This window comes from Populus alba, chromosome 10, assembly GCF_005239225.2.
Source record: "Populus alba chromosome 10, ASM523922v2, whole genome shotgun sequence".
NCBI lineage: Eukaryota > Viridiplantae > Streptophyta > Magnoliopsida > Malpighiales > Salicaceae > Populus > Populus alba.
Genome location: NC_133293.1, coordinates 18,421,971 through 18,527,686, shown reverse-complemented (window position 1 = coordinate 18,527,686; position 105,716 = coordinate 18,421,971). Strand labels below are relative to the sequence as shown.

Here is a 105,716-nt window from a genome sequence, read left to right as displayed (position 1 = left end):
AAATATAGTCGTGTGAAAGAAACTAAGCTCACCCCTTGATTCAGCCTAAATAAAGTGGGTCATTTGCTTAGATGAGGAGTTTTTTGACCTTGTTAAATTTGAATTTATCAATTTCTTTATATATTTTGCTCTAGAGTAAAGCAATCGAAGCACATGGTCAAAATTATATAAATAATACTTTTGGTGCGAATAGTAAGGTGTAATTTATACACTCATGCTTCGTAACAAAACAAGAACAGCAAGCAAGAATTTCATTAATCTAATCAAATTACTTTCCTAGCCATGTTCCTTTTTTCTTCTTTTTTTCTTCCTAACATGAGTTCCGACTCAGGCCTTGACTTCTGGACATGGGCCAAAACGCATCATCAGACACTGTAAGAGGTTGTATTCAGGGTCCGTTTGTCTACGCGGCTGCGGCTGCGTTTTATTGAAAACGCAGTCCGTAACCGTTTGGTAATAAAGAAAAGCGATTTACTGTGCATGGGGCCCACATGTTTTTTGCGTTTAAAACGCCGAAAAGGAAAAGCTACCGAAACATGCTTTTCATTCTCTTCGGGTTAATAAAAAACAAGGAACAGTGCAATTCGCTGCACTGTTCACAGGTGAATTGCACTGTTCACGTGAACAGTGCAAATGAGGTGTACTGTTCACGGGAACAGTGCGTAGTAAATTGCACTGTCCGCAGGGCTTTTTTTTTTTATTTTTAAATAATGTGTTAATACTTAATTGTATTGATTTTTTTTTAAAAAAAAAAACTTGTTTAGAGAATTAAATTAATTCGGGATGTGAATAATATTTTTTTCTCGAAAAACTAGTATAGAGTGAATTAAATTCACTCGCACAGTAATATCAATTTTGTAGTTTTTATCGAATGAATTTTGCACGTAATGGAATTATAAATAGTTTAATGAAATAATAAAAAATATTTTATATAAAGTATTATTTTTTTCATGATGTAATAGGAGTAATTAATTTTACAATATTTAAATTTAAAACCATCAATATTAATATATATATATATTTTAATTAATTTATAACCTCAATTTCAAAAGCATTCTTAACCAAACACATTAAACTACTTTTTTTTCAACCTCAATTTCAATCACAGTTTTAACCAAACACCTATTTTTTCAAATCAACCTCAACTAAAAGTACTTTTTATAAAACAACTTTTTTCAAACCACAACCATAATAGCTACCGCAATGCCAAACACACTCTCAGTATCCTGGGCTCAAGAACAATAAATTATCTAACCCGCGAGGTGATCATGTCTTGTCCATTGGATTTTCCAGGACGCTTTCCAATTCATTGCTTCGCCGGAAATTTTTCTTTCGTCCGGGTGTAATCGAGAAATTACAAGAAATGTAGTTTAGATTTTAAATCAATCGTAATCTGGATCTATTTGCGGTAGCCCGTCACCTGGTAAGATACTGCAGAACAGTAGCTGCAACTTGCAAGGTATGAGAGCATGGGGGCTGAACCATCCTGCCGCTGGTTCTTCGTTCAGGAATCATCACCTACTCTGGCATGTGCTGGAGATGACGACGGTCTACCTTTCTGAGCTGACTCGAACAGTGTAGTTCTTGTAGTCGGGCATGGCTTTAGAAGATGACAATCCAATCCTAACCACGCAATCATCTTTTCTTTTTATTTTTTCCTTTTCTTTTTTTAATTCAAAATCAAGCTGTGCCACAGGTGTTTGGGATAGCAGAGATTGAATTTTAAAATTATTTTTATTTGAAAATAAATTGAAATCATTTTATTTTATTTTTTAAAATTTATTTTTTATATCAGCATAATAAAACACTTGGAAAAATTAATTTTAAACAAGAAATTCAAAAATTAACGATAATATGGTGCAACCGCTGCATCAAACTTTCAATTAATCCTGGAGTATAACCTAGACTTTGGTTTTAAGGGAAATATACGAGAGCCCATGTGATATTCAGATTTATTTAATTTTTGCTCCACGTGGATCGTCCTAATTAAATAGAAAGATTCCATTATAATTGCAATACACTTGCGCATTGTGGGAAGCAATTATATATGCAAAATAATTAATAAGGTGCAGAACATCACCGACAATGAAATATCGGCTGTTCTCCCATTAGCTTCCTTAAGCAATTTAATTATCGATGGTCAACATCCTTTGCTTATGTGATAATCTAAGCTTAATAAGCGTTGTGATTTAAATAATGGTGATGGCTGGCATGCATGTAATCATCTCTTCCTGCTTGTATTTTAAGGAGATAATCAGGGAGCAACTACAGCTTGCCTTGGGGTATCGCATCTCCAAATTAAGTATTAAAATATTTTAATTTTAGTTTTTAAAATAATCTTTCAAAAAATAAAATATTTGTTCTTCAATCTTATATTTTTTTTTATGACATCCCCATTTAAAATTTTCTGATTCCATTTCTTGATGCAAGTATAATGATAGATGGTATTGATGTGAATAGCATAAAAAAATATCAAATATTTGTATATGGTTTAATTATGGCTATGTGATTTTTTTTATTAATATAAATATTCGGGTCAGCTTACACGTATCTTGATTAATCTCACGAGCTTTGAAGTTAATAACCATATAAGTTTATAGTGATCATCATACTAGCAATTATAAAATTTAAACTTGAAATTACTTCTTATTATCAAATCCTTGAAGCTTTTATCACTAAATTATTTATTAGATAATTTAGGCATGCGAACAATTTTGTTAATTTGTCGAGTCACTAATCATAGAATGTACTGTGCGTATGTACCATTACTGTGAATTTAAATGATTTATAGACATGGGAGTGCACACATGTATTTGTCACAGAGACGCAAATAATTCATGACAGGTCAAATCTGGCTTCTAATTAATTAAAGGCTATAAATTTCCAAGCCATGTAAAGAGAGGGCAAGACTCAAAAGCGAGAGAGGGACTGGGCTCGCATCTTGCTCCTCAAGTTTTGCTGATGAACTAGAAGCCATTAGGGTTTCTGATTCTTAACGAGTCGGGCGTCAGTCTCAGGAATGCAAATAGCTAGTGGTGGATGACCGAAGGATTTGGTGCTACTTCGGCCAGAGAAAGAAGCCAACATGGCATTTATGGTTTCAACTTTCAACTTGGTATAATAACACAAATAAAACAAAACTATATTTTCTAACTTGAGGTCATTTCACAAAAAGAAAACATAATCCTGACTTTAAGATCCAGGAAGAAGAAGAAGACGACGACGACGCCGTATGTGTATAACTTTAAGCCACCCAATTCCTGGAAATTAACAACATAACGAACTCTAGATTGCTGCGTTGTCAAAGGTGACACCGTGCAAAGGGTCAACGCGCGCAAATTAGAGGTCGTTGGAGTCGAGACTTTGTGTAAGAAATTAGGAACGGGCCTGTTGATAAATTAGCAATCCAGTGGTCTGGTCCAAACCCACGGATTCCATGGCGTGGTCATGTTACATCTGACCGGGGAGAGGGCAGCACGTGGGCAGTGGCAGGGCACCTGCCCACGCTCATTTTTTTTTTTTTTATAAGGTATGAATTTCGAATAGGTACTGTTTTCTTTTCCCTTGCGTAAATATTTTTATTAATGATGAGTATGGTGTTAGGTGCGATTGCATTTGTGCTTTGTTTTGTGGGTTTAGGACCGAATATTGATTTCTATAATTTAACGTGTTTTCTCACGTTTTTTTCTTTCCAAAAGGTGGGTCATTGGTAATAAAATAAGGTTTTGTCTAGTGAAAGTGGGTCGTTGGTAATAAAATAAGGAATTGTCTGGTGAAATAAAAAAGTTTCCCCTGTTTATTTAATTAGTGTTTGATAATGCGATGATATATATTTTTATAACTTTTTTTAAATTAAAAATATATTAAAATAATATGATTTTTTTATTTTTAATATTGCTATATTAAATCATAAAAAAATACATAAAAACATAATTTAATATATTTTTCAAGTCAAAAAATACTATGATAAACATGTTGAGTAGTAAAAACAACACACCCTTAGCTAGAATGATACTTATTTTATATGTGAAGTGTTATTCTTTGTGGATTTCAAACCTATGGATTTTAGAATATTAATATGAATTATTTAGATTTAATAAAATCCAAAATCTAAAATACTAGTTTAATCTCGCTTTACATGCATGCTAGCACAGATGTAAAGTTTTCCTGCTTCTCGTGCACGGTTGTACTTTAGCCTTTCTTTCACTCTTGTTTTCCTTAGCAGGTTATTTGAAATCAATTTTTTACCGTAATTAGATTTAATTATAGTATTTGCTATGAATTCAATTGAAATTTTTTTTGAATTCACGTGTTTAGAAGAGATAAAATTTGGATCATTTTATTTCATACATTATCTCTAGTATCTTCATCTTATTTCTTCATAAGTTTTTTTTTTTTAAAGGGGCTAGCTAGATAAGTATTTTATAAAAATTATTTTTAATATTAAATTTATTCTCGTTGGAATTATAAATCGGCTGGGTTGACATCTAATTTATTTTTATAATATAAGTAAAGATTAAATTCCATCTGAAATTTAATTCTTGGTACTCAAAAGAGTTTTAATAATAAAATGTTATTAAAACTTTTGAATTAAATTCAACTCAGGCTTTCAAACTTGTGAGTGTATTCCACGAGGTCAAGGTAAGTTTGCAATGAAAAAAAATATTTTGATTAAATAAGATTCTGTCAATGTATTTTTAATTCAAGAAAAAGAGAAGATCATAGAGGTCTTTGATTCGAAACAAGTTATAAATGACATATTCAACTCGTTTAAGTATATTATTTTTTAAAATATTTTTTTAACTGTGTTTTTATCTTTAACCATGTTAAAAAACAAAAACAAAAAAAACCCAAAGTCTCGAGGTCCAAACTCCAAATATGTAATCGAAACAGACCATATAAGAAAAATATACGAGGGGTCAATGCCCTCACCACTTGAAGATTGGAAACTGAAGTGGGGTCGGTGAATCTTAAATCTATTGTATTTATTGAGGAAGAAAAGAATAGGTGTGTTTTTCATATCCAACGTGATCCACGTAAACGGGTGCTTACAAAAATGAATCAGCGATGCACAATTTACTGTCACCTTAGACCTTTCATTTCATATGGAGGTTTGATTTTCTTGCCTGATAGAAAACCAAATACACTAATTTTATCATTGAAGTCGCGATCCAAATAGTCAAATTAAATAATGGATGATAAACTAAGGTAATTACATCTTTCTTTCATACTCCTTTTAAGTTGAAAAAAAAGAAGCTTCCACCGTGAATTAATAAATTAAAAAAGCATATATCCATGTGACGATGCTTCAAAATCTAAAGTGTTTGGTAATAGGTTTTTTAACAGTTAAATTACAGGTTAATCACATGTTCTAGGAAGATAGTATATTGTACATGGCTTATGAAACTCGTAGCTTGCTATAAAAAGTCTATAATATGTAAAATAGTTATTTTTAGTCGGGCCTGAGGCTCCTGTAATAATAAAATCAGTAGTTTTTAAACAAACAATCACTAAAAAAAAAAAAAAAGAGTATTTATTTCCAAGACTAAGATTAAGAAAGAGTATTTATTCATAATTTTAATGTAATAAATGATATAAAGTTAAGAAAGTTTTTTTTGTTGAGAAAAAAAATTATGAATCTAAATCTTAAGAATTTATAATATATTTATATTACACAAGTTTTATTATTTTATGTAGGGAAGGGATTAAAATATTATTTATCTCTTAAAATATTTATGAAAGATAAATATTTTTGACATATATATTAACAAGATAAAATATATTTTACACAGAGATTAATAAAATGAAAATATAATAAGCTATTAAATTTTTTTTTATCCATTCAAAACTATAGAAAAAATAAGATCTAAAATATACTTGAGTCAGTATCCCTAAAAGTTGAGCTTCTTTTCATAAACTGAGCTCATTACATTAGGTTTTTTTTTTTTTTTTTAAAAAAAAGTCGAGTCAATAGAGATTATGCTTTTCCCGAGACTAAGACACCGTTTGGAAACGTGATGCAAACTACGTTTCCAAAAAAATCAATTTTTTATTAAAATTTAATTTGGTTTATATGTTTTGAATCGTTTTGATGCGTTGATATCAAAAATAATTTTTAAAAAATAAAAAAAATATTATTAACATGCATTTTAATATAAAAAAATTATTTAAAAAAATAATTACTATTACACTGCCAAATATACTTAAGCCCATAAAGACAAGTTTTTATTAAACAATGAGTTCATGGGGACTAAACTGAGCTAATAAGTACTGAGCTCTTTTAAATTGAGTCCATGGAGTCAGACTTTTCTAAATGATGAGCTTATGGTGCCGGACTCTTTCTCCAAGCATAACTCCATAGACGTTTAGGCTCACACATATTATATAAGACAGTGTAGTTTTAGAATTTCAAAAATAAATTTAAACCCATTAAATTTTAGTTTATAAATGTTTATCATTTATTATTTGCCATCCATTATCATGGGTCCAGAATTGCAAATCAGCACTAAATACACGACGGTGACATTACCATAACCACGCCCATTTATCACACCCTCTTATCTCTTATTCTTCTCTTTGCGTGGTGTATCAAAAGAAACCCTACCCCACTTATTATTTATATTGCCAGCGTGTATACCAGAAATAGAAGTATAGTACATTTTTATCCGCAACATAAAAATGCCAAAATTTGAAACAACCCCGAAACTTCCACCAAATTAAAAACTCAGGTCCCAGTATTTTTTCTCGAGAGGAAAGTTCCCTGGTTAGAATGAAATTAATAATTAATTTCAAATCCGCCAATTCCCAATATCCTCTCTCTCTCTCTCCCTCTCTCCGTCTTTTCTTTTTTTGCGTGTATAAATAACCCATCAAACGAGCAACATTTTGTACAGCTAAGCCTTCGAGAGATCCTTGCGACCTACCGTTAAAAGTAGTGTGCGAGGGAGCCAGAACCTCTCCGAGTGGACTCAGCCCCCGCCATTCTGACTCGCTTGGAAACCTGTTCGTGCTCTCCTGAATCGGATTCTGGATCTTGTCAGACTAAAGGTAACCGCTGTACTGTTTTGTCTCTGCGTTTTGAGACTTTATGGTTTCGTCTGAGTCTGGTGTGGTTCTCCGTGGATCTCTGATGAAATGAAGCAATGTGGACAATGTTTTGACTAGAATTTGACTTTCTTTTATTTTACAATCTCTATCCTTATTTATTTTTTTGGCTTTATTGGATTTTTGAACGAGATTTTAAGGCCATTTTTATGAGTGATTAGGGTATTAGATTAGAGTCCTTTTAATAGATCTTTTGTATATATATTACTTGAGTTTATATTAAATTAAGATTTGTTGTTTCAGTGTAATTGCCTTCATTTTTTTAACTATTCAATGCGAATGATCAGTTTTATATGTCAAATTCACTTCGATCAGAGAATCATGTTGAAAGATTTTGTCTTTATGACATCATGACCCCTGCTGACATTTCTGTTTTTCCTTTTCCGGCCAAATGATTGAACGTTGTAGTTTACTTTTTACCCTATTGCTCGTGTATGTATTTGGTATGTTGCTTTTTAAAAGCATTTTTTATTTGAAAATGTATTAAAATATATATATTTTTAATATCAGTATATCAAAATTATTAAAAAACATTAAAAAAAGCATTAATTTGATGTTAATGCGCTTTTAATTAAAACGCAATTAAATGTAATTTTGACCGCAAAAACAAACCACTTTGAATGTTGAAAGAAGTTTTTTTTCCTTAGGGCTTTTCATTATTAGAGTGTTAAGATCTTGTTTTAGTTGAATTCAGTTGCAATTCAATTTTGCAGTCGGTAGAGATTGCCTTTGTCGGGTATGATTTTCTGGAGTTTTATGCCCTACGTTTGCAAATTGTCCTTAATTGTGGAGGAAACAAATCCATTATTGTGGCCTTTCAATTTCCGACAAGGGACAAAAATGTTTTTTTCTTCATTGGGTGTTTGAGTAAATGAAAGAATCCACCAGGCTTCTCATCCTTATGTATTCATGTTAAATGCATCCTTTTTTCTCCTTATGGTGGCAATGCATTAAATTACAGAATGTGGTGGCTCTTTCTTCTTATCACATAAAAGCAGGTGAAATGGAAAAACAATAATATACCTGGGCAGCTCTGTTTGTTGGAATGCATTTGACTTTAAGCTGTGCTCTATGTAATGTGATCTTTTTAATGTATTTGGCTAGGAAGATGTTGCTTCTAGTTCTTTTGAGCATGCTGTTCATGACTAAGCAATTGTTTTTGCAAATGTGGAAGTTACAAAAGGAAATTTTTTATTTAGTTGAGTGCCTTGAGGCATCTTTTCTCTGGGGAGATGGATAAAGAGATTAAAATTTCTTCATTTACTTGTTCATGCAGGGATGGTTATATTTGTATATTGGATTTTGGCTTAGTTTCCATGTCTTATATGGAGTAACTGATCACCAAATAAAACCAATTTTGTTCTCATTAAAATTTCCAACCTGTGGCATAGCTGGAAGTTGTTGTTTGCTAATACCAGCTAATTCATCTGGACAGATTTGCATTACTCTTTCAAGCGTTCTGATTTATCTTATGACTTGTGTTTAAAGTTTTGGTTGCGTCCCATGTGCTCTGCTTTAAATTTCAGGGTTTGTCCTCTCTGACCGTCACATGATGAACCGGTGTTTCTAACTCTTTCTGCTTGGATGAATTTGCATCAAGCGTAATTTAGTTCCTATTTGTCAGGTTTCACAGTTTTGCCATAGCACTAGTTAGAGAACAGGCTTAGATTGTATTCTGCTACTCTTGGTTATATTGCAGCTTAGTTTCTGACAGTGTAATTTGCAGGAAAAGCAGGGGGCATATCAGAATGAAGGCACTGATCCTTGTTGGAGGGTTTGGAACACGGTTGAGGCCGTTGACTCTCAGTGTCCCTAAACCACTTGTTGAATTTGCCAACAAACCTATGATCCTGCATCAGGTATAAGTTTTTGAGCATTGCCTTTGTTGACACATGCGTATATTGGACTTGTGATGGATGCTGTCTTTCTGGTTAACTGTTTCCTCATTGCAATAGCTTGATATAATCTGCTGACTCTCATGATCAAGGGACAGCTTGTTTTAAATCCTAGGTGCTAGAAAAATCAAACACTTGCCCATGTATAATGGGCAGTAATAATTCCACACCCTGTTACTGTCGAGCTCATTTTCTAAATTTAAAAATTTGAATTTCCAATTGGCATTGCCTGTGTTATATCCCCACTTATTGAACTTTGAATTGTTTGCAGATAGAGGCTCTCAAGGCTATTGGAGTGACTGAAGTTGTTTTGGCTATCAACTACCAACCTGAGGCAAGGACAAGCAGCTTCTCCTCTCGCCCCTTTTTTACCACTATCAACTTTTGTTAATAATTTACAGATTGTTCCAATTGAGGCTTGATAGCAGCTTATGCTGGTGCCTTTCCTGCAGTTGATGTTGAACTTCCTGAAGGATTTTGAGACAAAGCTTGAGATTAAGATCACGTGCTCACAAGAGACTGAGCCACTTGGCACTGCTGGTCCTTTGGCATTGGCAAGAGACAAGTTAATCGATGGTTCTGGTGAACCATTTTTTGTTCTCAATAGTGATGTTATCAGTGAATACCCACTCAAACAAATGATAGAATTCCACAAAGTCCATGGTGGGGAGGCTTCCATAATGGTGACCAAGGTAACCCTTCCACTGTACTAGTTATTAGTTTATCCTTCTTAGTTTCGCTTGGAGATATTCCAAACTAATAATCTTGACAGTGTTGAAAATCAATTTTGCCTTATACTGTAGGTGGATGAACCATCAAAGTATGGTGTTGTGGTTATGGAAGAATCCACGGGAAAAGTTGAGAGATTTGTGGAAAAACCAAAAATATTTGTTGGTAACAAAATCAATGCCGGAATTTATCTGTTGAACCCATCTGTTCTTGATAGAATTCAACTGAGGCCCACCTCAATTGAGAAAGAGGTCTTCCCGAAAATTGCAGCGGAGGACAAGCTCTACGCAATGGTGCTTCCAGGGTTTTGGATGGACATTGGACAACCAAGAGACTATATTACTGGCCTAAGACTCTATCTAGATTCCCTTCGAAAGAATTCCTCATCTAAGTTGGCCAATGGTCCCCATATTGTGGGAAATGTTTTGGTGGATGAGACTGCCAAGATTGGAGAGGGTTGTTTGATTGGACCTGATGTTGCAATAGGACCAGGATGCATTGTTGAGTCTGGAGTTAGACTCTCTCGTTGCTCTGTGATGCGTGGAGTTCGCATCAAGAAGCATGCTTGCATATCTAGCAGTATCATCGGATGGCACTCCACCGTTGGGCAATGGGCCCGTGTAGAGAACTTAACAATCCTCGGAGAAGATGTCCATGTTTGTGATGAAATTTACAGCAACGGAGGTGTGGTTTTACCCCACAAAGAGATCAAATCAAGCATTTTGAAGCCAGAGATAGTTATGTGAAGGTTTGTGTTTGAGATTTGTAGACTATGTTTAGACCCTTCCGGGGGTTATGAGTTATTGCGTTTGGAGATGTTATCGTTCTTTTCCTTTACCTTCTATGAGTTTCTATGAGTTTGAATTCGAGTAAGAATGCTGAAGAGTAGGCGTGTCATAAATGTGAAAATGGAGTGAGAACTGTAACTTTGTACTGTAGATAAAAATAAGGTCTCATTTAGCCACAACATTGTAAAATTGGATTCTCAGTTTCACAGAATCTAGTGTAATTTATCACAGTAAATTTCTTTGCTTTGTTAATCAAGTGTCGGTAGACAGCTTATGATTTTTTTTTTTTAATTATCTGTTTATGGGTGGTCCCGAAACTTGCATAATAAACGTTGTGGATTCCTACGCATTGTCTCATCAATCTCTTTACGCAAAAGATACTGCAGGTACACCCTGGGAAAGAAACAAATCGACAATGCTACTGATGCCTCTGCGAGGAAATTTTAAATCTATTTTTGTAGGAAATATCCTTCATAAGCTGCCTTATCCTGTTTTAGACGGTGAACCATCACATTTAAGGATGAGTGCTCTCAACAGTACCCAACCCAGATTTCTGTGTTTTTGAAGTGGTAACCTTCTTGTAATCAGAGACGACATAAAAGTTGAAGATATGACCAACAGCATAGGACGGCAAAGCAAGATGATTATGAAGATACTAAGGTCCCAAACTGATTACAATGTTGGTCTTAATGGAAAAAAGAAGTCTGAAAAAGGCACAGTGGGCTCAAAATAATGGCTGTCAAGGGTCCTTGCAGAAGCGAAAGGGAGTTGGGTGTCGCTGAGTGCTGTGTATTGGGAATATCCCATCGGTCATCAATTAAAGATAATTATGTGGATCCCAGCTATAATCATGCCACGTTTGGTGGAAAATGTGATTCGAGTATTGTAACTTTTATGTCAGGAGCAATCAAGAAAAAAAGGGCATTTTCTCTGTAAGCACTTGGCGAAACTGTTGAAATTAAACACCTCAAGTCTAATCCAATAGTCATAATTTGGAGGGAGTATGGGATTCCTTTAGATGATACTGCTGAGTGCACAGAGAGAGAGAGACAGGCCTGGCCTACGATGTGAAGCCGTACCTAACCATGTCTGCAAACATGAATTCTCGAAGGGAAAAATACAAATGGAAGGTGAAATATTGCAATCTCAACAATTGCTTTAGACGTGCTTGAAAAATAAAACATGTGCAGCGTCTGACATCATTCTGTCCCATGTCCGGATTCTAAAATCCAAACTAGATTAATGTCCAACTGTGCAGGTAGCTGGGAAATGATGTTTGACAGATGAAATCTTGGGGTCAAGAAATGGTAAATAGATTGCTTTTGCTTTGAGTTTTAACATTTTCTTCAAACAAGTCAACAATTTTCCTCGTAGATCCTCCATTTTCCCAATATTTAAAGCAGCTGGCAAGAAGAGGATCCCGTTGTTCAATATTGCTTTCAGTTGAATCAGTTCAGAGGTGACATAGGCAAACCGAAAATCTTAGTGAAATGTGACTGGTTGAATTGTTGCTTTCAGAGATATGAACGGAATCCCTACTGTGACGGGGCATATAAATTACATATAATATTTTAAAGCCAATTGTATAGACTATAGAGCAGACGCGCTCATCTAATAGCTACAAAACTACTCAGTTTGAAATATATGACAATGAGTGGGTGAGATTATATGCATTTTAAAGTATTTTTTAATATTAAAACATCAAAATAAATAAAAAATACTAGAATAATTAATTTTAAATAAAAAAATTAAATTTTAAGCAAGCAATGTTTTGGCTGCACTGCGAAACACAGCTCGAACACTCCTATAACGTGTAATCCTGCCAGTTCTTAATCACTGCGTTCATAAACAGACAGGTACTTGTCCCGGAGAATATTGGACATGTTACCTCATCAAGCACAACAACTCCCAAGTCTGCAAAAGCTTAAACGAAGAAAATGGAACGCAGGTTTTATATATTTCTTGGAAAGTTGTTGCATTAGTGTGATTAGCCTAATTAATTGGTAAGATGTCATGTTTTGCCGAACAAGGGAATGACCCGCCCAGAATTCTTTACTCCAAGGATTACCTATCTAATCATGCATCTATCTATTTTAGTAACTGGGACGAGAATCTTTTTTTCTCGTTGACTAGAAGCAACAATATCCAGCTGTTTTACTTTCATCCATACAAGGCAAGAGAATGAGGTGAAATGACATGATATTTCCCTTAAGAGTTTTGTCTTTCTCAAACTTTTAACTTCAAAAACCAAGATGTTTCAACATAAGATAGCAATGAACCTATGAGCTGGACAAAGAGGCATGCTGCTGAAATGGGATGCCTTTGACATTTCCAAGAAAAATGGAAATGCTCCCTTCACTGGTACCAATATTTACGGGGCAAGTAAAGATAAAGGACTCTGTGGGGTTGTTATTGCTTAATTCATACTGCGGCCAACAGCCAAAACATAACATGAGAAGATATGGCAAGGAGAAACCACGAGATAAATGCCAAAGCAATGGAGATTTGGAACCTGCTGCATGGGAAATTGTATGGTGCTCTGCAGTAATGCAAGTCTCTTGCAAACAGCACGGTGACTCCAGCTGCTGCACATGCAGCAGCAAGTGATAGAATAGATGTCACCTGCAAATTTTTAACAAAACGTTACATCATTGTTTACTCGATTCTGCAGGATGAAGTCACCAGACCTAGATCTCATAAGGAACAAGACAGGGAGAATGGTAACTTGAATAAAAAATCTAGCTCCGCGACAGCATATACTGTTAACTAAGTGAGCATACACTGTTATAGATGGGTATATAGAACTTGCATGTCTGTAAGACAGCACAGTGAGGAAGAGGGTGAAGTAAATGAGAGAAGCACGATGAAACATGGGAAGGATGAAGAGAGAAGGATATTGCTGCCATTCCGATATTAAGTGAAACAACTAGGGGATTTTGCAAATATTTTCAGAATCTTCCCACCATCATATCTTCAAAGAATTGACCAATGCTGTTCATATTTTTAATGGCTAAGCAATGAACAAAAAAAGCAAGTGCAAAGGGACCTAAGAAACCATACTACTGGTGTGTGAAAATCTGGCTAAGCTGAACCAAATGTCATATTTCATCTCTCTTAACATGCCACAAACACATCTGTAAAAATTACAATTTAACACAGGTAGGGGAGAAGATAGTTACCCAATCACCAACAACAAATAAGCTCACTAAGACAGGATTCTGCAAGTTTTTCTTAGATCTCAAAGCATGCAGATCAAGGCACGCAAGTCCAAAACTCCAAAGGAGTTGAAGCCCCATTGATGCAATCAAATAGCTGAATTCAAAACATAAAGTCAAAATTGTGGAAGTACGAGAATGTAAAAGGATGGATTGCTAAAACTACACAACAGAAGATCCATCAAATAGTGAGATGAAGCATAATATAAGCAGCTGAGACCACTTTCGATGAAATTTCAAACACATGCCTGCACCAACATGCACATATTCAAATGCAGTCACACGCACATCAAACTCTTTAAAAAGAATCTTGAAGTCATACTATTACAGTGCTCATGAATATGAAATGTTGGTGTTTCCTGGAAACATACAACAAGGTTGGGGAACTTGAAAAACATACAAACTGTGGCAAGGTTAGTTAAAGAGAGGAGAGTAAAATAACCAGCTAAACTGGCACACAAAACCAAAGAAGAGGATTGTCTCCCTTCGCCTCCTAACTCTAGAAGGCAGAGTACATAGGGCAGACAACAACATCACTCATTAATTTCCTGTCCATCAAACGACCACCACTTTAACTGCTCCACTGGTTGAAACAAAATCCAGTTGACTTGATTGAAATGCTGGCAATTCTAGGTGCAGTTATCATCGCTATTATAAGGGGAAGGCATTTCTTATGTTCTTGGAGTCTAAAGTAAGTGGAACAAACCAACACAAGATGCTGTTCTAGTAAGAGATTCAGTTTGGAAGTACAGTCATCAACTACGGCAAAATGCCAAAAAATGTTTCTACAAATTGTGCTTGGTTGGGTTTGCTAGATGAAGAGATCTTTATCCTCCCTTGCTCATCCATTGTACCTTCACCCTACTTTTTTGTGATGCCTTAGGACATTGTTACGAATATCACCCAATGACATGCAAAGTAATCAAATTGTCTGGCCTACAAAGGGGTTGCCACAAGTTATTAAGCTTGCCAGGCTGCATTACTTCATTTTGACTCCATTTGGATTGATCAGAAGCAATGCTAGAAGCAGACTTCTATAAGATTTAAGCAATACCTTTTAGGCTGGCACAATCACTCTACATCTGTGGCAATAACTGTAGCGGTTGAAATAAAATGTCTTTTAACAGGGGTGATACAGAATGAAAAATGAAAACATTTCAAGTACTGCACGGGGTTCCCTCCTGGTGTAGCAACAGATCTACAAGGGTAAGGCCATCTTTTTCCTGTAATTAAAAGGTGTCTATTGGAAGGGGCCTCTTTCAAAGGCTGTTTAAAAGCTCATACAAGCAAGTACATGAAGTTGAAAAGTACTTTGTGCTTCATCTTTCCATAATCTGAGGGTGACTGAAGACTACGGTAGGAATTGAGCACCTTATGGATCAGTCATTATTCATACTTTGGGAATTTCTAGAATGGTATAAACACAAAACAACCTCCTCTTCCATTGTTGTGGGAGCTTAATTTGGGTACATGATCCTCAATGCTAGGGTTCGATTCCAATATTATATGCCACAATCGTGATCAATGCTCACAGTTCAAACATTATGTGTCCAGTTGGTAGACTTGAACAATAGAAACAAATTACAGGCAGCCAATTCCTTCTTACTCATTTAAAAGAATTTCCACCCAAACATCACGGGTTCTCCCTCTTTCTACTCTAAGTTTCTCTGTTGATTGTAGCAAAGACACTACACCACTGTTTCCTAACTATGAGACTGTTGCAATTAGAAACCAGCCCCGAAGTTTTATTCCAATCACCAGAAAACCCAGATGATGTAAACTCACTATGTGAATGTCTCAGCAAAAGCTTAGTAAAAAATGAAGCTAAAAACACCAATAACTATAATTACTGTAAACAACCCACTTTAATATAATTGGTGGAGGAATGTTTCTCCCTCCTTTTGGTCCTTTGACCAAATTTCTCCTCCGGTTGAAGCAAAAGGCGCCACGGCCAACATTTTACCCCAATCACTAAAAGAAGGGAACCGTTCCAAAAATAGTATTCAAGAGATATTTAGGAAAACATAGAGCTGAACATTCTAAAAATACCATTAACTATAATAACACAAGAAATAACTGATTTTGACAAATGAAATGGGCCACTTCCAGTTGACCAATGAAAGCTAGACCATCATCAATCTCCCAACTAATGCATGTTCAGCAGACAACGATCCATAAAGAAAGACCAACAGCAAGAAAATAATAATAATAATAATAAAAAGAGAAGATAAACGCCCGATGGAAAATTACCAGAAAGCAGTAGAGTTAAAGAAGCCACGAGCAGAGACCATGACCACGATTGAAGCAGCTGCAAATACAAACTGTCCTACTCTCAATCCCAAGCCACTCACTTTCCCTGGACCCCCAAACATCTCCTTCATATCTCCCTTAAAGAAAGAAACTTTCTTGCCCTTTCCCTCGATGAGTAGAGACCCTTTTCTAAAATAAATAAAAAACAGAGAATTTTTCTGGCCCTGTTGATAGTTGTGAGTATTATGATTATTAGATGGTCGTTTTGATTGAATTGAAGAATATTCCTTGCGAATGCAGCAGCCAACAACAGCTGGTGAGCTACTGCTCTTTACCGTGAAGCTACAGAAAAGGAGTTAGTGGCAAGGGACCAGGATTTGCTTTTTCACGGATTTTGATTTTGGCTTGCGGTTAAGGATCTTTACTCGGAGTGGAATGTCTTGAAATACTTTTAATAAAAACATCCTAACAATGATAGCTACTTCTAGTGGCTTCCGGGGTTCCCTCAGTTCTTGTTAGTTTTGTTTTTTTCCCTTTTTTAGATGAAAGTAAAGTAAACAAACACTGGTCATTATAAAATTAAATAAATAATTTAGAGATGGCATCTGTTCTGGACCAAGCTTATGAAAATGGTGTATTCACATTGATCTTGGTATTAGGCCCGTACCCTGATGTGGTTTGTGGGTCCCTAGTGTCGTGAGGTGGTGGTTTGCCGGGCTTAATCCAAAATGATAACTGGATTGAATCTTTTTAAAGCAGTCATTTAGCTGCCGCTATCGGTGGCAGCTTCAGCCTCTTCTTCGTTTTGGATTATTTGTTCCTTTTGTTTTGTGTTTATAGATCTAAATTCTAAATTTAAATCTTTGTCACGAGCTACTGTTTATTCTCCTTGTTCATCTAGATTTTTCTTCTTTTGAATAATACTTGGCATTTCTATGTAAATGGATGAGGTTGGTGGTGTTTAATAGTTTTGTAACTTCAATCAACAAGGCTGGTAGTTGGCGGCCCATTCTCGTTCATCTGGACGACTCAAATTCCTCTGTATATGCGTGAGATGTAATCGTTCTAAATTTAAAAATAACATAGAGTTTTCTTTATCATTCAAATCATTGAAAATGTTATCTACTGTCTTAAAATCCATCTTACACCATTGGTATTCTCGAGCATCCCAGTAAGGTAGTTTTTAATATTTTAGTAACTTTGTTTTTCAATGTGGTTTTTACTTTAAAAATATAATATTTTTTTATTAATTTTTTAAAATTTATTTTTAATATCTTCGTATTAAAATGCTGTAAAATTACAAAAAAACCTTGAAAAATAAAGAAATATATTCTCCAATACATACATTGTCTTAAAAATACATTCCAACCCAAAAACAAGAGAAAAATAACAGTAGACTTCATGTTTGTTTTGTGCCAGGGACAAATACATAGAAAATCAAGACCACAGGGACCAAAACGTGCATCAGCAACCATTATTCCTTGAATGTGACTTACGGCAGGGGATCCACGACAACCACTTCTTTTTTCTTTTTCTTTCTTTCTTTCTTTTTTTTTTTTTTAAAAAGGAGGAGGATAAATAAATAAAAATAAACTTAAACGTAAACCCCCCAAAACCCTAAAATCCCCCCCTTTATTCTCTGAAGTCTAAACCCTCAACACTCCCTTCGCTACCTCCCCGCTACCAACACAACACGAAAATGTCTTTCACTGCAATTCTCCGCAAATCGGCTTCCGCTGCAACACCACTAGCGTCTCGACTCGTTCGAGTCGGGCAGAGAGATTACCACTCTGCACTCTTCTCTGCACTGAAACGCCAAGTCAATCTCCCTTGGAAAAGTCCCTCCTTCGTTCCATTTCTGCAACGTTATTGTTCCGCGGCTACTGAAACTCTGAGGCCCAGTTCAACCGAATCGCTTCTTCGAGTTATTGAATCGGAAATCAAGGACGCCCAGGAAAACGATGACAATGATCGTGTAAGGCTTTCTTTTTTCTATTTACTTTTCTCTTTACGGTTTTTTTCACGTTTGCTTTTCTTTCATTAAATATATGTATTTTTTGTTTCCATCTTATAACTAGAGAAAAATTTTAACTCTAAATTTAGAGGTGCGGTGCACAAAAAAGTTTATATACATTTAATTTTCCAATTGTGCAATCGTTATTTTGTTGAGAAAAGCAGATTTTGAATGTTACTGTTGATACTGGCTTGCAAAAACCGCAGTATCGAAAGAAAATGTGGATTCAGTGCAGAGTTGCAGAGATTATAGTGTGCTGTACTAGAGATTAATAGTTTTGACTTCCTTGTTCTCTATTGCCAACGACTTGTAGTGTGCTCCAAGGGGTCCTTCTAATCTGTTTGGTTACAAACAAATCTCATGGAAGAGAAGATAACTTAAGTTTGTGCTTTAATTTTTCATCAAATGAAAACTTGATTGTTTTACTAGAAATTGGAGCCTCCCACAGGCTTCGAGATACTGTATATCGAATTTGAGTGGTCTTGTATTGTCTTCAAGTAAATATCTATCTAGGTTTTCAAGTTCTTTTACTTGTTTTTTAGGCGAGATATACTATTTGGTCAGGTTGTTAGCCGAACAGAGAACATGGCCATTAGTATTTTCGTGCATAATTTCTCATTTAAGAGTTTAAAACTTTAAATCATAACAATTTGCTGTCTGTAGAGCTTGAAGCTCCTAACTTACCACTACATCGATCCTAGGCCCTGTATATTTCCTATTCAAGAAATCGAGAACATGAATCAGTTACGCCAGGGTAAACTGGAGTTTTGAATTCAGAATTCTTTTTGCCATGCGTAAAATGTAATTTTCTTAGTCAGTGATGGATACTCAGTCCAATTTTTTCAGGAAGCCTTTCTAAAACAAGTTTTACTATGGAGTAATTACAACTATTAAGGAATACTGTAGCAGGTTTATGTTATCCTTTCCCTTTGCTCTGTCTTTTTTGTAGGTCGAAGAGATTCCAAAGGACTTCCCTTTCAAGATTGATGACAATGCTGGGCAGCAAACTGTGATACTGACAAGAGAATATGAAGGTGAACTTGTGAAAGTTGAAGTTCACATGCCTGATTTTGTTACCGGGGAGGAAAATGATGTTGATGATGATAAGGAGCAGCCTGTGCAATCTAGTATACCATTAGTTGTTACAGTCTCCAAGAAGAGCGGAACTTGTCTACAGTTTAACTGTGTTGCTTATGCTGATGAGATAACAATCGACAGCATCTCAATTGGAGTTCCTGAAACTTCTGAAGATGAAATGGCATTTGATGGACCTAACTTTCAGTAAGCTTACTGCCACTTATTCATGGCCAATGGTTTGATGGTTTACATTATTCTGTTAAGTAACAATAGTGTCTCGTTTCTGCAGTGATTTGGATGAGAACCTGAAGAAAGGTTTTCACAAGTATCTAGAGATCAGAGGAATAAAGGCCAGCACCACCAATTTCTTACACGAGTACATGATCAGCAAGGACAGTCGAGAATACATGGGATGGTTGAGCAATCTTAAGCAGTTCATTGAAGCATAAATTTTAAACTAAATGCTCAACGAACAAAGACATTTGAGAATTGTTATGCTAGTGGAAATCTTTAAGAAGCTTATTGTAAAAACCTCATCATCCAACAATTTCAGTAGAGAGATCATGCCATGTATCTTTCTGGTGTACGACTCCGCCAAAAAGCTGGTTGAAATGCTATAATGAGTGCTTATTAGCATGTCGCTATTTGCAATTATGGTTTGGATTGATTTGATGTAGTTTATTCCACATTGTTATCAACAGGGCTGATCGGACACCAGCAATATGAAAATGATAAGTAGGAAGCCCTTGTTTGAAATGGATCAAATCAAAAGTTCCAAAGTTCCAAGAGAGAGCTGTAATAAAAAATAAGCAGCAAGCCCATAACAGCATAAAACTGCTTAAGAAAATGTCGGGCAGGAAACTCTTGTACAGGTGGAATGTCGTTTGATGCCAAAACTTTCTTTTATGCTTACAGCAGGACATGTTCTTAATTGCGAAATGATGCGCAACAGCCTCGGATTAAAAATCACTTAAGGGAACGGATCACTACAAAGATGACTCCAAACGAAAATTGAACAGGCATTATATACGTATTAAATTAAAGATGGAAACAAAGCTAGAAAAAAATGAGAAGGGCAGAATTACAGGTCTAGTCTGATCTGTTTTTGAGTAGCGAATACGCCTGCTATCTGCTCTTACTACTGAACCATCAAACAGTTTTCAGTAAGCTTCTGTTAGCAAATTAACCTTTATTTGAGCCATGACTAAACTAGAACATGCAAGGTTTGAATGTTTAACTAGCAGAGAGACAGAGTGGGAGAAAAGGGAAGAAAATGAATGATCAGAAAAAGAATGTTCTTGAAATGGGGATGGGTGAAGATGAAGAAGGCACACAACTACTTGGTAGGCTTACATCAAACCTGCTAGGCATTAGATTGAATAGCTACTCTACTCCTTTGAAAATGGCTGCTGACGAGCCGAAATGGCCATTGCAACTCAGATTAGCGGCTGTGAAAGCAGGAACTTACTAAGCATTTGTTTTTTTAGAGGTGACACAATCAACTTCACCTGGTAATATAAGGACCAATTACTGCTTGAATGTGACTTATTGCGTGTTTGGTATTGCTGTAAAAAATTTTGTTTGATAATTTTTTATTATTTTGATGTATGGATAAAAGATTAAATATGAAAAATATTATTTAAGAAAAAATTTAAAATGTATCCCTTTTAACATTCTCCAACGGTCACTTACGACAGATAATCCACTCCAAGTCTCCAGCCACTTGTTACAAAATGCAAAAATAAATAAATAAAAATAAAACTTAAACCTCTAAAACCCTAAAACCCGCATTTTTATTTTCTAAACCCTCAACGCTCACTCTGCTATCTCCCTTCTACCAACATAACAAGAAAATGTCTTTCACTGCAATTCTCCGCAAATCGGCTTCGTCTGTAGCTCCACTAGCGAGTCGAATCATTCGAGTCGGCCAGAGAGATTACCACCCTGCCCTCTTCTCCGCCCTGAAACACCAAGTCAATCTCCCTTGCAAAAACCCCTCTCTTGCCGTTCCATTTCTGCAACGCTTTTGCTCTACGGTTACTGAAACTCATAGGCCCAGTTCGAACGAGTCGATTCTTCGAGCTCTTGAATCGGAGATCAAGGTTGCCCAGGAAACCGTTGGCCAAGATGGTGTAAGGCATTCTTTTTTCCTTTTTCTATGGGTTTTGTTCACGTTTGTTTTTCTTTCATTAAATATATATATTTTTTGTTTCCATTTTATTATTAGAGAAGTAATTTTTAGAGCTGAGGCGCAAAAAAAAAATTTATATACATTCCTTTGCATTATCCAATTGTGTAATCATTATTTTGTTGAGAATAACAGCTTTTGAATGTTACTATTGATCCTGGCCTGCAAGAATCGTAGTATTGAACAATAAACTGGATTCAGTGCAGAGTTGCAGAGATTATAGTGCATTGTACTAGAGATTGATAGTTTTGATTTCCTTGTTCTTTATTGCCAACGACTTGTACAGGGCTCTAAGCTGTCCTTCCAATCTTTTTGGTTAGAAAGAAATGTCATGGAAGAGAAGAAACTTAAGTTTGAGCTTTAATTTTTCATGATTGTTTACTAGAAATTCGAGCCTTGTGCAGGATTATGAGAAATTGTTATGGAGATACTGTATATCGAATTTGAGTGGTCTTGTAATGTCTTCAAGTAAATATCTATCTAGGTTTTCAAGTTCTTTCACTTGGTTTTTAGGCGAGATATACTATTTGGTCAGGTTGTTATCCAAAAAGAGAACATGGCCAGTAATATTTTCGTGCATAATTTCTCATTTAAGAGTTTAAAACTTTAAATCATAACAATTTGCTGTCTGTAGAGGTTGAAGCTCCTAACTCACCACTACATCGATCCTAGGCCCTGTATTTTTCAAGAAATTGAGAATGCCAGGGTAAATTGGAGTGTTGAATTCAGAATTTCTTTTTTTCATGCATAAAGTTTATTTTTCTTCATCAGTGATGGATACTTGGTTCTATTTTGTCAGGAAGCCTTTCTAAAAAAAGTTTTACTATGTAGTAATTGCAGCTATTAATAATGTAGCAGGTTTGTGTTATATTCTTTTCCCTTTACTCTGTCTTTTTTGTAGGTCGAAGAGTTTCCAAAGGAATATCCTTTCAAGATTGATGACAATGCTGGGCAGCAAACTGTGATACTGACAAGAGAATATGAAGGTGAACTCGTGAGAGTTGAAGTTCACATGCCTGATGTTGTTACTGGGGAGGATAATGATGTTGATGATGACAGTGATGATAACCAGCGGCCTGTGCAATCTAGTATCCCATTAGTTGTTACAGTCTCCAAAAAGTGTGGAACTTGTCTGGAGTTCAACTGTGTTGCTTATGCTGATGAGATAAAAATCGACAGCATGTCAATTATAGGTCCTGAGACTTCTGAGGATCAAATGGCTTATGATGGACCTAACTTCCAGTAAGCTTGCTACCACTTGTTCACGGCCAATGGATTGATGGTTTACATTATTCTTTTGTGTAACAATAGTGTCTCGTTTCTGCAGTGATTTTGACGAGAAACTGAAGAAAGGTTTTCACAAGTATTTGGAGATCAGAGGAATAAAGGCCAGCACTACCAATTTCTTACACGAGTACATGATCAACAAGGACAGTCGAGAATACATGGGATGGTTGAGCAACCTCAAGCAGTTCATCGAGGCATGAATTTAAAAAGAACTAGTTATCCTAGGCAAGAAAGTTACTGTACACTGAGACTCATAATACTATTCATTCTTATAGCATAATACTGTAATGATGAAATTATCCACGAAATATAAAATCTTTGAAATAGGTATTGAAGACAAGGTTAATTATCTTTTATAAATTATAAGAGGTTAGGTTAATTATTATTATTTTTAACAGTAAAATTATTAATTTAATCTTAGAATAAAATAATATAATGCCTAGTAGGCATTTTTTGTTTTTTTAATTTTTTTTAGAATAGTTTAATTACTTACAATGTTCTTAAAGACAAAACCAAAGTAACTATGCCTCAAGGATTTTGTTGTCATTTTATAGTAGTATTTTTATTTTTTTATAAATTTTAATGTTATTCATGGCATTGTTAAAATTTACATTTATTAAATATTATTAAAAAATATGTGTCTATCTTGTGGACAACCCCTACAAGTTCAAGTGGCGTGTGTGAAGATTGTCCGATCACTAAACAATATTTTACACGATAGCATTTGAAAAGTTCTCGGCATCCCTAACATGATTGGGTGGTGTGAGCCAAGAATGCTCCTCGGGCTTAGTACAAACAATTTTTTTTATTTTTTAGCCTTCTCTCTCCACCTTGAATTTCATGTTCATTTCTTTAAAAAATTCTATTTTTTAAATTTAGATCTTATGATTTTTTAGTCTTTCTTATTGATTATTTTTTTCGCATCCTCCTTTGGTTCTTTTTTGCCATTTAGTTTTTTTATTAATATATTTTCTTTTTCATCATTCAAAACTAAATTAGTTAGAAATCAAGCTTTTTGATTGAATCAGTTTTCATGATTTATGGGGTTGCGAGTTTTAGAGATTATTTCAAGTTTGGAGGGCTTGCTTCTGTTTTTTTCTTTTATTTTTTTAAGCTGATATTTTCTTATCTTCTTAATAATTTTTTATTTTGCTTTGTTATTTTTTATAGTTTGCCTTCTATGAGGTCATCCCTCGGTTTTTAAAAGTTAATATATGTTCACTTTTGTGTTATTTTTTTTTTTTAATTTCATCGTTCAATTTTTTTTTTCATTCTATAAAATTATTTCAATATTGTATCTGAAGTTGCAGAATTTACAAGTTCACTCGATTTAATAGGGTTTATTTTTAAAAAAAATATATATTTTTACAGTTTTATCATTCAATATAGGATTTGTAAGCTAATCCAAATGGATTCAAGTTTTTTTTTTTTTTACTTTTTTTCATTATTATCAATTTATTTATTGTTGTTGTATTTTTTATCCATATTATTTAAATTATTAATTGAACAGAGGGCTTAGGTCTCAAATTTTCTTATCCTTGTTTATTTTTTACTTCGAAAAAAATAAAAAACATGGTCCACGATGTAGCGAGGGCAATAAATTAAAACTAAATGCTGATGGAACAAAGACAATTGATAGTTGTTATGCCAGTGGAAATCCTTAAGAAGCTTATTTAAAAAACCTTACCCTACCATTTCAGTAGAGAGATCATACAAGGTATGTTTTAGGCTCGCATTTATTATATCTTTTAGGTGCACGACTCCGTCAAAAAGTTAACTGAAATGCTACAATCAGTGCTTACTAGCATGCCGCTATTTGCAAGGATGGTCTGAATTGATTTGATGTAGTTTATTGCATAGTGTTATCAACAGGGCTGATCGGACACCAGCAATCTGACAATGATAAACAGATGGTTTTCCATTTAGGAAAATTGAGGGAGTAGAGATGGTAGAAATTATACCGAGAAACAAGAGACTTTTGCTGGAAAAGACCGCGATCTTTGCTGTCTTGGAGAAGCACAGAACGCCCTTCAACCTTGATTGACCTTTCCAGGAGAGCGAGGGTGAGGGGAAAGATGAGTTATAATATTCATCTTTTCGGCCCATGTCCCAAAAAAGCAAAGCATCCAAAAAGTGGAATTATTTCATAGATCCAAGCAACAAACTGATCCATGGATGCGATTGGTGAATGCTATAGAGCGGGTAAAAATGATACGGATTCCGAACTCGCTTAGCATCCATAAATAAACGGCTGCTAGATTATTAAAAATATCGACGGTACAAAAGGCATCAGCAATGTTGACACCCAGCTGGAATTGCTAATGGTCATCAGGCCAAGAAAAAAATTGAGATGGATCTGATAACTGCCTAACATACAGACTCGGCTGCATAAATATTAAAAGAAACTCAAAAGCAAAAGGCGTGCTGTCCACTATCACCATCATCTTCAAGTGAGAAAGCTACCTCGCTAATCGACTGATTGCAAGGTCATATCCTTATGAGTGTAAATCACCCCTTTATCACCACTCACCACTTGTCCACTACCTCTAAGAATCCTGCATAAGCACAGTAAGAATATGCCAACGCTTCAAACAGAAAATTTTGAAACTTGCCACCATTTTATTCATAACAATAAACCAGAACCTGATAAAATAGTTACGAGCAACCAGTTCCTTAGAGAGCCAGTCCTATCTATATCTATTTTTCTAGTAATTGCCTCTGGCTAGAGAAGGATCAGGGAGGATGCCAGGCAGATAATGGCTACCAAATACGGGCACCTATTCTAAACAAAATAGAACAACCTTATGATGCTCATCTAAATGGCAAATAATTTATCAAGGGACAAGTTTGGGCATATATATATGTATGTTTGTATGTATGTATGTATTATCAGCAAAAACCCTAGAGATGAGGAAGGGGCCTAAACTTTTTCAGGTCAAACGACAGACGATGATCATAAGCAGATCCTTACCATTTAGTTGTTAACAATCCTTCAACACCTACAGGTCCTCGAGCATGAATCCTGCTTGTGCTTATTCCGACCTATTCAGCCAATAAGAATCAACTATGAGAAGCATGAATATCTCAAATGATGCTCATAATAATTGAGAGATGACATTTACCTCTGCACCTAATCCAAATCGAGCCCCGTCACAGAATCTTGTGCTTGCATTGAGAAAAACAGCAGCACTGCAAATGTAAACAACAAGAAACATCACTTAGCTGGATGCTATCTCTAATGCATTTGCATACATGCGAGAAAATTGAATCATCTAGAAAAAACTAGGAAGAGAGTCGAGTAAAATGTTTTTGGAGCTCAGCAAGGCTAAGGAATAGGAGAATAAAATATAATCTGTAAATAATCCTTGCCTGTCAACTTGACATAGAAAGACTTCAGCAACATCCTGATCTTCTGCTATGATACAATCAGTATGCGCGCTGCCAACAAGAAGAAGGAAAATATATAGCAAATACACAAACTATACATGTCTGCGTGTTTATGCATGATAGGAAATGCCAAAATCATTATGGTTGGGAAAAAGATCATTGACATACCTTCCATGTTGATGTATATGATTGATGGCAGCATGCACATCATCAACAATTTCAACAGTGCAAGCCATGGAATTGTACTCGTGATGTAAAGAATGTGCCTCTGGAAGGTTCAGCTCCTTGCATGCCCTCTGTCCACCAAATAAAGTAACACCTGAAAAAGAAGCACCAATCCTCGGATCCTTCAATGAGTATGCTGTGCCAACTATTCATTCTCAAAGGGAAATGGGTCTCTGAGTATGTCTTCAGTTGCATTCAAGTTTTCAAGACCAGATGCATTCTTGAAGAACAATGTTTGAGTAAAATGGATGGAATCAAAGGAGTGAAAATAATAGAAACAGGGAATATAGCTTAAAACAAGCCGATGGAGTCCATTTTAGGGAAACATTTTAAAGTCTTGGTTATGCTATCATCTCAGAAAACTGAAACAAAAGTTAAGCTTCAAATCCACACAATAAAAACTGGTCTAATATTTTTGCTACATTGTAAATTTCTAAAAACTCTGAATATAAATTAAAACAGTTACCAACATTTGTTCAACTGTTTTATCTGACCAGGCAGAATTTCAACAAATTAGCCAACTTTGATCAATTTAACGACCATGAACTTTTGCTACAAGTCATCAATTAGCTATATTAAAACAGTATGCTATCATATAACTCATGAGAAAATTCTAACAGAACCATGATACAATTCTAACATCAACATCTATCATGGAATTCCTACCTTCAGTGCGAAGATCAACAATAAGCTCATTAAGCCCAGCGGTCCGCACCAAATCCTGGTGCACAAGAAGTGTTTCCTGGATATAGAAAAGAAAGGCACCAAAAAACTTTCTATGTTATGAACCAGAAAAATGGATGTGCAAATGAGGCTCAATATAATATCCATGGAGAACATCATAAATAAAGTTGCAATGGAAACTAATAAAGAATAAAAAATACAGATGAATGCACAAGTACCATCGCATTGCAAGCTGCTGGATAATCTATTTTGGCATCTAAGACAACACGCTTTGCCATTTCCATATTAGCAGACTTATCCACGTACACATGACAAATTCCATCTGAGTAGCAAAAGGAACAGCTTTGATAACAAAACAAGAAATATTATGAGAATAGAGTAAGCACTGTACTTAATGTGATCCAAGTATCTGTCTCACCAGCATGTCCAAGAACAGGAATTTTAGTGGATGACTTAATTTGAGAAACTAGTTTATTGCTGCCTCTTGGGATCACAAGATCGATAACATCATCAAGCTGGTGCGAAAAAAATGTTGAGTTATAACTTCTGTTTTTTTGAGAACATTCTTAAACTCTACAGTTTTTCTAGTCAGACATCTTTTAAGAAGATCTACCCACCTTAAGCAGATCAGGAATTTCATCTCTTGAAGTCACTAGCCCAATAAGTCTTCCACCAACAGTTTCTGGAATGGCTGTAGTGATTACCTATATGATTAACGAGGGACAAGAAAACTTCAGACATAATCCCATTGATAATCTGACATGTAAAATACCATTAAAATCCAGTATTCTCCATAAATATCTGTATTTAAAGAACCAAACCTTGTGTAAAATTGCATTTGACCTCTTGGCCTCCTTTCCTCCTTTTAAGAGGAGTCCATTCCCACTTCTGATTGCCAATGAAGCTATCTACTCAAGAAATGTAAAAAGGATTACAACAAGCAATAAAACAAGAATATACTGAAATGAATACCTGCACTAGCGCATCTGGTCGAGACTCAAAAACAATCAGGAGAACACCTAAAGGAGATGAGGTTTTCTCTAAGAGGAGTCCATCAGCTAGCTGAATACATGAAAGAAATAGAAACATCACAAACCATGAAATTCCAGATAATCTTTATATATCGAACAATAAATACATTGTTAATTAAAATACTTTAATTCATGATTGTGAGTTTCACATCTCATAAGTTCTTATTCAATGGTTGAGCTGGCCTCATTTAGTTGCATGCGTTGCGTATTAATATCTATAGCAAAAACAATAAACTATTCTATGCCACTGGCATACCAAATGAATGGAAATCATTAAAATTAAAATCAGGTAGCAGAAATGATAAAACATGTGTGAAAAACTCTTTCCTTACCTCAGTTCTCTTCAAAACATGACCAATTGGGTCTTCCATGTTTGCAAGCACCCGAATAGAGTTCGCAAGACTCTCAATCTGTCAAGGTTTATATACTTCATTCAGAAACAAGAAATAGAAAGGGGACAATTAAATAAAACAAAGGACATAAAACCAACCCACATCATTATGCTAAATGGAAAATAAAATGGAAAGAAACCAGAAGGTAGGAAGTGGTAGCAAGAAAAACATAAATAAATAAACAATCCATAATTGTCTTACCTTCCCAGGCTTTAGAGCCAACCGAGATATCAAAGACTTCTCCAATCCAGCCTGTTGTGCAGCAGCAACATCAGCTTCATTTTCAATCTTGATCAGCTTTTCATTGGCTTCTAGGGCATCAGCTACGCCCAACAAAATCTTTTTCCTATCTTGCGAAGACAAAGCCTGTGGAATAGGTTTCTAACAAGTTATTATGCTGCTAAAACAGAAGGCATGCCTGTGTGCTATTAAGAGCATAAGCGAAGAGTACTTCAATTTGTGAATAAAAAACATGTTTAATAGCATAAGCATTTTAAACAGTAGCAGCTGAATCTCAAATGTCATCTTACCTGTAGCCTTCTGGAACTTTCCCTTGCAGCAACTGCCATCTCACGGCCACTCACTTCTTTAACCGGGAGCCACAAATGTGCATCTTGATGAAAGAGAGTGCCAACACGCTCTCCTTGAAGGACTTTCATTATGTTTTCAGGAGCATATCCACTTCAAAAGAGAATAAGAGATCATTTCACAAGGGAAAAAGAAAACTAGTTCGAACCAGTACCATGTGTAGAAAGCTCAAATTTTGGATTCAGAATTCTAGCAACTCTCCAAGTAAACCATTCTTTCTCTTTCATTCTTAAAAGAAGGAAGCAAAGAAAAGAGGGTTAATTGTCTATTGCCCCACACGCCCTAGATGATGAAAACAAAAATAAGCAGCAAGTCCATAACAGCTTAAAACAGCTTAAGAAAATGTCAGGCAGGAAATTCTTGTACAATTGGAATTTTATTTTATGCTTACAGCAGGACATGTTATTAACTGTGAAATGATGCCACGTGCTTTTAATCAGTTATTATTGTCCAGGTGAACCATTTTTTATGTAATAATATAGTTATGAGCTATGAGAATGTAGCAATGAATTGAAAGTTTACCTGGTTATAACAACAGGGATGCCAGCATAAGCTGCATTAACAGCAGCTTTTACTTTGGCTGTCATGCCCCCTCGACCCACCCTAGACTTGTCTCCGAAAGTAATTTCACTCTGATGTATTTCCTTGATGTATGTATGGATCAGCTTCGACTGTGGGTCACTTGGAGGACCACTATAAAGACCCTCTACGTCACTCAACAGAACAAGGAGGTCAGCCTTTAGCTCCAGAGCCAGCAAAGCTGCTAAACTGTCATTATCCCAAAATATTCCAGAAGAATCCTGCAGTGATTGCCCACTATCAGAACTGTAAAATGAGTGGAGATAAACTCAATCTCACGTACCTCATACGGAGCTCTCCGAGTACTGACTGCATCATTCTCATTAAATATAGGAATAACCCTCAGAGCTAATAGTGATTTCACTGTCTCGTCTAGTTGCTTTCTAAAACCTTTATCCCTGAAATCACTATCAGTCACAAGAAGCTGTGCTGATGTGACATCCAGCTGAACCAAACAAAAAAGTACAAACATTTTATTTCAAAATAAGCCCAAAAGTGAAATGGGGAAAAACACATGCATGTTTAAAAAGGTTATGATTTATTCATATGTATCCCTGAAAAAGATATAGGCAAACCATAGATGCTCAGGAAATTGAGAAACAGATTAAGATTTAATCCAGGTGCAAAAATAATAAACACAGATATTATCTTAAGCACCTGACTAAACGCAAAAATAATAAACACAGATATTATCTTAAGCACCTGACTAAACAATGTATCATATAAAGCCATGAGATTGTTTTGTCCAACAGCCGCACAAGCCTTGCCATCAAAATCAACTTGCGGTTTTTGGAGATCAGCGAAGCTGCAGTACACATGAAAGTATGAAACATTAATATATATATATATATATATGCCACTTCAACGATTTAATCAATGATAATAATATTAGTAGTTATAGTAGCAAAACACTAAAAGAAGACGATCGAAGACTGAAAATAACTTTCAATGTAAAATCAGCTTTTGCATTACAGTTAAATACATGACATAACTTCTCATTTTCCAACCAAAATATTGGCAGCCATCACATCACAGAGTCCAAAAGAACATCATCCGCAATTATCAACTAACTAAATGCACAAATAGTTTCTCACGTGATCACTTGCAGCAATTCCAGCCATGACCAAAACCAATTATTCTCCGTGCTAAAAAAAAAAAACCCACAAAATACTTAACCTGCTGTTAACTAATCTTCGATATTTAAGTCTTTGGCGACCGAGTCCAACAGCACCAGATGTCACCACAATAACTTCGTATCCAAGAGAGTTCAGATCTTTGATCTGTATGCAAAACTCATCGTTTTAATCTTCCAAAAAATAAGCATAGAAATACTATGATTAAGCAAAAATCAAACAATCATTACCTGCTCACAAAGTGCCCCTAATCTCCCAAGGGCTAATCTTCCATCAGTTCGAGTAACGACAGCAGTCCCAACCTTCATTAACCAAATCTCAAAATCAGAAAATGATGTGAAACACGATCACTAATCATATAAAACAACCCTCATTTGGATTTTTCATTTAATTCTGTTCAGTTAAAAGTATCATTAAAAGAAAGATCAACTGAGATTCGAATTTTCAGTCTTTACAAATAAAAACAAAATGCTGCATGACATCTAATCAAATAAATAAAATCAAAGTGGGCAGCATATCTTATGCAAGAAACAAATCTACTTAATGACAATAAAAATTAGGCTTTATTAACACATTAGCAAAGTTGATACGGGAATTAAAGCTATAAGAAAAGGGAAGGGAAAAAACCTTGATAATGAGACGCTTAACGTCTTTGAAAAAACCACGAGAAGGATCCGTGCCGTTCATTTTGGAAGGGACCTGGAACACAGAGCGCGTCAACTCAGATGGAGATATTTATGAGGCGAAGAGAGAGGGAGTAGAGTGGAGAATGATAGGTGCTTCACTGGTGGCGATTTATCGAGAGTCGATAGGGAGATGGAGATGGAGATGGAGATGGGTGGTCGGAGGGATTCGAGCACATAGAATACAACAGAGTCGCCTAAAATGACAAAAAACGTTGGTGTCGTGTTGGGGTTGATTGTTTCGGCTCTTATATAGAGGAGGTCAGGAAAAGGCCGCCACGTTCAAGTATTACCGGGTTAGTGGGTAGTATTTGATGGTATCTTTGCCCTGTGCCTTGTGCCACGAGATTTTTCCCTTCGTTTAATACGAACGGCTTGGCTGCTTTTTTGCACACTGAAACAGAGATCTGCGACTTGTTCGCCCTTTTCTGGTGTAGGGTAAATCTATCCTCTCGTTTCTTCCCTGCTCGTGCAGCCCTCGTCTTTTTTTAAACCGTTTTTCTTTTTTCCTTTTTCTACTCTCAAAATCATTACATGTTCTTATGCAATTACAATTACACTGTAATAATAAAATTCTAGAAAATATACTGTCTTGCTGTCAATAACCATGTTCTTATGCACGGTTTATTGTGTACGGATTTGTTTATAAAACAGAGACGGTGCCATTTTTATTTTTTTTTTTTATTTTCATATTCGTAAGCTATGTTGACGTTGTTTTATATATTGGGATTTGCTTCTTTCTGCATCGTCTAACGGCCCTCACTTGTACAGGATACTGTGAGAATTTTTCTAAAAATTGAATTAACAATTAATTTTATGAAATAGAATTTAAATTCATGGATTTTTTTTTTTTTTATGTGGAAAACTTCATATGGATCCCTAAAGTTTATACTTACATGTTTATTTTATTTTATTTTTATTGTTTGACGGTTTTGCATTTCAGTCAATAACTCTATCTCTATTGCATTTAAATCCTTGAGAGCTAAAAGAAAAGGAGAAAGTTGCTGAAAAAGAAAAGATAACAAATTATATGTCAATAACTTTAATTTTAATGTTTATGAGTTTATCTTGAAGAGAAAAACTAAAGAAAAATGATTTTTATATTCAATGATACTCAAAAAAGGTTTTTTATTTAACATATTTTTAGTTTCTAGACTGGTTATAATGAATTTTATGGTTATAGATAGGATTTTAGAGGTATATATGATTTTTTTTATGTTCTGGATTAAAAATTTGAAGAACCATTAAAACTACTTATCATTGTCAAAATCTAATTGAAAAAATGCATCCTCAATATATTTCTTAAGAAAATCTTTAGACATGGGCTCAAAAGCCCAAATAAAAACCCATACGTGCTTAGGTTATATCTCAAAAGCCCTCCTTCATCTCTTTTTTATTTAAAAAAAAATATTAAAATAAAATTCCATTTAAATAAACAAGTAAATACTTGAAAAACTATTTTATCATAACATGCTTTTTAAATAATATCTAAATATTTTTTTTCACTGCTATATATGAAACTAGTATACATTATTAAAAAAAAAACTGCACATGATATTCAACTAGAATAAAAATATTTTTAAATTTTTATTTATTATCCATTTTTATATTGTTTATTTGATTTAATTATACTTTATTTCTTTGATGCATTCTAGTGAAAATAATTGAAATATTATTTCTTGTTTCTTGGTTTAACATTGTTATGCGAGTATGATAAATTTTTACTTGAAAAACAATCTTCATACAAAAATACTCCTTCCAAAATCAAAAGAAATAGATTAATAATAAAAAATAAGTAAATGAAAATTTAAAATATAATTGTTTTTAAAAAAACTTTTAAAATGTAAATAAATAAATAAATAGACCTTAACACTCCTTATCAAGCGGCGACATTCTTCTTCTTCATTTTTCCCAGAGAGAAACGGGCTTGGTCTCAGGCATAATTAGTGTGTGTATGTGTGGTTGCATCGTTTTAGTATCAGTTAAAGAAGAGAGAGGAGTTTTGTTTTTAAGTTTTAAAAGTATATAAAAATATTATTTTTTTATTTATTAAAATTTTTTTATGTGTTTAAATCGTTTAGATATATTAATATAAAATATATTATTTTTATGTATTTTTAAATAAAAATCAATAGCTACTGGAGTAACAATATAGCTCTAAATTATCCATAACACACTTGAATATAAAAGGATTGAAATATCAGAACTCGGAAAGAAATGCTAAAAACTGCGACCAAAATTTAGATACAGACACCAAAACTGTAATTAACTATAAGACCAAAACAGCAGGATAATGAACGTAAGTTAAGTTCAATGGCTGGTGAATTCTTTTTCGATACTAGCTCTTGCTTTGCCACGAGACTGGAACTGTGAAAAAAATTGATAGGAAGTTCAACATTCATGGAATGGGGTTCGTGATCGAGGGATGAACTTCCATCGTCGTTAAGCTTTCACAGCCTATCAGGGACTCCGGCGGAACCCAGTTATCCATCATGGGCACCGGTACAATTTCCACCAGTCAAGAGACTCAATCAAAACTCGACCAGCAGTTAAAATCGAGGGCATAATGAACTCAATTCATTACTGTAAAAGAAAAAAAAGGCGAGTTTCCATGCCCGTGCTCTTCAATACATATAATCAATGCAACTAAAATTACAGGCATACTAAAGGGAGGTTTCTTTTTGTATTAAAAAAAATCAATTTTTTTATTTAATTTTTATTTAATATTTTTAAATTATTTTAATATGTTGGTATCAAAACTAACTTTTAAAAAATAAAAAATATATATTATTTTAATATATTTTCAATCGAAAAACACTTTAAAAAACAACCACCACCACTCTCAAATACCCTCTAAATGAGTTTTCGTATATTGCAATAATTCAACGGTGTTTGAAAAAGTTTTGAATTTTTTTTATTTTCAAAATAATTTTTATGTATTTTGTTATTATTTTGATTTATTGATGTGAAAAATAAAATTTTTAAAAAAAAAAAATTAAACTAATTTTAATATATATTTAAATAAAAAATAAACGTACTCCAAACAAGTTTTTAAACATCACCGATGCAACTGAAAAGATAAAGAAAAAATACATGACTTGGTTAATACAGGCTAACTTAACTGTAGAATAGCATAGAATAGGGCCATCAAGCCCTATTATAGGCCCTATGAAATGGGTCATTTGACTAATCTGGGCTAGCTGTAGAATAGTATATAATAGGGCCTTCAAGAGACTAGCCTAAGCCACAGGGAATGGGTCGGATTTCATCAACGAATCTATGCAGGCACATGTAACGGCAAACGTCAATTCCCATAAAACCTTTTCGTAATTTTATTATTTTAAGTACATGTTTATTGATTGGAAAATATTTTTTTTAAAAAAAAATAAATTCCAGCAAAGTAAATTATTTTCTGATATTTAATAGTGTAATAGAAAATAAATAGAAAACAGTTTTCCAGTATTTGGTTATGTTATAGAAAATGAGCTGAAAAATAACTTATTAATATTTTATTTTTTTCAAGTTTATTAAAATAATAAGGAACAAATCTTATAAATTAAAAATTTAAACGAGAATGAAATTAAAAAGAAATATAATTTCATAAATTATCTCAAATAAAATAAATAATAATCAAAATAATAGAAATCAAATCTAAAAAATAAAAAAAAAATAAAAGATAAATAAAATAAAATAATAATAATTAAAATTTTATAAATTATTTCAAATAAAATAAGTAATAATCAAAAGAACGATGATCAAAATTTGATAGATAAAAAATTTCAATAAAAAAATAATAAGAAAAAAAATAAAAAAGAGGATCAAAGTTAATATAAAAATTAAATTTTAAGAAATGAAATTGAAAAATAAAATATTCAAAACAAAATATATATAGCAATCAAAAGTTTCAGGATTAAATTTGATATAATCATCAAATAATATGATATTTCTAAATTTTTTACAACTTTCAAAAAGTATTTTCCTGTCTAAATTTTACAGGAAAACACTTTTCTAAAAACCAAGCTAAATTTTTCTTTGACTGAAAAGTGTTTTCCATTAATTAACTTTTCTAATGACAAACAAACATAAAAAAAATTTAAAAAATAGTTTCTCATAAACCTCTTTAAAGAAAACAAACATTTAAACCACCATTTCGTCCCCATAATTTACCAAAGCCAAAACAAGGTTAAAAAACACTGTGGCAGTAAGTGAAAACAATGTTTACCAAACAATATTTTCACCATTTTTCTCTTCCTATTAAAAAATGCTAAACTTGCTACAGGAGGTAAGATGACATTGATACAGGAACCTATTTGTCATTATTCATTTATAATTAAATATAATAGCAAATTAGTTTTTTCAATTTAAAAGTGAGTAATTAAATGACTGTTACTTTCAAAGGCAAGTAAAAAATAACTTACATGGAATGATTTTTTTTCATCATTTCCAGTTACAATAAGATTATTTCACTGCGCTTTGAACCAAGATTTTTTAAACTATCATCTAGAAGCTTTTAGAACATTTTACCCTGGGGTTTTCGTAATAACCAGCATGGATAAGGGTTAGTTTAGCTTTTTTGTTATCTTCAGGGTATTGGGTATAATTAATAAAAAGGACTAGCGCTTGAAAATTACGCGCCAGCATGCAATGGAGGGTTGTCGTGTTCAAGCAACGCATGCAACCTCCCCAGCCAGATAAAAACAGTCGACTGTTGTGTCTCTAGAACTGCCAAGCGGAGACGCTTCCAGTGGAGTTTTAATATTAATTTTATCATATAATTAAAATTTTTTATTAATTTTGATTTTTTATATATTTTTTTTATATTATTTTTTTAATTAATTTAGATCATGAATTTATCATATTTCAAGCTTTATCATCATGTTATTTTATTTTAATTTTAATTTAATTTAATTTTCGTGCTGCAACAAAACTTGGACCCTTTTAAATTTTAATTTTTTATTTTATTTTTTGAAAAAAATATTAACAAGTCAGATCACACAAACGTGCCTAAGCTCCCACGTGTTTTTTTTTTTTTGGGTTTATTGATTTTGTTGTCATTTTTATTTTTTTCCATTCCATCTCATACTTTGATTTTAGTTTCTTGTTGATTTTTTTTGTTAGCTTTTTTCAATAAAATTTGAACATGTATTTTTTTAAAATTTTTTATTTTAATTTGATGTATTATCAATCCTTAATTATTTCATCATTTATTTGTATTTTATTTTTATTTTTTTTGTCTTGTATATAAAATTCTCTTTTTATTAGCACACTTTTTGAAAAAACCTAGACCTTTTTTTCTCAAGCCCGCATATCATCCCTCTTGTTTTATTATTATTATTATTATTATTATTATTTTGAAAACATCTAGCTTTGAGTTTGAAAAATATTTAAAATAAAAAAAATTGTTAAATTCAACGGATTTCAAGACTTTAAATCACAACATTGACAGATTAATCTCATGTTTTTCTTTTCTTTTCTTTCTATTGATTTTATTTTAATTCTGATTTCACCTATTGACTTTTTTATGTGTTTGTTCTAAAAAATAGCCACGACTAAACTATCACAATCTCATGCTATATTGTTTGTCCCTTCCTAAAAAACCTGTTTTTCTCTCGAATTTTTGTAATCACTTTTTCTATCCATTTACCATCATTACTGCTTCTTTTTTTTATTGTCTCATTAAAATAAAATTACCTTATTTGACCCGGTTAGATCTTTATAACTTGGATCACAAATTTATTTATTTTTTACAAATATATTTGCAGTATCTGAACATTATATATATTAAAAAAGACTTCGCATCATAGCACAGTTCCACAGCTAGTAATTACTATTCAGAAAAGAATAAATTTATTCTAATTTCTGAGCAAAGGATCTCAATGTTGAAAGTAAATTCTGTGAAAAATCTACACTTGAAAAAAACACATGCCGGCAGAGGTGAAAAGAAACATGTACATGATCTTAGATGCTGGGTCAAGACACAATAGAAAGCAGATGGCACTGGACATCACTGAATGATCAGATAAAATTACACATCAATTTCAATATAAATCTATTATTCTACAAGATTAAACGATGAGTGATTCGCGACAATGAACAAAATTAAAGATTAAGATCAAATATGTCACCATTATCAACATATCATGCACCGTATGACTCAATTTGATCTTCCTAACCTTAAGCTTGAAGCTCAGATTCCAAGAAGACCAGATAGTCTGCCTTGTTTATTTGAGAGGCTATGCTAGCCAAAACAACTGGTTAGATTAGCGTGAGATACTTAAACAGTACTCCAGATCTCTGTATATATACATGGCCAGTTTATATGAGAAAAAACCCGAGCTGAAACTAAAGTTTTTGAAAAATAAGGAAAACAATTGCAGCAAAACGAGGGGGCAAAGCTGCGGACTAAATCACATCCATGCCATCCCAACCACTACTCCATAGCAATATAACTATAATCACAATACCACCATTCAGACACACACACCCTGGCGTTCTTTACTACAGTGCACCCTGATAGAACCAAGTAGTTACCTTCCACGCAAACTCTCTCTAGTTATCATTTTGGACTTCCAGATTCATGCAGTAAGAGGCTTAGTGGAAGAACCAGACCTTAAAGAAGATTGCTAGAGCCAGTTGCAAGAAGAATGCAGCAACCACCATGATTGTAAGATCATTCGGCTCAACAAAGGTCTTTAGGTTCGTGGCAACAAACATACCCGAGTCAATGCCAGCAGCAAGTATAATGATCCAGCGAACAACCTCAATTGGGATAACCAGCAAAAACTGAAAATATTCCACAGGGCATGCATGTGTCTTTTAAGTCTCTGGATAAGATAAAGATACAAATAAAATTTATGAACCCACAGTAGAGACAGCGATGCTTACCGAGCTTGGAACAAAGATGAAAAGAGAATATCCCCACATGCACCAAAACTGAAGCAGATTAGGATTTGATTCCAGATATCGAAGTAAGAAATAAAATGCCAATGGCACCAAAATTGCATAGCCGTAGACCGAAAACACTGCCACATTCACATATCCAACTTCAAAGCTCCAAGAAGCTTTGTGATCAGTATGTTTCTGTATGAGGTAGGTGGCAAGGTTTCCAAGAGAAGCAAGCACAAATATCAATGTAGTTGAGACCCAGACAGGTCCGTATCTAGCATATTACAAAATTACCAATTAGAGGGTCAGGTAAATCATGCAGTTCTTGTGATTGCATCTTTCTATCTCAAAAAATAGCTGTAAAACAATGAGGGGAGAAAAAACAAAAGAGAGGGAGGGGGAGAGACAGAAAACCAAACTCACAGATCAGGGTTTGCATCAATCCTGCTGAAAAAATTACCACCAATAGGATAAAAAGAGCTCGTCAGTCTGTTGATAACAGTATCTGTATCCGCATTGAAATATTGCGTGTATGATGAGACACTAAATATACCCTTCCAATTGTTGGGTGGTTGTTGCTCAAATTCTTCTGTGTGTACAAAAAAAGGTAGCTCTTATATATGAACAAAAACTAGCAACATCCTTGGAAATGAATGTATCATCATAAACTTCAGCATAATTCCTTGATACTAATAAAAAAATGTGATGAAAGATATGCATTTCCAATTTTCTTCTAGGCACATGAAAACACCGATCAGATTTCTTAGAGAGCAGCATCATGACTGACCAAAGCATTTATTTTTACCATGTAACTGTATTTTACAACATTATTTAAGATGCTTTCCTGGCCTCAAAATTGAATGGAGAATGAAGAACTATATTGGATGAGTGTTCTAGAACTTTAGTACCAAGTATGAATGTAAGTATTCTCTATTCTGTAGTTAAAATAGAAATCTACTTCAAACTACCAACATCCAGCTTGAGATTTATCATTTAACTGTAGAATCTATGCCTCCATGTCTCAACAATCATCACCACTAGGAAATTTGAAACACCACCATTTTATAAATTCCATTTGAACAAACAAAATGAAAAAAATCCTTGGTGATCACTTAAAATACCTAATCTGTGTCATTAAACAAAGATAAGTTACAGGGTTGAAGTACGTACTAACATTTTACAGTCAGGACTAGATATGGAAGGCATTCTTGAATTATGGTCACAATTATTCTTAAGCACATTAGCTGTTGCAACTAAACAAAAATGATCCCCAAGGAATAAACCTCTGATAGTAGAAAGTTTGCTTTGAATGATGTATAACAACATGACAGATGCAGATGTCCCCAGCACCATTATGTCATTAAGCTATTAGTTTTCGTGCTTCCATGAGAACAACTGACACAGTCCGCATTTCTTACGTACAAAATATTCACTACATGAGGCCATGATGTTAAAACCTCTAATAAATGCATGCACCTTAAATTACTTCCTATAGTTTAGACTTAACAATCAGGTTCTCTTCTTGGAACTCAATTATAAAATTCCTCCATGAAAGATATAAAACTTTGAAAAAACATGTTCAGGGAACAATCCTCATTACCTAGACAGGTGTTAATATTAAATTTGTCAAAGTGGAGAAACCATATTCAAGACTTCAATGAAATGTCAGCAACAGTAGTAAGACAGGAGATTAACTAAATTATATTGAATAACATATCCACCAACATAGCGAATTATTTAAAAACCATACCAGGTAGACTTCCAAGAGTTTGATAACCGCGACCACCGCCTCCATTAATATTTGTAGGGAAGGTTTGCATATTTGCTTCAGGAACTTAACATTAAGTTCATAATTAATAGTAAGAAATTCAACTTCAACCATTAACAGAAAAACCCTAAAATTCCAAAAAAACAAAAAACTCGTATACCTTCATAATTCACTACATTTTTTGCTTTTTCTTCAGTGACCACAGCCTATAAAGATATGAAAAATCAAGAAAAAATAATACTATTAAGCCACAAGATTCGTCAGCAGCAAGAAATTAATACTTTCCAAAGTAATCTCAATACCCATTCCAATTAAAAAAAATAACTAAAAAAACGAAAGAATTGAAAAACCAATAGCATTGCTTTCTCTAGAGAGAAATCGAATTGATACTTACAGGTACTGAACCGAGTAAATGGCTAGAAGGGAGATTATCGTAAGACTCGTCCATTAACAAATTGAGATCAGACACCGATATGAAAGTACAAACTAATTAAGTTTTTAGATATTTTTGGGTTGGAGAGAAAAAAACCCTAAAATTCTGTTGCTTATCGTAGTCTGGAAGGAAGAAGGAAGAGGAGACTGACTGACTTGTACCTAATTACCAGTTTTCTCTCCCTCCCGGTTTTACAAGATTGGGAGGTGATTTACACGCTCCATAACAGCGTGTGAGAACTTTCTGTCGGTATTGGTACTCCCACGGTCCCACCAGATCAGAGCTTTACTTTTCACGGAAATCACGTGCGAAGGATTATCACGATATTTCACAATTATGGCCTGACGTTTGGGCTTCTTGTTCCATTTTGATAACAGAGGGCCTCGAAAAAAACCCAAACCTAATAGTATGTACATGGGCCGTCACCCATGGATCTAACTCATTTAATAATGTTTCAAAACTCGATAGAATATATAGAGAGAGCGTGTGGGTGATTTTCTTGAGAATGACAACGTGGTGTGACGTCAAAGAGAGACTAGAACAATTTACTAATATTTTAAATATTATTAATTTAAATTTTTTAAATTTTAAGATTAATAGAGATTTATATAGTTATAAATTTTAGAATCCGTGAAATTAATAGAAATATACACAAACTGGTCTAGACATCCACATTGATAAAATAATAAAAAAACTACACCTAAGATAAAAATATATTAGTGCGGGAATGGCTTCTAAATGTTTTGTAATGTGGTAATGATTATTTTTCAAAATGTTTTTTACTTAAAATATATCAAAATAATATTTTTTTTATTTTTAAAAAATATTTTTAACATCAACATATTAAAATGATTTTAAAATATTAATTTAAATTAAAAAAAATAAAAATTAAATTGTTAAAAAAATATTTTTAAAATATAAAAATAAATATATTATTAGTAGGATTCTCACGAATTCATGGAATCACTACCCTGCACTTGCATGTCAGAGAAAGAATTTATCTTTGAAGCGGCAGATCTACAAACTGCATGCTTTGATTTTTGTGTTTTTTATTTAGTGGAATATTTTTTAGTTAGTTTATGTGTTTATACATACTTATTCTATTCAAACGGTTTTAAAAAACATAACACTCACACTAACTTAGTGTGTTTCAAGAGATATCATGAACTGGAAGATCAATCGTATCGATGGAAAAAAAAAAGTGTGAGCGAATTCTATATAAATTTTGTGTATTCAATTATTTGGAAATAACTTTTCTATTAAATCAGTACCATTCAATGTTTATAATTAGCTAATTTGGATAATTTCAAAATATCCAGTATAATCAATCAATGCTTATGAATTTTGTATGAAATTCCTCTTAATTGCTTTCAACGTATAAGAAAATTATCTTGTATACATATAAGAACAACTTCCCCACCACATTCCACTGGGCAGCACCTCTGGTGGGCTAGCGTGCCACCTCGAGCCTGAGCGTTACGCATTCTTGGCATCTGTGAGTTCGGGTACATCACTTGGGCCCAATCCCTAAATGGTAAGGATATGTCTTAGTCTATTTTTAAAATTTAAATTTTTTTGTTGAGTTCTTTTTTCTTCTCTTCTGGTTATTAATCCTAGTGTAGGGGATATATTTCTTTATTAATACTCGTTAATATTTGTGTAATACATGTTTTTTCCCGTTAATGCTCATTAATATTCATGTAAAAGATTTTTTTTTTTCATAAATATTATCATAATAAATTATATTTCAAACCTTTTTTTTTACAAAAATAAAAAATAAAAACTTATAAGCTATAAATGTTCAGAATCTTTATTATTAATATTTTTAGCATGTATATTTTTCTATCTCTCTAAAATATTATTATATTTTTTCTCCTTATAAGATTATTTACTTTACAATTGAAGAGTTTATATGTCTATTAAACTGGACATTTTACAGGTAATAGTCACAAGCTACCTTGATTTATCAGATATTATATAAAAGTTATCAATCATCTTGGCTAAAAAGAATTGATGATATTGTTATTGTCGCATTAATGCATGTGCAAGAGATATATTTTCTCATTAATATTTATTAATACATGTGGAAGCGATATTCTCCCTCGTTGATAACCATCAATGCACGTGCAAAAGATATATTTCCTCGTTAATGTTCACTATTACACGTGTTAGAGATATTTATCATTCATAAATATAATCATGATAAAATCATTCTCCTCCCTCTCTACTCAAATAAAAGACAAGGTTCGAGGATTATAACTATCATCTGAACTACCCATTAAATAAGATAAACAAAGTTCTTTGTATTAAAAAAATACAAATTCAACACAAGAATAACCTTGTTCTTGAATTCAATGTTCCGTGGCATATTTATTATTTCTTTTCTCTTTATAAGATATTTATTTTATCATCAAATAGTCCTTAAATTTTCTAAAATATGATCCTTTACTTGTATTCAGAAATATCCAGTAAAATAATTTTCTTTAAAGTGGATAAGGGAGCTACTTGAGAGTTCACTCAATTAACCGCTAGAAAAAACCTCATTATATAAACATATTTTATTTTGAAAACACCATCAATAAGACAATAAGTAGTCAATATAATTACGACTATATCAGATTACATATCAGCACACTAGGTTTACACGTGTATGAAAAATGATGCATTTAGATTTTTTAAAAGCTCCGCGTTTAAACTTGCAGTTTGAATCGCCCTCGTCCCCTTTGTTAGATGACCCCCCCGGCGCAATTTATGTGAAGAGACTACAGGGCACAGGCCTATAACATTGGCCACTTCGAGTCGAAGATTTGCACAACCACATGCATTATATATATATCAGGTGACATGCCCGCGTGATTTTGCAGGCTTGTAATATATTTATGTATTATTATGAATTTGTGAAAAACATTTAATAATTTAAAGGAAAAAACTACAAAGTTATATTCTCAACCAGCTCAATATTAAAAAAATAAAATCAACAAAAATAATTATATAAAAAAAACACAAAAAAAAGAAGAAAAAGACAACTTAGGAAGAAAAAAAAAGCAAAAAAAAAAATAATAAAAAACAGGAAAAAAAAACATGTGAGGAAAGTTAAAGCTAAATTCTTAACCAGCTCAATATTAAAATCATTTAAGAAAACACTGTAACAATCTATAGTGTTTTTGTGAGGAAATATACAATTATAATTCTCAACCAGCTCAATATTAAAAAAAAGTCAACAAAGATAATTTTGACAAATATAAAATAAAAATGAAAAGAAAAAAACATGCAGGGAAACACTATAACAATTTATAGTGTTTCAAGAGAAAATCTATAATTGTAATTTTCAACCAGCTCAATATTAAAAACAATAAAAATGACAAAGATAGTTTTTTAAAAAATCATAACTAGAAAAAAATTATATGGAAAAATACTGTAGCAATCAACAATCTTTTAAAAAAAAAAGTTAAATTGTCAACTCGGCTCAGTATGAAAAAATAAATTTGATAAAAACATATTTAGAAAAAAAACACCGATAAAAAAAATAAGGAAACACTATAGCAAGGCAAAAATCACGTGGGAAAACACTGTAGCAATATACAGTGTTTTAAATAACTATAAAGCTAAATTCTCAATCAGCTTAATATAAAAAAAAATAAAATCGACAAAGATAATCATAAAAAAAAAAATATTTAATAAAAAACCATGTGGAGAAACACTGTATCAATTCACAATGTTTTTAAAAAAAAATTAAAAACTAAATTCTCAATCAGTTTAACAGTAAAAAAAAAAAAATTAATAAGAATAATTATGAAAAAACAAAAAAAAAATATAAAGAAGAAAGAACAATTTTGGGAAAAAAATAAAAAAATAAAAAAAAACACGTGGAGAAAGCTAAAGCTAAAGCGACAAAGACTATTTAAAAAAAGAAGAAGAATAAGTCAATTTTGGGTAAAAAAAACGAAAAAAAAAAAACATGTAAAACAGAAGGGAACAAAAGCGGAAAAAAAAAACATGCGCTACAATGTTTTTTTTTTAAAAAAAACTAAAATATTAAATTCTAGATTAGCTCAATGGTAAAAAAATAAAATCAATAAAAATAATTCTGAAAAAAAAAAGTAAAAAATAGAAAATCAAGGAGAAGAACTTAAGTGCACGACTAATGTAGTTGACTCCAAGGTGTTGTTTTCAATCTTATATCATGGCAGTGATTGGCTGAGCTTGAACTCTTCCACCGCTACTATTCTATCCTGCATGCAACATTATCTTCTATATCTATGTATCCTGCAAACAATGGGTTTTTTTTTTTTTTTTTTTTATTACACACACTATTTTTCTTTTCTTTTTAAATGAACCCAAATCATAATTTTAAAACACGGTCCAGCTAAGCAGATTGACACGGGACTGAAATCGGGTTGGGTTAAAAAAAAAAAAAAAAAAAAACCCGATATGACCAAAGGGTTGACCTGGTAACCTAGCAAGATCCGGTTGGAAACCTGGTTGCAACCCATTTGTTTTTTTTTTTTATTTTTATTTTTACTAAAATGATGTCGTTTTGATTTAAAAAAAAATGACCCGAAACCTGGATAATCTAGTTAAAATCCGGTAATCCCGATCAAAACTCATAGCTAAAATCTTAAACCAGGCGGACATGGTCTGAAAACTATCAGCCAAACTATTCGTTTCAGCTAATTTGAGCTAAAAGTCTAATTCCACCCAACGGCCAATATTTCAATGACATCAGAACGCAGCTTGAGATGAGCTCACTGAGATACAAACGCATAATTTCAACTCTTATACATGGACATAATAAATTATAAATCATCTGGAAGTTAAGGGCAAGTGTTTAATTTAGTAGCTTTTTAATCTTCCGACTCTTGTTTTAATTAACCAGTGTCTCGCCTTCTGTCTCTCCTTCCAGGAAATCAAAGGTCTATTGACTCATTCTTTGGAGCAGCTTACAGAAGAGTTTATGACAAAAAAATATATATACACACAGCACCAAGGCACAATCATTTACTAAAATCGTGTATCATTTACTAAAACGAAAATAACAAATTTGTCCCTGATTATTATTCAATTTCCTCGAAAGCCAAAAACAGCTTAAAGTTGTTTTATAAGTCCTCGACTATTAAAAAACAAAGAGTCTAGCTTAGTTCTTCTAACCTACTAGGTTTATTTTCTTGATTCTTGAGAGAAATCTTTTTACAATAAATAATTAAAAAATAAAGATGCAGACTGTAAATTTATAATACCAAACACATAAACAATAATTTCATTAAATATAATCTTTTTAGATGTGTTTTATTATTTTGTCTTAACATGAGCGTGCACCTGCACGGTCCACACACTCATGTTACCACAGCAACCTAACCTATATTATTGTATGCCCACAAAATACAAATATTTTAGTTTCAACCAATCTTTCATAACTTTTTTTAAAACTACTACACATCTAAGACAAAACCGAACCTTTCTGTATTTCTAATTAAAAACAAAATTTTTATAATAACAAATCTCATTCATGTAAGAAATCATAGCAATATAAGGATTAAATATTAACATCATCTAGGTTTTAATTGACTCGATTAATTTTCTCTTTGAAGACAATTTTATAAGGCAATTTTCGTGTCAAGAGTTCCTGTGGTACCGTAGGGCTAGTATTATATTAGTGGTTATTTTATAAAATAATTTTTATTTAAAAATATATTAAGATAATATATTTTTTTATTTTTAAATTTTATTTTTAATATCAACATATAAAAATAAAAACAAACATAAAAAATAATTTTAAATAAAAATAAACTTAAAATAATTTTTATAACAAATTAATACTCGGTTAGCAATGATGGACAAACAAGACAGACTTAGTCAAAGACCAATCCAACTTTGAGTTTGTTGTGCATGTTAAAATGTCAAATCATCTGAGTAATTAATTAGTGGTTTGTTAAAGTACTAACCAATGTTTTTAAAACATGGAAACGCAATTTCAGGAGAAGCATCTTGCACCAGCTGCACCGACATTGTTCACTTAATAAAAATAACAGTAAGTAGTGAATTAATTCACTCAACACGCAAAAGTAAACACGTAACAGTAAAAAACTTTATTTTTTAAAATTATAATTTATTTGAAAAATTATTATCTAATATTATTCAATGACACCACATAAATTAAGAAGAAAATGCATTATGACATAATATTTTTAAAATTTAATTGTGATCTCAATTTTATTACTAATGATATTTTATCTAATTTTATTATATACTCAAAAAACCATGAAAATTGTAGTTTTTTTTTTAATGAATTTCATACGTGATGGAATTGTAAATAGTTTAATTGGAATAATAAATTTTTTTATATAAAATATTATTTATTTCATGATATAATAACAATAATTAATCCACAATATTTAAATTAAAAACCATCAATATTAACATTTATCACAAAACACATTAAATTACTTATTATTTAATTTTAATTTCAATCATAATTTTAACCAAACATATATAAATAAAAAACCAACCTTAACTAAAAATATTTTTTATAAAATATTTTTTTTAAATTATAATTATAAAAACTACCACATTAGTAAAAACCACTTTCCGATGATACATTTCATGCTCATGTAATCTCTTTCTATAGATTTGGCACGGGGAGCGCGCTCACAAAAAGAGCGTCGTCTGCCACGCTGTTCTTCACTCTCCACACAGCGGACGAATGGAATAAACCAAGAGTATTTAAGGAGCCTGTTCATCAATGATTATGATGGTGTAACAACTTGATGGTTTTCTCATCCCAAAAGAAAAAAGGTGAAATCCCAATAACACACGTATTGAGTTTGTAATGACGGTTATGATTTGAGATCTTCTGTGCCTCTTTTTTTCAACTCAAATACACCTGGTTTGCTGTAATCATGCAAGTTTCCAAGAAATCAGTGGAATCGCATTTATATTTTCATTTACCAGGTTTACGTTTGCTTTCAATTCTTACCAATGGCCGATTTGGATGTTTGGTTTTCCCATGGCAGATGCCTCGTTCCTCCAGTAATCCTCCATAGTCCATTCTTCCTTGAAAGTTTCTCTCAAGGACTCATTTTTTTGGGCCTTTTAACTGGGTAGGTAGTCTTGAGCTAGTTTTTGATTTTTAAGAGCAAACTATTCGCTTGTTAGATTTATCTCTAAAATTATTCACATCTAATCTGAAGAGAATTTTATTTTCTTGCAGAACAATTCAAACGTTAATACGAGATAATAATTTAAAAAGCGGATCTATTTATTTTCAGACGAGCCAATACCTCAGTAACCTTCTTGGGGAATTGGTTAGATGCTTTTCTTTTTCTTTTTCCTTTTCTTTTTCTTTCTTTCTTTTCAATTCTCTGCTGATTAATTAACAGACACGCAAATCATAGGTATACAATCCACACATCAAACTTGGTATATATATTGCCTGAAGAGGATCAATCCTCAATTAAACACACACAATGTAAGAAGAACCCTTTTATTTTAAGGTCAGGGAGGGTATTGATAACAAGGGAAACCATAGGGAAATACATATTTAAAAAAAAAAAAAAAAACGTTCTGCATCGGGATAATATTTTTGCCATTATGCAAGTTGCCTTCTGACGTGCACACCGCCAGAGAAATTCCTGAAATTATTAAAGCACAGCTAGTTACAAAGTGAAGATGGAAAGATAATAATATATTTTGGTCAATTAATTCTTTTTCCAATATTCTTTTGTGATTTTAAATAGTGATTTTTTTTTGAAAACCCACAATAGCTTTTGCTTTTAAAGATTTCTGTTCTAATTGATGTTTTATTGATGAAAGATTGTTAAATTTGATTGTATTGATCAGCTGGTTGAGGTTAAAGCCTAAAGGAGACTTTTAGAAATATTTATTGAGAGGACGGCAACTCACCGGAACTTCAAGTTTGCGATGGCTTCGATGACGGAGAGATGATAATGTCAAAATTTTGTTTTGAAGGTGACTTCTAAAGTGCCACCTGCAATTGTATAAGTTGCGCCAAGAAGATCAGATGAAAGAAAGAGTGAAAATCTGTAACGCATGCATATGATCCTGATCATAATTAAAAACACACACACACACACCGCTTCTATGCTTGTGCGGGATTCGCTTCTTCTCCTTCTCTTCTGTAGTGGAGTAGATCTTTCTTTCTTTGACCTCATGCTTCTCCTCCCTAACGAGTAGCTTCTGTTTGTCGATGGTAGTCTTTTTTTTTCGGTTGACGACTTCTTGTTCAAGGGCAATACGATTTCCCTTTGATATGGGCCGGTGCTTGTGCGCCGTCTCGGTGGTTATGGTCACCTTTTGCTTTGAATCCTCTATGGTAATTGAGGTTTTCATCTTCTGGGTTATGCAGCCATGAGAGTGATTATCACGAGGAGTAAGTGACAGTTGCCTTTGGCGATGACTTGAAGAAGCCATTTGTGAATTGTCAGATAAAAATGGAAGCAAATATTGGAAATCAAATGGATGAGAGGTTTTAGTTGCGATGAGTGTTTGATATATAGACTATAGGTACACGGAAAGTAGACGGAAAGTAGACGGAAAGTAGACATTCATTTTCGTGGAAGTATCCTTGCATTTTGTTCACGACTTGACTTGATAGTTTCACGCCGAAACCTACCAGAAGAAGACGAGGCATTTCCGTGTCGCTTTCGGTCGAGAGTGTGTTAGGTAAACTTTTTATGATAGCTTTGACTGCTTTTTTTTTTATACGAAAAATTTAGAATTTGAAAATCGGTATATATCATATAAATACATATAAACTAAAATACATTATTATTGTTTATGTTTATTTCAAGATAAAAACACTTCATAAATATTTTTTAATTTAACATCAAAATCATGCATAAGGTAACTTAAAAAACTGCATATTCATCAAATGGATTAAAATTGGATCTAAATATTTATCAAAACATATTTTAAACTAACAAAAACATAAGAAAACTTTAAAAAATAATAAAAAAAGCATTTAAAAAAAGCATTTTAAACTTATTTTCTATATTTGTAAACATGAATATAAATGAAAAAAATAAAAAAAACCTCAAGCAACATCCTCCTTTTAAATCATAAAACATATCTAGAACAACTATTTTCTTTATTTTTCTTTGAAAAGTTTTGTTTTAGAAAATCTTTTATATTAGGCTCCTAAACCTTTTATACTTAGGTTTTTCATTAATATTTTCCTAGTTTTTTTTTTATCCCTATATTCTCTCCTTTTTAGCTCTTTTTTAAAACGAATATTTATAGAGTTTTGTTAAGGTTTTATGAAGTATTAAATCCATTTCCAACCTCTTGTTCTTAAGGTAAATATTGTAAACCCTTAATAAGAAACCATTTAGAAGACTTTGTGTATGAACACACAAAAAAAATATCGGTTCCTAAACAATCGTGTTTCAGTCATTGTTAACTAAGTTGCCTACTTTTGAGGCCTTGTTAAAGCAATTATGATGTCATCATCACTTGAGATTATGTGAAGTTGGTAAAGGAAATTCACGTATTTCATTTGGATCCAACCTTACTCAATTTGAAGGTTTATAGCTCTGTATTTATTTGTTTGAAGTTGCCAACTCGATCAGCCAAAACAGAAGTCACTCTATCGAGCGATGTGCCACTCACATTCTCTTCATTAAGTTTGAATGATGTGTCATTTATTGTTTTTTATTTGGGATTGGCAAATTTCAATTGAGTACATGTTCTTTCAATTTTTTTTAATTGCATCAATAATTGCCTCCAAAATTTTAATTTCAAGCAATGTCACCCCAAACAAACTCAATTATCAGCCTATAAGTTGATTTTTTTTTTTTCATTTTGATCATTGATTCTGAATTTATGTATTTTGACCCTCAATTGACTAACAAGCTGTCATTTTCTTCAGTTTGACCATTGATTTGGTCAATTTCAACCCCTTCATTCACATGTTTTGTTCGGTATGGTTCTTGGTTTTAGATTTATTCAATCAAGTCTCTAATTGCCCATCAAACTTCAATATTTATGAAATTAAATCCTTGATTTGATCAAATTAACTCTTGAAAATTGCAATTTGACTGTAGACTTTAATTTCTTCTAATTAAAGTATAAATTGACTTCAGAAATCATTTTTTCTTGCAATTAAACCCTTAAGAAAATCAATTAAACCTTGAAAAATTACAATCAAGTCCTTAAATATTCAATTTTGAATTTCCTTGCTCAAATTGAATTTTCTTTGCCAATATGGCATTCATCATTCAAAAATATACTCTCAAAAGTTTCAATGTTAGATATTTGGTCCACTTCATCAAATCTTTGGTAATTTTCTGGCGTTTTGATATATTTTTTTATTTTCTTTCAATATATTTTTTTGTAATTTTTTTTTTTTTTTTTTCTGATTTTTTTTTGCATGGAGCTACAAAAATTAATAACAACAAAACAAACAACCTTTAAAAAGCAAGCAAATTACAAAGTTGTCCTTTGAACAAGCTTGCACGATCACTTGACGCGGTGAATGATGATTGGAAGATCAATTAATTATTATTTTTTTATATCTTTTAAGGAAAAGAAAAGGAATTAACGTGTGTATTTGTTTTGTTTTTATATTTTTTAAGGAAAAGAAAAGGAGTTAACGTGTGTATTTGTTTTGTAATTACAGCTGGGATACAGTGCGTACCATGCTTGTTTTTACAAGGAATTAGGCCCCGTTTGCTTGGTTTTTTGCTCGAAAGTGATCTTACAAAAAATTTATTTTTAATTTTTTGTATATATCAATATTAAAATTAAATATTAAATAATAAAAATAAAAATATTATTCTAATACATTTTTAAATAAATAATATTTTAAAAAACAATCAAGATATCTACGCAATCCTATCACGTAACTTTCCAAAGTAATCAAGGAGCAGGTTTTTAATTCTTGCAACAAGTCAATTTTATGATCTATCTAAACGTAATATAATTATTTTTCAAAATATTTTCTAATTTTTTAAAAAATTATTTATAAGATCAATGCTTCAAAACAATTAAATATACCAAAAATAAATTTAATTTTTAACCAAAAACACAAAAAAATTAAATTTTTAAAAAACACAAACTAACCCACTTTTCTAAACACTCTAATCTTCTCGTTCTCAAACAAATGTTTTCTTTTGGCTCACAAAAGACAGGAGACGCAAACGACGAGTATAAAGATTACAGTCCCATGACCCAACCCCACCAGCGATTTGAAATATGGTTCCATGGATTTACCACTGGCAGCAGTGTCACCAAACGGCAACCAGCACAGTAGTTCATCCTCAAGGCATTATAAATGAGGAAATTTAAAATCCATTTCCTATTAGAAAATTCCACGTGACTCTCTGACGAATGATCTAACATACAGCCAAGCGACCGCAGAAGCAGATAGCAAAGCAGGATTTTGCAATACTACAAGCTACAGACTAGTTCATAATGTTAACTGACTCAATCTTAAGATGAGAACTATCCATTTACATTTTACAAAGAATACTCTCACTTTAACTGAAACGCAAGGTACGGAGCAGGATTTGCACTTATCCTGGCGTCCATTTTAACTCCGCAGACAGTTAGAGCTCACTGTAATTGCGCCAGACTGCACGGAATTCTTCACGGAATGTGTTGAGGCGTGCTTTCAGGTTAGGTGTTCTGAAGCTTGCATGGAGAACAGTGACTGCAGACAGAAATGTGAGTAATGAATTAGAACTAAAATTTTCTACAAGGGATTGCTCAAACCAAATATACAGGAACCGTGAAATTTACCAAAGATGCTAATGGCGTATGCCCACGAAACATACAAAAGACTGCCAGAAGAATACCACAGAAGAAAACTGGCTGCAAAGAGATGTTGAAAAGAAAGAAACATTTGGTCAGGTATCATTAATTACAACTCAAAATATCCCAGAATTGTTTAAGAAATAGAGCCTAGGGATTTTATCTACCAGCTGAGAATAAAAGGACAAACAATAAACGAGGCTGGCCACAAATGTACACTGATTTTTTGGCTGATGGACGGCCACGGATAACAGGCCTGCATAAATTAAGCATGTGTGGTAAGTACAACTGCGATCCATTTCAGAAATGAGCAATAGAAGGTAAATTAGTAGTTTTTACTAACTCACATATGCGGAGGTCTCATCTTTGCCGCCAAATGTGGAGAAAACTTCCTTACAGTTCTTGTTACCTTCTCACTGAAACTAGCTGCAAAACTGCAAAAGAGGACAGCCAAATGTTATTGTTTGCTGCATATATCATGTCATAAGAACAACTAAAGGTATGCAGAATAATTATAACACTGCACAATCAATGTCCAACCTGTCCCCCAAACTCCACAACTCAGAAGCATTGCATAGCTTACACAGAAAAAGAGAAAACAGCAGCCAACTTCAAACACATAATTCCTGATAACTGGTTAGGTGACCTGTTTTCTCCATTGTAATCATCATTAACAACCTACTTCAAATGTTGTTGTTTGCTACATATATCAATTCATAAGAACAACTAAAGGCATGTAGAATAATTATAACACTACACAATCAATGTCCAACCTCCACAACTCGGAAGCATAGTGTAGCTTACAAAAAGCAAAGACAACAGCCTACTTCAAACACGTGATTCCTAATAACTTCTTAGGTGACCTATTTTCTCCATTGTAATCATCCTTGACTGCTCCCCTCTCCCCCAAGCTGCTGAAGTGGCATAGGAAGGTTCCTTCAGATCCTTCCCTATGTCTCCAAGCAAGGTGAATATCCTTCACTTCTCACCCATATAACCACACCCCCCCCCCCCCAATCCCTCCTAACGAGCACACCCCTAGGAAATATAACAAGCACCCAACATCTATATCAATTTCATGCTGAGGATAAATCTTTTATGGATCATCCTTTGAAATCCATTTATCAAGGCTAACTCATCTAAAATACACAACCAACTACTTCCACAATTACAAACCAGTTTTTCTTGTAGAGAAGAGGAACAACCATGACACAGCATAAATTCATGCATAAATTGTTACTATCTTTATATTGAAATCCATGCTCCCACATTCAAATAGGAAGACAATTAATCCGCACCTCCATGACCTTCCATGCCAAATACAACAAATTCTAGACCGTCAACATTCAAAATAAACCGGGTTCGATTTAAGAAGAAGAAAGTAGAATGAAGTTTCATAGAATTCAGTAGCTTATAGTTTGTTGCCCACTTTGGTGGCTCTTTCGAAACCAGAAAGATGACAACAAAACAATTGAATCATTCTAGCATTTCCATAATTTTACGCACCTCAACAGGCCACCATAGAAACAACAAGAAATTAGGAACAAAGGATGCGTGAAGTTTAAGCAGCATACCTATCATTAAAGAAAGCAACGGCTAGAGCTGACAAAGCAGTCGCTAGAATCGCCAGAGGCCTTAAGATACAGGCAACACCTGAACCAAAATATAAAGAATAGTTTTAAACACAAAAACTCTTCAAGGTAAAATGGAATACTATTGGGGATCTGTTTCCTTACCAAGAATCAGTAGTATCAAAATGAAGTAATTTGTCCGATAGCTGCACATAAAAAGATTTAATAAGAAATTGAAAACCATTAAACAGATGTCAAATAATAAGAGCAATCAATCGCAATAAAATTCAAGATTTCCACACAGACTGATTGATTAAAAAGAAACCCTAGATTGTGCATCACTGTTGACTAAAATTAACAAAAGATTGGATCAAACTAAAAACGTGTGATCGGCTTTAAATTATACAAAAAATGAACAAACTAAATTCAAATTAAAAAGAGAGGAGAGGGGGAAGTACTAGTAGAGATTGCATTTGAGGCGGCTACTCCACTTGGAATAAGAGCGAGGAATCGTGAATTTGGAGAGGAATTCATTGAGAGGACGAGGAGGGGATGTCCAATCTATTTCCTTTAATGCCCCGATTAGATCTTCTGCTGTTACGTTTCCCCATTCCATCTCCCTCGGATTTTTTTGGTAATAACAGCAATAATAAGAAAAGCAGCAATATCTAGTGCTTCTTAAATTGTAAAAAAAAATAATACAAAATCAGGTTTTATATAATATGATTTGAAATGGAGAGAAGAAATTGTATTGTGAAGGAATTTTGCAAATGTTTTTGTAAAAAATCGACTCTATAAATTTTTTTCGTGTCGAGAAACCATGTGGTGGGGGTTTATTATTATGCTATGCGGAAAAGAAAATAGAAAATAATTGCTACTTTTTTTATATGGGAAAAAAAATGAAATTAACATGACTGAGCCCTGGTTCGAACTGAGGACCTCTTATGTGTATGAGTAGAGTGATAACCATCAGCACCGACCAGACCACAGGCAATATTCGCCCTTTTATTTAATTAGATAAAATACGTCAAATGATTTTTTTTACCACTTCATCATTTCCCACGTATCACGAGTAGAACCCATCTCGCTTTTATTAGAGTGTGTTTGGTATTACAGTAGCTGTTATAATTATAATTTGAAAAAAAGTTATTTTATAAAAAGTACTTTTAATTGAGGCTGGTTTGAAAAAATAGGTGTTTGGCTAAAACTGTGGTTAAAACTGAGGTTAAAGAAAAAATAGTTTAATGTGTTTGGTTAAGAATGCTTTTGAAATTGAGATTATAAAATAATTTTAAAAAATATATATTAATATTCATAGTTTTAAATTTAAATATTGTAAAATTAATTATTCATATTACATCATGAAAAAAATAATACTTTATATAAAATATTTTTTATTATTCCATTAAATTATTTATAATTTCATTACGTACAAAATTCATCTGATAAGAACTATAGTTTTCATAATTTTTTGAGCGTGTAATAAAATTAGATAAAATATTATCAGATATAAAATTAATATTATTGTGCGAGTAAATTTAATTCACTTTATACTAGTTTTTCGAGAAAAAAATATTGTTCATATCACGAATGAATTTAATTTTCTAAACTAGTTTTTCTAAAAAAAAAATTAATACATTAAAAAAAAAAGTGAACACTGCAACTTGTATTGTTAACGTGAACAGTGTAGTTGATTGCACTGTTCATTAATTTTTACAGGTTGTAGTGCATGAAAAACATGTTTTTTATGCTTTTTATTTTCAGCGTTTGAAACGTAAAAAACACAGAGGCTCCATATATAATAAAACAAGTTTTTTTACTATCAAACGGCTGCTGATTGTGTTTTAAATAAAACGCAGCCGCAGCTGCGTAGACTATGTTAGAGACCGTTTGTCTCTGTGTTTGCACCTGTGTTTGGTGCAAATTTGAAATTTTTTTTTTTGTTAAAATTGAGTTTGGTTTGTACTTTTTGGATCGTTTTGATGTGCTGATGTCAAAAATGATTTTTAAAAAATAAAAAAATATCATTAACATGTATTTCAGTACAAAAAACTATTTGAAAAGCAATCACTACCACACTATCAAACACCATCTTAATCTCACTGGTAGTGACGCTCCCTCTTAACAGTTGCTTGCCTGATTCCTAGTTTGGGCCCACAAGAACGGTCGCGTGGCGTTTGCACTATGGTTTTCCTGCTCAATAACTAGCTTCGGTTACCTCGTTCAGTTCCTGCTCTGCTCCATTGACCATGCTTCTTCATCTTCAACCTCAAAACTCCAGAAAAATAAGAAAATTTAAGGTTTAAATGCACGAAAGTTCTTGACTGGATGTTAGAATGTCTACTTTTATTTACTTTCTCTGCCTTTCTCTCTTGACTTCAGTTTCCAAATCCATGATTGACTACACCTCACTCTATCTCTCACCCACCATACTCTTCCCGGATTACCAAAACATGCTCATCTCTTTCAAAATTTACATTTATACCCCTCCAAACGCCCTTTCTCTCTCTTCTCCCACTGAATCTAATTTTTTCACTTGTCTCCAAACCAGTCCCTTTGTAACCCAAAACCCAGAAGAGGCTCACCTCTACTTTGTTCCTTTCTCCTCCAATCTCTCCACGCGATCTGTCGCGCGTTTTATTAGAGGCCTCAGAATGGAGTTCCCGTACTGGAACCGCACTCTAGGCGCAGATCATTTTTATGTATCCTGTGCATGTCTGGGTTACGAGTCTGACCGAAATCTCGTGGAATTGAAGAAAAACTCGGTTCAGATCTCCCGCTGCCCGGTGCCTGAAGGTAGGTTTGTGCCTCACAAAGATATTACATTTCCTCCACTCGCGAATATCACACGCGCATTACAATCGCAGGGGAACAGGACAGCGAAATATCTAGGTTTTGTAAGATACAATGGGGTTAAAGAATCGAATTTGGTCAACGAGTTGAGAAATGATTCCGATTTTCTGATTGAATCCGAGCCGTCAAGTGGAATGACTTTAGTGGGCAGATTAGGGAGTAGTGTTTTCTGTTTGTTCGAGTATGGAGCTGATGTTTCTGGGATTGGTGAAGCATTGCGTTTTGGGTGTGTGCCTGTAGTGGTTGTGGACCGTCCAATGCTGGACTTACCGTTGATGGATGTGATCAGGTGGCAGAAGATTGCTATTTTTGTGGGGTCCCGTGGTGGTGTTAAGGAAGTGAAGCGCGTGTTGGATCGTACGTGTAAGGATGATGAGTGCGTGGGAAGAAGGAGATTGGGTGTGGTGGCAAGCCAGCATTTTGCGTGGAATAACATGCCGCAGCCGTGCGATTCGTTTCATATGGTGATGTATCAGCTTTGGCTCAGGCGGCACGCTATTAGATACGCCCGGAGAGAATTTGTCTAGGCCTTGAAACGTTGGCCATGCAAAATAATTTCTTTGTTAATTAGAGTGATGGTCTGTTCCATTACTTGTAAACTGTAGGAGATTTCCCGTAATTTTTACGGAACTTTCTTATGGATTGGAAATTACATAATGATGATTGCATGTTGTATTTGAAATATAACCTCATCATGCTATTGATTATGTGTTGCTGGATAGGTCATTCACCATATGCCGTAAGTTGATCTATTGTTTCTTCAATATAAAAAATATCAGTTTAATATCAATATTTTTTTTAAAAAATCTAAAAAAATCTAATTTAATAAATTCAGCTAATTTAATAATATAATTAGAAAATAAAATATTAATAACAAATAAAAAAATCAATAACAATTAAATATAAAAGATAATGCTAGCCAATATCATAAAAATATATATTTATAATATTTAACATCTCGGCAATCTTATTTACTAACAAAATAAAAAATATGATAATTGTATAAAAATAATAGAGGAAAAAAATGAATCTCAACTTCCAACAAATAAAATAAAGAATGATGAAATTAAAAAAAAAACAATTTAAAAAAATAAAAAGGAAATTGACTTGAACCTGTCAAAGACAGAACGTAGATGAAATTGTGAATTCTTAAAAAACACATCGTCATTCAAAGAAACCATGGATGATAATTATTTATCATCTCACATGACCAAAAATATAACTAAATCTATAACCTAGTTAGGGAGTTGAAATGACCCCTTGAAAAGCATATCTAATAAAGTCCTTAAACTTATAACCAATGATATTAAAATAACTTTATTGAAATTAAAGTTTTTTTAAATACTAATTTCCAACAAACCCGATAATGAGAGATGATTTTTTTTTATGCATGTTAAAAAGAGAGACTTAAAAACAATTGAAGTCAACTTGACATAATCTTCATAGCTTGTGATGCTAATTATAAGGCTGAATTACATCATAAAAGACAAATCCATAAAGATAATAATGTCAAATTTTCAATCAATTAAAATATTTAGGGATGAAATAAAAAGAAAACAAATTAAAAAGAAATAAAAAGACATAAAATATAGAAATAAAAAAGAATAAGGATCAAATTTAATATAATAATAAAATAAAATAAAACTATAATGGAGGATATTGAAAACAATTTCAACTAGAAAAATAATAAGAAAAAATCAAAATAAAAGGAATCTAGACTAGATCTAACTAAAAAATAAAAAGTCAAATGATGAAATTGATAGATAAACAAGTTCAATAAAAAATTTAAAATAAAATATTGCAATTAGAAAAACAAATACTGATTTGATTCACTAAACAAATAACCATTTTTTTTTTTTTAATGAACAACATAATTTTTCGGAAGAAAAACATGAAAAAAAAGGTGCAAATAAAATAATACGGTCACAACTCAATGTCAATTTTCTGGTGGCACACAATCCACAATCGTAGCAGGGGCGGTGAGATGCATTTAGCGTTGCCACGGAAGGTGGCATCTAAAGCTTTTACGTCGCTTGCTTGCTTCCATGTGTCAACTAATTTTTTTTATTTAAATTTTATTTTATATTTATATTAAAGGATCCAATTACCTTTGACACCGCGTGACAATAACAAAAAAGGGAAGAAAATTACGAAAGCGTGCTTGCATCCAGAGCCATAAAAAGTTTAATATCGAGGGGCATCAAGACATTGTGCTGTACCAAAAAAAAAAATGAAAAACCCATAAAGCCCCCTGATTCCATTGTACTACATAACTCAAGGGGCATTGATCCATTCATCTATCACCGTACACACATCGTCTTAAATAGAAGAGTACACCGAGATGCTTATAATGGACCAATAGAAGGTGGTGTTTGGATACTAGTGGAAGATGCATGGGTTGTCAGAGCGTTGTGACTTCCCTCACATGCCAGCCAATCTTGACCTACCCGTAACTTTAATTTCCCATATTTGTTTTAGTTTCGAATTGAGTACTTTAACATCTAATTATTCTAAATTAATCAAATTTATTTTTTTATTTTATAAAATTAAGCATCAATCGAGCACTGTATTTTTCTTTTTGATATTGCAAGATCCCCACATTAAGACAATCAGAATAAACTGGTAAGTAAAATCTCAAATAAAACCAATTATAAAGTATCAATTGTTTTTTAAAAAAGTTGTGGGATCTGAATTGAAAAAGTTACATGAACTTCTACTTGACCATTAAAACCAACCCCTGATGTTGTGAAAAGGGGAATGAAGATTTATTTGATTTAAATTTCATCCTCAAAGCTCTAATTATTTTAAATTTATATATATTTTTTTTTGCCAGTGAGAGCATTTCCCTGACATCTAGGGATTCCCATGAGCGGCTATGAAATACAAATCACCAATATCAATCGCAAATCAAAGTTATATTAAAGGACCAAATAAGAGTAAAGAAAAAGTAAGGGATCAAAGTGAAAAAAACTCAAGTAATGAAAAAAAGAAAAATAGTGTTCCTCCTCGAAAGTCATCGTGTTTGTCCGGTCTTCTTTAGGTTTTTGTTAATTGATTGAAGGGTCGATGTGTCGAGTCGCCCACTTTACTTACATCAAGAGCAAGCAAACTGTTCACCTGTCATCATCAATGCTATTTGTTATAATTCCATTGTAGGTATAGAAGACAGACAAGGGAAGGAAACCTAAAAGATACCAACTTCAGAGCACAGTCAGAAAAAAAAACTGACAAGAGCAGACGGAGACAATATACAACATATGAATGCGTACAAAGATCCTGCACCCATCTCTACTGTTGCATTACCAAAAATACCCCCCTAGTCGTTGGGTACGAACCCGATCTGAAATTCCCTGTCGTTTTTAGCATTCAACCTCAACCTTCCGATCCCCACCCCCATCCATCTTCGCTAATCGCCCCACCGAAGACTAAAATATATAAAAAAGAAAGAAAAATAAAAAAATCACCCGCTCACTAACTTCACCCCCCCTCGCTTGCTTTCAACGCCTCCAAGCTCCTCTCTCCTCAGGCCCGTCCCTATATATTTATTTATTGTTTTTACTTATCTCTCTGTATACACTATTCGAACACTCTCTACTGAATCCAGTTTTTTCCAGAACCAAAGCGAGATGGCGGAAGGTAACCTCGAGGGTGCGTATTAATTTGCTTATGCAGTTATCATCATGGATTCCGTTCTCGCTAACTGATGCTCACAGGTTGCAACAATGGATCGTCAAAACCAACGGTGACTCCATACGAGGAAGCAATGGATGCTTTATCTTCGTTGATTACGAAACGCAGTCGTGCTGATAAGAGCAACAAAGGAGATCGTTTTGATTTGCTTTTCGATTATTTAAAGGTAATCATGCGTCATCAGTGAAAATTTATATTAATTTTCATATATATTTAAACATCAGCTGATGTATATTCTGATCGGATTGTGTGTTTTTATTATCATCATCTATTAAGATTCTGGAGTTAGAGGAGGCAATATCAGAGATGAAGATCATACACGTGGCAGGCACTAAAGGAAAGGTAGCAGTACTAAATTTCTGTCAATCAATGCTGGCTTCGATTTATCAAATATGATTTTAAATGTTCTTGTTTAGAGTTTATTTTTAAAGTCGATCACTGATTTATAAACTTAATTGTGCCTGGACTTAAGCTCTGTAAATCGCTTTATATTTTTGAAAGCACTTCATGTTGGCAATATAGAGTCAGGATTGTTTGTGTCTGTGTTTTGAGTCTAAATGATTTTGTTTTTCTGGGTGGCAAAGGGATCCACGTGCACCTTCACGGAATCTATCCTACGTAATTGTGGCTTTCACACTGGACTTTTCACATCTCCTCATCTCATTGATGTCCGAGAAAGGTTTCGTTTGGATGGGTAAGTTACGCAAATCCGTAGTGTCATATTTCCAATTATATGTGAAGTTAGCTAATCAAGATTTTTCGCCTACTTGGAATAAATTGACTTTATAAAAATTATTTTGCTTCTCTGTTTTAGTGTTTGACTCAAGGTTCATATTTATCAACAATCGTATGTATTCTGATTCTTTCATAGACTGACTGTTCTAATTTTATGCCATTTCCACTCTTTGAAGTTTGCTAAATTCACTTCATTGTCTCTGTTGTTAACGAAATCAATATCTTGCCCACCCGTAACCACACTCCTTTGAAGCAATCTGTATAATCTCTTTATTCTATGTGTAGTGCATCTTTTGCATTTGAAACCCACCCTTTCGGTTTTAAGTTTAGATATTCTTCTTTTCTATCGCAGTATGGACATTTGTGAAGAGAAATTCTTGGCATATTTCTGGTGGTGCTTTGACAGACTAAAGGTCGTTTTGGCTCCCTTGTTTTTTTTCCCTAAATTTATATCTCTCCTCATCGCGCATGTTTTTCAAGCATTGATTCAGCAGTTATAATGAGAGTGATAAGTTGGTTTTTCGCCTCATAAATAGAGAGGTAATTATCAGCTGACATTTGATTCAAAATGAAAACCGGAAGCTTTCTGTGGCTATTTCCTTACGACGGTGAATGTCAGAATTCTTGCTGTGCTTCCCTAGTGGCAGTTTGATGAAAGAACCTTTGAGTGGTTTCAAAGTGATGTGCCAAGTTCAAAGTCCAAAAATACATTTAATAAACATTTTTTTCTTTGTAATTTTTGGATAACAAGCTTGTTTGATTTGTTTAATTTTGACATTATCTGCTGTTGTGCAGGAAAAAGCTACAGAAGATATACCAGTGCCTACCTATTTTCGCTTTCTTGCTTTACTTGCCTTCAAGATATTTGCAGCGGAACAGGTTTGTGTGAACATTCTGTATCCATGATGATATCCTTTCTGTCTGAGTAAACACACCATTACTCAATCTAATCTTTCATGTTGGATTGGAATCTCATTTGTTGAGTACTCCTACGCAGGTAGATGTAGCTATTTTGGAAGTTGGGTTAGGCGGAAAGTTTGATGCAACAAATGTGGTATGCATAATTTATATTTGATGAATTTGACTTTGTGTTGCATGTCAAGCTCCTTATGCAAGGAGTATCTTCCCTTGATGCACTTCTAACAGAGAGCTAACTTGGCATCATGTTTCAGGTTCAGAAACCTATTGTGTGTGGTATATCTTCCCTTGGGTATGACCACATGGAGATTCTTGGTTAGTGTTATATTTCTATTGAGTTAGGTAATTGCTCACAGTGAAATGGTGTATAGCTGTTACTTGTTTGATTATTGATGCATTCGAGACTACTTGTGGACTGTAATTTTCAAAAAGAACATGTCCTGTTGCAAGAGTTTTTCCATATTACATTATAGTCCATATCTGCATAACAAGTCACTACACTTTTCAAGACTAAACCTCATATCAGCATCTGCTATTCCCTGCACAAGAGAACATGCGATGTTTTAAGTCTTGGAAGTGCTCCAAGCTTGAACAATAACATAGGAAAATTTAATGTTGAAATTGTTTTTCCACCAGATTTTCATTTACCAAGTTCATCTATTTTCTTTTCTGAATGCTTTAAACAGGAAATACTCTAGCACAAATTGCTGGGGAGAAGGCTGGTATCTTTAAGGTGTTCTTCAGGACTATTCCCACTAGACTCTTGGCAATGCATTTGTTTCTCAACCTCAACACAATATGTGTTTTGATCATTGCTTTTCTTCGTATTCAAGTTTTTCCTTTTCCAATACAGGATGGAATTCCAGCCTTCACAGTGCCTCAACCTGATGAAGCAATGAATGTGCTTGTAGAGAAGGCTTCTAAGTTAAATGTAAGTTGCATATTTCATGCACCTGGGAGTTCTATTTTTCACTTTACTGGAAAATGCTTGCCTCATATGTTGGATCCAAACTGTGGAGACTGACTGGTGTCTGGGAAACTCATCTTAAACCCAGTCTCGCATGAAGTGGGTGCATGCTATATAAGATAACATTGGTGCTTAAGTAACAATCCTATTGAAGTGCTAAACCTTTACCGGCCAGCCTATGTTACCTCAAACCATATATTTAGTTTTTGCACAACTATGAATTCTTTGGCTAAGTTAGTCAGGAGTTGCAAATTTAACAATTTGGTGGTGAGAATTCAAGGATAAGCTTGTAACTCTGAATTTCCCTTTCATTTGACTTTACAACCACTTGTTTGGGATAATAGCTTGCTGAGAAAATTCGTTGTGCCATATCAAATCTTGTTGTTCCTTAATAAAAGAAATAAATGGCTGATATAAGTATGCTGATTGCAGGTAACCCTTAAAGTGGCGGAGCCATTAGATGCCAAATTGCTGAATGGTTTAAAACTCAGTCTTGAAGGTGAGCACCAGTATTTAAATGCTGGGCTTGCTATTGCACTATCTTCTACCTGGCTTCAAAGGACAGGGCATCACGAATTCACTTACCTGGAACAGGCTGTAAGTTAGATACAAGAGTTTTTCCTTTACAAGCCCTGTTAGGCCTTCATAGCTATTTAATAAATTTATTTGCATGGAACAGAGCCCACTTCCTGAGCAATTTATCAAGGGGCTTACAACAGCCAGTTTGCAAGGGCGGGCTCAAAAAGTCCCTGATCAATATATTAATGCTGAGAGATACGGAGATCTTGTGTTTTATTTGGATGGAGCCCATAGTCCTGAAAGCATGGAGATGTGTGCAAAATGGTTTTCTCTTGCCGTTAAAGAAGACAGCCAGAAAAAGGCCTTTAATCATCCCCCACAGAACAATTCTGGATCCACAATTGAATTGGCACAGGGGAACCCCAATGAGAGAGATGGAAAGATTTCCATGCAGGTAAGCATAGAGATTTAAAACTTCTTATCATTATTTTTGACATTTAAAAAAAAATGAAGATGCAAAGGTGGAAGTTACAATTAGATTGGCTCATAAGAAGCTAACTTAGAAAGGGTTTTAGGAGGGGTCAAAGTCTACTGCGTAGTATTGGTGTTGCAAAATTAAGCGGGTAACTGCAAATATATGCAGTTAGTACAAGCTGGAAAGTGGGGGACTTTCAGCAGTTGCTGAAGTGGTATGGGAAGCCCAAATCACAATCATCTATTTCAACATATTCCAGTAGTACACTGAGGCAAAGTGCCTCTAACTGGAAGAATTGATATAAGAGCTGTATAAGTGAGTTTCTTGTCTGCAGTGATGTGCTTCGCTTTCCAAAGGAGCCATAGGGCTTCTCACATGGAAAAGATGGGGCAAATAACATACTGGATGGGATGAAGTTCACTACGTTCCACTATTTATCAGATGTCTGGTGCTGTGGTGCAAGTTTGCTTTTATAATTTTTATTTTTACATCCAACTTTTGAAAACAGGGTTCAGAATCCCATTACAATTAGTGTTATGATAACCCAAATCATTGAAGAAGCAGTTTTTAATCATAACTTTCATTGCTTAAATGCGACCCTTTGGGTAAAAATTTGGTATTTGTACTTGAGAGACATGTAAGCTACAATTTGAAATGTTAACTTAATGTTTTCTATGCATCTTACAGATATTGGTGTTCAATTGCATGTCAGTGCGGGATCCTCAGCTGCTTCTCCCTCGTCTGATGAAAGCATGTGCTAATCATGGTAAATACTTAATGATCTTGTGACCTTTTTTAGAACACAGTTACCACTTAATGAAGTAGTATGAGAGAGTTGAAACTTGAATGACATTAAACTCAACACTGTTTTGAATTTTCCATGGCTATTTTAAATTCATTGTGTAACAATCTCAACCATCCAATTTTTTGTTTTGGAGAAGTCAGACTGTAAATTAGGAATTGTGAGGAAAGATAATGTTCATTTGATGTTGATGGTTTTGTTAAGAAACTCGTGCTTATAAACATTCCTTTGGTATTTAGGTGTCTACTTCAAGAAGGCGCTCTTTGTTCCAAATACATCCGTGTATTACAAGGTTGGATCTCATGCATTACCAACTGATTCTCAAGTTGATTTATCGTGGCAGTTGGCTCTTCAAAGAGTATGGGAGAATCTCATACAGAGTGATAAAGGTACCAGTTAAATGCATGTTTGTTTCTTTCTAATTTCAGAAAATTCTCAGGTTGATTGTTGTATTTGCATTAGCTTTTGCAGTTTAGAACAATAAACACATCACTCCTTAATTAAATGTTCAAACCTAGTATATTGTCTTTGTTATACATATTTGAAACTGTTAAAGCATCTTACACAGTTCTCGTGCCAACATTGGATTGTATGTGAAATGAACTTTTGACTTATCAGGAGGGGAGGCCAAGCATGCGGATGCTGTTTGTGAAGAAGGTAAAGATGATACCAAAATGGGTGGTAGCACTTGTGAAAATAGCAGAGTCTTTCCTTCCCTCCCATTAGCTATTAAGTGGCTTAGGGAAAGTGTCCAACAGAATCAATCTGTTCGCTATCAGGTAATGCTGATTTGGAAAATATATCTTGTTCTAAATTTTACAACCTGCATGTGTGTTTATTATACTGAATAATATGGTAAAAGCGGATGCTTGCTATCGCAAAACGAGATCATGAAATTTCATTTCATTTCTGCTGTGGGTTGAAATAGCATAAGCTTTCTGTTGAAAAATCATTCAGAGGCAACAAGAATGCATGTATACTGTAAGAATCTCGTTCCATGGCTACGTTTTTGTGGCTACAAAATTGTGATGGATAGTCAGGACTCCAATATTTCTTTTTCCTGTAAAATTTGTTTCGCTGAAGTTTTTCCCTCTAGCATAGGAGAATAAAAGAAATGCAGTCATTTCTTATTGCGAAAATTACAGATTCACAGCATGTCTTGCTGGAAAATAGCTTTTATCAACAGGAAATGTGCCAACTCAAACTTTCCGGAAAATCTAGACAAAGTGATAGTGTTTCATTTGTAGCCTTTTGGTTATAGTAAAAGATTCATATGTATGATGCATGTCTTACTCGTATAAGATTTGAACTATTTTTTAAAATTTTCTTCCATTATGCATCAGGTCCTTGTAACCGGTTCATTACATCTCGTGGGTGATGTGTTGAGGTTAGTCAAAATGTGAGGCACAAGACCAAGTTGAAGTCTCTAGTCAACTTGTGCTTAAGAAGTGCTGGCATTGACACTGGACTAACAGGTTACCAAATGAGAGGTAGTGAAAGATTCAGTCTCTGTATTTCTAAATTTTCTAATTTAAGTGTCTGTAACTCAGTTTTTCTCGTTTAAATAAGTTACACTATTCATATTCCTAGCAACTTGTTGATGAAAAAGATTTGTTCTAAAGTCTATATATAACAAATAATATGTTAGTAGGCAACTCGTGATGCTAAATATTCATGCATTAAATTTAATTAAAATCATTTGTGATCTTAGTAAGTTCATAACATGGTGTGCGTGTTGTTTGTGATGCATACCCCTTGCCCCCCCCCCCCCTCCTAAAAATAAAAAAGAAGCTCTTAAATTTTAACAAAGGGATTGATATTTGAAGCTCATAATTTTTAATTCTGATCGAATCATTTTTTTTTAATTAACTTAATTTAGATTAGTTCTTGAATCATCGAGTTTTTAAATTAATTCCTCCAGCCAGAAAGGGTTTAAAAACTATCCCCTCACCCAGTATCATGCTTCCTGCTCTTTTCATGCTAGGAAATCATCAAATCAAGCTTCCACTTATTATTTGCTTGAATAATACGTTCGACGAACCAGTCATTGTTCCTCCGTGCGTTTCCGCAGGTATGCTTTTCTGCGTATACCGAAGCTTTCTTGTCATTTTTATTGCTCCTCAAATAACCGCGAGGACCTTCAAAACTTGCTAACAAAACCTTTTTTAAGATATTCCTATAGCGTTCATAGCAACCCCTTATGTTTAATCTGCTTGACGCTAAGAACCTGTCATTTCCTTAAGAAAGCAAATGTTGGTAACGTAACACATGCTTGAAATATTAGTCCACGGAAGGGATAAAAAATGGAGAACCAAAAAAGTCCTTTCAAAGATAATTTTCACAACTGTTTTCTCACCCGTAGCTGCTGAATAGAAATGGCTGAGGCTGTTGCCTCTGCTGTCAATGAAAGCGTTGCAGATCTACTCGCTCGAAGCATATTAAGTGTTTCTTAAAAAATGCTGAACAGAAGCAAGGCCAAGGTGACCGAGTTGCAACTGGATAGCTAAAATAATGGATATTGCAAATGATGCTGAGGATGTTATTCACCTGTTCGTTCTTCAAGCTTCGAGTGTTAGTTTTTCAACAGTTTCACCTCCATGCCATGATCATCAAGTCTCTTTACCTCCATAAAATTAGGAACCAGATCGAATATGTTCGAACTCGGATTTGTTAATTACTCTAGTATAAAAATTAAGACTATGCTTTTTTTTCTTTTTTTAATTTTCATATTTCTAGAATTTCTAGTTTATTTGATTTCTTATTTTATTTCAAAGAAGGACGGGTTTATAAAAATATAAAGAAAGTCAAAAACTCGACTAACCTGGTAACCCGCAGTAAAAAAAAATTAGGGTGATCCAGAAAAAACAGTGCTCTTGGAGCTGATATTCATCACAGTTCTCCATGGACTAAAACTCGGTGCCGAGACAAGAATTTGTAACACAGAATTCGAGGAGTAGAGGTGCTGGATTTTAACAAGGCATATCTCCTCCATCTCAATCCATCCAAAATGGAGCTGAAGCAATAATGACATGGTGAGCAACTCTTCTCTTTTAGCTGGTTAATAAACATACGGTGGTGCCCTTTGCATCAGAAATAGTAATACGTGATTCGTTTTCTTTCAGCAGTAATAGTAAGACTGAATGCTGCATGATCAAGATAGAGGGAATCCGCTGAAAAGCTTCTTTCATTAGCTCAAAAAATTTTAATGTACGTTATTGAGGCAAGAACCATATCCGCAATGACACACTTGCTTTTTTCTCTGCTTCTTCAATAGTTTCCCCTTCTTTTACATCTCCACCACAATTGCTGAGGGAAGTTCCGTATAAAATAAGCCAAAATGAAGTGCGAAGGATGGAAACGAACATTCAGATCCCAAAACCCTTCAACAAACAGTCACGAATCACAATCACATCTTCACCGGAGCTCAAAGCAATTTATGGAGCTCTTAGTTTTCTTTCCCAAGAGACTTGATTTCTTTCATCAGTTCAGCTTGGTTTTCCAGGATTGAGTTCATCACACCGGACATTTCCATCTGTTCGACGATGCACAGAATTAATTCCATATATAAATACAACAAAAGGGAAAAAAAACTATAAATGCTGCATACATACCTCCTGCATATGAAATTGTCTAAGAATTTCTATATGAAGGCTCCTCATATCCTCATGTATGGATTTCTGAAATGAATCAAGAGTTTCTTCAAGAGTACGCTGGAAGAGCTGTAGCGTGAATGAACTCCCCTGCTGTGTATCTGGCTGAAGGATTTTGTGTGGCTGTGGGGCTCCTCCCTGCCATTATATTTTGCAAATTAACGAGCCTTGATAATCAGATAGAGAAAACAAAGCTAATATGTGTCAATAATGTTTTAGCATCACAAGTTCCTTCACTGTTCTGTCTTTAAGTTGATGGCAACAATTTGCATCAGTCACAAAATGGGGCCCATGCTTGTAATTCAAACCACAATATTGAAGGCATCTGTCATGATAAAGCTACCTTGGGATTCCAAAAGGAAACACCCAGGCACTTAGAAGCCGCAGGAAAAAATTAATTGAAGCCATTTAGTGATCTTACGTTCATTGCTGGAAGAATTTCTGGTTCTGTGACCGCCAATGCATCAGACCTCGACAATATGCTATTCAACAGCTCTTCCCTAGTTTCAACTCCTGTTTTCTTTGTTTTTGGTGAAATCACTGAGAGGGATGCCCCATCACTGAAGGAAGCAGTAGTGTTTATTCTCTCGGAAAAAGTTGAAAACCTGCGAGGTTGGTTTAATGATGCTGGTCCAGATGCTTCAAGGCTAGCTAGTTCCGTGATGTGTTTTGTACCTAATGACAGAGACATGGAACTGGAGGAAATGTGTTCTGGAAATCCCATTGAAGTCTCCTGATTCAAAGAGACATCTCTGGTGTGCAGATTTGAGAAGCTGCAGCTGGAATTAGTCAATGAGCTCGTACCTGTCTGATTTGTTGAAGAGGGCAGATCTTGCAAACTAGAAAACATTGATCCTAACGTTGAACTCCCAGAAGTCATCGCAAAACGAGATGGTAAATTTAGTGGATGGCCTAGGTGAGCAATTTTATCAGATAGTCTCTCACCACCCCATGCTTCTGGAGGAGTGATGGAGGAATCTTCACTCTTGGAAGATGGAGATGGAGTAGATTCCCCTGGTAAGGTGAAAGACTGGGCCTCATCCTGCCAAAAAAAGGGCAAGAAAAATCATGTCACGTCTATGAAGATATTGAATACCCCAAATCGTGTTCACTGGGGAATCAGAATTAAGTTCAACTGTATACAGGAAATACAAAAAATTACTTAACAAAACATTTAAGATTATCAACCGACAATCATGTTATAACAATATTGACTGACAGAGAGCAAGGAAAGCATGCTTCAAGGAAGAAAGCCAAGTTCAATAGTCAAAAAGGTATTTTAATTTTAAAAACTCTAAAAGTACCGGGACTTGTGGAGTAACTTTAGCATCATGTAGTAGAAAAAATATAGCTAAGCAGTTGATTTTGGTGAAATAACTCATTAATACTCCAAATATTCAGCATAATGGAAGGAGCACATGCTAAAATTTTCAAGTACACATGAAACAAGGAAAGTATAAAGCTCACTAGTCTAATCCTATCACATTGAAAGGTCATAAAAATTAGGTAAAATACACAGGCAAAAATAATAAATATTTCATGCATTGCATACATCTTCTCTTCTCCATTATTAATGAAAGAATTAGATATGCACGTTGCAAATATCCTCTGGAATAACAACTGTCAGACCTGCCTTGAGGTTGAACTAGATTTCCAATCAACTATGGGATGACCATTGGTTCCATCCTTTTGAAAAGGAAATCTCCTACTGGATGAAGGAAACAACAATGATGAAGGTTTCTTATCAACAGATAGATTATCCTTTTTCAATCCCTCCTGATCATCCCAAAACTTATCAAGTGAGGGTGTGATAGGCTGAACATCCACAAGCGGGGAAAACACCTCCATTTCATCCTTGAAATTGTAACTAGAACGAGGATTTAATTTCATCAATGTTCCAGGCCAAATGTGGCTTCGATGCGGTGTTTCCTCTGCTAAAGTCAGACTGGACATGGTTGATGCAGGTCCACTAGTGGTTGCTGTTAGAAATGATGATTCTATTGAAAGACCTGAACGATCAGTATTACTAGAGCCAGATACAGAGGTGGATAGAGCAACACTAGATGATGTTACAGAAGAAAGTGGATCTGGCATAAGAATGGAATCATCAACAGCACCTCCCAAAAGAGCTATCTCAGGAGTGCAGGTGCTCTCATTTACAATAAATGGTTTTGATCTTTGCCAGCATAAACTTGTAACAGCCTGATGAGAAATATAATTTAGTTAGCATCACGCAAAACTACAAGAATTAAGGTAATAATATACTTTTAATTTGTGAAATGATACTAGTGATGAGATTTCTGAAACCTGGACCACTATTCACTCAAAGCTCTCTGACGGCATACCAAAAGTAGACATCTCTAGCAGTCCATGTAAATGGGGCACTATCTTCTTCTTTTTTTATCATCCCTTCACATTTTTAACCAACTGTTTTATCTAACACAAAAATTGAATCTTGCACACTGTTGTAACACTAATCGAATTGATTTCTCTCTACAGCATCATCCATTAAGGGGCACATCAATTAAGTCATCCTAATGGGAAAGAGGATAGGAACACACAGAACAACAGGTTTTATCCAGGCCAATTTAAAGAACCAATCTTGATAAGCTCATTTACTAAAATCAAGAAATGTGAATAGCCATTGGTGGATTTCTCATATTTGAAACTCTAATAATGTTATAGAATCCCGTTTACATCTCTTTCTGCCTAATATTTGTTACTACTCTATTAACTTCTGCACAGAACTGTGCTGGTGGGGTATAAGGTTCTATGTTTTGGAACATATGGAAATTTTCAAGTTCAAGCAAGAGATCCAAAATAACATTTTTCACAATATTTATTGTGGTCACATAAAACAGTTTATAGACTGATAAGAAACTGCAGAAAGACCGTAGGAAATATTCAAACATGGGCATCAGGAAGAAAAATCCACCTCTGAACTGCCATAAGCATGGAGAACAGTGAAAGGCTGTGGTTTTCCTCGAACATCATAGAACACCACCCTACCACTACTGGTTCCAGCTGCCAGAATCAAACCATCATCTCTAAAAGCCAGCGAAGAAAAAGGCGCCTCATAAGAAATGAGAGATGTGTGCCTTCTAGACCCTGATTCATAAGTGTATAGTTTTTTATCCAGTCCAACACTAGCTATTATCTGCAATGGGAAAAGGCATTTGATAATGAAAAATAGATAACAAATTTTACCGAAACTTCAGGCCTTATTTTGTTTCAAAAGCATATAGAAAGTTTAGTCTCTTTCTTGTATGATGAGGGAAAAAGGGAAAGGAGATACCAATCCAACATAATAAAATAAACAGGAGACCTTATCATTTGACGGTGAGAAGCTAATACCAACAGTTGGAGCAGAATGTTGCTTCAACCATGAAACCTGTAAAACAGAAATGCAGTCAGTTGCATGCTAAAAACATTATTTGCAATGTTGACAAATTAGAGCATAATACTACAGGAAAAATAAATAGGATATGGAGAAAAATAGGAGTGATGAAACAAAAATTGGTCATACAAAAGCCTCATGGTGTGCTAAGATCATATATGCAAAGCACATAGTTAGAACCTGATAAATGGGAAAATGAGCATAAACATGCTTTAACTTCATTAGATATGAAAATCTCACTGCAGCATAAACTCACTCAGCCACATTTGTTATTTGTGACCTAAACTACCAGTACTCATATATACAAACCTTTGGGCTGCGACTGGTTATATCCCACAAATGTACAGAACCATCATCACCTGCGGTCACCAAAAGGTGTCGGCTAACTCGTGAATAATCAAGAACCCTTAGTACCTGGTCTTAAATTCCATCAGACGAACAATTAGCAGGAAAGAAGGTTACACAACAAATACCAGAAGGATAGCATCAAATGCAGAAGAACAGACAACCTGTTTGTGTGGGTCCTTGAGTTCTGTCGCCCTTGCACCAGATGCAAGGTTGTGAAGGATAAGATCCCCACTCAAACTTATGGAAGCCAGGTGCTCATCTTTGCAATTGTACATAGCACCTGTTATTGTACTGGTATGACCCCTCAACCATTTAATACAGCGCTTCCTCTGCAGATCCCATATTCTTACTACTTGACCGCTTCCTCCAGAGCATATATATCTAGATCCCTTGTTACTAAAGCTAATAGCTGATAATGATTCCTACAAATTATAAAAATATATTCAACAATGACTTGTTGTAGTGGACCAAAAAGAATCCCCCTCGTGACAGTGTAAATCATGTTACCATGGCAACGAGAAAAACAAATAAAATGGATGCATGGTGTTTCGAATGTAACAACAAAAATTCCACATGAGGAATTCTTTAAAAAAGGTTTTACTACAAACAAGCATGCAAGTGATGTGATACAGGGTGCCTGTGGAAGATTGTATTTTGCAGAATGCAAAAGATCAAGGAATATAAGGAAACCTGGTCTCCCTTGTTGATCTGAGCATGCCTTTTCTCCATTCAAGTCCCAAACAGTTGACAACTTTGATGCTTGAAGTACACAAAAGTAATCTTATGAAACAAAATGCTTCTTTGTATCTTCAATGGTGGTTATTGGAAAGAAAGAAACAAATTTACGTTATCAAATCTTTGTTCCACAAGTTCAAGAGTTTACCACCTTCAAATTTCCTCATGCATTATTTAAGGGGGGAACACGCTTGAAGTTGGGTAACACGAGGTCGCAGGTGAAGTTTAGGTTGAGCACAAATGCATATTGATACCACTCCTCTGATAACTCGTACATTCAAATTCAACCAAATTTTCTATTTGCAAGACGAACTTTTAGATCTCAATTTTTTTTTTCAAATACCAGCCATCCAATCCACCACAAACACAGTTTTCAACAATTTGATGTTCCAAACTTGTAAGAATTTCTAATTTAATGAATCAATAGACTTCGACGAGAATTACCTCAATGCTGTCCCCGCTATCCGTCCCAGAAACCGGAATTGTCCCCATGTTCTGCCCATTTTTCCTCCACAACGAAATCTTCTTATCTTCTCCAGCACTAGCCACAACTAAATCTGCAAAAACAGAACACCAAAATTAAATCAAACTCTGCTTTCCAAAAATTGTAGTACCAAACTAGGAATTTTATTTAATTAAGCACTAAATCAAAATTGCGTTTTTTTTTTTAAAAAAAAAAACAGCCAAACAAACGCTAATTAATCCAAAAACCGGGAAATGCAGATTCAAGCGAAGAAAAAACTCTACACCTAACCGAAAAAAAAGGCACTTGCAAATTAAAGGTAAATGAAAATAAAGAGACAGTAAAGAGGGGGCGAGTGATTGACTCACTAGTATGATTCCACTTGACTGAGTTAACAACGCGACCCGGAGTTGGTGTGTAATTCAAAGTGCATGGATCTCCTGGCTCCACTGATACATCGAAAAGCTTCACGGTGTCGCCACCACTCGCCGCCAGCAACGACATTGATGGATCCGCCAAGTTGATCATCTCTCAAATCTTTAAGATTTTGAGAGAGCTAAATAATAGTAAAATGGCGGTAGGGATAGAAATTTGGGAAATGGAGGATCTTCCTCTCTTTTTGTAAAATTATTTTAAATTTGGTGTCTGAAAAAAAGAAGACAAACAAAAAAAAAAAAACCCACCACTATGGCATTAAGTTTCGAAAGGAGGAGAGGAGAGGAGATGAGTGGAGGGGTCGTTAAGAATTTGAATAAAAGAGGGGAGGTATTTTTTATATATATATCCTCTCTTGGGCGGGTTTTTTTTTTTTTTGTAAGTGGGTGGGGACGCTTGCCTTTTGATTTTGCTGGCTTTAATCCCGACGACTACTTGGAGTTGGGACTAGGCCACCGCTCCTACTCCTGCCTACATCTGATTATTTGCTTCCATGTCTTTACTTTTTTTATCGAGTTGTCAATTCTGTTTGGATAAATATTTTGTTTTTTTAATTAAAATAAAATATTTTGATTTCAGAATATCTTGGCGGTGCTGTTATATATATATATATATTTAAATTTAAAATAAATTAATTATAAATTATACATTACAAACACAATTTCAAATAAAATATAATTTTAAAATTTAAAGTATTTTTAAATAGTTAAAATCAAATAAGATTTTAACTTAAAATAATTCGATTTAAATAAAATATCAATTTGATTTAATGACTTTACAAGTTTGTAACAGAACTTGTAAAAATGAAATTAAAATATTCTGATTGAATTTACTTGAAAAATCTGGATCAGGTTAAAATTTAAAATGAGATAAAAATTATTTTATTTTGTTCTGTTTTTTGAATTGATATAAAATATTTTACATATTTTAAATAAAATAGAATGAAGTTAACAACCTTGCATTTTACTGCTTGGGCGATTAGCAACCTGATTTTTTTTTATTTTCTTTTATCAGATTGGAAAAACATTTTATCTTACATGATCAAATGCTTGCTGATGATAATCATTATTAATGGCTGCTTGTACAGGATTTGTCGTTCTCTCGAGGGTACTGCAATTGCTAAACCAGGAAACCCCCCCCCCCCCAACCGTAATTGTTGCGTTTTTGTTTTTCGGCATTTTAATATTAATCCATTCCCGCTTAAGAACCATTAGTCATTCCAGGAGTTCGGTCACATTAAATGCTTTATTTTTATATTCTAAAAGTATTTTAAAAAAGATAATTTTTTTATTATTTTAAAATTAATATTTTCAAATCATTTTAATATATTATATTAAAAATAATTTTTAAAAAAATAAAAAAACATTTTATAAAATATTTTTTTAAAAAAAATATTTTATAAAATAATCACTACTACATTTTAAAAACATTTCAAGATAAATACCTCATAATAAATATTTGTTATTTTTGTAGGCCTAGCTAAAATACTTGGACGAACTGAGGTTAAATGTTTCAATCGTTAATTTGAGGAATGATCTTGATAGACCCGGAATCAGCACATTCGTGCGAACGGGGTCCGGCTGGAATAAAATAAAAACCTATTTTTAAAAATGTGATTGTCATCAATTTTTAAAATACTTTATCAAAATAATATTTTTTTTTTATTTTTAAAAAATTATTTTTAATATAACATGTTAAAATTTTAATACAACATGTTAAAATAATCTAAAAACATCTAAAATAATATTAATTTGAAATAAAATAAATTTTTAAAAAAATACTTTCGAGGGCCAAAATCAGAGAAGCAAAATCCTCAACGATAGAGGACATTTGTCACATCTCCTCCGGAATCTTTTGCCCAAAATTGCGGTTCCATTTAAGCCAGCAGATACCATTGTAAATGCAGCACCTGCCGTCTAAGGTGTGCGAGAATATAAAACCACCGCCAGCTCTATATATCATTGACTGGACCATCAACTTCCAGTCCGGTCCAAGGGTGTGACATACCCCCAAATAAACACGAACAAGTGTCAAGTTCTGAAAATGTCCACCCCGACTAATGTAGAAGCCGCTGGACGGGACCATTATTAACATCCGAACCATCTCTCCTACAAAGACTTCTCCGTAATTCAATGGTAGTAGGTGAAAGGACCAGATCCTAACTATAAGAATGCCCTGGATATGGCGATCAAAATCGACGGGAGGCCAAACTACATTTACATCATGTAATCTGAGAATATGCCTGATGTAAATGCAATGAACTCGAGTCTCTGAACAGAGTGGGAAACTTAGAGCTACGTATAGAGCTAAATGTGGCCAATTCTGATGCCCAAACACAATTATAATTACCAGGCCAAATATATGCACATACGCAGGAGTACGAACTACAGAGAAAAGTAAAGACATTAGATGAGGGAAAAAAAAAAAAAAAGGAAAGTAAAAAATAGTTCCTTCGGACTTTTGGTACACCCCACAGCATGTGCCTCCAAAAATGATTTGGAAAGCTTTGCCCCCACCAAGCAGTAAATAATGCACGGGTCATGCCTGCGTCTCCTAGAATTAGCAGACTCAAACCTGAAAACCTTTAATTTTAGCCAGTTTCCCTGCCAAAACAGGGAGGGAAAAAATCAATGTAAAAGATGGAAGATAGGGCAGAAAGGTTGATTAAATACCAAAAATTTAGATACTGCCCTGGAGGTTAAAACATGAGCGGAAAGTGTACTGAGTGAATATACAAGGATACGTTCGAGGGTGTGTTTTTATGTATGAATGCATCATAATTAGTTTTGCAAAGGAAAAGAGCCTTTCTAGAGCTTCGCCTGTTTCTATGAATATAAAATTTATATCATTTGGTAACTTTCAATTGATTTCATTCTTCATATCATATGAATGGAATTCATTATACTCGGGGAAGGAAATCCACAAAATTACCAACCACAACAGAACAGCTGGGATAGCAACAAGCCAGAAACATGCATAATCACAATGATATCCATGTCACATCATAAAAAAGCAATTGTATTGAGCTGACCTTGGGTAAGACCAGGGACCAATAATTTGCAGCCATCACATTTTGTTTGACATCATGAACTTTGCTTTTTTCTCAGCAGGCTTTAAAATTTGAAAGGAGCACATCAAATTTTCATCAACACTCATCATAGCACCAGCATTGTCAAATTCACCACAGTAGTTGGGGGCTGAAAATATGGTAACAAGTTGCCTGTCGGCAAAGAATTCATACCCATCTTCCACAACCTAGACCAAAACAAAACGAAAAAAAAAAAAATCACTTCAGTGTCCAGAAAGAGAGGTATGAGTTACTAAAAGAGAATAGGCTAGCTGAGGAAAAGTTAACAACCTGATGTGCACGACAGACAAGGTCTAAATCATGCTTTGTCAAGAATTCTTGCACCTTATCAGGACCAAAGGTGTAAGAAACTCCTCTATCATTCATCCCCCATCCCTTAACATCTCTACCAGGATCTGACCAGAGTAAATCACACAGCAAACCAGTATCTGGAACAGCTGTTGGGCGGGGCAAGTTTCTAATTTGATCCAAATTTGTCAAATCAGGGGAAAGACCGCCATGCATGCACAAAATTTTGTCATCTATCAAAGCAGCAACAGGAAGGCAGTTGAAACTGTCAGTAAAGGATTTCCATAGCCTTACATTAAACCGCCGCTTACATTCATCATAAAATCCATATATCCGATTTATAGAAGCACATTCATGGTTTCCTCGTAGGAGAAAGAAGTTCTCTGGATATTTAATCTTATAGGCAAGCAAAAGGCATATAGTTTCCAAACTTTGCTTTCCTCGATCAACATAGTCCCCCAAAAAAAGATAATTTGCCCCGGGAGGAAAACCACCATACTCAAAAAGTCTCAATAAATCACTATATTGCCCATGAATGTCACCTGAAACACAAAGAAAATCTCGACAATGTCAGATGGAACAGATCCAGGCTGCAGCAGAACAACACAGAAATCAAATATTCAGCCACGGCAATTGTCTACCCTCCGGGCTATATATTAGCTACATACTATAAGTTGAATATCGGTCTTTGATTATTTCAAATGCCAATTATTTCTCAAATCCATGGAATGCCTTTGAGTTTGATAATATACTTGAATTTTTTAGCATGAATCATATTACATTGAAAAATAAAAAACAGACGGGGCCAAATTTACAGCTAAACTTGTTTACTTAACAAACATCGCCAGCTCCAGGTTTGTCGAAACTCAAAAGGTTATAAACACAACAACCAATTTCATTCAGCACTAGAGGATTTTAAGGTTTTATAAGCATTCCATTTTTCACAACTCGATAACAGCATTACTCAGTAACCCAAGACAAAATTTACTAAAGCCCCTGTAAACGAACATAACAGATTGCAATAACGAAAAGATGCCAGGAAATTAAAAAATAAAAAACACAAAACCTGAAGTACCCTTTTCTTAAAACAGCCTCCTCCACTTCCAATCGTATATAAAAAGAAAAGTAACCCATCAAGAAAATACCACAAAACCCAGCACAAAAACATCAAGAAAAAATTAGAAAATTTAGGGTAATTTAGAGGACCGCATATCTTGATGGGGGCTTCAAGCTCGAGCAGAACAGGTTGTTGAAGAAAAATATCACGAGAAGCGACACAGAGTTGCTTGATCTCAGCCTCCGATAGCTGAACTTGCTTGCCTGGTCTGGCTGATCGGACTTCTGTTAACCGTCTGATTATGTCATCTAGGACAGCATGGTCCATCGCCGCCTGCCCTTGTGTAGCCATCCGATCTTCCCTCCTCTTTTCAACGGCTCTGGCTTTCTTTCGATAACAAACCCTAGAAATCCAAAAGGATTTTTCAAAGATTATCCTCTTTTTTTTAACAGTCTTGCAGTTTCTTTAGCGTTGTGTGGGTTCTTGAAAAACAGAGAGAGAAAAAAGAGAATGAAACTTATTAGTGTTATTTATTTATACATGTTGAGGGAGGAGAGGAGAGGAGAGTGTTAAAAAAACAAACAAAAAAGAATTATGGGAGACGGCTGCAACTTCTATGCCGCGGAGATACCTAAATAATACTATAATAATATTTTTCTTTTAAAGTTGTATAAGACGGCGCCGTTTTCAAGGGCCTTCAGTGGAATACAAAGGTGAATTTCTTTGTTGTGATTTTTCTTTTTTCTTTTCATTCCTGAGAGAAAGCATGGAATTAGGATTCAGTTTTATTTTTTGCGGGATATATTTTTTAAAAGTTATAAGAAATTAAAAATATTATCTTATTTATTAATTATATTATCTTCAATTGTTTTTATTATATATTTTATTCTGATTTTTTTAATTTAATATTTTAAAATTTAATTTAATTTATTTTTATTAATTATTTTTATTTATTTTTTATATTATATTTGATTCTCGTTATTTATTTTATTATTATTTTTAAAAAATAAAATATTAATAAGGTATTCCTCAGCTTATTTAGACAATATAACCAAAAATTTAAAAATAAATTTCAACTTATTTTTTATACTGTTAAATAAATTATTTTTAAAATATATATATTTTAAAAAAATCTCGGAAAACCAAAAAAACTAAAAAGATAAGACTATAAGCCGATTTAGCTTACTATCCCGAAACATAGTCTTTAGTTGTTTACAGTTTACCCTTTACTGGCCTCTCTTAATCATTAGCTAGAGGGACTCTTGATGCCTCACAAAAAATGGAAGCAGCAAATAAATTTCGATGATTAAAGAGGCCGTTTTTTTATTTGTTAAATTTAAATATTAAAACTAGTATAAATTTTTGTAAATAAATTATATTAATATAGAACGCATAATCAATCTTAATTGACACGTAAACAAATTTGATAATAAAGTAATTTTCACTACACATCTTATTTTTGTTGTAAATATGTGATATATAATAAAATGCACCAAGATTGGAGATTTATCCATTTCTTTCTTTCTCACACTGACTGCAAACAAGAATATTAATTTATTCAATTTAAGAGAGGTAATTTCTAAATTTATTTTTTAAAAATTATTAGTTCGAGTACCATAAATTTTATAATTATTTAAAATTTATTTACTCGTTAACTTTAAGATCTTGAAAAATTTGTCAAGACGTAGACATCAAGGTTATCTAGGGAAAAAAAATTGATTTGTACTACTGTGGCTGATTTTTTCTGTCCGAGCTTCCTTTAAGATTTAAATTTTAAACTTACTTACTTTGAGATTTAAACTTTAAATGATAATTTGAAGAGCCAGATGAACGAGGGATAACATGGTGTTAGTGTTGCAGCAAAACAGTGGCGGGAGAAAGGATGACGGAGAGAGACTTCAAATACAAGGAGGGAGTGTCGTGACTCGTGGCGAGTAAGGGCTAATATGCTTGCTCACGGTGCTACGACTGTCCATGGTAATAGCGATGTAATTAACTGTATGCTACTGTTGTTGACGATGACGATGACGATGACGATGTGGTCAACGAAAGTATAAGATCAGATATACAAACTCTCGAACAGGTGAATGATCCGAAGCCATCGAATGAGGTGATAAACAAATAATTTATAATAATTGTCAAAGATGACGTCTAGCCATCGAGATCACGTGCAGGTATTCGAGAAAACACAATTTCTACTCCAAACCCGTGTCCGGCATTCTCAAGGATTCAAGATCCGATCATGGACTCCGCCACGTGTCTTTGATTGATCTCTGTGATACAAGACCGAGATAAAATATTGCCGAGCCTTAGTTCATATTGATATTCAATCCGATGGTCTCCTCGGATGCATTCAGGATAAAAAAGATTATTCATTGACGAGAATAAAAAAATATAAATAAATCAACAAAAGTATTACCTGTAATCTAAGGCGTTAGAGAGATATTGTAGCGATGTCTGTTGTTTTTTTTAATTTGATCCTTAAGCACTGTTTTCTTTTTCGTCCAAAAATGGGATCCAAAGTAGATTTTGGTCCTTTTCTTTTTAAATAATAATTCTTTAGCCCCTCGGGTTTTAATTTTTTAATTATGGTACAAAACTTTATTTTTTTTACTTTCAATCCCTAAGATGAACTATGAGAGAAAGAGTCTAAGATGACACAAATTACGACAATGAAAAAAATTAAATTTTGTGACAATGATTTCTATTCGATGATAAGAGTTTCGCCTAGGGTTATTTGTCATTTCCATGACCTGATATGAGAAGTGCGAGCCTAGAAAGATTTTTTTTGTGTCAATTTATAGTTTTTTGGGTTATTTGAGGTTGTGGATGGGTTTGTAAAGAAATGCAAGTGTTTTTTTAGGTGTTTTGAATAAAAAACAAGTATAAAATTGAGTTTTTAGGGAAAAAAACCCCAGACCTCAATTTACAGTAACTCTCCATTCACTTAAAACTAGATCATTAGATAACACGTCACCTATTTGTTATTTTATTTTTTAAAAAAATAAGGTTGTTCGCTCCTTACAAGAGAAAAATAATTATAAATCAGTCCAGGCATATTAACCCACCTAGACCTCTTTTTTGATACATTGTTTTTTTTTATCCTTTCAGTTTTCTTTTCTTTCAGCTTAATCTTTCAATGTTAGTTTTTTATTGGATTGTATTTTGTTGGCTATTTTTTTTTTTAATTTTAACAAATTTCTTATGATTTTTTGATATAATATAATATGATTTAATTTTACTTAGTTTACGAAAAACATTTCACCGTTTTTTCTTGATATTAGTAAATCTTTCTTTGCCTTTGGTTACAAGATTGGTCTCCTCTATCCAGCTCGGGAGAAGAGAGAGGGAGAGAGAAATGGCACATGATGCTCTTTCTCTTCAACAGAGCAGAGCAGGTAAAGAAAGCCATTGATTTGATATAAAAGGGTCTAAAAACCATGGATTTGGCGACTTAAGACCCACCATTTCCACACCTGCATGCTTATTCTTCATCTTTTTCTTTTACAAACCCAATTTTATCAAACTCGATAAACTTGGTTCAAGTTTACTGAGTTTGTTGATTTTAACCGAGCTTACTGATTTTTAAATTTTTATTCAATGTCACATATTATATATATACTGACTTGTAAAATTATATAATTTTACTAGTTAAATCATAAGTTTAACAACCATGATTACAATATTCAACCGGGTACATGGCAATCGATGGCAAACGATGGGAGTAGAATAATTAAGCTGGTAAATGTGATTTGAGGAACATAAAGAATAGACATTGCAAGTACAGCAATTCCATCAACAACTAAGATAATGCGCGACTTAAAGTTTACAGGGAGGCTAACGGAGTATTATAAAATCACAATGATGATAATAAAAAAAAAAATCAAAGACATGGCAAAAATCTCTTCTATATTTTTTTTTTTCAAAAAAAAAAATTATGAAAACTCCATTTTATGTCCAAAAATCCATCAATTGAAATTTGAAAAATACCGTCGAGTTAAAAACTTACAGAAATAGAGAATACTATTTAATTTGGATTAGTTTTGTTTTGAGTTTATTTTTCAAAATTCTCTCTATTTATTTTTTAATTTAAGTATTATTATATTATTATTATTATCTCCAAAACTCCATTAATTGAAACATGGAAAAGATAGTCATTGATGTGATTTTGGGTATAAAAATAGGTTTTTTTAGCTAAAATTTCCAATTTTTTAATGTTCTCTCTAATTTCATGATATCAAATAAGATTTATTATAATTTATCCAAGGTTTATCAAGTGAAATGATTAGGAAGGGGTTGATTGAAGAAAAACAGGGTTGAATTTTAGTAATCGGATCCAAGTTTCCCAGATTAATTTGTAGACTGGTCATTGAAAATTGTACTTTCTCCCATGAATCCGACATTTTCAAATGATAAAAATCCAATAGTTATAGATAGATCCAAAAGAGCATTTTTATCATCACCTGTATTTCCCAAACCTCTCCAAAACAAATCAGAAAATGAAGAAACAATGTTGTACCACTTTCATTATCTTGTAAGAAAATGTTAATCAACTATTTAGTAGGTAGTCCAATTATTTGAGTTTGGAACTAAGCGATTTGTTATTCCATATAGTCTCATGTTCGAACATTGTGACTGCTAATATGATAATAATTTTGAGGCTTATATGGTCGTTAATTTTAAGGATTCCCTAAGTGCATGCGTGCAAGCTAGACCAATTATCTATATTAATATAAAAAAAAAAAAAAGAAGAAGAAGAACATGGGAACGTATCAAATAACATGATTATGCACCATTTAAAATGCTAACCTCGTCATGATTGATTCGCTTTAAGATTGTTTAGGAGGAAAAATAAGAGTTCTTTTATATTTTTTTCCTGTCTGGCGAAGGAGGAAAAAAAAAAAAAAAAGACCATCATTTCCCGAAATGTTAATTAAAGCGGCATGCTTTTCCCTGAAATTTAAAGTTCTTCCATCCATCCAAGAAAAAGAATCATGCAACGTGAAAGTTAGAACAGAATATGTTCATCCTAATATATTATGTTCCATTGTCTCGTTAATGATCTTCGAATATGTGAAGACAATCTAAACAGGTAAATCAAATCTTTCGCCAATCCTTTCAGGGGGGAAAATGGCCATGGCATCGGCAACCATTTTTTATATATATTTATATATATTGATCCAATTCTTCCCCAGCAGAGAATATATAAATTCCGTACAGGAAAAAAAAAAAAAAAAACGAGGCTGAGTTTTTGTTCTTGATTCAGATTGCGCTTCACACTTCCTTGGCAACTTAAAAGTGATTCTTGGGCGGCAAAAGCAGTTATGGCAGATAGGTACGTGGAGAATCTGCCTCATCTTTCTGTCAAAGCTTTACACTTGCTTGCCTATGGGCCGTGGCGAAAGTCCTGCATGCATAATTATTGCTGAGCTAAGGAGGGGTAGCTGATGCCTCGCTAGATCACCGTTATTCCTTAGAATTAGTGAGTTGACTCACTTCGAAACCAGATGATCAAAATCTATCGACAACTGTAGCTTTGGTTGACATATGCATGGCAAAAGCAAGTAGAAGACTTGGCTTCTTCTTCTTCTTCGAGAGAGAAAAGGAACAAAACTTGTGTAATTCACATTTCCAGCTTTTGTCTCTGTCTGACGCTTTTTACATGATAACGATGCATTAGCTAAAGTTTCTACAGCCTAAACAAAAAATTAAATTAAATCAACATAGCACCTTTTAATTAGTTTCTGCCCCCATATATCTTAAATAAAAATTATTTGTGTTTAATTTTTGTGTACAAATATGTATGATTTATTTCGAGAATATCTCCATTTTATACCTAAAAAATGACTATTCTATAGTCATTATTAATTATTTTATTTTTAAGAGTATCGATCATAATAATTGTGCTTTGATATCTCGAATATAAAAAATTAAGGAAAAAGAATGAGGAAAATTTTCGACAAAACAGATATTCCTATGAACGATTTGACCGGAGAGAGCGACAGGCCCACCCGCCCAAAAGGGCTTCAGTTTGCGTGGCACTTTGGCAATATATAAGAACGTTAAGGCCATTTAAAACATGTAAATCCCTGTACCCGGCAAAATTCCATTCGAAAATTGGAAAGCAAAAAGGAAAAATTTCTCCAGCTACATCCAACCCATCCATACACTAGCAAAAATAAAAACACCTCTCTTATCTCTTCTTTTCTTTCAATTCTAAGCCGTTCCTCACCAGCACCGTTACTTTGAAATTCTCCGCCTCAGCAGATTCCCTCTCTCCTATTAAATCTTTCTTTTCTTTAATCGCCTTTTTCTCTTCCTTCCTTTCTCAAGCGAAGAATCTCTTTCTCTCTTCGATCGCTTCCCTTCCCTTTCTCTTCATCAGATTCTTTCTTTTCTTTTTCGTGCACTTTTTAATTAGCGATGCCTATTGTCTTGCCTCATTCATTCTCCCTCTCTTCTCTTCTTTTCGTTTCTCATCATATCTTCTTGCGTTTCATTCTCTCCCTTTCTAGTTTCTACATCGCCTTGCTTCTCTTTCAATCTCATGGCTCCTCCTAATTCAGGTGTCCACCATATTTCTAATCCTTGCATTTATGGTATGTTTTGTCATCCATACTCATTGCTGTTTTAATCCCATATTTCATTATCTTTTTCGCGTTGTCATCGCCTCCAACTTGTTTGATAACAGGCTTCATGTTTGTTTCTGTATTTGGCTTTCTTTTTAAAGTAACTCTACTGTAATTGTCATTCTTTTTTTTTTTTTTCCTTTTTGATATTTGGCCCTTTTTGTTTTGTTTACTGCTGTTTTGTGTTTGTGTGGGGTGGGTGGGGGGTTTATTCTGGGAATTTTATGTTAAGCAGGAGACTTTGTTTCTTCGTACGCAGAGAGAAAGTCCCGGTTTATGAAGTGGCTGGGTAAGCTTTTTAAAAGTGGGTCTAATCGTGGAGGTGCTCGTGGTGGAGTTGGCGGCCGCGCACATCCACAGCTTTTAGGGGAAGAAAACGTAGTTTGGAGTGCACCTGCAAGATCTGTGGTAACTTTCTAAAAGTCCTTTTTTGGTCAGCTTGCCAGTGCATATAGCAGTTAATTCAAATTCCTTTCCAACTTGCTCCATGATGGAGCAAGTGGTTCCAATTCCTTTCCAACTTGTAAATTGACCGGAAAAAGCATGCTTCTAACATTGCTTTCAATTTTTTATTTTGTTACATAGGAGAGGTTCGAACTCGAAACTCTTGGGGGGAAAGGAGATAATAATATCAGTTAAGCTATAGCTCATTGGTACTTTGATTTCAAATTGATAATAGATATATCCCACTAATTTCAATCGACTAGACCTTTTTTTTTTTTCTGGGCCTTTTCTGATGGGTTAGGCCGAGCACTTTTTACTCTTCCTTTCCTCTTTTTTTAAAGGGCATGCTATCGTTGGATTACCAAACTCATTCTTTTGGGAAAATGTTATATTTGCTATGTTGCCACAGATTCCCTTTCCACACATAGTACTTGTCATCAAAGGCTTGCTTTATGTGCAATCCACTAGCCTTGTGCAAATGTTTACATTACAATATTGGTTAAGACAATCAGGATGAAACAATATTACAAGTGGAGTTTTCTGGTCTAAATGCTGAAATCCTGGAAAATAATTATGACATTTCTAGACCAACGAAAGGCAATTGTATTCTCATTTAGTTTTAAAAAACCTGTCTCGTCACTTAATTTTTATATTCGCTAGTAAATAGAAGTTAGATCCTGTCAATTTTGACAAGTGTAGCGTATAATTGAGTTTAGCTGATACTCTCTGACATTGCTCTGAAACATTTCAACCAGCAAGTTTCTTTCAGGTAATAATGCTGGTTGTAATGTATACCTTGACTAGAAAACAGATTGATCATACATATATTAATAGTCTAGAACATACATGGTTTATTTCTATCCCACTCGTTAATTCAACTTGCTCTGGTGCTAGTAGAGCACCTAGATACGGGGTTTAAATCCTACTGTATGGGCACAGATGAAATATAAAAAGGAAGAATTCCCCTTCATGCACTTCACACAATTCTACATATTGGTTGCTCAGAGGGGAGAAGACAGATTTTTCAATTAGCTTCTATATTGTTATCAGGATGATCGTTCTAGAACTGGGAAGGAGCGGGGGGATGCCATTGCACTTACTATGGCTGAAGATTGGAAGCAACCAAGTGGTGCGGTTTTGCTCCCTTCACATTCATATATTTTTTAACACACACAAACATATGCACATGCTTCTCTGTGTATATGCTATTCTGGGAGTTCTATAAACATTCAATATCTGTTTTCCAGGATGTAGTCGGGGAACAAATGATCAAGATCTAGCGAGATCGCTTCAGGATACCCTTAATTCATCTTCATTTCCTTCATATGGCACTACACAATATCGTCCCTCGAATTTGAGGTAAAACTTTTAATTTTTGTCATAACTAATTCGTGACTCAGCTCAACAAATACATTTTTATAGGCATGCATGCCAAACTCTAGGTATTTTGTAGTTGGCTTGCAGCATGGTTGATGAAATGGGAGGGTAGTTATCCAAGTCGAGCACCATTCATGAATTATCCTTGATGAACTAAGAAAGAACATTTGAGGCTTACAAACACATATGATCCTTAAGCGTTTATACATGTCTGTCATCCTGAAAAGTGGATTTCTTTGTCCATTAAGGATAATCTAACAACATTGTATGATAGAAATTCAAATGTGGAAATTTGGCAGGACTGTGACAGCTTTTATTGGAAATTAACACACATGGTTCATTATAAAGGTCACAAAACATTTGACTTCTCTCTGCACTTGCAGAGAAGCTAACGATTTAACTTCTTGATAACTATAGTGATGCTGCATTATCGTAAATCGTCAAACTTTTTTGCTCGAAGTATGATATAAATGATATGGGTCTATGTGCAGTGCTTGTAGCCTACTTTTTGCAGGCTCTTTTAAATATTTTCTGCAGAAATCTTTCATTCAATCTAAGAGAAAAGAAATCACTGTTAACAAGAAACTGAAGAAACAAGATGTCAACTCCCATTTTTAAATTTATGAGTATTCCACCCTCGAGCTGTATTGGTCATGCATGGTATGCCTTGACTTGAAGGTTATGTAGCGGCTGCCAACGTGACATTGGCTATGGCAATTATCTGGGATGCATGGGAAAATATTTTCATCCAGAGTGCTTTTGCTGTCGTTCTTGTGGTTACCAAATCACTGAGACCGAGGTAATAATACCTCTCAGGCTCACGAGTATCTTGCTATCTTCTTTAAAAGAAACAAATGTAATGAAATTTTTCATGGTCCACTATTTCTGTGGATGAATTGAGTCAGATGTCAAAATTGCATATAATGTAAGAAATTCAAATAATGATAAGAAATGTTTCATCTAGTTTTTAACTTATTTTTTCTGTTGATCCAAGTTTTCTTTGTCAGGGATGGATCCATATCACAAGTCTTGTTTCAAAGAGTTAACTCATCCCAAATGTGAAGTCTGCCACCAATTTGTAAGAAAATTAACATTCATTCAATTAAGATAATATGCTAGTTTTCTGATTCGTGTTGATCACTTTCTTCGAGTTTTTAGTTTGTAACTAATTATGGGCATAATCTAGAACATTTTCTTTATATGTTTTCAGATCCCTACAAACGCAGCTGGTTTGATTGAGTATAGGTGCCATCCATTTTGGTCCCAAAAGTATTGTCCATCACATGAGCATGACAACACAGCTCGATGCTGCAGTTGTGAACGTCTGGAGGTATGTATGTAAATTTGTAAAACAAACTATCCATTAGAATTTTCTATTTTGTTGATGCAGTAGTTGGCTGTCCAGTATATATTTATTTCTCTCTTAACAATCTTGGAGAAGGGAATGTGCTCAATACTGAAATCAAATTTTTTTGCTTATGGTAGTTGTTGGTTTTCTTCTTCTTCTTCTTGTTTTTTTTTTTTTTGGTCTGTCCACCCATAGTCTAGGGATGCGAGATACTATTCTTTGGAAGATGGCCGCAGCTTGTGTTTAGAATGCATGGAATCGGCTGTCATGGATACTGGTGATTGCCAACCCCTTTACCACGCCATCAGGGACTATTATGAAGGATTGCATATGAAACTGGACCAGCAAATTCCCATGCTTCTAGTTCAAAGACAGGCACTCAATGAAGCCATTTTTGGAGAGAAGAATGTAATGTATTATCTCTCACATACTTTTAAAATCTATTGATTGGTGAAATAGCTTTTATTTAGACATGGTTCTTTCCAGGGCTACCACCATATGCCCGAGACAAGGGGTCTATGTCTCTCAGAAGAGCAGACTGTCGCTAGTGTATGATACTGGATAACTCTAGTATTTGGTTTTATTTTAACAATTTGTGTTGGGTTTATTAGTGAGGAACAAAATGTTTAACTTGGCGATTGCCATGACTTTTCTCTCTGATTTCAACCAGATACAAAAGAGACCAAGAATTGGAGGCCACCGACTGGTAGGAATGAGAACTGAACCCCGAAAGCTGACTCGGAAATGTGAAGTTACAGCTATTCTTGTTCTTTATGGTCTTCCAAGGTAATACTCGGAGGCAATTTTTAGCTCTTCGCTCTGCAGTTAATTTTCTCGTTAGTGGTTTTGGTCATGTTTTAAGACTCGACAAAACCTTCAACAATGGATCATACAATCCTCGTTGTTAAAATAAAAGGATATGTAGACCGTGTATCATGTACCATCATTTAAGTGGATGTAAAATGAGTGTATATTCCAAATTCTCTGTAAAATTTCGTTGGTGGTCGGTGAGGTTGCATATCTAAGAAAATTTTCAACCACAACACAAGCATATATATATACATACTTCTTCGGGAAAGACTTCCTGTATTACTAACAGTTTGTTAACATCATCTGATAAGAACATGCATAACTCGATCAAGATTTTCTTTGATAGCAAAATAAACCATTTCCATGCTGAACTTTTCCTTTTGATTTATCATTTCTGTGTCCTCTGTTGGAATTTTGCAAGTTTTACCGTACCCTGCAAACTTGTTGTTTTCTGATAGCTTGTTGGATGCAGACTGCTAACGGGTGCTATTCTTGCTCACGAGTTGATGCATGGGTGGTTACGCCTCAAAGGTAGAAAGCTGTAGGCTTGAATTTTGCTGGAAAAGGCTTTTGTAAATTTTGCTGTCGCACTCTTCATTTCATTTTCATAATGTAGGATACCGCAATCTTAATCCTGAGGTAGAGGAAGGAATCTGTCAAGCGCTCTCATACATGTGGCTCGAATCAGAATTGCCCGGATCTAAAAGCATGCCATCCACATCCACATCCACGTCAGCAGCTTCCTCTTCCTGTTCCTCCTCCTCTTCAAAGAAGGGCGGGAGGTCCCAAGTAGAAAAAAAGCTGGGTGATTTTTTCATGCATCAAATCGCCCATGATGCCACTCCAGCTTATGGGGAAGGATTCAGGTCTGCTAATGCTGCTGTCATCAAGTATGGTTTACGACCCACCCTGAACCACATACGCCTTACTGGCAATTTCCCATTATAATTCTAAAGCTCATGGATGCTTCTTTTCTTTTCCTTAGTCCCCTATGATCACACTGTTTTGCTGCTCCTCATGAAGGATTGAGCTCATAACAGAAGATTGGACAGCTCCCCCTTAATTTTCAAGGGGTCCAGTGACGATGCGTGTCCCACAAAAAATATATTCCGAGTTCAATAAATAATTGTATTCTATTCTTATCATTCAAGTTCAACAATGGGGCATTATTTATTTTCGTTGCGTTTCAAATTTTTTTTTTTGAAAAAAGTTCTTTTTATTTATTTTAAATTAATATATTTTTTTAATATTTTCATATCATTTTAATATGCTAATATTAAAAATAATTTTTAAAAAATAAAAAAATATTTTAAAAAACAAACGTGTAACTATTCCTAAATAGAAACAGCCCAGAGTGATTCTTCTAGTTCAACTTTTAGATTCTCATGACCACTGCATCAATGTAAATATTAATAAAAGATATAATGGTTGCTATTAAAAGAAATCAAAACCAAGAAAGAAAACTAACATTAGAATTGCAAGCTTACTCAATCTCAAAGAAAATTACAACATCATTATTTTTCTTTTAGGAAATTAATGTTTTTTTTTTTCAGGAAAAGGAAATTAAAGTTCACTACATTGATTAAATCATCAATCACCCTTTAAGCAGAAGTCAGAATGCTTAATTTAAATTGTTTTCAAAATCATGTAGATGTGTCGTGAGTATTTGAAGAAAAGAGGCATTATAAGAAAATTAACGAAAATAGTATTTTGAATATATCATTTCATCAACACACAAAAAATCTATTTATTATATATGTTTCATGTGCAGCAAGATTATCTCATCAAAACCTACTTAACAACGAAAACGATAGCTATTATTTGTTTCTTCACTTACAGAATCAGATGTATATAAAAATTAAAAATCTTGGAAGAATCGGATGAAATATTTATAAAATATATGGGTCTACAGAAACTCTGCAACAATTTTGATGGCTCTAAAGTAGAATGCCCGGAGTTTACCACGTTGTAGTTAACTTGGTACCAGGCCCTCAAGTCTGGTAAAAACAGCAGCGAATTAATGCAAAAAAAAAAACGACAAGGCAATGACAAATTAGACGAACTGAACTGAAGAAAAAATATTGATCACCGTTGGTATTACTTTCTTTGAGAATTGTGAGAGCTATGGTGAGTACACTTGAAATCAGATTTAGGGTTGGTCTATCTACATGGGAAAATGTACCCTAATGATAGCATAACAAAATTATGCACCAAGAGGAAATCCATGAAAAATAAGATGAACAATTCTGCTACATGACAATTCAACAGCTCATTCCTTCAGCTGCAAGGCAAACACCCTTAGGCGTTCACAGAAACTATAATTTGGGAGTAACATCCGCTAAAAGCAATTTTAGAGTCTCATACGTCATAAAACATATACCAACACCAGGCACAACCTTGTAGTATTCAGGCATAATGCCTCTGTATAGACCGCGAAAGCCCTCAGTCTGGATTATTTGCTTGAATATACCAAGAAGACCTGTGGTGTAAACAGGAGCCCGTCCACCTGCTCCTTCCAATTGCTTCCGGCGTCTCACAAGATCAAGAGGAAACGTTGCTGCATATTCCAAGGACAATAGAAAAAAATTATTCTTACACCACAAGACATGCTTTGCTTGCACAGGTTACCAAACATCATGAGAACCTCTTGTGTCTCATCTGTTCATAGATTTTTTTTTGGCTTCATTTAATGCACACTAGGAAAAATCAATCATGCAAAAAAAGCAAGCCTAAAAGAAAATAGAAGCATCAGAAAGGTCAATAATGTGTAGAATGGTATTTGATAAAAGAAACATCTAAATTCTAAATTCAAACAGCAGCAGTTAAAACTTTCATCATGCATGAGCATGACCACTGTTTTAAAAAAACTTTCTCCGGTCATTGTTGATAAATTAAAGGGGAAAAGAAAATATGTGATATATCCAAATCTGACAGAAACCAATAGACAGCATCCTGACAACTGCATCACGAGGCTAAGGATAAAAATACCCATTGTACAGTCGGCAAAGGAAGCCTAGGTGAGAAGCATACCTCAAAGAGGATAGCTCTCACAAATGGTAACTGAGAGAACAGCACTAGTTCACCTGGGAGTAGTGCCACCCTATTATGGAATCAACTGCAATGCTTGGGGACACAAGTAGTCAAAGAATTGCTGGAGGAATTAGGTCAATGCAAGAAAGATTCTCACGTAGAAAATAAAGTTAGATGAATGACAAAAGAAGATTATTTTATTGACTTCCTTACTAAAATTCTCAAATGCAAGATATAAAACAACTCCTGTCTGGTTTCTGGCTCTACAGGTCAGTCTGTTTAGATACTTAATGCAGAGCCTGCACCACACCCTGCTTCTCTGCATCAAGAGCGTAGTAAACAGCTGCACATATTAACTTCTTTGATTAGATAGTGCCCTAACCTAATCAAAAAAAGGTGAGCAGTTCAACGTTCAACCAAACTCTCATTCAACACTGCTTATCTGCTAATTAAAATTTGGTTTAGTCAGGAAAGTCCTGGGAGAAGCGAAATTATGGGGTGACCTAAACAACTCCTGTTCCTGTGTGTTATGGTAACATATGAAGCACAAACTTTACTACAATGCCAATCAATCAAAGATTATGCACAACTACAAGGACAACTACATGAGGAATATCTGTAATTACAGCACAGGAGAGAATACTAAAACCATGCATCAGAATTAACAACAAAGCTGGGGTTTAACCAAAAAAATATGCTTCGTTTGTGGAACCAAAAAAAATAACTCTAAATTTTGAAAGGCCCTTCATTTAACAGGTTTCAGATCACTCACCAGTTGAGGATGCAATGCCTGAAAGACTACCACAAGCCAGACTCACGGCAACAGGAGCATCATGGGGCCTGGTATGAAGTAGAAAGTACAAAAATAAAAAAAAGTCTTAAGAATTGCACATACAAATGGCACATAAAAAGGCCTGAAGAAATTTTCATATTGCTGAATCAACTAGTGAGCTTACCTGTGCAACTGCCAATACGATCGTAAGCTCTCGTACACTGAGAAGCTGATAGCTATACTGGGTCCAACGCCCTACATTAATGTTCAATTACAATTAAGCACAAATCAAAATGATGGAACCATCTAACATAAACCCTGATATGAGCATAACCAATAAAACATACCAAAAGTGTGGCTCCAAGTCCCTTGTAGAGGCCAAAAACACTTTCTTCTCTGCTAATTGTTTGTAATGCATGCCAAATACCTCTGTAGTAGATCACATTTGTCTGCAAAATTGGAAACTAATTGAGTTAAAAGAAGCAGCTTGAACATGTAATAACCAGTTACTAAACATACTACAAGTTTAAAAGCAGATAACAAGGGGAAAATAACATCACACATCAGATTTAAATTAATCATGAAAATCATAAATCATTAACACAGGTCATAACTAAGATCACCTGCTAAAGGGAAGAAATCCATGGGCAACAACTACAATCCTAGCCAACAGATGAATTACCATAAATCACAGACTAAGTATTATTGAACGGAATAAAACAAACCAACAGAATGATCTTTTATATTATCCAGCAACTAAGAGCTAACATTGATGGAATTTTGACCAGGCATAGCCCCAAAGGCAGCCCCTCATCATCTGGCACACACTAAATCAACACTTTGTAGTCCCCACTACACTTTATTGTGCAACCAGTACCAATGGAGTAAACAACAATCTTCAAACGACCACTTGTTTTGGTTACTTAAGTTGATGACAAGTAAAATTGACCTTGGTTTAAAAATTGGAAACTGTTTGATCTTTACAGAAAGTCAACATCAAATTCCTTTGCATTCTACTAATTAAATCACAAGCTGGGATGCTTAGAGACGAGGGTGAATGAGGAGAATATAAACTCCAATAATGGAAGACTAAAATGGCAAATTCATCTCTGAAAGGTTATACCTGAGCTGCTAGGCGTGTCCTTACAAGATCCAATGGATATGTAGCAGATGCTGCTGTTATTCCTGCCAAACCACCACCAACAAAATGTACAAGCAGGTCTCTGCCCATGTTTTCTCTATTGCTTTCAAGGCCAGGAATCATGTGTAGCAACTACATAGCAAATACTCATAATCAAAATCAAGCTACTAGGATAAAGGCATAAAATCTAAATTGGAAATGGTTTTGAACTACAGAACAGTAATTATTCCTGCAATGTTTTTGCCAACCTCTTTATAGCGCTCGTATGCATAGAAGTTGACAGACGAGTAAGGTAGCCGATGAGCAATTGTAACAAGATTCCCTTTCCAAAAAGCTCTAAATCCTTCCTCTCGAATAATTCGAGAAGCCTCGTGCCATATACTAGCTTTCCTCAATGTTGCAACATCTGAGTGCATGCCTTGCACCTGAAAAGATTAAGCCACATTAAAATGATGTCTACCGCAATGTACAGAGTCACCCCACCGATTTCATCGTTCCATAGATGCTAATCTAAATATCCCAGTTCCTTGATTAGTATTAGTCCAATAAGAAAATCATAATAGTTTCCTTTATTTGTTCAATTAGAGCATATGCAACCACAGAAGAACAAATCCCCCCAACATTTTTTAAACACAAATATAATCAAACACACAAAACAATAATACAAAAACCCAATTAACAACATCAAACAGCTAAAAAACCATCACAAAAAAAAGCCAGGAAAACAAAGAAAATACTCAAATGGGAGAAACTAACCTGAAAGAGTATGGTGAGGCGTGCAAGAGGTGCAGTGCAAGTCTTGCTTAGTGCACCCGCAACTCCACCAGCTACAAGTTGCGAAACTGTTCCGATCTGCGATTGCTGATGCTGTTGCTGCAATGGCTTGTGCTGCTTCGGCTGTGAATTAAGAGCCCTTGGCCCTCCCTCTACCACCACTCCTACTCTTGCCTCTGTCTGCATCTCTCTAATAACTCCCTCTCTCCCTTCAAAAGTGGATCTTTACTTCAAACATCAAAATGTCAAAACCCCAACTTTTCTTTTTCCTCAAAAGAACCCAACTCTATCTCACTAGTCAGAACAGAAATTAAAACCTCGACTTATTTCTTGAAGAATACAAGAAAATCAGCCCCGTAACCCCGACAAAACTTCTTCTTGTTGCTGCCGTTGTTTTTCTTCAAGGGCTTCTTTAGCTTTAGCTTTAGCTTTGCTTTGATCTCAGTTTTGAGGAAGTTAAGGACCCCTTTTACAACAAGAAAACTCGAAACTACCTCGTATTTGTATTGAAGAGTCACCGCGACGCCAAAGCTAGTCGTTTTGGCTTGCTTTTAGTCTGCGGTCTTTTAATTGTGGCACAGTAGTTTCAGCCGTTGATTAATTAAAGCACCATAATCAACGTTCGACTGTGGACTTTGAATGTAATGATGCAATTTTATAGGCTAATCTAAATAGATTTTATTTTGATATGGTAGAGTGGAAAATGTTCCACTGCTTTGAAAGTATTGGGTGATGGAAAATTCTTGCAAGTTGAAGTTTCCATGTCTTTAGTTGCAACAGTAACCATTTGACAGATGTTAAGTCCTAACGTGGGGGTTGAGTCAGTTAATCCTCGATCCATTAACAGACTGACGCGTCGCTTTATTTTCTATTGACTGGTTTATTCCTCGCGCTACGCTATGTATTAGATTCTTTCTTTTTTATCTATGCTCGATGCAGAAAAAGAATGTGGACATTGTTGATGGTTTTTTAACTTTAAAAAAATTATTTTTACAATAAATTAAAAAATTTATATACATTCTTAATAAAATTAATTTAAATTTTATATATATAATAATAATAATAAATTTTTTAATTTAAGTTAAATATTAAATTAAGAAGTTGAGATAAATATGTTATTAATTAAAAAACTGAATATTTATTTCATTTTAAAAATAGGTTTGTAAAATTTTATTTGGTTTAAATCAATAAAATTAAAATTTATTTTTTCACATCAAGTATTAATTTAATGTCAAAACTTATTTTTAACGCTACAAAAGCCTCCTATAAAACCAATCGAAATAAAACATTAAACTCAAACTTAATGTGTAATAATTAAATCTTGAATAAAAAAATCAAGTGAAAAAAAATAAAAATAAAATGAAATATTGAAAGTAACTATTGTAACATATAATGATTTTATGACTTTCATCTATTTTGTATTTTCATTATTTTTTTATATTTTTTCATCTCATTGTCTTGTATGTCTATAATCTCAAATGTTTTTGTATGATTTACTGATTGTCAATTAAAACAAAAACAAATTATAATTGTTAAATAAAACATAAGAAGACTCAATAAAAAAAATACAAATAAAAAGTTTGAGTTGGTTCATTGGTATTTCCACCCATTTTTGTATGATTTACTGATTGCCAATTAAAAACAAACAAACTATAATTGTTAAATAAAAAATAAGAAGCCTCAATAAAAAAAAAATACAAATAAAAAGTTTGAGTTGGTTCATTGGTATTTCCACCCCATTTTTGTATGATTTACTGATTGTCAATTTAAAAAAACAAACTATAATTGTTAAATAAAAAATAAGAAGACTCAATAAAAAATAAATACAAATAAAACGTTTGAGTGGTTCTTTGGTATTTCCACCCCATTTTTTTAATGTTTTTTATAATTTGTTTTTTATTGTTTTTGATGCACATAGAATAATTAATTGTATCATATTAGTTATTTTTTAAAGATGATTTAGCTACCTATAAAAAAAATAATAAAAAAATATGTAATTAGAATTTTTCTCTCATTTTCTGTTTATTTTTTAAAAATAAAATTATAAAATAATTAGTAAAATATTACTAATTTCACATACCAAACTAACGAACTTCCTCGTATTTTATTTATGGCGCGTGTTAGTTTGTACCTCCAACCTTTACAATTCAATAAATCAGTCACCAATTTTTTTTCTTATCAATTCAGTTTATGCCTTGGACTATTCTCGAGACGTTCAATAAAACCAAGTCAATGTCATCCACACTTAGATTAGATCATGGAGTTCATTAATAGATTCTCTCTCGCAATCTTACCGAATAAATGACTGAATTTAATGACAGGAGTAATTTGATTCATTAAATAATCCATAAATTAATCAAACTGTTTTAGTTCACATCAATTAACAACTTGTTCATGAGACTCTATCTTCTTTCACGAATTTTGACCCTAAGAGAACACATTTAGCAGATGTTCCTAATGTTCAATTGTGTTCGTCATTTACTAGTTAAAAGTATTTTTAATTTCCCAAGAAAGTTACAAGTCCCATACATAATTCATACATTTATCTATAGATAATCATAAAAAAAAAAAAAACCCAATCATTCATTATAGTTCATCAATTACAGCGTGCTTTAGAGGAAGCCAAAAACGCCTCCCATATCAAGTTCGGGATTCATTATAGCTCATGAGTTCCAAATCACAGATATTTAAATGAAGTTAAAGTTGACGTTAAAGTTGCAATTTGGGGAGTGGAAATCAGCATCCTGTCATGAAAATGACCCGTGGAATTAAGTTCTTTTTCATTCGCTTTCGCTATCAAAATCAACCATCTCTTTATTAAATTTCATTCGAAATTCAGGAAGGCAAATCATGTGCTGGTTCTGGGGTCGTGATGGATACATGTCGCCTTAATCATCGTCATCCTCTAATGATGGCGGCACATGGCTTCTTGTAAAATTTGCGCGTGAATTCTCCACCATAGGAACTGGGAAAATGACTGAAAGTACAAAGAAATCTAATGCCAAATCTCATAAAGCAACAGTTAAACTTGTGTACCGACAACTTCTACATTTCTTCATCTCTGCCACTCCACTGATCATTTGACAAAGAGGCTGCCTACTTGATATTACATTACAGATGGTCCTTTTTATTCAGGCAACATGAAGCAAATTGAGCTTGCAGATTATAGAATTATGCAGTATCCGGCTCCTTTACTCTTTCCCAAAATGCTGCTTCTCTAGTTCAAAACCTGTTGCTGGTTCTGAATTCATCATGCCAATCATTTCCACGTTGACGTGGTGAGGCATGCTCAGAGGGAGAGGCCATGATAGATCAATGCCATTATTCTGGGGAAGACCCAGTGCCAATGAAACACCTCTGGTTCCACTAACACCTGCAGAGTGGTAATTACCTGACAAATTGTTGCCATAAATATTTACTGGGTCCTGTCTCTGCTTAGACACATCAGGAAGTTCATTTCGCGAGCGGGTGCGTGTCGATTGATTTGTATTCTGGTGCAGGGTTGATCGGGGCTGTTTCTTAAGAGGCAAATCAGATGGCGTGTTGGCACCCTGGTTGACCGTTTCAGATGGGGCTTGAGTTTGCTGTGATTCAAGCATGTGCACTTCTTCCACCATTGGCTTCCAAAGTCTAACTCTTGCGTTAATAAACCAATTAGAAACCTGTAAGGAGCCATGGAAAGAGATTTTGAAACTCTATTAAATAGCATCATTCTCTCTTAGGACAGAAGCGTCCACGAAAACAATTAAGTGGTAATATGAACACCTATCCAGCTTAAATAGGCATTCATGCATATCCATAGACATTCCCTCTCAGGGTGTAAAAATCCAGCCATCAGAACAATGTTAGAGAACGACAAGAAGATATGAAGTGAAGAGGGCACACCTGAGTCCTTGAGAGACCTGTCTGCTGAGCCAAGGCTTGCTTTTCGGAGTCTGTAGGGTAGCTGGTAAATATAAAAACTAGTTATATAAACATCAGTGTTAATAAGTCAGGATAACATGGCATAGCGATGAGGTCTAGAAGTTCCACCAAACACTTACGGGTGTAAGAAGTGTTCAAACAACCATGTCTTAAGCACAGCTACAGCATGATCAGGAAGTCCCCTTTGAGATCGCCAAACAGAATGTTGAATAAAGTTTAGGTTCAGAGTTGGATTTTGGTTTCCAATGCCTCGTTCAGTTTTCCCATATCTATGACTTTTTTCCTTGGTGACAATACTATCAGAGAAGGTTCTTCCTGTGAACTGAATTTTATCCAAAAGGGCATTCTTCAAGCTAGTAAAGTGCTTCAAAACAATTTTGATTGCATAACAAACATAAGGAGCTGCATTTCCAAGACCAGCAACAGTTTCAAATGATGCAACAACTGTCTGCATTTGTTGGCAATAAAGTTTGTATCTCCTGTATACCTAATGCAGATTGACAAGGAGCAAAACTAGTTTCAAACCTGAATTCATAAAGATTCTCAGGTGGTACTTGCATTCAAAGAAAAATTAAAGCAGAGCCGGTGGCTAATGAACATCTTAGAACATATCTGACAAAGACAGAGGAAACTTCAGAGGATTATGAGCCTTTCCGCAACTGATTGGTAGGCTTTGTAGATTGAGTTGTTGAAGGCCTCATATGCACTTGCAAAACAAGTCCTATATAGGCTAAGTGTACCCTCGCGACGGAGAATGTTATTTTGATCATTTTGTACGAGGATATGTTGTCTTGCATGCTTGGTGATTCTAAGATAATTATACACAAAAAGATCTCATGCATTTGCAATGTAGGGAGTAGGTTCACAAACATTTTGTCTAATCTACCTGCAAGAGTAGTTATAAAGAATAATTGTTTCATCGTGAAAGACCTGAATTGTTCACAGAAATGCTTACCCTGTTAGCTTGTAAAACATGATATTCAGTTAGGCGTCGCTGTGATGACTTCTAATGCAAGGCATTTAGGTATGGTTACATGAGCATGATTAAATATAGCCTGGTGTGTTATGAGTAGATTTGCCCAAAACACTAAAAGGACAAGGGAACTTAATTTAAACTCATTTTGCAGGCTCATTTTTTAAGACTTGTTTTTACCTCTTTGATTTGGGCCCTTTTTTACTTTTTTCTTTTCTTCTTTCCCATCCTCCTCGGTTAGGCCTATTGGAAAAAGAAGAGAGAAAAATGAAGACCCGAACCGAGATAACAACAGGCTTATCCAAGCCGACACCAAGAAGAAACATGGCTGTAAAACCAAACTCGATAGTTGGAAAATGAGTTAAAATCAAAGCCCATCAATCCTTTTAAGTTTAGGCTCAATCTCCTCGTGGCTCACCAAATTATGTTTAGTCATGCTCGCATAACAACAACTATCTCTTAAATGCCTCGCATTGCATGTTATCAGTGCGACGTACTTGAATGCCTTGTTTTACAATTTAAAAAGGTTGACGTTTCCATGACCAATTCATTTTATAGGGTAGTTGAGTGGTTGTTCGCAATGAAGCAATCATTCTATATGGTTGGTTAGGTTGAATGTGTGCAACTTGATTGCTTATCCATGTAATCCTTAAGTGTATAAATATTCAAGGATCAACATGTATAAAAAACAACATATCCAAGCATATAATGAACAAAATAACATCTAATGTTTTAAAAAACAGCCAAAAAAAAATTAACCAGAAACACAAAACTGATTAAACTAATTTTTAAAACCATAAAATCTATTAGGTTCGGGTTGGTTTCAATTTCGAAAACTAAAGTTAAACCGAACTGGACCTTACCAAAAAAAGCCTAATAGCTCTAAAAACAAGAGGGGTATAAATATTAAATATTACCAGTTAACTTAACTCTAAAATAATCCCCCCTTTCACAGAACAGAAAAACCATCTCTCATTCTTCCTCCTCATTTTACATCTACCATACTCATGTCTCATACCCCCCGAACTTCTCTCCATAACTTCACAATAGCTGAACTAAAACCACATCCCTATCTGCCCCTGACTTTTCTCTCGTGTTCTCTCCTCTTGATTGAGACATGTTATTAATTTATTTTAAATGCAAAAATCTAACGGTATCTTGATATTAAACACCAAGTAAGGTCAACAACTTATGGTTTTGTATATGCTAAAAGTATGTTTGAAATTATAATAAAGATTGTTTTCAAATTGTTTTTGCTTAGAAATATATATATATATATATATATATATATATATATATATATATATATATATTTATTTTTAACATCAAAATAATTAAAAAATACAAAACAAAAATTTAATTTTTTTTTCAAAAAAAAAAAGTGTACTTAAACCAAAAAAACAATAATAGCCTAAGAACGTGTTTGACAGTGTGGTAGCGGTTGCTTTTCAAATAACTTTTCATGCCGAAATACATGTCAATGATATTTTTTTATTTTTTTAAAATTATTTTTGACATCAACACATCAAAACAATTCAAAAATATAAATCGTATTAAATTTTAATAATAAAAAAAAAACTTTTCAATTTTTTATAAACGTTTCGAAACACTACCTAAATCAACACCGTTTTGGTCCATCTGCAACGATTCCAGTGAAGGAAACAAAGATAGCAGACCAAAAAAATCTGAAAGAAAATAAAGCAAGCAAAACAGAACAAGAAAAGAAACAGTAACTTGATTCAATATGACAAGACAGGACATCTTTTTGCCATGACTACTTACAATTGCTCATATATCTTTTCCCGAGATACTGATTCCTTCACAGCAATAATCAAATCAGTTACAGGAGACAGTCACACCAACGCAATATTCACAAGCATCCTCCACTATCTTTACCCAAATTGATAATTTTTATTTAACCTAAAAAATGTCCTTTATATAAATGACCTTAACATAAAGAGGACATGAAATATAAATGGAAAGGGGCTTGGCCTGTCTACTTGCTGATACTGGGTAACTTTTTTTTATTTTTAGGTACTGTTACAAGTCTTATCACATGGGTAATACACGTAAGATTAATACTTTCTCTGACATCTATTATTAAAAAAAAATAAAAAAATTGTAAGTCTGGAATCCCCGATCTAATTGATTTTTTTTTCCGGAACATATTAAGATTTATAATTAATCTTCACAATGAGAACGTTGAGCTTAGCTACTAATGGAGTCTACGTGAGACCTTCAAACGGAATAACACACGAAGGGGTTCTCCAAAACATATGTCCTGAAGAAACAAATTGTGTAAAAAAGCAGAAAGGGTATTGACTGATAGATTGTTTTCTCTATATTTATGAATTTGAATCTTTCTTTTTCTTTTTCTTTTTTCTGTTCATTAACCTAAGATCTCTTGCAAAACCTGCCAAAAAAATGAAGAAAATAAATGAAGATGAATCAAATATACCTCGTCCAGCATGAATATTAGCTTTGAATTCTTCCATTGATGCTCCACCCCGCCACTTAAAAAAGCAATACTTTCTCTCGTAATTTCACTCTCACCCAAACCATCCAGAGGGAAGTTTGTATTCGCACAACTAATTACACCACAAATTTCGTCCAAAATCTGCTGTGCAGGTTTCAAGAACCTTGAACTCGTCAAGATTGAAGCGTAGCCAGTAAAGGGACCAAGAGGGACGACAGAGCTTCTCATTTCACCGTTCTGCTTAGTGTAATCACCTGAAACTGAAACGGCATTGTATCTCTGGTTATCGAGTTGAAACGAGAGACACAGAGATAAACCCTGACTTGTTATGGGCTGGTAGTTCATGTCTTTTAGGGTTTGAAGTGAAGAGAACGAAGAAGATTGTGAAGGGTTCATGGGAGCTGCTTGTCTAGAGAATAGTGGGGTTGGTGGGTTTTGTTGTTCTTGGTTGGTTTGAGTGGTGACACGAAGCTTGTTTTTTCTGTCCTGTTGTGGGACATGAAAGGGTTCGAAGTTTTGTGCCATGAATATATACACTCTATGAAATGCTTTTGAGCTTGAGAGAGAGAGAGCTCACCGAAAGTGAAAACGAAATGGTGATGATGATGATTGATGAAGAGCAGGACGGGTTATGATATAATAAAGGTATTGTTTGTTATTAGAGTAGTGTTTGTTTTTCCTACATAATTTTTATTTAAAAATATATTTTAAAATTTTTAAAAAATTATTTTTAACACTAAAATAATTTTAAAATATAAAAAAATAGTTTAAATAATTTTTTTTTCTTAAACACATTGCCGCTGTAAAAACAAATACTGCTTAACTAGCTATGTGGATTGCGTTTGTCCGCATGCCAGCTAATTTTTTTTAGCGCAACAATGCAGGCACTTTGCATTAAAAAAAAATACAAATATAATCATAAATAAAAATTTCTATACATATATTTAATTAACCAAATTAAAAATATTTGTGATAATAAATATTAAAAAAATCATTGGTGATAGATAAAGACTAAATTAATAAATCAAGATATATATATATATATATATATATGTATGTATTGAGATATATAATTTTATAATATAAATAATAGATCTATTCATATTGAAATAACTTTATTTATTTGATTTAATTTTTTATAAAATCAAATGTTAATAAATATATATATAGAATAAATTGGGTTAGATTAAAGTTATTTTTTAAAAAAAGTACTTATAAATTTAAAATAAAACACATGTTGAAATATATTTTTAAAAAAAATATTGAGAAGACTGCGCTTGAGTAAACTTGATTTAATCAGTATTTAAAAATCCAATGAATAAAACTTAAATGAATTTAAGTTAATTTGGTAAATTAAAGATTTATATTATAAGACCAAGTTAATTTTATAAAATAATTTATATTTTTTAAAAAATAAAATTATATTTAAAAAGAAAGAAAGCTAAGTGATAAACTACCTTTTTTTTTTAATAAAGTTAAGTGATAAAACAAAAAAAGTTTATCCCGTCGTCCTCTAAAAAGAATTGTTGATTGCTTGATTTTTTTTATATAAAAAAAAAAAACCCCGAAGGAAAGCACTTTAAAAAGAGTCCAAAAATTTATCTAATGACCAGTTTCTGGGACCAAAAACAATGGCAGGCCCGCGCACACATCCATGCAAATATTTTTTGTTTGGCAAGCAACGCTCCACATGTATCTCTAAAAATTTACCTTTTAATTTTCTTTTAAAAAATCAAATACAGGTCACGGGTTTGAACCCTAGAAATTCATTCTCTAACCTTTTTTTTTACATTCAAAAAAATATAGAGGCACACATAAATCTTTTTATACCTCTAAATAACTTAAAAATTGATCTAAAAATAAAAAAATATCTTAAAAATAAAAAAATTTATCAATGTAAAGTATACGCTTTTCAACGAAATATCCAAGTAAACTTCTCTTGTAAAGTTAAATTATTTGACATTAGAATCAAGTTTTTTTCATGGATGTTAATAAATAGTTTTTTTTCTTTACCATCAAAATGAAAAAAAAAAGTTTAAGACGAAAACATTATGAGATCTTTTTCTATTGTTTTACATTATTTTTACTCCTTCCAGTAAAAAGTTCAAATATTTTTGTTATTTTTTTTTAACATCACTGCTAAAAATTAATAGAACTCCATTAAACAAAACATTCAAAAAAAAAAATAATTTATACCTAAATTTTTAATAGAACTCCATTAAACAAAAATAAAAAATAAAAATTCATGCCTTTACTTTTAATTTCTGCACACACAGTATAACTAAAATTAAAAATATAATAAAATTATACCCAAATTTTAAAAATTATCAAGTTGGATATCTGTTATTTTTTTATACGGCGTTCTTAGTTATTTTTTCATGTTATATTTGACTCCTTTAGAACAAGGAATTTATACATTCTGATAAATTATATTAACATAAAAAAGGTACTATTTAGTTATGAGATAGAATATAATTTTTTATTCGTGTCTGTAATTTTAATATTTTTCCCTCGTATATTAAAAACAAAGTTTTTAAAATAAAAAGATTTGTAAAATTGCAATGATGATGTAATCACGTAAACTTTAGTCGAATCTTTAATAAAAGGATTGACAAAAAATATAAAATCACCTAATTAATTGCATACACCACGTATAACTAAAATCCTAAAATAATAAAATTACATAAGAATTTGATAGATTATGTTTTTTTTATTAAGAGATTCCTGGCTGTTTTTATTTTATTTTCTACTCTTTCAGGGGAAAGGATCCACACCCTTTGAAAGACTATTTATATAAAAAGGACTCTTTATTCTTTAAATAACAAACAAAATATAATTTGGACCTGTAACAATGTTACACGCGCTGTAAGAAGATTGCGAATGTCATTCATTTGCTGGCATGCACCACTAGCCTCTTCTTTTAATAATATTTATGTTAAAAGAAAGGTAAGAAATGTGCTGCAATGAGTATATTTTTGGAACCGGCCTGGCTGGACGGGTGTACTTGAGATTTAGGGTTGGAATTAAATTTGGTAAAACAAAAATAGAAAAAAAAATTTGGTGTGATTTGATAACCTGGTTGACCCGGCAAACCCTGGTAAAAAACCTGGTTACAATCCATTAACTTTTATTTTTTTTTGTTTTTTTACTAAAATAATATCATTTTGATTTTAAAATAATTAATTTGAAAAACCTGATGACCTGGTTAAAACTCGAAACTCATGCCCTAAACTGGACCGAATCTAGAAATTATGGCAATAAAAGTGGGTCGGGGCAAGAAGCTCGAGCTAATACAATTTGCATGTCCATGATGAGTGTGCTTGCACGCCAACACTCTTGATGTGAGCCTGAACCTTAGCTCCCTTGTGGACTTTGGTTTGGGCTTGAAAGCGTGCTCGAGCTTGGTATATTTGGGTTTAGATAGCACACTTAGATCAATTTCCTGTCTTTAATAGATTTAAACCCAACATTCATTAAGGATTTTTTTGGAATTCCATGCAAGTCTCTTAGTATTTTATGTTGATCCAATACATATTATCATAAGTATAATACAATTCAAATTATCACATAGATAAAATCACACTAGCTTCTTCTCTCCACAAAATAACAAGATTCATGGGCTACAAATACATCATGAATCCTTTAAGTTAAATATTCACAATTTCTTCATTCTCCATTGCACATATATTTTCAAAGCATCTCTCTATAATATTATTGTATTTTTTTATAAAGCTACCAACTTTATTATTGGAGAGTCCCCATGTCTATTAAAAAAGATCTTTTAGGGGTACTAGCTATCGGTCATCTGGTATATTAAACATGACTTGTTACCAATTACCAATTCTCTGAATTTTTCATATCAAGTTACCATATACCTTAATTATAGAGAATTAATCAAATTGTTTGAAATAAAAAATTAATCAATT

General features: G+C 33.7%; 14 protein-coding genes and 1 long non-coding RNA gene across 32 annotated transcripts; 6 read left to right on the top strand and 9 right to left on the bottom strand.

Moving 5' to 3' along the window:
• The first annotated feature begins 6,841 nt into the window (after positions 1-6,841).
• On the top strand, positions 6,842-10,768 carry LOC118059676 (mannose-1-phosphate guanylyltransferase 1). Of its 2 annotated transcripts, none has more exons than XM_073411879.1 (5): positions 6,842-7,047; positions 8,819-8,963; positions 9,271-9,333; positions 9,452-9,691; positions 9,803-10,768. In XM_073411879.1, the coding sequence occupies exons 2-5, from the start codon at positions 8,853-8,855 to the stop codon at positions 10,472-10,474; spliced, it is 1,086 nt and encodes a 361-aa protein (XP_073267980.1). In that variant the 5' UTR covers positions 6,842-7,047; positions 8,819-8,852; the 3' UTR covers positions 10,475-10,768. The 2 variants fall into 2 exon arrangements, with proteins under 2 accessions (XP_073267980.1, XP_034928491.1); XM_035072600.2 differs by having other exon boundaries at positions 6,843-7,047; positions 8,831-8,963.
• A 1,873-nt stretch (positions 10,769-12,641) lies between these two features.
• Positions 12,642-16,526, bottom strand: LOC118059677 (CASP-like protein 5B2). The gene is made up of 3 exons (XM_035072602.2): positions 15,982-16,526; positions 13,696-13,828; positions 12,642-13,138 (listed from the first exon to the last, which is right to left on the bottom strand). Exons 1-3 carry the CDS (start codon positions 16,110-16,112, stop codon positions 12,938-12,940), a joined length of 465 nt encoding a protein of 154 aa, XP_034928493.1. The 5' UTR covers positions 16,113-16,526; the 3' UTR covers positions 12,642-12,937.
• A 1,040-nt stretch (positions 16,527-17,566) lies between these two features.
• LOC118059675 (uncharacterized protein At2g39795, mitochondrial-like) lies at positions 17,567-19,758 on the top strand. The gene is made up of 3 exons (XM_035072599.2): positions 17,567-17,956; positions 18,945-19,276; positions 19,362-19,758. Exons 1-3 carry the CDS (start codon positions 17,681-17,683, stop codon positions 19,519-19,521), a joined length of 768 nt encoding a protein of 255 aa, XP_034928490.1. The 5' UTR covers positions 17,567-17,680; the 3' UTR covers positions 19,522-19,758.
• Positions 19,759-20,807: 1,049 nt separating this feature from the next.
• Positions 20,808-22,907, top strand: LOC118059674 (uncharacterized protein At2g39795, mitochondrial-like). The gene is made up of 3 exons (XM_035072598.2): positions 20,808-21,204; positions 22,162-22,502; positions 22,588-22,907. Exons 1-3 carry the CDS (start codon positions 20,926-20,928, stop codon positions 22,745-22,747), a joined length of 780 nt encoding a protein of 259 aa, XP_034928489.1. The 5' UTR covers positions 20,808-20,925; the 3' UTR covers positions 22,748-22,907.
• Positions 22,908-24,783: 1,876 nt separating this feature from the next.
• Positions 24,784-31,772, bottom strand: LOC118059673 (delta-1-pyrroline-5-carboxylate synthase). Its single transcript, XM_035072597.2, has 20 exons — positions 31,194-31,772; positions 30,797-30,868; positions 30,610-30,713; positions 30,136-30,238; positions 29,717-29,878; positions 29,377-29,654; positions 28,797-28,947; positions 28,468-28,632; positions 28,207-28,284; positions 27,816-27,905; positions 27,665-27,751; positions 27,461-27,547; positions 27,262-27,358; positions 27,062-27,165; positions 26,826-26,901; positions 26,103-26,253; positions 25,917-25,985; positions 25,670-25,736; positions 25,519-25,589; positions 24,784-25,102 (listed from the first exon to the last, which is right to left on the bottom strand). The coding sequence occupies exons 1-20, from the start codon at positions 31,251-31,253 to the stop codon at positions 25,015-25,017; spliced, it is 2,160 nt and encodes a 719-aa protein (XP_034928488.1). The 5' UTR covers positions 31,254-31,772; the 3' UTR covers positions 24,784-25,014.
• A 5,489-nt stretch (positions 31,773-37,261) lies between these two features.
• On the bottom strand, positions 37,262-40,509 carry LOC118059672 (uncharacterized). Of its 4 annotated transcripts, none has more exons than XM_035072596.2 (6): positions 40,297-40,509; positions 40,063-40,108; positions 39,885-39,968; positions 38,558-38,720; positions 38,135-38,408; positions 37,262-38,032 (listed from the first exon to the last, which is right to left on the bottom strand). In XM_035072596.2, exons 1-6 carry the CDS (start codon positions 40,348-40,350, stop codon positions 37,841-37,843), a joined length of 813 nt encoding a protein of 270 aa, XP_034928487.1. In that variant the 5' UTR covers positions 40,351-40,509; the 3' UTR covers positions 37,262-37,840. The 4 variants fall into 4 exon arrangements, with proteins under 4 accessions (XP_034928487.1, XP_073268287.1, XP_034928486.1 ...); XM_073412186.1 differs by having other exon boundaries at positions 39,885-39,959; XM_035072595.2 differs by having other exon boundaries at positions 38,558-38,723; positions 40,297-40,508.
• A 7,220-nt stretch (positions 40,510-47,729) lies between these two features.
• On the bottom strand, positions 47,730-48,831 carry LOC118059671 (uncharacterized). The gene is made up of 3 exons (XR_004689348.2): positions 48,426-48,831; positions 48,235-48,319; positions 47,730-47,963 (listed from the first exon to the last, which is right to left on the bottom strand). It is a non-coding gene; the product is annotated as an uncharacterized lncRNA (long non-coding RNA).
• A 2,792-nt stretch (positions 48,832-51,623) lies between these two features.
• On the bottom strand, positions 51,624-54,519 carry LOC118059670 (PRA1 family protein A3). Its single transcript, XM_035072594.2, has 7 exons — positions 54,131-54,519; positions 53,838-53,878; positions 53,676-53,754; positions 52,449-52,535; positions 52,269-52,357; positions 52,090-52,161; positions 51,624-52,000 (listed from the first exon to the last, which is right to left on the bottom strand). Exons 1-7 carry the CDS (start codon positions 54,286-54,288, stop codon positions 51,897-51,899), a joined length of 630 nt encoding a protein of 209 aa, XP_034928485.1. The 5' UTR covers positions 54,289-54,519; the 3' UTR covers positions 51,624-51,896.
• Positions 54,520-56,326: 1,807 nt separating this feature from the next.
• LOC118059765 (probable glycosyltransferase At5g11130) lies at positions 56,327-57,052 on the top strand. The gene has a single exon (XM_035072741.1). The coding sequence runs from the start codon at positions 56,327-56,329 to the stop codon at positions 57,050-57,052; it is 726 nt and encodes a 241-aa protein (XP_034928632.1).
• Positions 57,053-59,689: 2,637 nt separating this feature from the next.
• LOC118059669 (folylpolyglutamate synthase) lies at positions 59,690-66,286 on the top strand. 3 transcript variants are annotated; one of them, XM_035072593.2, is made up of 16 exons: positions 59,690-60,161; positions 60,239-60,381; positions 60,492-60,557; positions 60,800-60,909; positions 61,303-61,363; positions 61,746-61,829; positions 61,948-62,004; positions 62,123-62,183; positions 62,555-62,601; positions 62,722-62,799; positions 63,268-63,432; positions 63,515-63,808; positions 64,517-64,595; positions 64,871-65,020; positions 65,250-65,410; positions 65,975-66,286. In XM_035072593.2, the coding sequence occupies exons 1-16, from the start codon at positions 60,152-60,154 to the stop codon at positions 66,032-66,034; spliced, it is 1,626 nt and encodes a 541-aa protein (XP_034928484.1). In that variant the 5' UTR covers positions 59,690-60,151; the 3' UTR covers positions 66,035-66,286. The 3 variants fall into 3 exon arrangements, with proteins under 3 accessions (XP_034928484.1, XP_034928483.1, XP_034928482.1); XM_035072592.2 differs by having other exon boundaries at positions 59,690-60,173; XM_035072591.1 differs by lacking the exon at positions 59,690-60,161 and having other exon boundaries at positions 60,229-60,381; positions 62,555-62,799.
• A 1,162-nt stretch (positions 66,287-67,448) lies between these two features.
• On the bottom strand, positions 67,449-74,010 carry LOC118059667 (protein NEDD1). Of its 2 annotated transcripts, XM_035072590.2 has the most exons (11): positions 73,593-74,009; positions 73,206-73,318; positions 72,188-72,448; positions 71,988-72,092; positions 71,607-71,672; positions 71,217-71,438; positions 69,911-70,483; positions 69,086-69,323; positions 68,703-68,956; positions 68,243-68,419; positions 67,449-68,163 (listed from the first exon to the last, which is right to left on the bottom strand). In XM_035072590.2, exons 1-11 carry the CDS (start codon positions 73,750-73,752, stop codon positions 68,077-68,079), a joined length of 2,256 nt encoding a protein of 751 aa, XP_034928481.1. In that variant the 5' UTR covers positions 73,753-74,009; the 3' UTR covers positions 67,449-68,076. The 2 variants fall into 2 exon arrangements, with proteins under 2 accessions (XP_034928481.1, XP_034928480.1); XM_035072589.2 differs by having other exon boundaries at positions 68,703-69,323; positions 73,593-74,010.
• Positions 74,011-75,970: 1,960 nt separating this feature from the next.
• Positions 75,971-78,703, bottom strand: LOC118059666 (serine/threonine-protein phosphatase PP1 isozyme 4). 3 transcript variants are annotated; one of them, XM_035072588.2, is made up of 4 exons: positions 78,242-78,703; positions 77,018-77,577; positions 76,691-76,914; positions 75,971-76,233 (listed from the first exon to the last, which is right to left on the bottom strand). In XM_035072588.2, the coding sequence occupies exons 1-3, from the start codon at positions 78,441-78,443 to the stop codon at positions 76,726-76,728; spliced, it is 951 nt and encodes a 316-aa protein (XP_034928479.1). In that variant the 5' UTR covers positions 78,444-78,703; the 3' UTR covers positions 75,971-76,233; positions 76,691-76,725. The 3 variants fall into 3 exon arrangements, with proteins under 3 accessions (XP_034928479.1, XP_034928477.1, XP_034928478.1); XM_035072586.2 differs by having other exon boundaries at positions 75,971-76,262; positions 78,242-78,702; XM_035072587.2 differs by having other exon boundaries at positions 75,971-76,241; positions 78,242-78,702.
• A 5,545-nt stretch (positions 78,704-84,248) lies between these two features.
• Positions 84,249-89,845, top strand: LOC118059665 (protein DA1-related 2). 4 transcript variants are annotated; one of them, XM_035072583.2, is made up of 12 exons: positions 84,249-84,658; positions 84,957-85,129; positions 86,216-86,294; positions 86,413-86,524; positions 87,221-87,341; positions 87,537-87,620; positions 87,753-87,872; positions 88,086-88,298; positions 88,377-88,439; positions 88,561-88,676; positions 89,173-89,231; positions 89,317-89,845. In XM_035072583.2, exons 1-12 carry the CDS (start codon positions 84,640-84,642, stop codon positions 89,646-89,648), a joined length of 1,491 nt encoding a protein of 496 aa, XP_034928474.1. In that variant the 5' UTR covers positions 84,249-84,639; the 3' UTR covers positions 89,649-89,845. The 4 variants fall into 4 exon arrangements, with proteins under 4 accessions (XP_034928474.1, XP_034928471.1, XP_034928475.1 ...); XM_035072580.2 differs by having other exon boundaries at positions 84,249-84,691; XM_035072584.2 differs by having other exon boundaries at positions 84,250-84,658; positions 84,981-85,129.
• A 923-nt stretch (positions 89,846-90,768) lies between these two features.
• Positions 90,769-94,902, bottom strand: LOC118059664 (uncharacterized). 6 transcript variants are annotated; one of them, XR_004689346.2, is made up of 9 exons: positions 94,400-94,902; positions 93,892-94,068; positions 93,626-93,775; positions 92,850-92,951; positions 92,687-92,757; positions 92,503-92,570; positions 91,944-92,073; positions 91,731-91,823; positions 91,193-91,257 (listed from the first exon to the last, which is right to left on the bottom strand). XR_004689346.2 is itself a non-coding variant. In XM_035072579.2 (8 exons), the coding sequence occupies exons 1-7, from the start codon at positions 94,601-94,603 to the stop codon at positions 91,775-91,777; spliced, it is 813 nt and encodes a 270-aa protein (XP_034928470.1). In that variant the 5' UTR covers positions 94,604-94,902; the 3' UTR covers positions 91,118-91,257; positions 91,731-91,774. The 6 variants fall into 6 exon arrangements, 2 of the variants coding, with proteins under 2 accessions (XP_034928468.1, XP_034928470.1); XR_004689345.2 differs by having other exon boundaries at positions 91,241-91,257; positions 91,731-91,815; XM_035072579.2 differs by lacking the exon at positions 91,944-92,073 and having other exon boundaries at positions 91,118-91,257; positions 91,731-91,815.
• Positions 94,903-97,401: 2,499 nt separating this feature from the next.
• On the bottom strand, positions 97,402-102,398 carry LOC118059663 (BEL1-like homeodomain protein 9). Its single transcript, XM_035072576.2, has 4 exons — positions 101,773-102,398; positions 98,461-98,828; positions 98,303-98,363; positions 97,402-98,079 (listed from the first exon to the last, which is right to left on the bottom strand). Exons 1-4 carry the CDS (start codon positions 102,313-102,315, stop codon positions 97,609-97,611), a joined length of 1,443 nt encoding a protein of 480 aa, XP_034928467.1. The 5' UTR covers positions 102,316-102,398; the 3' UTR covers positions 97,402-97,608.
• Positions 102,399-105,716: the final 3,318 nt, after the last annotated feature.

Bases quoted from the DNA above. Each gene is read 5' to 3' on its own strand.
- LOC118059676 (XM_073411879.1), top strand. From the start codon at position 8,853: ATGAAGGCACTGATCCTTGTTGGAGGGTTTGGAACACGGTTGAGGCCG. The intron at 8,964-9,270 runs GTATAAGTTTTT...AATTGTTTGCAG, and splicing joins AACCTATGATCCTGCATCAG to ATAGAGGCTCTCAAGGCTAT. The intron at 9,334-9,451 runs GCAAGGACAAGC...CCTTTCCTGCAG, and splicing joins CTATCAACTACCAACCTGAG to TTGATGTTGAACTTCCTGAA.
- LOC118059677 (XM_035072602.2), bottom strand. From the start codon at position 16,112: ATGAAGGAGATGTTTGGGGGTCCAGGGAAAGTGAGTGGCTTGGGATTG. The intron at 13,829-15,981 runs GTAATTTTCCAT...TTTTGAATTCAG, and splicing joins TTTAACTCTACTGCTTTCTG to CTATTTGATTGCATCAATGG. The intron at 13,139-13,695 runs GTAACTATCTTC...AAAAATTTGCAG, and splicing joins TATTTGTTGTTGGTGATTGG to GTGACATCTATTCTATCACT.
- LOC118059675 (XM_035072599.2), top strand. From the start codon at position 17,681: ATGTCTTTCACTGCAATTCTCCGCAAATCGGCTTCCGCTGCAACACCA. The intron at 17,957-18,944 runs GTAAGGCTTTCT...TCTTTTTTGTAG, and splicing joins AAAACGATGACAATGATCGT to GTCGAAGAGATTCCAAAGGA. The intron at 19,277-19,361 runs GTAAGCTTACTG...TCGTTTCTGCAG, and splicing joins TTTGATGGACCTAACTTTCA to TGATTTGGATGAGAACCTGA.
- LOC118059674 (XM_035072598.2), top strand. From the start codon at position 20,926: ATGTCTTTCACTGCAATTCTCCGCAAATCGGCTTCGTCTGTAGCTCCA. The intron at 21,205-22,161 runs GTAAGGCATTCT...TCTTTTTTGTAG, and splicing joins AAACCGTTGGCCAAGATGGT to GTCGAAGAGTTTCCAAAGGA. The intron at 22,503-22,587 runs GTAAGCTTGCTA...TCGTTTCTGCAG, and splicing joins TATGATGGACCTAACTTCCA to TGATTTTGACGAGAAACTGA.
- LOC118059673 (XM_035072597.2), bottom strand. From the start codon at position 31,253: ATGAACGGCACGGATCCTTCTCGTGGTTTTTTCAAAGACGTTAAGCGT. The intron at 28,948-29,376 runs GTAAACTTTCAA...TCTCTTTTGAAG, and splicing joins ATCCCTGTTGTTATAACCAG to TGGATATGCTCCTGAAAACA. The intron at 27,752-27,815 runs GTATTCATTTCA...TTTCTTGAGTAG, and splicing joins GACCAGATGCGCTAGTGCAG to ATAGCTTCATTGGCAATCAG.
- LOC118059672 (XM_035072595.2), bottom strand. From the start codon at position 40,350: ATGGACGAGTCTTACGATAATCTCCCTTCTAGCCATTTACTCGGTTCA. The intron at 39,969-40,062 runs GTATACGAGTTT...CTTAATGTTAAG, and splicing joins AAATGTAGTGAATTATGAAG to TTCCTGAAGCAAATATGCAA. The intron at 38,409-38,557 runs GTGAGTTTGGTT...GTAATATGCTAG, and splicing joins ATTGATGCAAACCCTGATCT to ATACGGACCTGTCTGGGTCT.
- LOC118059670 (XM_035072594.2), bottom strand. From the start codon at position 54,288: ATGGAATGGGGAAACGTAACAGCAGAAGATCTAATCGGGGCATTAAAG. The intron at 52,358-52,448 runs GTGAGTTAGTAA...TAATTTATGCAG, and splicing joins AAGATGAGACCTCCGCATAT to GCCTGTTATCCGTGGCCGTC. The intron at 52,162-52,268 runs GTAGATAAAATC...ATCTCTTTGCAG, and splicing joins TGTCCTTTTATTCTCAGCTG to CCAGTTTTCTTCTGTGGTAT.
- LOC118059765 (XM_035072741.1), top strand. From the start codon at position 56,327: ATGGAGTTCCCGTACTGGAACCGCACTCTAGGCGCAGATCATTTTTAT.
- LOC118059669 (XM_035072591.1), top strand. From the start codon at position 60,229: ATGCTCACAGGTTGCAACAATGGATCGTCAAAACCAACGGTGACTCCA. The intron at 62,184-62,554 runs GTTAGTGTTATA...TGCTTTAAACAG, and splicing joins TGACCACATGGAGATTCTTG to GAAATACTCTAGCACAAATT. The intron at 65,411-65,974 runs GTAATGCTGATT...ATTATGCATCAG, and splicing joins ATCAATCTGTTCGCTATCAG to GTCCTTGTAACCGGTTCATT.
- LOC118059667 (XM_035072589.2), bottom strand. From the start codon at position 73,752: ATGATCAACTTGGCGGATCCATCAATGTCGTTGCTGGCGGCGAGTGGT. The intron at 73,319-73,592 runs GTGAGTCAATCA...CTGTTTTTGCAG, and splicing joins AGTCAAGTGGAATCATACTA to ATTTAGTTGTGGCTAGTGCT. The intron at 71,439-71,606 runs GTCTCCTGTTTA...TTCCCATTGCAG, and splicing joins TCTCACCGTCAAATGATAAG to ATAATAGCTAGTGTTGGACT.
- LOC118059666 (XM_035072588.2), bottom strand. From the start codon at position 78,443: ATGGCTACACAAGGGCAGGCGGCGATGGACCATGCTGTCCTAGATGAC. The intron at 77,578-78,241 runs GTCCTCTAAATT...TTTGTGTTTCAG, and splicing joins AGCCCCCATCAAGATATGCG to GTGACATTCATGGGCAATAT. The intron at 76,915-77,017 runs GTTGTTAACTTT...GTTTTGGTCTAG, and splicing joins TTGTCTGTCGTGCACATCAG to GTTGTGGAAGATGGGTATGA.
- LOC118059665 (XM_035072580.2), top strand. From the start codon at position 84,640: ATGGCTCCTCCTAATTCAGGTGTCCACCATATTTCTAATCCTTGCATT. The intron at 84,692-84,956 runs GTATGTTTTGTC...TATGTTAAGCAG, and splicing joins TTCTAATCCTTGCATTTATG to GAGACTTTGTTTCTTCGTAC. The intron at 85,130-86,215 runs GTAACTTTCTAA...TATTGTTATCAG, and splicing joins GTGCACCTGCAAGATCTGTG to GATGATCGTTCTAGAACTGG.
- LOC118059664 (XM_035072577.2), bottom strand. From the start codon at position 94,603: ATGCAGACAGAGGCAAGAGTAGGAGTGGTGGTAGAGGGAGGGCCAAGG. The intron at 94,069-94,399 runs GTTAGTTTCTCC...TAATCTTTTCAG, and splicing joins GCCTCACCATACTCTTTCAG to GTGCAAGGCATGCACTCAGA. The intron at 91,258-92,502 runs GTGAGTGATCTG...TGGAATATGCAG, and splicing joins AGGCATTGCATCCTCAACTG to CAACGTTTCCTCTTGATCTT.
- LOC118059663 (XM_035072576.2), bottom strand. From the start codon at position 102,315: ATGGCACAAAACTTCGAACCCTTTCATGTCCCACAACAGGACAGAAAA. The intron at 98,829-101,772 runs GTATATTTGATT...AATCTGCATTAG, and splicing joins TAATATTCATGCTGGACGAG to GTATACAGGAGATACAAACT. The intron at 98,080-98,302 runs GTGTGCCCTCTT...GGCTCCTTACAG, and splicing joins CAGGTCTCTCAAGGACTCAG to GTTTCTAATTGGTTTATTAA.